Source organism: Gobius niger (assembly GCF_951799975.1).
Source record: "Gobius niger genome assembly, chromosome: 22".
Classification (NCBI taxonomy): Eukaryota; Metazoa; Chordata; class Actinopteri; order Gobiiformes; family Gobiidae; genus Gobius; species Gobius niger.
In genome coordinates this window covers 12220158-12363209 of record NC_136873.1, presented here as the reverse complement: position 1 = coordinate 12363209, position 143052 = coordinate 12220158, and the positions used below count along the sequence as shown (strand labels likewise).

At 39.2% G+C, this 143052-nt stretch overlaps 9 protein-coding genes across 10 annotated transcripts in view; 5 read left to right on the top strand and 4 right to left on the bottom strand.

Annotated features, from left to right (window-relative positions):
- Nucleotides 1-23123: 23123 nt before the first annotated feature.
- casp9 (caspase 9, apoptosis-related cysteine peptidase) lies at nucleotides 23124-33743 on the bottom strand. Its single transcript, XM_079581062.1, has 10 exons — nucleotides 33454-33743; nucleotides 32078-32285; nucleotides 31893-31976; nucleotides 31765-31823; nucleotides 29860-30036; nucleotides 28545-28634; nucleotides 27211-27358; nucleotides 24847-25038; nucleotides 23434-23543; nucleotides 23124-23263 (listed from the first exon to the last, which is right to left on the bottom strand). The coding sequence occupies exons 1-10, from the start codon at nucleotides 33583-33585 to the stop codon at nucleotides 23159-23161; spliced, it is 1305 nt and encodes a 434-aa protein (XP_079437188.1). The 5' UTR covers nucleotides 33586-33743; the 3' UTR covers nucleotides 23124-23158.
- Nucleotides 33744-35516: 1773 nt separating this feature from the next.
- Nucleotides 35517-54612, top strand: LOC306981444 (dnaJ homolog subfamily C member 16-like). Its single transcript, XM_079581057.1, has 16 exons — nucleotides 35517-35554; nucleotides 37766-37961; nucleotides 40116-40182; nucleotides 40258-40567; nucleotides 41559-41743; nucleotides 42973-43077; nucleotides 44203-44361; nucleotides 46808-46938; nucleotides 47029-47200; nucleotides 48379-48555; nucleotides 50830-50906; nucleotides 50989-51069; nucleotides 51157-51222; nucleotides 52504-52674; nucleotides 54011-54220; nucleotides 54300-54612. The coding sequence occupies exons 2-16, from the start codon at nucleotides 37777-37779 to the stop codon at nucleotides 54484-54486; spliced, it is 2283 nt and encodes a 760-aa protein (XP_079437183.1). The 5' UTR covers nucleotides 35517-35554; nucleotides 37766-37776; the 3' UTR covers nucleotides 54487-54612.
- A 5615-nt stretch (nucleotides 54613-60227) lies between these two features.
- Nucleotides 60228-69162, top strand: LOC306981221 (L-rhamnose-binding lectin CSL3-like; the record flags this gene model as incomplete). The annotated part of the gene is made up of 9 exons (XM_079580783.1): nucleotides 60228-60252; nucleotides 60324-60359; nucleotides 62339-62383; nucleotides 62451-62589; nucleotides 62837-62952; nucleotides 65627-65671; nucleotides 65744-65882; nucleotides 67047-67150; nucleotides 69131-69162. The coding sequence occupies 9 exons, from the start codon at nucleotides 60228-60230 to the stop codon at nucleotides 69160-69162; spliced, it is 681 nt and encodes a 226-aa protein (XP_079436909.1).
- A 5777-nt stretch (nucleotides 69163-74939) lies between these two features.
- On the bottom strand, nucleotides 74940-114947 carry sephs3 (selenophosphate synthetase 3). 2 transcript variants are annotated; one of them, XM_079580844.1, is made up of 8 exons: nucleotides 114586-114947; nucleotides 108899-109002; nucleotides 107492-107599; nucleotides 105835-105989; nucleotides 104267-104357; nucleotides 104095-104194; nucleotides 102970-103233; nucleotides 74940-74956 (listed from the first exon to the last, which is right to left on the bottom strand). In XM_079580844.1, exons 1-8 carry the CDS (start codon nucleotides 114836-114838, stop codon nucleotides 74952-74954), a joined length of 1080 nt encoding a protein of 359 aa, XP_079436970.1. In that variant the 5' UTR covers nucleotides 114839-114947; the 3' UTR covers nucleotides 74940-74951. The 2 variants fall into 2 exon arrangements, with proteins under 2 accessions (XP_079436970.1, XP_079436969.1); XM_079580843.1 differs by lacking the exon at nucleotides 74940-74956 and adding an exon at nucleotides 101223-101603 and having other exon boundaries at nucleotides 103021-103233.
- LOC306981504 (L-rhamnose-binding lectin SML-like) lies at nucleotides 75168-82638 on the top strand (the record flags this gene model as incomplete). Its single annotated transcript, XM_079581112.1, has 9 exons — nucleotides 75168-75196; nucleotides 75265-75297; nucleotides 75848-75904; nucleotides 76956-77091; nucleotides 78142-78248; nucleotides 78368-78412; nucleotides 79503-79635; nucleotides 80668-80774; nucleotides 82622-82638. Exons 1-9 carry the CDS (start codon nucleotides 75172-75174, stop codon nucleotides 82636-82638), a joined length of 660 nt encoding a protein of 219 aa, XP_079437238.1. The 5' UTR covers nucleotides 75168-75171.
- Nucleotides 114948-117578: 2631 nt separating the features above from the next.
- Nucleotides 117579-121374, bottom strand: las1l (LAS1 like ribosome biogenesis factor). The gene is made up of 4 exons (XM_079581044.1): nucleotides 121214-121374; nucleotides 119928-120139; nucleotides 118866-119140; nucleotides 117579-118730 (listed from the first exon to the last, which is right to left on the bottom strand). The coding sequence occupies exons 1-4, from the start codon at nucleotides 121345-121347 to the stop codon at nucleotides 117681-117683; spliced, it is 1671 nt and encodes a 556-aa protein (XP_079437170.1). The 5' UTR covers nucleotides 121348-121374; the 3' UTR covers nucleotides 117579-117680.
- Nucleotides 121375-121385: 11 nt separating this feature from the next.
- haus7 (HAUS augmin-like complex, subunit 7) lies at nucleotides 121386-130092 on the top strand. The gene is made up of 9 exons (XM_079581045.1): nucleotides 121386-121617; nucleotides 123052-123167; nucleotides 123230-123300; nucleotides 123367-123428; nucleotides 124953-125143; nucleotides 126231-126339; nucleotides 128283-128492; nucleotides 129791-129902; nucleotides 129982-130092. Exons 1-9 carry the CDS (start codon nucleotides 121561-121563, stop codon nucleotides 130041-130043), a joined length of 990 nt encoding a protein of 329 aa, XP_079437171.1. The 5' UTR covers nucleotides 121386-121560; the 3' UTR covers nucleotides 130044-130092.
- Nucleotides 130093-131477: 1385 nt separating this feature from the next.
- Nucleotides 131478-133478, bottom strand: mrpl49 (mitochondrial ribosomal protein L49; the record flags this gene model as incomplete). The annotated part of the gene is made up of 2 exons (XM_079581363.1): nucleotides 133256-133478; nucleotides 131478-131807 (listed from the first exon to the last, which is right to left on the bottom strand). The coding sequence occupies exons 1-2, from the start codon at nucleotides 133457-133459 to the stop codon at nucleotides 131478-131480; spliced, it is 534 nt and encodes a 177-aa protein (XP_079437489.1). The 5' UTR covers nucleotides 133460-133478.
- Nucleotides 133479-134559: 1081 nt separating this feature from the next.
- LOC306981733 (ninjurin-1) overlaps nucleotides 134560-143052 on the top strand; it is an 11057-nt gene continuing 2564 nt past the window's right edge. The window contains exon 1 of the mRNA XM_079581371.1: nucleotides 134560-134632. Coding sequence (XP_079437497.1) covers nucleotides 134582-134632 — 51 coding nt within the window. The 5' untranslated portion in view covers nucleotides 134560-134581. The remainder of the gene's footprint in view (nucleotides 134633-143052) is intronic.

Here is a 143052-nt window from a genome sequence, read left to right as displayed (position 1 = left end):
GTGAACAGACAACCCTCTCGCCCGGGTCAGAGGTCAGACCAGTCGAGGAGGTTCAGGTTGTGGCGGATAAAGAGTTTGGAAACGGAACAAATTCCATCAAATGTCCAAACAGAAGCACTCACCACTAGCCCCACCCTTGCAGGTATAGGAAAACTGCAGGTATTTGACGGTGTCATAACAGGGGTCTCCAAACACAGAGTTACTGGCTTTGACTGAGCAGCTGCTTTTCCCATTGCACCTTGGGGGGGACAGAGAGGACACAGGTTATAAACAGAAAAAGACACAGTTGGGCCTGCTAGAATATAACATTTAATTCCTATGCATCACACTGGGTCAGGCTGCACAGTCGTACTATCTGTCGTAGCCTTTACTGTGGAGATCAGGCACCTTCCCTCAGCCACTGAATGTTTGCTTGCGTATCAGTATGACGCTCGACAGGGTGTTTATCCCTCTTCTGTGGGAGCAGAGGCAGACTTGAATGGTAGGACCAGCACAAAGTCTCGAGTTCATGTCTCCGGGTCCCGCACCGATGGTAAAGAAGCTTCTCCTGCATAAGACATCCAGACTGCTGCCTGTTTTTCATTTATCCTCTCGGACGCCATTGTTATTTCTCTAATAGGGCCCTGTATCTCTGGATTTAAAAGAGTTCAGTAAGAAAAAACTAAGAGGGTAAACCTCAGTCCCACAAACAAAAGATGTGGGTTTCTTCACAACATCATGACATTTTCCTGGGGCCTGGTCAGTCGAGACATATGAATGTGAACATATGAATAGATCTTACATTTTTGTTGAATTTTTGTCATATTTTTGTCGATTTTTTGTCACATTTTTGTTGAATTTGTCATTTTTTTGTTGAATTTTTGTCATTTTTTTTTTATTTGTCTTTTTTTTTTTTTTAATTTGTCACCTTTTTTTTAAAATTTGTCATTTGTCATCATTCAATTCTTGTCACATTGAATTTGTCACTTTTTTTTTGAATGTCAGTTTTTTGTTGAATTTGTCACTTTTTGTTGAATTTGTGTCACATTGAATTTTTGTCACATTGAATTTTTGTCATTGTTTTGTTGAATTTTTGTCACTTTTTGACGATTTGTCATTTTTTTTTAAATTTGTCATTTTTTTGTTGAATGTCATTTTTTTTGAATTTGTCACTTTTTTTGAATTTGTCATTTTTTTGTTGAATTTGTCACTTTTTGTTGAATTTGTGTCACATTGAATTTGTGTCACATTGAATTTTTGTCACATTGAATTTTTGTCATTTTTTTGTTGAATTTTTGTCATTTTTTTGTTGAATTTTTGTCACAGTTTTGTCTCATTATTTCTATCATTTTTTTGTTACGTCTCCGTCACGTTTTTGTGGCCATTTCATTGCTTTGTTGTCATGTTTTTGTTGACTTTATCACATTTTTTTTCACATGTGGACATATGAATAGATCTTACATCGTGGCCACGCGGTTAGTGGCACCAGATGCAGCACAGTTCACATTTTGGAGAGACTTTGAAGCAAGTCCCTTAGAGCAGGTGGTGCGGTCGGATCGGCCGTAGTCTGCGCTGTCGATATGGATCACCTGACCCGAACCTGAGAGAGAGAGAGACACTGCAGTCAGGTCGAGCATCTTTGGACAATACACGGACTTTACACTTACCACACGTGAGGTCGGCAGTGGAGTACTCGCACACCGTTCTCAGCTCTGTGACAGACAAAACAATTTTCCTTTAGATCCAACATGGCAGTGCTATAAGTGAACCCGGGTCAGAGGTCAGACCAGTCGAGGAGGTTCAGGTTGTGGCGGATAAAGAGCGCGGTTTGGAAACTGAACAAATTAATTCCTTGTTTGTTTCCATCTTACACATCATTGTTATACAGTCGTGCAGTTTTAAAAGGCTACAATGTAGGTCTGTTCTGTTTATTGCAGTTCATTTGAGTTTAATTTAATCTACTCCACTCTCTTTAATCTCAAACCTATGACAAGTGTGGTATAAATTGTGATTAATGGGTCTCATTCGTGACCTGCTCTTCTGCACATAATTGCATTTAACGCCTTCTTAGGAATGTTTTTGGATTCATGTTTGCCGTTCGTATCCTCCTCTGGCTGCCTGTTAAGGATTAAACAACGAGGAGCCGTGCGTTAGACGGTTATAATGCACGACGCGGAGTCAAGAACACCACGACGCGCAGTGGAGTCATTATAAGCGTCTAATGCGGCTCCTCGTTGTTTAATCCGCTTATACCGGGGTCCCACAAACATTTACAATAAATGTTTTTTTCATTTACTAAGCATGCCAGACTACGGGACTATTTTGTGTGGGTTATTAGCCGGTCACTGAAGGCTGGTCTCAGCGCGAGTCATTCTCCGCAGCTATTACGAGGATCTCAGTCAGGCTCAACGACACAACATCAGCACAGAATCACAACACAACAGGACTAACCCGGAAACACTTTTCCCTGGAAGGAAACACCGATATGCGGCACTCGTGGGCAGGAGTTATTTACCTTTTACGCTGTTTAACCTCTTAACTCCCGCCTGAACCGAGGGGATCTTTTTCCTCACGTCAGATTTTTTTTTTATCATATTTATTTTTTTGTCATTTTGTCACATTTTTCATCAGTTTTTTTTTTAATCAATTTTTTGTCCTTTTGTCACATTTTGTCACATTTGTCATTTTTTGGTCAAATTTTTGTCAATTTCATGTGATGTTTTTGTGACATTTTTGCCACTTTTTCATGAATTTTTCGTCACTTTGTCACATTTCCATCATTGTTTTTGTCTCAGTTCTTTTTTTCCAGAAGCTTTTGGACTGAGGTAAAGCCAAACTGGAGAAAATGTGCTCGGTTCAGGTGGGAGTTAAGGGGTTAACCTGAAGCTAAAGCTAGCTCAACCAGCTCAACTGTTTATGGAAACAGCTGCGGTGGAGTCGCTCACACCTGGGCCCCCCCAACTGAAACTTTTATGTTTGACTTTACTAATCCAGACAAATATGTTTAAATGCAGGATCATTTTATGTACGCCTGAAAATGATGAATAGCCTTAACCGTTTTCAAAAGAAATGTAAAGCTCATATGTTATTAACAGTAGCTAACCTAGCTGCTCACTCTCCTCTACAAACATTTAGCAAACCTTTTGTTTTGGCCAAAAACATTGAAATTAACACAAAATCCATCTCATACGTTCCTGTCAGTCACTAATTACGCCTTTATCTGATTCAGTGATATCCCAGTGATTTAACTACCGGACTACGTGTGCAGTTATACCAAAATAATGCACCAGCCAATCAGAATCCAGTATTCACCCAGACCATGGTGTAAACACGGTTAAATGTGTCAGGCCAATAATAACAGAACAAGCCAATAAAGTAATAATAACTACATTATCAGCCGGTGGATTGTTATTTTATTGGTTCCTACAAGGCAGTCATTCTGTGTCACCGGCCCCTCCGACAATAAACAACCACTCAGGCCTCCCGTTCATCCCAAACCATCTCCCAGCCAAGTGCCCCCTCCCGGAGCTTCTGAGATCTGACAAAGCAAAGGCGATGTGTGACCCTTACCTGCCGTCACCAGAGAGGCGGCAGCCAGCCCTGAAAGATGAAAACATGTCACGACACATTGTAGAGAGTGAGGAGTAGTGTCTGTGAGTTAACTTACAGTATTAGTCTCATTGTAGGTGCAGTGTAGAGAAGTGTCTGGAGTTATACTCACACAGAGCGCAGCTGAAGAACAACATCCTGACGAGGAGCCGTCACTGATGATCAACAACAAGGACAAAGAACCTGCAGATAGAATCCAAGTGATCCAGATCCCACTGAACTGCTTTGAACAACACAACAAGTCTACGTTTAACATGACTGAGCAAATCAGGCGCTGCATGATGGATCAATAATACCGACAAAAAGCAGCACAAGCTTTAGAAAATATGAACATTTGAGCAGCGGCGGAGGTGACCGGGGCGGAGGAGGAGGCAGTGGGCGGTGATGTCGCTTCAGAGGCGGCCGAGAGCGGAGTGAGCTGAGCGAACAGGTGGAGGATGTGAGTGTCGGGGCTCCTGTAGCCGCCTCGTCACTCATGGAGCCCACGCGCCCGGGAGAGCTGGCGCTGGGAGCGTCCGGGCTCGCTCGCCGTTTCCCCAGAGCCGCGCTCTAAGGCCAATGATACTCTGGACGCGTTTTTGTAGCCGAATTGGTCTTGGAGTGCCTCTCCGCGTGCATTCGCAAGGCTCGCTTCAGTTGGCTCCCTGTTTATCAGATGAGCGCGCTCTCGTGCGCGTTCACTGCAGCCGAGGCGGCGCAGCTGAGCGCCTCAGCTGAGGCGCTCAGCCGAGCGCCTCAGCTGAGCGCCTCAGCCCGCAGCCGCTGCCGCTCCTAAACTCCAAAATGCTCCACGCGCATTTTTCTCGTCTGCGGCTCGCGGTGCGAAGCCCATTTCTGTCCGAAAATGTATAAAACACATTATTACTAAATACATAAGTGTCCTGCATTGTATGATTTATATGAGTGTACACAAGTTTAAGATTATTATGATTTATATGATTATTATTATTATTATGACTATAGTAGTAGTGTTGGGAGCTTATTTCATAAAGAGAGAGGAATATTGCCTGACATATGGCAGTATAGCTGCACCACCTTGTCATTTTTCCACATCAAGACTTTCCCTCAAGTCACTCTGCTGCTCTTTTTTTGTGGCCTCGTCACTTTTCCCAAAAGGAAAGCAGTGAAGGTGGATGACCTCAAGTTGATTGAGGCAAAGACATACGTTCAGTTTAACAAAGAAACAGGTGGAGTGAACAACGTGGCGCTTCTCAGCGCTCGCCTGCAGTTACATGTATGCGCTCTGCGTGAGAGCTCGGCCCCTCAGGGCGCTCGGCTCTGAAAGGCGCCTGCAGTGCACATGTATGCGCTCTGCACATACATGTGCACTGAGAAGCGCCACGTTGTTCACTCCACCTGTTTCTTTGTTAAACTGAACGTATGTCTTTGCCTCAATCAACTTGAGGTCATCCACCTTCACCGCTTTCCTTTTGGGAAAAGTGACGAGGCCACAAAAAAAGAGCAGCAGAGTGACTTGAGGGAAAGTCTTGATGTGGAAAAATGACAAGGTGGTGTAGCTATACTGCCATATGTCAGGCAATATTCCTCTCTTTATGAAATAAGCTCCCAATACTACTGCTATAGCCGTAATAATAATAAAAATCATAATAAAATCATAATAATCTTAAACTTGTGTACACTCATATAAAAAAAAATCATACATTGCAGGACACTTATTTATTTAGCAATAATGTGTTTTATACATTTTCGACAGAAATGGGCTTCGCACCGCGAGCCTCAGACGAGAAAAATGCGCGTGGAGGCATTTGAGTTTAGGAGCCAGGCGGCTGCGGGCTGAGGCGCTCAGCTGCGCCGCCTCGGCTGCAGTGCACACGCACGAGAGCGCGCTCATCTGATAAACAGGGAGCCAACTGAAGCGAGCCTTGCGAATGCACGCGGAGAGGCACTCCAAGACCAATTCAGCGACAAAAACGCGTGCAGTGTATCACTGGCCTGACACGTAGAGCCAATAAACCCGGTGAGCGGCAGCAGCACGTGCGGATCTCTGGGGTGTTTTTGTCCATCTGCTCAGAGGTTCTCACTCATTCATCAACATTTCCTTTACAAACGTGTGAAAGTCAGTACTTACGAGGGAAGCGTCAGGAAACTGCGTCAGATCCACGACTCCTCACACAGGTGTTCAGAGTTTGGGGAAGCGCACGTGTGATGACTAATTAGCAGAATGTCCCCGCCCACATTCACCTTAAAGAGGAGGAAATGGACAAAACACAAATCTACTCAAATCTAACGATCAACAAAACCCCCAAGAAGGAAAACAAAATAAAACATTAATGCAGCGTTTAGTGACGTCACATGTGTGAACACTTGGATGCACATCTGCTCTGCTGCTCTATGTGGTTTGTCCACACCTGGATCCGCTGCTGTCACTTCATCACTTTATGCACCTGCACATCTGTAAATACATTGCTTTTTATTTTTAATTATTTATTTTGATATTTACTTCATGCATGCCCTTATAGCCCTATAGTTTCAAAGTTTTTAGAGCTTATTTTATCTTTTTATCATATTTATTTGATAAATTCTGTGTTTTATGTTCTGTGTTACGCGATTGTACCGAGAAAAAATCCTAGTTTGTGAATCTGTTCTCAAACAAGGTCAACAAAAAGTGTTCTGATTCAAACCTCTCGTTGCCTCCAGCAGAACAAAGTGAAGGTTCTGGAGTGGCCGTCTCAGTCTCCTGCTTCGTTATGGATCAACATAATGACACAATATTCAAAATGATAAAAATCTATAAACTAGCCACACGTTGTATAGGGAAAAAAGTAGCGGCTTATAATCCAAAAATAACTATACTTAAAGGAACAGGCCACCGTTTTTACATACTGAGATATGTTCTTACCTGAGCTTTGACGAGTTCTTTAGGACCTGTCTGATCTTCAGTCACGTAAACACAGCGCAGACGGCGTTAGCATTTAGCCTCTCCCTCTCTCCTCTATAGCTCCAAAACAGGTCAAGATAGAAGCTACCAAGCTCTTCCACGTTTTCACTATTTAAATATGGTTACGTGAAGTGTTCCACTACAAAGTATAATTACACACAATTAAACAATGTGGACAAGAACCCTGCTGCACTGCCTTTCAGATCTTCAGCTCCACCCCTCACTGCTTTTGTGGGTTTCCAACTTTTTAACAGACCTCAACCGGTACTTTTTAACAGTTTTAAATCATCCACACAACTTCTGAACACTGGACTTCCACAAGGCTGTGTTTTATCGCCTGTTTTCTTTTCCCACGAGCAACTGACTAGGTGCTTCGTCCAAACTTTCAGTGACAAATATCTGGAGGGAGGGAAGTACCAACACCCCTGTTTGAGCCTCTCAGGATCGATGGCCAACTGGTGGAGCAGGTGTGTTCATTTAACCCCTTAACTTCCACCTGAACCGAGCACATTTTCTCCAGTTTGGCTTTACCCACAGTCCAAAAGCTTCTGGAAAAAAGCTGTGAAAATAGCGGCAGAACTGAGACGAAAACTTTGATGAAGATGTGACAAAAAAGTGAGAAAACTTTGATGAAAATGTGACAAAAAATGACAAAAAAGGCAAAAAATTGACAATAAATTTGACAAAAAAAGAAAAAAAATGTGACAAAAAACGACAAAAAATGACCAAAAAAATGACAAAAAATGACAAAAAAATGACAAAAAATGTGACAAAAAAAAGACAAAAAATCCGACAAAAAATGACCAAAAATGTGACAAAAAATCTGTCAAAAAACGACAAAAAAACCGACAAAAAAGAACAAAAAAATTACAAAAAAGACAAAAAATCAGACAAAAAATCAGACAAAAAATCAGACAAAAAATCAGACAAAAAATCAGACAAAAAATCAGACAAAAAATCAGACAAAAAATTACAAAAAAATTACAAAAAATGACAAAAATGTGACAAAAAATGCGACAAAGAAATGACCAAAAAATGACAAAAAATGTGGCAAAAAAGACAAAAAAACTACAAAAAATAACAAAAAAATGACAAAAAAGCTACAAAATGAGTTGAATACCCACAAAAAAGGATGGGAAAAAATCTGATGACGTGAGGAAAAAGCTCCATATAGATGAGTTTTGTAGGTCTTAGCTTTCAAATGAGGTGTTGCACTGGCCTAACAGGATTTGGGTATAGCTGAACTGGAGAAAATGCTCTCGGTTCAGGCGGGAGTTAAGAGGTTAAACATCTGGGCACAGAGATGGACACCTGCCTGACCTTTGCCCAGGACAGAGATGCCACCTGCTCAGGACGCTTAGTTTTAATGTGAACAAAGACATTTTAACAATTGTTTACAGGTCACATCCTGGTACAATTTTCTTACAGTTAAAAACAAAACAAAACTCTCAATGACTATCACTGTAAGCTGGGAAACACAGACTCACACGGGACAGAGATTTGAAAGCAGCCAGTTTATTTGAATGGAGATCCCCATATTGTTCATGTTGCAAATTACATTTAATGAACAAATACAAATGCAGCAGTTTGAAACCGATAACCACAGGATTAATGTGCTTCGTGATCAAACAAACTATCATGAGAGAGATTTCCAGGACGACGACCGAGCCACGGCTGCTTTTCAAACCGGCGCTTCTGTAAAACAAAGACAAAAGGACACATTTTACTGACGTTTTATTTCATTATTGTATTGATACTTGTCATTGTTTGACCTCTTAACCCCCACCTGAACTGAGCACATTACCCAAATCTAAAAAAATCTAAATATAGAGAAATTGTTGCAAAAAAATGGTGTAATGGGGCAAAAAAAAGTTGAAAACAAGAAAAAAATTGGGGCAAAAAATAAGAAGAAAATGTCAAAAAGAAAATTGGGAAACAATTTATAAAGATTGGTCGGAATAAACATTTATTTGAGCTGATACAACCACTTCACTTGGTTTAATTCTGTCCCTGGACCAACAGCATCAAAACTTGGATCTAAAGATATGAGATTTATTTAGATAATTTCATTTTTCCGATATGGTTTATTGGTACCCAGCCGTAATTGTGTGTATGTGTGTGTGTGTTCTTGTAATTACGACATTGTGAGGACCAGTTTGAGTTTTTAACCAACCAACAAAGTGAGGACATTTTTGGAAAACAAGGACATTTTGGGTGGTCCTTATTCGAAGGACTGTTTGAGGGTCAAGATGTTGTTTTATGGTTAGGGTTAGAATTGGGTTTAGGTTAGGATTAAGGTTAGGGGCTTAGGGTTCAGGGGTAGGGTCTGAGTAATACATTATGCCTATGAGTGCCCTCACTAAGATAGAAGTACAAGATTGTGTGTGTGAGTGTGTGTTCTTGTACTTATGACATTGTGAGGACCAGTTTGAATTTTTAACCAAGACTGAGGACATATTTGTAAAGTGAGGACATTTTGGGTGGTCCTCACTTATTTGAAGGACTGTTTGAGGGTCAAGATGTGGTTTTATGGTTAGGCATTGGGTTTAGATTAGGGTTAGGATTAAGGTTAGGGTTCAAGGTTAGGGTCTGGAGTGTCCTCACTAAGATAGAAGTACAAGATTGTGACGACGTGAAGCCCGAGTTCTGCTGCATCAGTGTAAACTTCATCGACTGAAATATTTCGTCATCATTTGAAACTAATATTTTCGCTGACTAAAGTTAGGCTAAATCGAAATCAAAAGTTGTTTATCAGCCAAAGGAACAGCTCTGTGCTTTGTTCATGTTGGAGAAGAAACACTAAGACTAAATATTACAAACGCAAAGTTGACTAAATTAATCTCAGATGCCATTTTAATCGACTAAAACTGAGAATTATTTGACTAACTCTTGACTAACTTAAATGACATTATCAAAAGACTAAAACTAAAACATGCTATGACTATGCTGCACCTGTCCTTACAAAGTCTACAGCGCACATACCAGACCAGAGACCCGTCCTCAGTGTGCATTCTTCTTGTATGTTCTAGGCCGTGTTTCTCACCCAATGCAGCTTTCATTATACCACAGTGTTGGTGCCAATGCGAGAAACATGCATGGATTAAATGAGAGGGACATTACAGCACTTATTGAGGCTGACGCAGGAGAACTTCAGCTTCAGGTACTTGTAGGTGCCTCGACAGGGGTCTCCAAACACGGAGTTAGCGGCTCGGACTGAGCACCTCTTTCTCCCGTTGCACCTGAAGGAGAAAGAACCTTATTTTACTCAGGGAAAGATATACAAGAGAGAACAGAAGTAGTAAATAAAGAACTCAAAATAATAAAACAGTGGTTTGATAGAAATAGATTAGTTAGAAAAATTACTTCCATATTTTCCAGACTATAAGCCACTCTTTTTTTCCTAGTTTGGCTGAGGGTGTGACTTATACTCAGGTGCGACTTATATATCAAACTATATTATCCCAAAAAAGATAATAGAATAAAATAGAATAGATAAAACTGTATTGTCTACCATGCACAATGATGGCAGAAATGTGCCTTTTGCTTGCTCATACATTCGAATACATTTGCCCAGCAATCCATCCATCCATCCATCCATCCATCCATCCATTTTCTTCCGCTTTATCCGGGGCCGGGTCGCGGGGGCAGCAGTCTCAGCAGAGATGCCCAAACTTCCCGATCCACACACACCTCCTCCAGCTGTTCTGGGGGGACCCCGAGGCGACACCAGGCCAGCTCGGAGACATAGTCCCACCAGCGTGTCCTGGGCCTTCCACGAGGCCTTGTCCCACTAGGACATGCCTGGGATGGCGACCAGGAGGCATCCGGAACAGATGCCCTAGCCACCTCAGCTGCTCCTTTCGACTGCCCAGCAATGTACATAATAAAATCAGTTCGTTATAGTAGTAAACAGTAGTAAACTGATTTTGTAATGAACTGATTTTATTGTGTACATTGCTGGGCAAATGTATTCGAACATATGAGCAAGCTTGATGACCACTGCCAGAGGAACGAGTTCGCAAATTTGTGCTTGACCAACGAGCTGCCGGGAGAGGCTTGTCAACGGTGCAGTTACACCTCCATGCCCAGGTGATTCTGCTCTATCAAAATTTCATCCACTGAGCGGCGCTGTGATGTAAAAATGACTCCGTTTGTTGTCTCACTTCCTGTGAGTCTTTTCTGTTCTATTGCCTTAATGGTTTGTGCAGCCCTGTGAGGAAACTCCTGTTGTGATGTTGGGCTTCACAAAACCATTGACTGATTGAGACGTCGGGGCGATTGATTTTGACTGAAAAATAACTGCTGTTTTGGGGCCACGTCCTATGGATCTTTAACTATAGCTATACCCATGGTCTACGCCAGGATCTCCCAGGTATTTAGGCTCATATCCAGCCCATACGTCCGAATAAAGGACTATTATCAGATGCAGATGGACAATGGTTATTCCAGGCTAGCCCCGTTAGCTTGCTACAATCGCCTACAGCTCATTGTTGATGAAAAGTCCGCAATGAACCACAAATGCATCAAGCTCAGCTATCCCAGGCTTCCACGCTCCGAGCCGGGCGGGGCAGTGTGAAGGCAGGAGGGGGGGCGGGGAGGTGCGCACCCCAAATGTAGGGAGTCAAAGTCTGCATCATAAAATATCAGCTACAGAATTGAATTCCTCCTTTAGAAGAAGATGAAACAAGCAAAGCGAACGGAAATGCTCCGGCAGACAGAACCGGAAGTTGCGAAGGCAAATGTTACCCATAATGCAAAGCAAAATTCAGTCGCTCCCCCGCCCATCGGATAAAATTTTGGGAGAGCAGAACGCCCGAATTGCAGAGGCTAGTGCGACTTATACACGCGTTTCCAATGACATCACGATAGTTCCGGCGGCCATTTTGAATCCCGAAGTAGCATTATGCAGGCTAAGCTAGATCATCGAAGAGGAAACAGAAACCTTTCTCTCTGATTATTACAGGTTGTCATGTCAACAAGTCTCAGTCTGAGTCAGTGTTTAAGCTGTATAAGACTTTAGCATGCTAGTGGTTAGCAACTGTCAACCATTGACAGTTTATTCAATCAACTGCCAATGGCTTCAACATGATAAACACGTGTGTGGCTCACATCTATGAGCACTGAGGAAATACTACAGTAACAGCTCTGACCTCTGACCTCTGTCACATGTTGTAGCAAAGGTTTGGAGTGTGGTTCAGGGCTTTCTCTTGGAGAGGTCGGAGCTGAACTTTTGAAACTAAACGCTAACCGGTAGCATGCTAACATCTTAAACACTGACTCACTTCACATAAATGTGCGTCTCCGGGGCCGTCAATGAGTTGTCTTTCATTTTCATACTGAGGAGAGATATTGTTACATGTGGCAGCGCTACATAATGCTACTTCGGTATTCAAAATGGCCGCCCATAACAAAGGCATGTATATAGTCCGGGAAATACGGCATACAATGACAGAAGAAAAAGTGTTGATGCATCGATAAAAATAGACGGGATGTGGTTAAAGAAACATCATTTTTAGGAGTCATTTATGAGCACCTGAAATGTAAGTCACACATGAATGATTCAAAAGGAAAAATAGCTAAATCCATTGTGATGTTACATAAAGTCAAATTTTCTCTAAATCAATCAACGCAATTACACCATATTTAACTTACACACAACCATTGGTCATTCTACAAATAAGGGTTCTGAAAACAATAGACCGATCTCACATTTTAGCCACGCGGTGAGTGGCTGTGGATGAAGCACAGTTCACGTTCTGGAGCTGCCCTGCAGGACGTCCCTTAGAGCAGGTGGTGCGGTCGCGTCGGCCGTAGTCTGCTCTGTGGACGCGGATCACCTTTCCGGAACCTGACGGAGACACAGCGTTCAAACCACACGTCTGAGGAGAATATCACAGAGTTTTAGCGTTTGGTTGGATACGTACGGCAGCTGAGGACGGCAGTGTGGCCCTCGCAGACCCCCCTATAGGCTGCAAAATATAGAACACACAGCTCAGAAAACCTCTCAATATCATCAAAATGATATCAACATATCAAAATATCAACATAAAGTGGAAGAACTTGCCGACACAGTGACACAAGAGCTTATTCACAGGGAAAAACAAGGATTCACACGTGAATTTCAGTTTTATGACATTGGGAAAGTGTTTGTTTTGAGATACACTGCAAAAAGTATTTAACTAGATCAGTATAAACATCTCAATTTGAGCATAATAATCCAAATTTAAGTTGTTTTGACTAGTTAAGAAGTTGTTGGGCGTTTGTCCGAGATTATTTCACTCGTTCTGAGATGTTTCTGACTCGTTTCGATACGTTTCGTCCTTATTTCAGGTCATTTTCTTTGCCAGTGGGGGAAGAAAATGTGACAAAAATGTGACAAAAAAAATGACAAAAAATGACCAAAAAAAATGACAAAAAATAACAAAAAATGACGAAAAGTGACAAAATGTGACAAAAAATGACAAAAATGTGACAAAAAATGACAAAAAATTGACAAAAAAAGACAAAAATTTGACAAAAAAGGACAAAAAATTGACAAAAAAAGACAAAAATGACACCAAAAAAAGGACCAAAAAATAACAAAAAATAACAAAAAATGACAAAAAATTGGATTAAAAAAATGAAAATTGTTCTTATCTCATTGGTGATTTGACTTTCTTATTTCAAGCGAGATTTACCCTAGAACTGGTCTGAAATGTCCTCAAACAAGCAAAGTAAACTTGGTCCGATCAGGAAAAGTGTCTAAATGAGTGAAAACCGCTCAAAACAAAGACTGAGTGTACTTACTGTCATATTTAAATCAACTCCCCCACATGTTGTGAAATACTGTATATCGCCAAATACTATACTGATATCATGATATTTCGCTTTTATACGGTGATATCAATGTCAGGCCCTGATTTCCCCCACGGTGCCAGAACACGGTACAGGAAAAAACCCACAAAGCCTTAGATTTAGTCACTCACCAAAAGGGCGACGCTTGCAGGAATAGGAAACCCGCAGGTATTTGTAGGTGCCATAACAGGGGTCTCCAAACACAGAGTTACTGGCTTTGACTGAGCAGCGGCTTTTCCCATTGCACCTGGGGGGGGGGGGGGGGCACAGAGAGGATACAGAGATCAAGAGCTTATAGTGGACATGTCATTCATATGGAGCTTAAAAGTAGACTTAAAAAACTAATTTTGGAGCCTCAGCTTTGATATTTACTTGTTATTCTGTAAACATAATTACGTTGCGTTACCCCCAACACTGTCGCTCAGGTGTCGATGGTTTAACCTCTTAACTCCCGCCTGAACCGAGAGCATTTTCTCCAGTTCAGCTTTACCCAAATCCTGTAGGCCAGCCTCATTTGAAAGCTAAGATCTACAAAACTAAATTGACCTTTTGCCTCACATCATCAGATCACTTTTTTTGTTGGGCAGTCACCTCATTTTTGTCAAATTTGTGTCACTTTTTCGTCAATTTTTTCGTCAAAATTTTCTCACTTTTTTGTCAAATTTTTACCCATTTCTGTCACTTTTTTGTCACTTTTTTGTCAATTTTTCTCAATTTTTTCTCAAATTTTTCTCAATGTTTTCTCAAATTTTTCCTCACTTTTTTGTCAAATTTTTATCAATTTCTGTCATTTTTTGGTACAGTTTTTGTAAATTTTTTGTCACTTTTTCGTCAATTTTTTCTCACTTTTGTCACATTTCCATCATTGTTTTCGTCTCAGTTGTGTTGCTATTTTCCCACCTTTTTTCCAGAAGCTTTTGGATTGGGGTAAAGCTGGAGAAAATGTGCTCGGTTCAGGTGGGAGTTAAGGGGTTAAGCACTGGCATCAGCTTTTGTTACCCAGAGAAAAGTCCGAATTGCTCTTACATCGCGGCCACGCGGGGAGTGGCTGTAGATGAAGCACAGTTCACGTTCCGGAGTTGCCCTGCAGGACGTCCCTTAGAGCAGGTGGTGCGGTCGCATCGGCCGTAGTCTGCTCTGTGGACGCGGATCATCTGACCCGAACCTGAGAGAGACACTGCAGTCAGGTCGAGCATCTTTGGGCAATACACTTACTTTACACTTACCGCACGTGAGGACGGCAGTGGAGTGCTCGCATACCGTGGTCAGCTCTGTGACAGACAAAACAATTCTCCTTTAGATCCAACAACATGACAGTGCTATGAGTGAACCGAAAACCCTCTCGCCCGGGTTTCAACGTTTTTGGCCAAAACAAAATGTTTGCTAAATGTTTGTAGAGGAGAGTGAGCAGCTAGGTTAGCTACTGTTAATAACATATGAGCTTTACATTTCTATTGGAAACGGTTAAGGCTATTCATCATTTTCAGACGTACATAAAATGATCCTGCATTGAAGCATGTTTGTCTGGATTAGTAAAGTCAAACATAAAAGTTTGAGTTGGGGGGGCCCAGGTGTGAGCGACTCCACCGCAGCTGTTTCCATAAACAGGTGAGCTGGTTGAGCTAGCTAGCTTTAGCTTCAGGTTAAACAGCGTAAAAGGTAAATAACTCCTGCCCACGAGTGCCGCATATCGGTGTTTCCTTCCAGGGAAAAGTGTTTCCGGGTTAGTCCTGTTGTGTTGTGATTCTGTGCTGATGTTGTGTCGTTGAGCCTGACTGAGATCCTCGTAATAGCTGCGGAGAATGACTCGCTCTGAGACCAGCCTTCAGTGACCGGCTAATAACCCACACAAAATAGTCCCGTAGTCTGGCAGATTAAAGGGGCTGGAAGCAAGTTCGCCATTTTATACTCACTACTGCCACCTCAGGCCATATGTGTAACTGCACCTTCTATATTAAGCTCGTGCATGACGGCAATTCGGGCCGAAGTGACACATTTTTGAGTGACCGTACAGGATTTGAGAGGCAGTTGTGGTGAACAGGTCTGAGCTCATTCAACACATTAGGACATGGAGGAACATGTAGGGGGAAGAAAATACTTAATTTTAACATTTTTAAACTCCTTATAGTCCCTTTAAGTGAGTTTAGTCAATGAAAAACACATGTGTTATAAATGTTACGTTTGTGGGACCCTGGTATAAGCGGATTAAACAACGAGGAGCCGCGTTAGACGTTATAATGCACGTGGTGTTCTTGACTCCGCGTCGTGCATTATAACCGTCTAACGCACGGCTCCGAGTTGTTTAATCCTTACTTAACGGGCCTCATTATTACGCACAAATGTGTTCTTAAAACCTTCTTAGCAAGGGTTTTGGATGTATTATTACATCATTGGCTGAAATGATTACATTTGTGAACAGTTTTCATCTTGTCAGGCCAATAATACAAGAACCAGCCAATATCCCAAACAGTCTCCCAGCCAAGTGCCCCCTTACCTGCAGTCACCAGAGAGGCGGCAGCCAGCCCTGAAACATGAAAACATGTTACAACGTTTGTCACATTGTAGAGAGTGAGGAGTAAGTGTAGAGAAGTGTCTGGAGTTACAGTGTTAGTCTCATTGTAGGTGCAGTATAGAGAAGTGTCTGGAGTTACAGTGTTAGTCTCATTGTAGATGCAGTGTAGAGAAGTATCTGGAGTTACAGTGTTAGTCTCATTGTAGGTGCAGTGTAGAGAAGTGTCTGGAGTTACAGTATTAGTCTCATTGTAGGTGCAGTGTAGAGAAGTATCTGGAGTCATACTCACACAAAGCGCAGCTGAAGAACAACATCCTGATGAGGAGCCGTCACTGATGATCAGCTCGTCCACACAGGCCTTTATATAGAACCAGGACCTGGAACCATCATCTCACATGACGAGGTTAAAACATGAAAATGACTTGAATGTCACTATTTAATTAAGAATTTCTGGAAAAAGGCGGGACCTGTTTACTTACGGCTCGTATTATTTTCCAGTGATGTAGAGATTAGATACAAACACACGGTTCAGGGACACAGTAAATAGATCATTCAGATGCTTTGAAAGGATCGTTTTGGAGCCTCTGCAGGTGGAGCCGTTATTCACACGGAGAGGCTCATGACGCCACAGCAAACTTCAGGTCCGGTGAAAAATAAGTTTAAAAGTGTGTTTCAGATGACCGCTTTAACCCCTTAACTCCCACTTGAACCGAGCACATTTTCTCCAATTTGGCTTTACCCCAGTCCAAAAGCTTCTGGGAAAAAGCTATGAAAAAAATGACACAATTTTGACCAAAAAAATGACAAATGTGAATAAAATTGACAAAAAAATGATGAAAAAGTGCCTAAAATGTCACAAAAATAAATAAAGAAAAATAAAGAAAAAATGACAAAAATGTGATAAAAATTTGACAAAAATTGACAAAAAAATGTCAAAAAATGACGAAAAAATGACAAAAAAAATTGTGACAAAAAATGATAAAAAATGACACAATTTTGACCAAAAAAATGACAAAAATGTGATCAAAAAATGACAAATGTGAATAAAATTGACAAAAAAATGATGAAAAAGTGCCTAAAATGTCACAAAAATAAAGAAAGAAAAATAAAGAAAAAATGACAAAAATGTGATAAAAATTTGACAAAAATTGACAAAAAAATGTCAAAAAATGACGAAAAAATGACAAAAAAAATTGTGACAAAAAATGATAAAAAATGACACAATTTTGACCAAAAAAATGACAAAAATGTGATCAAAAAATGACAAATGTGAAAAAAATTGACAAAAAAATGATGAAAAAGTGCCTAAAATGTCACAAAAATAAAGAAAGAAAAATAAAGAAAAAATGACAAAAATGTGATAAAAAATTGACAAAAATTGACAAAAAAATGACAAAAAATGACGAAAAAATGACAAAAAAAATTGTGACAAAAAATGATAAAAAATGACACAATTTTGACCAAAAAAATGACAAAAATTTGATCAAAAAAATGACAAATGTGAAAAAAATTGACCAAAAAATGATGAAAAAGTGCCTAAAATGTCACAAAAATAAATAAAGAAAAATAAAGAAAAAATGACAAAAATGTGATAAGAATTTGACAAAAAATTGACGAAAAAATAACAAAAAAATGGACAAAAAAATGACAAAAATGTGACAAAAAGTTTTAAAAAAAATGACGGCACATCAAACTTCAGGTCCGGTGAAAAATAAGTTTAAAAGTGTGTTTCATATTGGGGAAATAAAAAAATGGCGATAGCACCACCTATAAAAGTGAAAATACATTGCGCCTATGGGGGCCACGCCATTTTTTTGCCAAATGTTTGCAGCAAATCTTTATGAAGAATACATATTACTCCCATTCGCACAGTGAAACTCTGATTACATTTAGAAAAATACATTTTATTGATCTTTCATCCCCGGACAAAATGTGAAAAGGGGACATTGGGCGCTATAGCGTATGGAGTATAGTATAGATACAGACGGCATCTCTGGAATCGCCCAGGGGGAAAACAATTTTGAAAACATGGAAATGTTCTCTAATTATTCAAAAACTACTTTAACAAACACTGAATTATGAATATAGTTTCTACTAAATAAAGATACAAAGACATGGGGAGGAGCAAAGTGGTTCAACAGCCCATAAATACATGAATAACGGAGAATGCTAACTTGATGCTACATGTTAGCATCGGTCTAATGCTAACGGTTAGCTCGCGCTAGCTACAACTGCCGTTTTTTCACTTCTACAGAACAATCTGCTGTGAGAAATTATCCATATGGGCCCGATTCACACTTGACTTTATTTATGTGATAAATGAGTTCATATTCCACCAGAAAATGGCTGAAAGTTGTGTTTTTTTTAAAGATTCCATTTTCCCCCTCGGCGAAGCCACGCCCCCTTCTATGACAAGATGCCGTCTGTATCTATGGAGTATAGTATATCCACATGGGCCCGATTTACACTTGACTTTATTTGTGTGTGATAAATAAATAAATAATAATAATTTTCACCAGAAAATGGCAAAAAACAGTGGAAAATGGTGTTTCTCTAATGATTCTATTTTCCCCCTCGGCGAAGCCACGCCCCCTTCTATGACGAGATGCCGTCTGTATCTATGGAGTGAATGAATAGTGCAATGTAAAGCGTCTTTGAGAGTCCAGAAAAGCGCTATATAAAACCGATGCATTATTATTATTATTATTATTATTATTAGAGAAATGTAAAATGTACAAGCTGTGGTGTTTTTCTGTCTTTATTTCGCTGTCATTGGCCCTGGTTGGTCACATAGTTACACGAGTCTTTGAAGTAAAAGTATAGCTCTCTGACACTTTTGTTAATAACCTTATAGTCTAATTATTCCATCCTTTTTTAATCATTTGAAATATAACGAGGTGAATCTCCCACACCACGTATGTAATGGATCTGTATCATTTCATGAGCTCGACTCGCCTGAAGTAGAAAGCCAAACACGGAGGGCATAAAGTGTCCGGACCTAAACGAGGAACAAGATTTTAAGATAAGATATCCTGCTTTCTGGTGCCAACGGAGTCAACAAACTGAAAACCGAGGTATGTGTTGATTCTAAAATACTGCCGGGCAAACAAGACGACGCCAAGGCAAAAAGGTTTAATGTTTCGCAGATGTTGTGACCAAAGTCTCGGTTTTCGTGTGGAGTGCCTCAAGGTTCCGTTTTGGGTCCCGTCTTATTTTTGCTGTATTCGATCCTTTCGGAAAAGATCGTCCAAAGGTCTAGTGATGTTTCTTTCCACCGATTTGCTGATGACGTCCAGCTCCTTTAAGCCGTCAGAGACCCGGAAGCTAAAATCCTTGCTCCATTGTTTAGTGGAAATAAAACAATGGCAGCTCAATGCAGATAAAACAGAAAGACTGGTTGATGATTCAAGTCCTTTTTGTCTGTGAATAAATAAATGTTACTTACTTACTAAAGCCCTGATTTAGCTCATGCACAAAAACAATGTAAAAGCCGGGGAGTCTCATTTTCAGTCCAGGAGATGACTGCTTTAACCCCTTAACTCCCACCTGAACCGAGCACATTTTCTCCAATTTGGCTTTACCCCCCAGTCCAAAAGCTTCTGGGAAAAAGCTGTGAAAAAAAATGACACAATTTTGACCAAAAATGTGACAAAAACTGATTAAAATGACACCATTTTGACGAAAAAAAGAATGACAAATGTGAAAAAAATTGACAAAAAAAATGATGAAAAAGTGCATAAAATTTCACAAAAATAAATAAAGAAAAAATAAAGAAAAAATGACAAAAATGTGATAAAAATTTGACTAAAATGACAAAAAAATTGACAAAAAAAATTGACAAAAAAATGACAAAAATGTGACAAAAAGTTAAAAAAAAATGAAGAAAAAAAAATGACAAAAAAGTTACAAAAATGAGTTGAATACCCCCAAAAAATGATGGGGAAAAAATCTGATGACGTGAGGAAAAAGATCCATTTAGATGAGTTTTGTAGATCTTAGCTTTCAAATGAGGCGTTACACTGGCCTACAGGATTTGGGTAAAGCTGAACTGGAGAAAATGCTCTAAGTTCAGGCGGGAGTTAAGAGGTTAATCCGCATTAGATCGGCCGATAGCCGATATTGAAAAACACTGATGTATCGGCGGGCCAATATATCGCTCGCCCTCTACTCTCGATGCCTGATCTACAATCAAAGACCACAAACAAAGTATTTTAGGCATAATTTAATCAAGCTTTAGGCAAATTCAGATTTTTAAAAAGTACAAACCCCCAAAACCTCACCCAATGATTAAACATTGATGTAAAACATATACAATAATAAAGATTATCCAAAGGCTGCATGACTTTCAGAAGATTTAAACAGTCAGAAAATGTATTAAAAGAGGCCGTATTGAGCTATATTTACCACAAACCAGTCCCTGACTTTAAGAGTAAACATGGTCATTTAACCTCTTACCACCCGCCTTTTTGTCACATTTTTGTTGAATTTTTGTCACATTTTTGTTGAATTTTTGTCAAATTTTTGTTGATTTTTTGTCATTTTTTGTTGATTTTTTGTCATTTTTTGTTGAGTTTTTGTCACATTTTTGTTGAATTTTTGTCACATTTTTGTTGAATTTTTGTCACATTTTTGTTGAATTTTTGTCATTTTTTGTTGAATTTTTGTCACATTTTTGATGAACTTTTGTCATTTTTTGTTTAATTTTTGTCACGTTTTTGTTGAATTGTTGTCACATTTTTGTCGAATTTTTGTCACATTATTGTTGATTTTTTGTCAAATTTTTGTCAAATTTTTGTCACATTTTTGTCTAATTTTTGTCATTTTTTTGTCACATTTTTGTTGAATTTTTGTCACATTTTTGTTGAATTTTTGTCACATTTTTGATGATTTTTTGTCACATTTTTGTCACATTTTTGTCACATTTTTGATGAATTTTTGTCACATTTTTGTCACATTTTTGTTGATTTTTTGTCATTTTTTGTTGATTTTTTGTCATTTTTTGTTGAGTTTTTGTCACATTTTTGTTGAATTTTTGTCACATTTTTGTTGAATTTTTGTCATTTTTTGTTGAATTTTTGTCACATTTTTGATGAACTTTTGTCATTTTTTGTTTAATTTTTGTCACGTTTTTGTTGAATTGTTGTCACATTTTTGTCGAATTTTTGTCACATTATTGTTGATTTTTTGTCAAATTTTTGTCAAATTTTTGTCACATTTTTGTCTAATTTTTGTCATTTTTTTGTCACATTTTTGTTGAATTTTTGTCACATTTTTGTTGAATTTTTGTCACATTTTTGATGATTTTTTGTCACATTTTTGTCACATTTTTGTCACATTTTTGATGAATTTTTGTCACATTTTTGTCACATTTTTGTTGATTTTTTGTCATTTTTTGTTGATTTTTTGTCATTTTTTGTTGAGTTTTTGTCACATTTTTGTTGAATTTTTGTCACATTTTTGTTGAATTTTTGTCACATTTTTGTTGAATTTTTGTCATTTTTTGTTGAATTTTTGTCACATTTTTGATGAACTTTTGTCATTTTTTGTTTAATTTTTGTCACGTTTTTGTTGAATTGTTGTCACATTTTTGTCGAATTTTTGTCACATTATTGTTGATTTTTTGTCAAATTTTTGTCAAATTTTTGTCACATTTTTGTCTAATTTTTGTCATTTTTTTGTCACATTTTTGTTGAATTTTTGTCACATTTTTGTTGAATTTTTGTCACATTTTTGATGATTTTTTGTCACATTTTTGTCACATTTTTGTTGAATTTTTGTCACATTTTTGTTGAATTTTTGTCACATTTTTGTTGAATTTTTGTCACATTTTTGTTGAATTTTTGTCACATTTATGTTGAATTTTTGTCACATTTTGTTGAATTTTTGTCACATTTTTGTTGAATTTTTGTCACATTTTTGTCACATCTTTGTTGCGTTTACATCCTTGTTTTCTCTTGTTTTGTTTTCGGTGACTGTTTTGGTGCTTTTTTCCCCAAGAAGCTTTTTGATTAGGGTAAAGCCAAACTGGATCCGTTCAGGTGGGAGTTAAGAGGTTAAACTCACAAACACGCAGATATTTTCACATTTCAAACACGTTTCAAAACATTTCTGCAAATATTAACCACATTTTTAATCACAAATAGTAATAGTAATTTTGCTCCATTGGTACAAAGAATTGTTGAAATCAAAATAAGTTGGTTCTCCTCATATTTATCTGGGCGTAGCTTTAGTGTTACAGCAAACCCAATAAGGTCTGAATCTGTTGTTGTGTGGAGTCCCTCAAGGTTGCATTTTGGGTCCCGTCTTATTTTTGCTGTATTTGATCGAAATCTAAAATAACAAATGGCAATGTCTGTAGTGCCTCTGAGGACCCCCAGGGGGAACCAGTGAAATACACTGGTTTAACCCCTTAACTCCCACCGGAACCGAGCACATTTTCACCAGCTTTACCCCAATTCAAAAGCTTTTGGAAAAAAGGTGTGAAAATAGCAACAAAACTGAAACGAAAACAAGGATGAAAATGGGAAAAAAGTGAGAAAAAATGGACAAAAAAGTGACAAAAAAAGGACAAACAATTTAACCAAAAAATGACAAAAATTGACAAAAAATTGACAAAAACGTGAGAAAAATTTAGAAAAAATTGACAAAAAATGTACCAAAAAAATGAGAAAAATTGAGAAAAATTTGACAAAAAAGTGAGAAAAAATTTACGAAAAATTGAGGAAAAATTGACAAAAAAGTGACAAAAATGGACAAAAAATGGACAAAAAAGTGAGAAAAATTTGACGAAAAACTGAAAAAAAATGGACGAAAAAGTGAAAAAAATTTGCAAAAAAATGACAAAAAAAATGACAAAAAAAGGGAGAAAAATTTGACGAAAAATTGAGAAAAAATGGACAAAAAAGTGACAAGAATTTTACAAAAAATGCGAATAATTTGACGAAAATGAGATGACTGCCCAACAAAAAAAGTGATTTTAGTTTTGTAGGTCTTAGCTTTCAAATGAGGCGTTACACTGGGTTACATTTGGGTAAAGCTGAACTGGAGAAAAAGCTCTCGGTTCAGGCGGGAGTTAAGAGGTTAAGGGCCCTTGCGTGTTCAGCAGGTCTCACAAAGCTGCTAAAACCAGGCCATTTGCTTTTTTTCCCATTTTTCCCAGCGTGCCCCACTTAGTTTAGATCAATGGTTCTCAAACTGTGGTACACATAGCATTGATTTCTGCTCATTTTTGTTTATTTCACAGGGTTAAAACTAAAAAGTTGATCTCCACTGTGTCTAATACTGCACATCTTTTTAATTTAACTCACGTAAACGTTTTTCAAAGTCTAATTCTGAGCTTGAAAATAAAGCAGTTTTCGGAGGAAGTTGAAGGATCCGGGCATTTGTTTGTAAAGTCCTTTCGCTGAATTTTGGGAAACTTCGTGATTGACCTGCAGAGAAATCAGAAGTGGCAGAGATCAGAGGCGTTTGTGGACAAATAAAAATCAAACACAGATTCATTTGAGTCGAAAAGTCAGTTTAGCAGAAAATGGCTTCTTCAAAGAGCCTGAGGAAAGCGATACTTTCAAATGAGCAGCGTTTGAATGAAGTGAAACCGTACCATCATCAACATTGTGACCAGGTCGTCAGTGGCGGCGTTTTCAGACAGAACTTGGTCCAGCGTTTCCACGTACCAGGAGCCGAGCCGAGGGTCCCTCCACGAGACGTAGCCTGAAACCACATCGCTCATGTGACAAAGGTGGGGAATGAGACAGGGCCAGACCGGAACGGACTGTTCACACAAAATATACCCTCTCTACTCATAGCCATTTTTTTGTCACATTTTTTTCATTTTTTCGTCTTTTTTTTATCACATTTTTTAAATTGTTTTGTCAATTTTTTGTATTTTTTTAGTCAAATTTTGACTTTTTTTTGTCATTTTTTGTCCATTTTTTGGCAATTTTTTTGTCAATTTTTTTGTCAATTTTTTTGTCAATTTTTGTCAATTTTTTGGTCACATTTTTTTGATTTTTTTGTCTTTTTTTATCACTTTTTTGTCATTTTTTAATCACATTTTTGTAATTTTTTTGTAATTTTGTGTAAATTTTTTGTATTTTTTTTTGTCAAATTTTGTCATATTTTGTCAATTTTTTTGTCACATTTTTTTTTATTTTTTCGTCTTTTTTATCACATTTTTGTCATTTTTTTGTCATTTTTTGTCCATTTTTTGTCCATTTTTTTGTCCATTTTTTTTGTCAATTTTTTGGTCAAATTTTGTCCATTTTTTGGTCAATTTTTTTTAATTTTTTCGTCATTTTTTGTCAATTTTTTTGTCAATTTTTTGTCAATTTTTTGTCAATTTTTTTTGTCAATTTTTTGTCAAATTTTGTACATTTTTTGGTCACATTTTTTTTGATTTTTTCGTCTTTTTTATCACATTTTTGTCATTTTTTTTTGTCAAATTTTGTCCATTTTTTGGTCACATTTTGTTTGATTTTTTCGTCTTTTTTATCACATTTTTGTCATTTTTTGTCATTTTTTGGTCATTTTTTAAATCATTTTTTGTCCAATTTTTTGTCACATTTTTGTCATTTTTTGTCATATTTTGGTCAAATTTTGTCATATTTTTTCGTATATTTTTTTATCACATTTTTGTCATATTTTTGTCACTTTTTTGTCACATTTCCATCGGCTACAAAGCAGCAGACAGGTATTTGAAGCATAAATGAGCCCAATGCAGGAGAGAGTCTTGTTTTTGTGCTGTAGTATCGTATTATTAGTCAAAGTTGAATCTGTCACAGGCACAGATTTGGCATCACTTCTCTCATGTCTAGACTCAGTGAAATACTATAATACTGTCTATATTCCAGTATTGTAAATAGGAAGGAAGTAGTAGTAGTAATATTCTTCTTCTTTTTTTTTAATAAGATGTGACACAGATGAACAGATAAAACTACATCCGTCGTGTTTTGGAGTTTGCTCGGTTTGTCACACGCATGTTGGGGGAGGAGTCAGGAGTGGGCGGAGCTCGTACCCGGGAAGGTGGAGTAGGACACGAGGATGTCGCTGGGCGTGGGCAGCGTGGCGCGGGCGTCCGGCTCGTCGGACGTGCTGAGGGAGTCGCTGCTGGACGACATGGGGATGGCGTCGGTCTCGTCGTCCTCCCCGCCACACGGGGGCGCCACCTCGTCCTCCGGAGACACCTCGAAACCCATGTCCTTCTCACCTGAGCGTTTCACAGAGAAGAAAACACAGTCACACAAAAACAAACACTTTCCTGAACAGATGGTGGAATGACTTGGTTTAACCTCTTAACTCCCGCCTGAACGGATCCCATTTTCTCCAGTTTGGCTTTACCCCAATCAAAAAGCTTCTTGGGAACAAAGCACCAAAATAGCCACAAAAAATTAGAAGAAAACAAGGATGTAAACGCAACAAACGTGACACAAATTCAACAAAAAAGTGACAAAAATTCAACAAAAAAGTGACAAAAATTCAACAAAAATGTGACAAAAATTCAACAAAAAAGTGACAAAAATTCACCAAAAAAGTGACAAAAATTCAACAAAAAAGTGACAAAAATTCACCAAAAAAGTGACAAAAATTCACCAAAAAAGTGACAAAAATTCACCAAAAAGTGACAAAAATTCACCAGAAAAGTGACAAAAATTCACCAAAAATGTGACAAAAATTCAACAAAAATGTGACAAAAATTCAACAAAAATGTGACAAATATTCAACAAAAAAGTGACAAAAATTCACCAAAAAAGTGACAAAAATTCACCAAAAAAGTGACAAAAATTCACCACAAAAGTGACAAAAATTCACCAAAAAAGTGACAAAAATTCACCAAAATGTGACAAAAATTCAACAAAATGTGACAAAAATTCAACAAAAATGTGACAAAAATTCAACAAAAAAGTGACAAAAATTCACCAAAAAAGTGACAAAAATTCACCAAAAAAGTGACAAAAATTCACCAAAATGTGACAAAAATTCAACAAAATGTGACAAAAATTCACCAAAAAAGTGACAAAAATTCACCAAAAAAGTGACAAAAATTCACCAAAAAAGTGACAAAAATTCACCAAAATGTGACAAAAATTCACCAAAATGTGACAAAAATTCAACAAAAATGTGACAAAAATTCAACAAAAAAGTGACAAAAATTCACCAAAAATGTGACAAAAATTCAACAAAATGTGACAAAAATTCAACAAAAATGTGACAAAAATTCACCAAAAATGTGACAAAAATTCAACCAAAAAGTGACAAATATTCAACAAAAATGTGACAAAAATTCACCAAAATGTGACAAAAATGTGACAAAAATGTGACAAAAATGTGACAAAAATTCAACAAAAAATTGACAAAAATTTGACAAAAAAATGACAAAAATGTGACAAAAATTCAACAAAAATGTCACAAAAATTCAACAAAAATGTGACAAATATTCAACAAAAATGTCACAAAAATTCAACCACAAAATGACCAAAATTCAACAAAAAATGACAAAAATTCAACAAAAAAGTGACAAAAATTCAACAAAAAAGTGACAAAAATTCAACAAAAATGTGACAAAAATTCAACCAAAAAATGACAAAAATTCAACAAAAATGTGACAAAAATTCAACAAAAATGTGACAAAAATGTGACAAAAATGTGACAAAAATGTGACAAAAATTCAACAAAAAAGTGACAAAAATTCAACAAAAATTCAACAAAAAAGTGACAAAAATTCAACAAAAAAGTGACAAAAATTCAACAAAAATGTGACAAAAATTCAACCAAAAAATGACAAAAATTCAACAAAAATGTGACAAAAATTCAACAAAAATGTGACAAAAATGTGACAAAAATGTGACAAAAATGTGACAAAAATTCAACAAAAATGTGACAAAAACTCAACAAAAATGTGACAAAAATTCAACAAAAAGTGACAAAAATTCAACAAAAAATGACAAAAATTCAACAAAAATGTGACAAAAATTCAACAAAATGTGAAAAAATTCAACCAAAAAATGACAAAAATTCAACAAAAAATGACCAAAATTCAACAAAAAATGACAAAAATTCAACAAAAATGTGACAAAAATTCAACAAAAATGTGATAAAATTTCAACAAAAAGAAAGAAAAGAAAACATACAAAAGGTGACACAACACAGCAAACAAAGCGAGGAAAAAGATCCGTTTTGTGGGTCTCAGCTTTCAAATGAGGTGTTACACAGGCCTATATAACAGCCAAAGAGGACAGAATGCATTTGGTTCAGGCGGGTGGTAAGAGGTTAAGGATTGTTGCAGCAACACTCTGGATAACGAGGAAATGAGGCCCTATGTCAAACATCCTGAAACATCCCTTTAAGTTTCTATTTGAAGGCCAGTTTGTGCAGAGCGTACCTCCCCCGCAGGCCTGGATGAAGAAGAGTTTGGGTTTGCCCTGCAGCGAGGGGCAGTGCCGTCCGTTCAGGTAGTTGGTGATTTGTTGAACCGGGACAACCAGACCGTCCACTCCGTACACGGCTCCGGGGAAGCGATTGTGACTCACCTGAGAACACGTGAAAACAGTTAGTTAGAGGCTATTTGCTCGTGAAAGATGTTTTTTGAAACCCCTTAACTCCGGCCTGAACCGAGCACATTTTCTCCAGTTTGGCTTCACCCCAGTCCAAAAGCTGCAGGAAAAAAGCTGTGAAAATAGCGACAGAACTGAGACGAAAACAATGATGGAAATGTGACAAAAAAGTGGCAAAAAATTGACGAAAAAATTACATAAATGTGACAAAATGTGACGAAAAAATGACAAAAATATGACAAAAATGTGATAAAAATTTGACAAAAAAATTGCACAAATGTAACAAAAAATGACCAAAAAAATGACAAAAATGTGATAAAAAAGACAAAAAAATGAAACAAAATGTGACAAAAATATGACAAAATTTGACAAAAAAAATGAAAAAAAATTGACAAAAAATATTTTTTTTCTCTTTTAAATGTGATCAAAAAAAGCAGAAAAAATGACAAATATGTGACAGAAAATGACAAAAATCTGACAAAATTTGACAAAAAAAATTGACAAACAATTGACAAAAAATGACAAAAAATGACAGAAATGTGATAAAAAAAGATGAAAAAATGTGACAAAAATATGACAAAATTTAAGAAAATTACAAAAAATTGACAAAAAAAAAAAAAAATGAAAAAAATGTGATAAAAAATGTGATAAATAAAGACGAAAACATGAAAAAAATGTGATAAAAAAAAGACGAAAAAATGAAAAAAATGTGATAAAAAAAAGACAAAAAAATGAAAAAATGTGACCAAAAAAATGACAAAAAAATGACAAAATGTGACAAAAAAAAAGACAAAAAAATGACAAAATTTGACAAAATTTGACCAAAAAATTACAAAAAAAAGACAAAAAATGTGATAAAAAATGACGAAAAAATTACAAAAATGTGATAAAAAAAAGACAAAAAAATATGACAAAAAAATTGAAAAAAAAAAAAAGACAAAAAAATGAAAGAATTTGACCAAATAAATTACAAAAAATAGACAAAAAATTACAAAAAAACGACCAAAAAAATTACAAAGAATGTGATTAAAAAATGACGAAAAAATTACAAAAAAGTTACAAAACTGAGTTGAATACCCAACAAAAATATTATGGAAAAAACATCTGATGACTTCTCGGTTCAGGCGGGAGTTAAGAGGTTACTAGAAGTAAAAGTCCTCACCTCAGTCCCGTGGGAGAGAATGATGACCACGCAGCAGTCGAACGGAGAGTGGTCTTTGTTTGACAAAGCCGAGAGCTCATGTCTGATTTGCTGAAACAGAAAACAGTCACCTTAGTTTTTTTTCATCTATCTCTATATGTCTCCTCCTTCATGCTTTTCCCTTTTCCCCTCCTGTTACCACCAGATATCGATACTTTGATGACGTCATGCATATTAATGAGGCAGCAGTGCTCCACTGTTTTCACAGTCAATATAGGCCAATATTGATCAAGAATTCAGTCAGTCCAGCAGGGGGCAGCACTGCAGTTTTAAGCTTTTGAACCAAACACTGTCACACAAAAAATTACTTTTAACTTCTTACCACCCGCCTGAACCGAATGCATTCTGTCCTCTTTGGCCATTATATAGGCCTGTGTAACACCTCATTTGAAAGCTAAGACCCACAAAACTGATCTTTTTCCTCGCGTTGTTGCTGTGTTGTGTCACCTTTAGTATGTTTCTTTTTTCTTTCTTTTTTTTCCATTTTTGTCACATTTTTGTTGAGTTTTTGTCACATTTTTGTTGAATTTTTGTCACTTTTTTGTTGAGTTTTTGTCACTTTTTTGTTGAATTTTTGTCACTTTTTTGTTGAATTTTTGTCACATTTTTGTTGAATTTTTGTCACTTTTTTGTTCAATTTTTGTCACATTTTGTTGAATTTTTGTCACATTTTGGTTGAATTTTTGTCACTTTTTGTTGAATTTTTGTCACTTTTTTGTTGAATTTTTGTCACTTTTTTGTTGAATTTTTGTCACTTTTTTGTTGAATTTTTGTCACATTTTTGTTCAATTTTTGTCACATTTTTGTTGAATTTTTGTCACATTTTTGTTCAATTTTTGTCTTATTTTTGTTGAGTTTTTGTCACTTTTTGGTTGAATTTTTGTCACATTTTTGTTGAATTTTTGTCACATTTTTGTCACAATTTTGTTGCGTTTACATCCTTGTTTTCTTCTCATTTTTTGTGGCTGTTTTGGTGCTTTTTCCCCAAGAATCTTTTTGATTAGGGTAAAGCCAAACTGGAGAAAATGGGATCCGTTCAGGTGGGAGTTAAGAGGTTAATAAGAGTTTTTATATTTATAAATAAGATTAATTTGGGGTTGATTTATTCCTTTTTAAATAGGACTGTGGTTTCCTGTTATTTAAATGTAAATGAAGTCACTGACTGATCTGTAGACCCATTTTCAGTGTGTTAGTCATTTATAAAAGTGGCACAAAAATGTAAATGATAGATAAATGATGCTTAAACGGGGAAAGACGGAGCTGTTTCTTCACCCACTCGCTGTTTCAGATTCGTCTTGACTTCCACGATGAACTTCAGCTCCTTGAACCTGCGCTCCAGGCGCTCGCAGTCGACGTCGGAGCCCGAGCGGTTGTTGAGTTCGCTGCCGGGGTCAAACTCCACGTTGTTTATGATCAGGCAGTGTCCACAGGGAGCGGCGTCCATTTTGTAACTCTGTTTTACACAAGTGCAGAGACGGGAAAGACGTGAACAGTGGCTTCAGGAAGTATTTAAAACCCTCTATTTATCCCTGTGTTGTTACGTCTCGAGCTCCATATGAAGACACACAACACAAACAGAACAAAACAATGAGAGAACATCAATAACTGAATCCTATAAAGAAGGAAGAGAGACAGTTTTTTTTGGACTGTGGACTTTCGTGGAGCAGAGTCAGCGATGTCTTTAGCGAGAAACGTGCGGCTTTGGAGTTCAGCGGTGGAGAGGGAGGTGAGCGGCTTCACTCACGCCGAGTTCATAACAAGTGCACGTGTTGTTTCCCCGTCCACTCCCGTCCACTTTCAAGGGGCAATATCAGGGGTGGCTAACTCGTCAGAGACCAAGAGCCTCAAGGACCAAGAGCTTCACAGGGTCAACCTTGATCCTGTGAAGAGCCACAAAGGCACCGACCATTTGCGTGATCCCGGGGCGGTAGTTTATTGTGATTAAATAGAATGTGACTGTTATATTTAATCACAATAAACTATAACTTTATGCCTGGCCTTTTTTTTTCAATAATTGTATTAGATGTATTGGTTTTACTCCTAACCAAGATTGAAATAAATACATATTAAATAAACTGACATTTTATTCTGTTCTGACTGGGACAGAATTAGATTTTTTTTTTTTTTTTAATGCTGGGGTGTGTTTGTATGTGGGGCCCTGCCCACTGAGCCCCCTCCTCTGATTCGCCCCTGGCCTGAGCGCTCAGTGCAGCTCGGTTCTGACTGGACTGTGCAGAGAGAACGCACTCTCGGCTGCACAAAGTTCATAAACTTTAATCAGGAGCCTCTGGAGGACGTCTGAGGTTCTGTTTTAAGTTGTATTTGTTACAGTTTCTGTCATGTGCTTCATAAGAGCTCCGCTTTTTTCCATTTCCTAATTTTGATCTTTTTCTGTGAATATGAGGCCAAATTACATCAAATAAAGAGTAGCTGATCAGAAATCTGAAAAGCACAGAAGCTGATCCCAGAGCCACGATCTGCCTGCCTGTTGTTTAACCGACATCCTGCTTTGAGTGAAGCTGCTGCACGGGCTCCTTTTACGCCGCCTCGAAAACGAGGGTGATCCGGGCTCTCATTCATGTGTGTAGAGATGGAAACAGGGTCTGTAGGAGTATGGTTGGATTTTTGGTCAAGATTCTTAAAGTCTGTTTTACAGTTTATGGGAAATATGTACCACTACTCTTGTAAAGAGCAGCATTGTATTATCCAGTCATGCAAAGAGCCGCACTCTGATTGGCCAAGAGCCGCATGCGGCTCAAGAGCCGTGTGTTCGCCACCCTTGGGCTATATCATGCAAAATCGACTTTTTGGAGCTTTAAACCATCTTGTACTATTGCTATTTCCTAGCCTGGTTTTACCACACCCTCGTACTTACTTCATTTCTGGATCTTCACAATTGAGCTCCGTAATCAGGTGGGAGGAGTGAACTCCTTTGAAACCATTGGATCTGATTTTCGCCAACATTGACTCTATCATGACTCTATCATAAATCTTCCAAGGCTTCAATTTTAGTTTCTGGATATTTGGGAGCCGAGGACGGATTGAAGAGCTTCCATTACTTTTGTACTTTTTCAGAGCGGAACGGAAGTGAAGAACAAACTTCAGGATTTGTTTAATGGGGTTAAAGAAGTCCCCATCAAAGTAAACGTAAAGTGTGTTTTGTCGTGAGCAGAAGTCGTACCTGAAGGCTGTCTCGCCGAACTCTCTGTGGTCTCGGCTTTAGGAAGTCCCCGTCAGGAGCTGAACAAGGAAGTGAGATTAGTCTCTATTTTGCAAAAGTCGACGTTGTTCCAATGTGCACACACTTACATGGGGTTGGGGTGGTGGTGATGGGCTTCTGTATTGGAGTAATGGGTGTGATTATCTTCTGTTTATCCACGTCCAATGGAGACACTGCAAAAACAAGTCATTCTATCAACGCTCAGAGCTTGATAAATGTGCCAGGGCATAACGTGGGCCTGTTGTGAAGCAGGAGCTGAAAGGCGTGAACTGACCTATGGGCAGAGGCTGGACCACGGGCCGGGGCACAGGGGGGTCAGACGGCTGCAGCGGCCCCAGTGGAGCTCCCTCCTGCAGGGCTAGGACCAGAGAGAGGTGTCCCGTCTCCCGCAGAATCTCCACAAACAGAGGGAAGGCTCTGCTCCCGCGAGTCTCGATGTCCCGCACCAACTCTCGCGCCTGGTCCCGTCGTGTTCCCGCGCTCTGATGTAAACATCCAGGAAGAGAGTGAACTTTTGATGCAGAGAATATGTCAGCAGTGAAGATATTAATCATCAACGGCAACATTACTGGACTTATATGGCTGAAATCCCCGTCTACACGACCGTCAATATTCCAAAAATTCTAATATTAAGAGTTTAACGTCAGCGCAAAAGCTAATCAGCTATGTAGCAATTCGTGACCATAAAATGTTTCATTTCAATCCAAAAAGAAGGCATAATGTTGAAGAAAAGGCAAAGGTACAAGGCTGTGAAGTCATTCACTTCCTGACTATAGAAACTCCGTATCCCAAGAACCATTGCGACATCGCGCCCGCTGGTCAAGGCAACCTCACGTTATCCGATTTTTTTCCATCATTTTTTTGTTTGGTATTCAACTCATTTCAACTCAATCATTTTTTATTTTTATTTTTTTGTCAAATTTTAATCATATTTTTGTTTTGTTTTTTGTCAAATTTTTATCACATTTTTGTCACATTTGTGTATTTTTTTTGTCATATTTTTTCACATTTTTTGTAATTTTTTCGTCCATTTTTTAATCAATTTTTTGTCATATTTTGTCACATTTTTGTCATTTTTTGTCACATTTTTATTAAATTTTTGTCAAATTTTTGTCATTTTTTTGTCACATTTTTATTACATTTTTGTCACATTTGTGTATTTTTTTTGTCATATTTTTTCACATTTTTTGTAATTTTTTCGTCCATTTTTTAATCAAATTTTTGTCAATTTTTTGTCATATTTTGTCACATTTTTGTCACATTTTTTGTCACATTTTTATTACATCTTTGTCAAATTTTTGTCATTTTTTGTCACATTTTTATTACATTTTTGTCACATTTTTGTATTTTTTTTGTCACATTTTTCTCATTTTTTCATCCATTCTTTGTCAATTTCTTGTGACATTTTTGTGACATTTTTGCCACTTTTTCATCCATTTTTCGTCACTTTTTGTCAATGTTTTCTCACTTTTTTGTCACATTTCCATCATTGTTTTCGTCTCAGTTTTGTTGCTATTTTCTCACCTTTTTTCCAGAAGCTTTTGGACTGGGGTAAAGCCAAACTGGAGAAAATGTGCTCGGTTCAGGTGGGAGTTAAGGGGTTAAACTCCACAAATAAATCAAATCACAAAAATCTGTTAATCTCATTACCTTAATCTCGTCTATCATGTCATGTGTGAAGATCCTCTTCTCCAAAAGCAGGTCGTAGAGACTCGACGGGTCCAGTTCTTTGACGAGGTTCGTTCTGTTTCTTTGAAGGATCTGTTTGTGCCTTTCCTCCATTCCCCCGCTTTAAAACACCACTAAATAAAAAATACAAGACAGCGACGAGCGACTATGAACTTGGTTTATCCTTAAAACCTTTCCCAAAAAAGAAAATGATTCATTCTATGTCAGAAATGAAGACAGCTTTCTGTTTTGCTTATCGCCCCCGTGCGCGTTACGAGTCTCACTTCCGTGTTTACATCACCGCGGGCTGTGATTGGTCCGCTCAGCGCGGCGCGTTGGATTTGCTCACCCGCGCACTCCGACTGCGTTGTTTACAGCGCATTTGACACAGTTTGACACAAGTTTTAATAAAATATGGTTCACACAATTATATTTAAGATTTTGCTAAACATTGTACAACAGCTTTCTTTAGTTTCGACCATTTTTGTGATGTTTACAGTTTCACTTCCTTATTGGACACCGACAGGAAGTGATAGATAAGACTAATTTCCCATATATGGTCATATTTGAAGCAGTCAGAGGGAAAACAAAGAAGAGAGGGGGAAAAAAATATCCCATTCCTCCACCATTACTTTAACAAATGCTGAATTATTAATATGTTTTTCTACTAAACAAAGAGACAAAGACATGGAGAGGAGCAAAGTGGTTCATCAGCAAAAAAAACAGATAATGCTAATTAAGAAGCTAACATTAGCTTCATGCCACATTAGCCAATGATTGCAGTTTTCCCCTTCTGCAGAACAATTTGCTGCATCTCTGGAATCGCCCATATATGGTCATGCTTGAAAACAGTTGAGGGGGAACAATTTTGAGAAAAATCTAAACTTTCTCTAATTATTCAAAAACTACTTTAACAAATGCTGAATTATAAATACATAAAAAAAAACTGAGAATGCTAATGCCAACGCTAGCCACGTTATCCTTCTGAATAAGTCATATTTTCAAAAGCATTAAAACCTGTCATGTGCGCTTTAACCTCTTAACCCCCACCTGAACCGAGCACATTTTCTCCAGTTTGGCTTTGCCCAAATCTAAAAGCTTCATGAAAAGGCTAGCGACAAAAATGAGCCGAAAACGAGGATGAAAATGTGAAAAAAGTGATGAAAATATAACACAAAAAATACAAAAATGTGATTAAAAAAAATACAAAAATGTGATAAAAAAATACAAAAATGTGATTTAAAAAAATACAAAAATGTGATAAAAAAATTACAAAAATGTGATTAAAAAATACAAAAATGTGATTAAAAAAATGCAAAAATATGATTAAAAAAATTCAAAAATGTGATTAAAAAAATACAAAAATGTGATTTCAAAAATTAAAAAAAATGTGATAAAAAATACAAAAATGTGATTAAAAACATGCAAAAATGTGATTAAAAAAATACAAAAATGTGATTTAAAAAATGCAAAAATTTGATTAAAAAAATTACAAAATTGTGATATAAAATTACAAAAATGTGATAAAAAAAATACAAAAATTTGATTAAAAAAATACAAAAATGTGATTAAAAAAGTACAAAAATGTGATTAAAAAAATTCAAAAATGTGCTTTAAAAAATGCAAAAATGTGATCAAAAAATGCTAAAATGTGACTAAGAAATACAAAAATGTGATTAATTTTTTTTTTTAAATGTGATTGAAAAAATTACAAAAATGTGATTAAAAAAATACCTAATTGTGATATAAAATTACAAAAATGTGACAAAAAATGGACCAAAAAAATTGGACAAAAATGTGATGAAAAAGTGCTTAAAATGTGCTCGGTTCAGGCGGGGGGTAAGGGGTTAACGGTGGTCGGGTATTGCCGCACTGACGAAATGAACAAAACAAACGCCCCGCAGCCACAGCCGACGCGAAAGCCTGAAAAACGGCTTCCCCCTCGCATCACCACCGCGCCTTCCGCAGCTTCTGTCGGAGGAGCGGGAGGAAGGATGCGGTGCGGGAAAACATCTCAGCCCCTGATGATTTGACAGACCCGGGCCGAATGTGGAGCTGCCGCCGGTGACCGTGTTTCCGTGAGGTGACTGCGTTTACGGTGCTTTATTTGCGCAGTGCAAACAGCAGCAGCAGCTAGCATCCTCCGCGAGCACACTGCGTGATTCATGTAGTTACGCTGTGAAGAAGCGCGTGACATTTCCGTCAGTGCAGGAGGAATGCGCGCGCTGGTTTCCTCCATAGCGCTGGTTTTGGGTGAATATTTGGTTCCAAAACAATCAGCATGGCACACATAGCCTGCTGCTGCTGTGCCCTTGGGCAAGACACTGTATGTACTGGCATCGATGGTTGTGGGAGCTGGGTGGGAGGAGTCAGGACAGCGTGCGCTTTTTGAGTAAATCTGCCCCCACATCATTTTTTTATTTGATTTAGTTGGGTTTGGGACAAGATATTGTAGCAATATATCAATATATCAATACAGATAGGCAAACTATGCAAGTTGCGTAGGGCCCCACATCGCAGTCAAACTATGTCAGGGGTAGGCAGAATTTTTGTCATTTTTTGTTGAATTTTTGTCATTTTTTGTTGAATTTTTGTCATTTTTTGTTGAATTTTTGTCATTTTTTGTTGAATTTTTGTCATTTTTTGTTGAATTTTTGTCACATTTTTTTTTAATTTTTGTCACATTTTTGTTGAATTTTTGTCATTTTTTGTTGAATTTTTGTCACATTTTGGTTGAATTTTTGTCATTTTTGTTGAATTTTTGTCATTTTTTGTTGAATTTTTGTCACATTTTTAAAAAAAAAATTTGTCACATTTTTGTTGAATTTTTGTCACATTTTTGTTGAATTTTTGTCGTTTTTTTGTTAAATTTTTGTCACATTTTATTGAGTTTTTGTCATTTTTTGTTGAATTTTTGTCACATTTTTGTTGAATTTTTGTCACTTTTTTGTAGAATTTTTGTCATTTTTGGTTGAGTTTTTGTCACATTTTTGTTGCGTTTACATCCTTGTTTTCTTCTCATCTTTGTGGCTGTTTTGGTGCTTTTTTCCCCAAGAAGCTTTTTGATTTGGGTAAAGTCAAACTGGATGAAATGGGATCTGTTCAGGTGGGAGTTAAGAGGTTAATAATGGTGTCGTAGAATGTGGGGCAGATGTGAGTTTAAAGTCACAGTGGTCCAGGTGTCCTAGATTATCCGGGACAGCTCCAGTTTCCTGGTTTAGCCTTTTCCCTTTCGGTCCATTTGTGTAAACATGGACCAGCTTGTCCCGTAGATTATTCCAATACTATAAAACTCAGTGTCTATGTCAATCACAAAGTAAAAAAACTACTTAAAAACCCCAATGTCATGCTTTGATTTTTTTCACAAACCGTTTACTGTTCAGGTCTCTCATAGTTTCCATTTGAACATCTGGTTTCCTTAACCCCTTAACTCCCACCTGAACCGAGCACATTTTCTCCAGTTTGGCTTTACCCCAGTCCAAAAGCTTCTGGAAAAAAGGTGTGAAAATAGAGACAGAACTGAAGATGAAAACAATGATGAAGATGTGACAAAAAATGACACAAAAATGTGACAAAAAATGACAAAAAAAATATTTTAAAAAGACAAAAAATGTGACAAAACTTCGACAAAAAATGACAAAAAAATTATTAAAAAAGACAAAAAAATTGACTAAAATGTGACAAAAAATGACCAAAAAATGACAAAAAGTGACGAAAAAATGTGACAAAAAAATTATTTAAAAAAAGACAAAAAATGTGACAAAAAATTACTAAAAAACGTCAAAAAAGACAAAAAAAGACAAAAAATTCGACAAAAATGTGACAAAAAATGACCAAAAATGTATTAAAAAAGACAAAAAATTGACAAAAAAATGACCCAAAAAAATGACCCAAAAAAAATGACAAAAAAATGACAAAAAAATAGCAAAAAGTGACGGATAAATGTGACAAAAAAAATGATTTAAAAAATGACAATATATGTGAAAATATGACCCAAAAATGACAATAAAAAGACAAAAAATGTGACAAAAAATGACAAAAAATGACAAAAAAGTTACAAAATGAGTTGAATACCCCCCCCCCCCAAAAAGATGGAAAAAAATCTGATGACATGAGGAAAAAGATCCATTTAGATGAGCTTTGTAGGTCTTAGCTTTCAAATGAGGCGTTACACTGGCCTACAGGATTTGGGTAAAGCTGAACTGGAGAAAATGCGGGAGTTAAGAGGTTAAAAGAGTGGTTGAAGAACATATATGACTCCAGATTTCCTTGTATGAATGTCATTGTGTGCCAGAGGCTGCAGAGATGGCGGACTGCAGGACGTCTCTGTCCCGTGGGGCTCTCCTCCTCCTCCTCCTCCTCTTCCTCCTGATGCTGCTGGGTTCCTCTCGGTCCGGCCCGGAGATGGACCCGTACAGAGTCCTGGGGCTGAGCAGGAGCGCGAGTCCGACTGAGATCAAGAAGGTTTACAAACGCCTGGCCAAGGAGTGGTGAGAATCATGTCGAATACTTTTGTTCTTGCAACCATGGAGATGTTTTTGTGGCTGCAGGAGGTACTTATGTGAGTGGAGCTGTGAGTCTCCTCCTCCCAGAGCAAACAGGTCTGAGGTGGCGGGTCAGACAGAGAGCGGGTCAGAAGCTCCTTATGAGAGACCAACAGGCCCGGTCAGAACCGTGAGGCCGTCCTTCTGTGGACCCACCACCTGCAGGGGGCGCGAAAAGGGGCGGGTGCAATGTGACGACCCGGCAACGGACAAGTGGGAGAAAATGGATGGATGGATAAAAATGGTGGCCTATTTCGTTAACCTCTTAACTCCCGCCTGAACCGAGAGGATCTTTTTCCTCACTTAAATCAGATTTTTTTCCCATCATTTTTTTGTTGGGTATTCCACTCATTTTTGTAACTTTTTTGTCATTTTTTGTGACTTTTTTTGTCATTTTTTCATACATTTTTCATCACATTTTTGTCACATTTTTGTCAATTTTTTTTGTCAAATTTTGGTCATTTTTTGGTCAAATTTTTATCACATTTTTGTCATTTTTTGTCACATTTTTGTCATTTTTTGTCACATTTTTGTCACTTTTTTGCCATTTTTTTGTCAAATTTTTATCACATTTTTTGTCAATTTTTTATCCATTTTTTATCGTTTTTTTGTCGTCTTTTTGTCATTTTTTCGTCATTTTTTTGTCACATTTTTGTCATTTTTTGTAATTTTTTTTTCAATATCTTGTGACATTTTTGTGACATTTTTGCCACTTTTTCATCAATTTTTCATCACTTTTTATCAATGTTTTCTCCCTTTTTTGTCACATTTCCATCATTGTTTTCGTCTCAGTTTTGTTGCTATTTTCTCACCTTTTTTCCAGAAGCTTTTGGACTGGGGTAAAGCCAAACTGGAGAAAATGTGCTCGGTTCAGGCGGGAGTTAAGGGGTTAAATTATGTATTTCTTATAGAAAGTTACTGCAATTCCACATGTTTTGGTGTAAGTGTTTATTTCCGTTGTGTGTATTGGACAAAGAAGTTGAGAAAAATAGAAAAATTTGCCAAAACGTATCTATGAAAAAGTGGCAAAAATTTCATAAGAAATTGACAAAAAATTGTCAAAATGTGACAACAAAATTACAAAAATGTGATTAAAAAATGACTAAAAAATGACAAAAAAATGACAAAAAAGTTACAAAAATGAGTTGAATACCCAACAAAAAAATTATGGAAAAAAAATCTGATGACGTGAGGAAAAAGATCCTCTCTGTTCAGGCGGGAGTTAAGAGGTTAAACACACCCACCGGCCTCGTTTACATGTTTTTAGTGGTAGGGGAATCCTACTCAGACTCGGGGAGAACATGCAAACACGGAAAGGCCTCGTCCCTGTGGGAATCGAACCCAGGACCTTCAAATGCCCTGAGGAAGACCATCTCTAGGTCGAAACGCGTCGACATGTCCATTCAATAAAGGCCTTTAAAGGGAGGGTATTATGCAAAATGGACTTTTTCAAGCTTTCCATCATGTTATTCTGTCACTCCCTCATTAAAAACATGCCTGAAGTGTTGCCTTGGCACATTCACGTATTTGTGAGTAATCTGTAAAAACTCTGATGGCGGCCATTTTAGGGATAGGTTTGCCTGAGTCCTCCTAGGAACGCCCCCACCTCCTGGAGACGCCTCCGAGCTTTCGTCACCAGCCGAGTAACCAACCACTGCTCCTCAGCAGAACCCCCTCCCCACTGATGCCACAGACAGCGTGTGGAGGGGGCGTGTCTAAAGGCTCAGAGGTTCTTAAAGAGACAGAGGCCTATTTCAAGACATTCACTACAGCCATTTTGAGAGAGACATTTTATACAAGGCAGTTATTCTAATTTACTGCATTTACAGCAGAAGGTTTGTCATCATTGTAGTGTGATATAGACTGGTGCTATGGGACTGAATAAAGCATAATACCCCCTCTTTAAAGGAAACATCTCAGGGATGCCAACACTTCTGTTCATGTTTGCAAACAAGCTTTTGCTTTCAAAATTCAATGTTTTTTCTGTTAAATTCATAGATTCAGAGGCAGACGGACTGTAGGTGCGGAATCACCTTCATATCACCACAAATATGTGACTGAGGCGTGAAATGAATAACTAAAACAACGCTTTCTTCACAGGCACCCAGACAAAAACAAGAATCCCGGCGCCGAAGACATGTTCATCAAGATCACCAAGTCATATGAGGTGAGTCGCTTTCGAACGTTTCAGTCAATTCTTATCAGCTTTAGTGTAACTTTAAAAATCACTGTTGCTTTATAGATTCTATCCAACGAGGACAAGCGCGCCAACTACGACCGCTACGGGCAGCTGGACGACACGCAGCCGTACGGGCCGCGCCGCGACAACTTCTACTTCGACGAGGCTTTCTTCAACTTCCCGTTCGACGCCCGGAGCCAGCGGGAGTTCAGCGAGGGCCGCCACGCGCTGCGCTTCGGCCAGTACCTGAAGGAGGTGGTGCCCGACAGCTACCGGCGGCCGTACCTCATCAAGGTCACGTCCGACTGGTGCTTCAGCTGCATCCACATCGAGCCCGTGTGGAAGGACGTGGCGCAGGAGATGGAGGCGCTGGGTCGGTGGAACCTTCATTTTGATCTTTTTTTTTAAATTTAAAGACAGTTTTTGGTCGGTTAGTTCCACCTCTTCGTCCTCTCACTCGCCTGGGTCCGAGTTTACAGCGAGCACCTCTGTGTGGTGCTTTCGCTCCCTGTCCGAGTTTTGTTTCTCTGCTACTGCATCGTTTTGGCAAATAGGCTTTATCTGTTTCAGGAGAGTCTCTGTCATTTTTTGTCACATTTTTGTTATTTTTTTGTCAATTTTTTTTCTAATTTTTATCAACATTGACAAAAAAGTGACGAAAAAAAGAACGAAAAAGGACAAAAAAGTGACAAAAAAATGACAAAAAATGACAAAAAAATGACAAAAAATGACAAAAAAGTGACGAAAAAATGACATAAAAATGACAAAATGTTTCAAAAAAAAGAACAAAAAATGACAAAAAAGGACAAAAAAGTGACAAAAAAATGACAAAAAAATGACAAAAAAACGATAAAAAATGACAAAAAAATGTAAAAAAAAAAAAAAAAAAAAAAATGACCAAAAAATGACCAAAAAATGACAAAAAATGACAAAAAAATGACAAAAAATGACAAAAAAGTGACGAAAAAATGACATAAAAATGACAAAAAAATGTTTAAAAAAAAAGAACAAAAAATGACAAAAAAGGACAAAAAAGTGACAAAAAAAATTACAAAAAAATGACAAAAAAAATGATAAAAAATGACAAAAAATGTAAAAAAAAAAAAGAACAAAAAATGACAAAAAAGTGACAAAAAAATGACAAAAAATGACAAAAAATGACAAAAAAAAGACAAAAAAATGACAAAAAAAGACAAAAATTGACAAGAAAAGAACAAAAATGTGACAAAAATGACAAAAAAATGACATTTTTTATTTAAAGAGAGTTTCTGGTCGGTTAGTTCCACCTCTTCGTCCTCTCACTCGCCTGGGTCCGAGTTTACAGCGAGCACCTCTGTTTCAGGAGTGTTTCTTCTCTGTTTCAGGAGTGGGGGTGGGCGTGGTGGACGTGGGCTACGAGCGGCGTCTGGCCAATCACCTGGGCGCTCACCGCACGCCCTCCATCCTGGGCCTGGTCAGCGGCCGCGTGTCCTTCTTCCACTACGCCGTGGCCAAGGAGCACCTGCTGCAGTTCGTGGAGGACCTGCTCCCTCAGCGCCTCGTGGAGCGGGTAATATTTTTCGGACAGATTCAGTTATTAGCAGTGTTGGGGTATTAGTGTCGGCTGGACCTGGACAGAGTTTTGGAAAGAAATGTCCAGATGTTTTCCCTGGCTCATCATTCAGAATATTGTCTCCTTTTCTTGAAGCCTTCATGAGAAAGTCATGTGACCTGAACCTAGTCTGTGCTGAGAGAGCGTGGATCGGTCCAGCCATTAAGCCATTAACATTATTACCGTAAGAATTCTTGGCTGCACAAACTCCATTTTAACCCTTTAACTCCCACCAGAACCGAGCACATTTTCTCCAGTTTGGCTTTGCCCCAATCCAAAAAGCTTCTGGGAAAAAGCAACAAAACAGAGACGAAAACAATGATGGAAATGTGACAAAACAGTGAGAAAACATTGACATTGAAAAAGTGGCAAAAATGTCACCAAAATGTCACAAGAAATTGACAAAAATTGACGAAAAAATGAAAAAAAAAATGAAAAAAATGTGATAAAAAATGGACAAAAAAATGACAAAAAATGACAAAAATGTGACAAAAAATGACAAAATAAATGACAAAAAAATGACAAAAAATTGACAAAAAATGGACAAAATTTGACATAAATTTGATAAAAATGTGATAAAAAAAATGACAAAAAATTTGATAAAAATGTGATACAAAAAATGACAAAAAAATGACAAAAAAATGACAAAAAATTGACAAAATTTGACAAAAATGTGATAAAAATGTGATAAAAATGTGATAAAAAAAATTACCAAAAAATGACCAAAAATTGATCAAAAATGTGACAAAAAATGACAAAAAAATGACAAAAAAATGACAAAAATGTGATAAAAAATGGACCAAAAAATTGACAAAAAAATGACAAAAAATGACAAAAATGTGATGAAAAATTGACAAAAAATGGACAAAAAAATGACAAAAAATGACAAAAATGTGATGAAAAATTGACAAAAAATTGACAAAATGTGACAAAAAATGGACAAAAATGTGATAAAAAATTACAAAAAAATTACAAAAAAGTTACAAAAATGAGTTGAATGCCCAACAAAAAAATGATGGAAAAAATCTGATGACGTGATGAAAAAGATCCTCTCGGTTCAGGCGGGAGTTAAGAGGTTAAATCTCAGGCTGCTGACTCAAGTCCTTCTAAAACCGAGCTCTACATAAAACATAAACACGGCTGATAAATGTGGTAAAAGGCTCTTGTTTCTCGTCTTCTGTTTTCAGGTGAATGACAGGAACCAAGCCCAGTTTTTGAGCAGTTGGCACGAGCTCAACAAACCCCACGTGCTGCTGTTCGACCAGGTGCCCACAGTGCCCCTGCTGTTCAGGGTGAGTCAGTGTTTTACAGTCTTAACCCCTTAACTCTCACCTGTTTGGCTTTACCCCAGTCCAAAAGCTTCTGGAAAAAAGCTGTGAAAATAGCGACAGAACTGAGACGAAAACAATGATGGAAATGTGTCAAAAAAGGGAGAAAACATTGATAAAAAGTGACGACAAATTGATGAAACAGTGGCAAAAATGTCACAAGAAATTGACAAGAAATTGACAAAAAATTGACGAAACAATGACAAAAATGTGACAAAAAATTGACAAAAAAATAACAAAAATTTTACAAAAAATGACAAATAAATGACAAAAAAACCCCAAAAATGACAAAAAATTTACAAAAAAAATAACAAAAATGTGATAAAAAATGGACGAAAAAATGACAAAAAAACGAAAAAAATGACAAAAAATAAATAAATATTTTTTTTTACATTTAAAAAGACAAAAAAAATGACCAAAATGTGATAAAAATGTGACAAAAAAATAACAAACATTTGACATAAAATGACAAAAAAAAATGACAAAAAAGTTACAAAAATGAGTTGAACACCCAACAAAAAAATTATGGAAAAAAATCTGATGACGTGAGGGAAAAGATCCTCTCGGTTCAGGCGGGAGTTAAAGGGGGGGGGTATTATGCAAAATCGACTTTTTCAAGCTTTACATCATGTTATTAAGTCATTCCCTCATCAAAAACATGGCTGAAGTGTTGCCTGGGCACATTCACACGTATTTTCGGTTCCAGGAGGGGACAATAACCCAGCTTTAATTACTTTACATTCAGCCATATTTACCTCACGTTTCAGTTCATTAGACACAGATTCATTTTTGGGCGTCTCTTTTGTTCAGAACGTATCGGTTTAGTCTTGTGCCCTGTGATAACACACCTGCCCCGGGCCTGAAACAGTTCGAGGCCTCCCCCTTTGTGTTGTATTGTCGGTCAAACACAAAGAAGTCTGACTTACACTGATACAAAGGAACTAAATTGAACCAGGAAACTGATCAAGTTCAAGTCTCAGACACTGGATATTTACACCACGAGGAGCTCATACAATACCTGAGCTGGGCTTGAACTTTCTCTTATTTCGTTTGTATGAGCGTTAACTTTGGTCCTGTGTCCGTCCGCAGCTGACGGCGTTCGCCTACAAAGACTTCCTGCAGTTCGGCTACGTGGACCAGGGCCTGGCAGAGACGTCGCACCTGCAGAAGAAGTTCAACATCAACACGTACGCTCCGACCATGCTGGTGTTCAAGGAGAGCGCGGACAAGCCAGCCGACATCATACAGGTGCAGGACACTAAAGCCCGGGGACACACCGGAGGGTTCGAGAAGGCGAGGTCCTTGAAAGCACTTCAATGACCTCGCTTTTCTGGAGCCCTAAGCAAAGGTCCACGAAGGAGCCCTACAGTGTGTGCATCCCAAGGCTAATCGATAAAGAGAAACCCATTTACGGTCGATAGCAGTTACACGTAATGACCTCACTTCGGGTTCTGAGTGGGATTAAGCTATACTTTACTAAACCTTGTAAGGAAATTTGACCCACCGTAATTGGGGCGACCTGTGGGAGCAGTGAGCAGCCAGCGTAGGCCAGATGTGGAACCAGGCTGATGGTAACACCGCCTGTGAGAAGCAGAGGTACTCAGTTACAGTTACTCAAGTACATGTACTGAAGTAACCTTTTAAAGTCATTGTACTTTGCAAGAAGAATTCAAATTTTTGATATTTTTTTTGATATTTTGGCTGCTCGACCCACCTCTGTTGAGAACCACTAACCTTCTGCCACGGTCAGACTGGTGTTTGGACGACACTATTTTCCGCACTGTGGGCGATTCTAAATTTACATAAAATCTGACTCCATGAGATAATTTAAACACATTTAAACAGTTAAGTTTAAAATATTAAAGTATTTCGCCAGCGTATTCGTTGATCCCAAAGTCTGAGGAGAAACCGCCAGAATTCAGTAGCTTTAGTCAATGAGATTTTTATAACAATTACAATTTCTAAACACAGATTTATCTGAATGCTAAAGTCCCTATACCAGGGGTCACCACACCCAGGGGCCCTTTGGGGCGTGTCCAGTAGCCCTTGGGACTTTTTCTAAAGTGTAAAACACTTCATTTTCTTGAATCTAATTCTTAAAATTACAGTTATTTTGGTTCTTGTGACTCAGTATGAGTTTAAAATAAATTTATTTAAATATAATATGGGGTCAATATCCTTTAAGTGAACAGTGTACGTTTAAGTCTTTAGGATTTGTTTTTAAGCCCTCGAACAACTTAATGCTCTTAAAGGGACTATAAGGAGTTTAAAAATGTTAAAATTAAGTATTTTCCTCCCCCTACATGTTCCAGCCATGTCCTAATGTGTAGAATGAGCTCAGACCTGTTCACCACAACTGCCTCTAAAATCCTGTACGGTCACTCAGAAATGTATCACTTCGGCCCGAATTGCCGTCATGCACGAGCTTAATATAGAAGGTGCAGTTACACATATGGCCTGAGGTGGCAGTAGTGAGTATAAAATGGCGAACTTGCTTCCAGCCCCTTTAAAGTAGCCCTCAGCTGAAATAAGGTTGGTGACCCCTGCCCTATACTATACTAACCATATACACTCGGTGCTCGAACGGGGCCGTCCTGGGACAACAGCAGCGTCTAACAAAATATACAAATATATAACATAAAAAATCTGATGTTCACGAGGAGATAAGTGGAGCTCGGGCCGAGGTCAGCTGGTCCTTCCTGTTGCCATATATGGAGTTATTTTTCACAGCTCCGGTGAGGGCGCCGGACGTCTCCACAGGTTTGAGCAAAAGAATGTGCGATGAAACATGTGACCTCAGACCTGAACCATGTGACCCTCAGACCATGAACCATGTGACCTCAGACCTGAACCATGTGACCTTAGACCTGAACCACGTGACCCCAGACCTGAACCATGTGACCTCAGACCTGAACCATGTGACCTCAGACCTAAACCATGTGACCTCAGACCTGAACCATGTGACCCCAGACCTGAACCATGTGACCTCAGACCTGAACCATGTGACCTCAGACCTGAACCATGTGACCTCAGACCTGAAGCACCAAAATAGCCACAAAAAACTGACGAAAAATTGATAAAAAAGTGGCAAAAATGTCACAAAAATTAAAAGAAATTGACAAAAATTGGACAAAAAATTGACAAAAAATGACAAAAATGTGATTAAAAAAATGGATGAAAAAATGACAAAAATGTGACAAAAAAATGACAAAATTTGGACAAAAAATTGGACAAAAAATGATTTAAAAAATGACCAAAAAAAGACAAAAAATGACAAAATGTGACAAAAATGACAAACATTTGATAAAAATTTGACCAAAAAAATGACAAAAGAAGACAAAAAATGTGACAAAATGCTACAAAAAAATGACCAAAATTGGACAAAAAATGATTAAAAAAATGACAAAAAAATGACAAAAATTTGATAAATATTGGACAAAAAAATTACAAAAATTTGACCCACAAAAATTTGACCCACCCAGTTCACCCAGAGGTGAACCATGTGACCTCAGACCATGAACCATGTGACCTCAGACCTGAACCATGTGACCTCAGACCTGAACCATGTGACCTCAGACCTGAACCATGTGACCTCAGACCTGAACCATGTGACCTCAGACCTGAACCATGTGACCGATGAACAGAGATAGAAGATGTTCCATGTTCTTCCTAACAGCGCTGTTTGTCTCTTCAGGCCAAGGACCTGAAAAGACCCATCGTGGACGAGTTCATTTCCAACAACAAGTTCCTGAGCGCCCCTCGCCTCGTGCACCAGAAGCTGTTTGACGAACTGTGTCCCGTCAAACAGTTCCACCGACGCAGAAAGTACGTGTTTCCGCTTTTGTTTCCGCTTTTGTGCTTTGACATCAGTTTAATCCATGGACTCCAGTGACCGTGTGAGCGTTCCCCGTCCAGGTTCTGCGTTCTGCTGATCACAGACGAGGAGGACGCGGACGGACGCCAGGCCTTTCTGACCTTCGCCTCTGAAAACACGAAGGAGGTGGTGAGGTTCGCCTACGTTTACCAGCGACTGCAGCAGCCGCTCTGTGACGTCCTGATGCACAACAGCGCCCTCTCTCTGCCGCAGGTGAGACTCGAGAACACGGTCAGCGTTAACACGGCCAAAATAAATTAAAATAAAAAATGGACTGGAGCACTGGACTAATGTGGTCGTATTTCCTGGTTCTTGTCAGGACTCGAGCCGTAGAGCATTAACCTCTTACCAGCCGCCTGAACCAAATGCATTTATGTCCTCATGGCCATTATATAGGTCTGTGTAACAGCTCATTTGAAAGAAGACCCACAAAAGTGATCTTTGTGTTGTGTCACCTTTTTTATGTTTTATTTTTTTTATTTTTGTTGAGTTTTTGTCACATTTTTGTTGAGTTTTTGTCTTTTTTTATGATTTTTTTTTCTTTTCACATTTTTGTTGAATTTTTGTCATTTTTTCTGCTGGATTTTTGTCATTTTTTCTGCTGGATTTTTGTCACTTTTTTGTTGAATTTAATTTTTGTCACATTTTTGTTGAATTTTTGTCATTTTTTTGTAGAATTTTTGTCACATTTTTGTTGAGTTTTTGTCATTTTTTGTTCATTTTTTGTCACATTTTTGTTCATTTTTGTCACATTTTTTGTCACATTTTTATTGAATTTTTGTCACATTTTTGTAAAGTTTTTGTCACATTTTTATTGAATTTTTGTCACATTTTTGTAAAGTTTTTGTCATTTTTTGTTCAATTTTTGTCACATTTTTGTTGAATTTTTGTCACATTTTTGTTGAATTTTTGTCATTTTTTTGTTGAATTTTTGTCATTTTTTAATGAGTTTTTGTCACATTTTTGTTGATTTTTTGTCACATTTTTGTTGAATTTTTGTCAATTTTTTGTTGAATTTTTGGTCAATTTTTTGTTGATTTTTTGTCACATTTTTGTTGATTTTTTGTCACATTTTTGTTGAGTTTTTGTCACATTTTTGTTGATTTTTTGTCATTTTTTGTTGATTTTTTGTCATTTTTTGTTGAATTTTTGTCACATTTTTGTTGAGTTTTTGTCACTTTTTTGTTGCGTTTACATCCTTGTTTTCTTCTCATTTTTTGTGGCTGTGTTGGTGCTTCTTTTCTCAAGCAGCTTTTTGATTAGGATCAGGTTCAGGTGGGGGTTAAGAGGTTAAAGCTGGAGGTTCAGGTGGGGGTTAAGAGGTTAAAGTGGGAAGTTCCTGGGCTGAGGTTTGACCAGACCTCCACAGGCTGATGGACTTGTTTTGGCAGGTGCTGATCTTGGAGCGGCGCAGTGCGGGGAAGGTCCTGTTCAAAGCCGTGTCTTCGTGGAACGGCAGCGAAGAGGACAAACTGCAGCTGAGGGAGGAGCTGGACACGCTGCTGCGGGACCCCTCCATCCTCACCCACGAGTCCACACTTCCGGAGCTCAACAACGAGTTCGCCTCGGTGGGTTCGAGCCACGACTGTCAGTATTTAATGATATTCTCAGCTTTATGGACAAAGCACAGGCCTGTTCCTTTGGCAGTGAATTTAAATAATATGAGGCTCTTTCGAATGTGTCACTGCGATAGAGAAAAAGCGCCCCCTACAGGTAGAAATAAAATATAAAAGCCATTCAGGGTTTCGTTCATTAACCTCTTAACTCCCACCTGAACATGTTTTCTCCAAATTCTCCAAATCTAAAAGGTTCTTCAAAACAGAGGCAAAAAAAAGAAGAGAAGAAAATGAGGATGTAAATGCAACAAAAAAAGCTAAAAGTGACTAAAAGAAGCGACAAAAATGACAAAAACTCAACAAAAAAGTGACAAAAATCCAGCAAAAAAGTGACAATAATCCAGCAGAAAAAAGAACAAAAATCCAGCCAAAAAATGATAAAAATCCAGCAAATAAATGACAAAAATCCAGCAAAAAAAAAAAAAAATCCAGCAGAAAAATGATAAAAATCCAGCAGAAAAAAGACAAAAATCCAGCAAAAAAAGACAAAAATCCAGCAGAAAAAAGACAAAAATCCAGCAAAAAAAGATAAAAATTCAGCAAAAAAATACAAAAAAAACAGTAAAAAAAAAGACAAAAATCCAGCAAAAAAGGACAAAAATCCAGCAGAAAAAGTGACAAAAATCCAGCAGAAAAAGTGTCAAAAAATCCAGCAGGAAAAGTGACACAAATCCAGCAAAAAAAGACAAAAATCCAGCAAAAAAAAGACAAAAATCCAGCAGAAAAAGTGACAAAAATCCAGCAAAAAAAAGACAAAAATCCAGCAAAAAAAAGACAAAAATCCAGCAAAAAAAAAGACAGAAATCCAGCAGAAAAAGTGACAAAAATCCAGCAAAAAAAAGACAAAAATCCAGCAAAAAAAAGACAAAAATCCAGCAAAAAAAAGACAAAAATCCAGCAGAAAAAGTGACAAAAATCCAGCAAAAAAAAGACAAAAATCCAGCAAAAAAAAGACAAAAATCCAGCAAAAAAAGACAAAAATCCAGCAGAAAAAGTGACAAAAATCCAGCAAAAAAAAAAAAAAATCCAGCAGAAAAATGATAAAAATCCAGCAGAAAAAAGACAAAAATCCAGCAAAAAAAGACAAAAATCCAGCAGAAAAAAGACAAAAATCCAGCAAAAAAAGATAAAAATTCAGCAAAAAAATACAAAAAAAACAGTAAAAAAAAAGACAAAAATCCAGCAAAAAAGGACAAAAATCCAGCAGAAAAAGTGACAAAAATCCAGCAGAAAAAGTGTCAAAAAATCCAGCAGGAAAAGTGACACAAATCCAGCAAAAAAAGACAAAAATCCAGCAAAAAAAAAGACAAAAATCCAGCAGAAAAAGTGACAAAAATCCAGCAAAAAAAGGACAAAAATCCAGCAAAAAAAAGACAAAAATCCAGCAGAAAAAGTGACAAAAATCCAGCAAAAAAAAGACAAAAATCCAGCAAAAAAAAGACAAAAATCCAGCAAAAAAAGTGACAAAAATCCAGCAGAAAAAGTGACAAAAAATCCAGCAAAAAAAGTGACAAAAATCCAGCAAAAAAAGACAAAAATCCAGCAAAAAAAGACAAAAATCCTGCAGAAAAAGTGACAAAAATCCAGCAGAAAAAGTGACAAAAAATCCAGTAAAAAAATGACAAAAATCCAGCAAAAAAAAGACAAAAATCCAGCAGAAAAAGTGACAAAAATCCAGCAAAAAAAGACAAAAATCCAGCCAAAAAAGACAAAAATCCAGCAAAAAAAAGACAAAAATCCAGCAGAAAAAGTGACAAAAATCCAGCTAAAAAAGGACAAAAATCCAGCAGAAAAAGTGACAAAAATCCAGCAAAAAAAGACAAAAATCCATTAAAAAAGTGACAAAAATCCAGCAGAAAAAGTGACAAAAATCCAGCAAAAAAAGTGACAAAAATCCAGCAAAAAAAGACAAAAATCCAGCAAAAAAAAGACAAAAATCCAGCAAAAAAGTGACAGAAGTAATAAAAAAGTGACAAAAACACATAAGGGAAATAGAAAGTGACGACAATAGCATAGAGGAGAGAATGGATTTGGATTTGGCGGGTGGTAAGAGGTTCAAGCAGACCTGGGCAAAATACAGCCTGAGGGCCCGATTCAGTCAGGCCCACCACTTGAAGGGCATTAATTCCTAAATATGTCCAAAAAAAGTAAGTCTCGAGCCCATTCCTGTGCGGAGTCATGATTTTTTTCTCTGCTCTAACTAATGCTCTTGCGTCTGTCCTTCAGGTGTTTGTGATTCGCTGGATCTACGCCTCGTACGATTACCTCTCTGAAGTCATGGAGGACATTCTGCACAACAACTGGCGAGTAAATCATCCTTTTCTCTCTAACGCATGAACAAAAACATCTAAAAACCTGTTTGATTTGCCGACGCGGCGGTTCCAGGCGGGAGATGATGCCTCTTCTGTCGCTGATCTTCTCCGCTCTCTTCATCTTGTTCGGGACTGTGGTCGTCCAGGCCTTTAGGTGCGAAAACACAAAGGTTTATCCACAGAAATGTCTCCGTATTAGAGCAGGAATAGTTTTTAATGGTTTCTTGTTTTGTTCCTATAGTGACTCGAGTGAAGACAAGCAGATGAAGCCAAAGCCGAAGGAGACGACAGCGAGCGTCACCTCGAGGTAAGAAACACCGCCCTCTAGGGAGCAGCGGGGGAAAAGCACAGCTCAGCTCAGTTTAGCTTTTGTGGTCGTTTAACGCCTTAACTCCCACCTGAACCGAGCACATTTTCTCCAGTTTGGCTTTACCCCAGTCCAAAAGCTTCTGGGAAAAAGCTGTGAAAATAGCAACAAAACTGGAACAATGATGGAAATGTGACAAAAAAGTGAGAAAACATTGACAAAAAAAAGTGACGAAAAATTGATGGAAAAGTGGCAAAAATGTGACAAGAAATTGACAAAAAAATGACGAAAAAATGACACAAATATGACAAAAATGCTGCAAAATGTGACAAAGAAATGACAAAAATTGATTCAAAATTGACGAAAAAATGACATAAATGTGATAAAAAATTGACAAAAAAATGACAAAATGTGATAAAGATTTGACAAAATTTGACAAAAATGTGATAAAGATTTGACAAAAAAAATGTCAAAAATGTGACAAAAAATGACAAAAAAATTGAGAAAAATGTGACAAAAATGTGATAAAAATGTGAAAAAAAATGTGACAAAAAATGTGACAAAAAATGACAAAAATTTGATAAAAAAATGGACGAAAAAATGACAAAAATATGACCAAAAAATGACAAAAAAATGACAAAAATTTACGTAAATGTGATAAAAAATTGACAAAAAAATGACAAAATGTGATAAAGATTTGACCAAAAAAAATGCCAAAAATGTGACAAAAAATTGACAAAATTTGACAAAAATGTGATAAAAAATGTGACAAAAATGACAAAAATTTGGTGAAAAAATGACAAAAAATATGACAAAAAATTGACAAAAAAATGTCAAAAATGTGATAAAAAATTGACAAAAAATTGACAAAAATGTGATAAAAAATTGACAAAAAAATGACAATAAATGACAAAAAAATGATAAAAAATGGACGAAAAAATGACAAAAATATGACCAAAAAATGACAATAATGTGATAAAAATGTGACAAAAAAATGACAAAAATGTGACCAAAAAAAGTTACAAAAATGTGACCAAAAAAGTACAAAAAATTACCAAAATATGACAAACATGTGATAAAAAATTGACCAAAATGTGACAAAAAATGACAAAAAAGTTACAAAAATGAGTTGAATGCCCAACAAAAAAATGATGTAAAAAAAATCTGATGACGTGAAGAAAAAGATCCTCTCGGTTCAGGCGGGAGTTCAGAGGTTCACTTGTGACTTTCCGAATCCCCTGCTCTCCTTCACTGACGGCGCTGTCTTTCCTCTTTGTTTAGCCGCGCCCCTAAGAAGAACTTCGTGGAGGTGACGGAGCTGACGGACATCACGTACATGAGTAACCTGGTGAGGCTGCGGCCGGGGCATCTCAACATCGTGCTGGTGCTTTCGGACGCGTCCAAGAACCTTCTGCTCAGCAAGTTCGCCAAAGAGGTCTATTCCTTCACCGGGTACGTGCAGCAGAGCCAAAACCATTCACCATTCATCGTTTTAGTTATTTATATTGTGTAGTATTGGTGTTTTTTCTGTCAGTGTATTAGCTGCTTGTCGGCTAATGTTACACCCGCCCCCTCATGGCGATGCTGCCACGTGATTGGCCCAAACCACTGCTGGTTCATATTCAAACAGATCAGTCAGAGGTGTTCAAGATTGATTCTTTAGCTGAAAGGTTTATTTATTTATGTTTTATTTGGTGCTGTGCTAATATTAACCTCTTAACTCCCGCCTGAACCGAGAGCATTTTCTCCAGTTCAGCTTTACCCAAATCCTGTAGGCCAGTGTAACACCTCATTTGAAAGTCTACAAAACTCATCTAAATGGATCTTTTTCCTCACGTCATCAGATTTTTTTCCATCTTTTTTGGGGGGGGGGGTTTCAACTCATTTTGTAACTTTTTGTCACATTTTTTGTCATTTTTTTGTCATTTTTTTGTCATTTTTTGTATTTTTTTTGTTATTTTTTGTCATTTTTTTCGTCACATTATCTGTCATTTGTTTGTTTGTTTTTTGTCATTTTTTGTAATTTTTTTGTCACATTTTTATCAAATTTTGTGTAATTTTTTGGTCATTTTTTTTGTATTTATTTTTTTTTTTCATTTTTTGTCATTTTTTGTCACATTTTTGTCATTTTTTGTCATTTTTTTCGTCACATTTTCTGTCATTTTTTTGTTTGTTTTTTGTCATTTTTTGTTTGTTTTTTGTCATTTTTTTGTCACATTTTTGTTATTTTTTTGGTCATTTTTTGTCATTTTATTGTTTGTTTTTTTGTCATTTTTTTGTCATTTTTTTGTCATTTTTTTGTCATTTTTTTGTCATTTTTCTGTCATTTTTTTGTCATTTTTTGTCATTTTTTTGTCATTTTTTTGTCATTTTTTTTGTCATTTTTTTGTCATTTTTTTTGTCATTTTTTTGTCATTTTTTTTGTCATTTTTTTGTCATTTTTTGGTCACATTTTTGTCAATGTTTTCTCACTTTTTTGTCATTTTTTTTGTCATTTTTTTGTCATTTTTTCGTCACATTTTTGTCAAAGTTTTCTCACTTTTTTGCCACATCATCCTTGTTTTCGTCTCAGTTCTGTCTCTATTTTCACACCTTTTTCCCAGAAGCTTTTGGACTGGGGGTAAAGCCAAACAGTAGAAAATGTGCTCGGTTCAGGTGGGAGTTTCGGGGTTAACGAACATGAGACCCACGCATGTAAACACGCCACCCCGCACTGTAGCCATGCCACGTATATACCACAAGAACACATGCTCCAGGTCTTGTCTTCACATATGTGTTGGTCCCACAGGAGTGAGACGCTGCACTTCTCCTTCCTGAACGTGGACAAACACCTGGAGTGGATTTGCTCGCTGCTGGACCAGGCCCCGGACGCGGCGCCCGCAGACGAGGACGACGAGCCGGATCGGAAAGCCGACTACAGCGGCTTCGTCCTGGCTCTGAACGGGCACAAGAAGTACCTCTGTCTGTTCAGGCCCGTCTACACCGGAGACGAGCACCGGTTTGTGGGAACGACTCAGTGCCTGATCTCTCCGAAGTCCGGTCTGGAAAGTCTCACCGTTTGTTTTCGCTCTCCTCAGGTCCTCGGACGACGAGGGGAGGAACAGGAGTCGGGACGAGCACAGGAGGTCGAGCCGCTGCCGGTCTCTGCAGCCGCACCACAAGCTGGACCGACTGGGGCTGTGGATGGAGCGTCTGCTGGAGGGATCTCTGCCGCGGTACTACCTCTCCGCCTGGCCCGGGCTGAACAGGATCACCCCCAAATAGAGCCTCTCCTCTAGGCCTGGAATGAACAGAATCATCCCCAAATAGAGCCTCTCCTCTGGGCCCGGGCTGGACAGAATCACCCCCAAATAGAGCCACTCCGCCTGGCCCGGGCTGGACAGAATCACCCCCAAATAGAGCCTCTCCTCTGGGCCCGGGCTGGACAAAATCACCCCCAAATAGAGCCTCTCCTCCTGGCCCGGACTGGAGAGAATCGCCCCCAAATAGAGCATCTCCTCTGGGCCCGGGCTGGACAGAATCACCCCCAAATAGAGCCTCTCCTCCTGGGCCCAGACTGGACAGAATCACCCCCAAATAGAGCCTCTCCTCTGGGCCTGGGCTGGACGGAATCATCCCCAAATAGAGCCTCTCCTCCTGGGCCCAGACTGGACAGAATCACCCCCAAATAGAGCCGCTCCTCTAGGCCCGAGCTGGACAGAATCACCTCCAAATAGAGCCTCTCCTCCTGGGCCCGGGCTAGACAGAATCACCCCCAAATAGAGCCGCTCCTCCTGGGTCCAGACTGGACAGAATCACCCCCAAATAGAGCGTCTCCTCCTGTGCCCAGACTGGACAGAATCACCCCCAAATAGAGCCTCTCCTCCTGGGCCCGGGCTAGACAGAATCACCCCCAAATAGAGCCGCTCCTCTAGGCCTGGAATGAACAGAATCACCCCCAAATAGAGCCTCTCCTCTGGGCCCAGGCTGGACTGAATCACCCCCAAATAGAGCCGCTCCTCTAGGCCCAGACTGGACAGAATCACCCCCAAATAGAGCCTCTCCTCCTGGGCCCAGACTGGACAGAATCACCCCCAAATAGAACCTCTCCTCCTGGCCCGGACTGGAGAGAATCGCCCCCAAATAGAGCCTCTCCTCTAGGCCCAGGCTGGACAGAATCACCCCCAAATAGAGCCTCTCCTCCTGGGCCCGGGATGAACAGAATCACCCCCAAATAGAGTCTCTCCTCCTGGGTCCAGACTGGACAGAATCACCCCCAAATAGAGCGTCTCCTCTGGGCCCAGACTGGACAGAATCACCCCCAAATAGAGCCTCTCCTCCTGGGCCCGGGCTAGACAGAATCACCCCCAAATAGAGCCGCTCCTCTAGGCCTGGAATGAACAGAATCACCCCCAAATAGAGCCTCTCCTCTGGGCCCTTGCTGGACAGAATCACCCCCAAATAGAGCCTCTCCTCTGGGCCCTTGCTGGACTGAATCACCCCCAAATAGAGCCTCTCCTCTGGGCCCAGACTGGACAGAATCACCCCCAAATAGAGCCTCTCCTCCTGGGCCCTTGCTGGACTGAATCGCCCCCAAATAGAGCCTCTCCTCCTGGGCCCGGGCTGGACTGAATCGCCCCCAAATAGAGCCTCTCCTCTTGGGCCTGGACTGGAGAGAATCACCCCCAAATAGAGCCTCTCCTCTGGGCCCGGGCTGAACAGAATCACCCATAAATAGACGACGAGACAAATTCATGGCGAAGTTTGCACCAAATCTCTCTCGTTTCCTCAATGAAATGGTCTGTACAAACTGAAGTGCGGTCCCTCTCCAGCGTCACCACAGAGCACAACGTCGGGTCAAGCTCTCAGTCGTCCATCATGAACTACAGAGTACGGACGACGGCTCAAGAACCTTTGTTTACAACCGAGCACAAGAGTAAAGAGTAAAATAATTACTTTTTTTAATATTAACCGCTTAACTCCCGCCTGAACCGAGAGGATTTTTTTCCTCACGTCATCAGATTTTTTTTCCATCGTTTTTTTGTTTGTATTCAACTCATTTTTGGAACTTTGTTGTCATTTTATGTCACATTTTTTTCATTTTTTCGTCAATTTTACATCACATTTTTGTCACATTTGTCATTTTTTTGTCAATTTTTTGTTATTTTTTGTCCACTTTTTATCACATTTTTGTCATTTTTTTGTCCCATATCGTCCCATTTTTGTCATTTTTTCATCCATGTTTTGTAAATTTTGTAAATTTTTTGTTAATTTTTTGTTAATTTTTTGTTAATTTTTTGTTAATTTTTTGTTAATTTTTTGTTAATTTTCATCACATTTCTGTCATTTTTTCTTCCATTTTTTTGTCATTTTTTGACAATTTTTTGTTATTTTTTGTTATTTTTTGTCAAATTTTCATCACATTTTTCTGGTTTTTTTGTCACATTTTTTGTCAAATTTCTGTCACATTTTTGTAAATTTTTTGTCAAATTTTTATCACATTTCTGTCACTTTTTCTTCAATTTTTTATCACATTTTTGTCATTTTTTTGTCATTTTTTTGACAATTTTTTTTCATTTTTTGTCAAATTTTCATCACATTTTTCGTTTGTTTTTTTTCATTTTTTGTCACATTTCTGTCGTTTTTTCGTCCATTTTTATCAATTTTTGTTTTCATTTTTTTGTCACATTTTTTCTTTTCTTTTTTTCTTTTTTTGTCACATTTTTTTCATTTTTTCGTCAATTTCTTGTGACATTTTTGTGACATTTTTGCCACTTTTTCATCAATTTTTTGTCACTTTTTCATCAATTTTTCCTCACTTTTTTGTCACATTTCCATCATTGTTTCCATCTCAGTTCTGTCGCTATTTCCACACTTTTCCCCAGAAGCTTTTGGATTGGGGTAAAGCCAAACTGGAGAAAACGTGCTCGGTTCAGGTGGGAGTTAAGGGTTTAAGTGGAATTGGATTCGCTTCATCAAATTCCTCCCTTGACCAGAGAAAATCTCGTCATCGTTTTTCCCTGTACAGTGAAACATGCTTTTAATATATTTGAACACAGTATCTTAGACCTTCTGGAAGACGCATGATGTTACTGTTGAGTTTGTTGCATCTTGGGCCTCGTCTCTCGCTGCTGATTTTACTGCTGTTCCCTTTAAACCTCACGTTTGTGACGGTTTCTCCTGAGTTGTGTATAAGCTATAACAAACAGTAGCAAACAGTGCAATATAGCCCAGTCCAGTTCCATTAGTCAAACATGTTATTTAATGTGAATAATGTACAGGATGTTTGTAAGTATAACATGTAAATAAATGGGTTGTGTCATTTTTTTTTGTGATGAGTAAAACCCTTTATGAGATTTTAGATGTTTGAATAATTCACATTGTTTTAAATATAGCCTCTCCTCTGGGCCCAGACTGGACAGAATCACCCCCAAATAGAGCCTCTCCTCCTGGGCCGGGACTGGACAGAATCACCCCCAAATAGAGCCTCTCCTCTGGGCCCAGACTGGACAGAATCACCCCCAAATAGAGCCTCTCCTCCTGGGCCCAGACTGGACATAATCACCCCCAAATAGAGCCTCTCCTCTAGGATAGGGCCGGACAAAATCACCCCCAAATAGAACCTCTCCTCCTGGGCCCAGACTGGACAGAATCACCCCCAAATAGAGCCTCTCCTCCTGGGCCCAGACTGGACAGAATCCCCCCCAAATAGAGCGTCTCCTCTGGGCCCAGACTGGACAGAATCACCCCCAAATAGAGCGTCTCCTCTGGGCCGGGGCTGGACAAAATCACCCCCAAATAGAGCCTCTCCTCCTGGGCCCAGACTGGACAGAATCACCCCCAAATAGAGCCTCTCCTCTGGGCCCAGACTGGACAGAATCACCCCCAAATAGAGCCTCTCCTCTAGGCCCGGACTGGACAGAATCACCCCCAAATAGAGCCTCTCCTCTAGGCCAGGGCTGGACAAAATCACCCCCAAATAGAGCCTCTCCTCCTGGGCCGGGGCTGGACAGAATCACCCCCAAATAGAGCCTCTCCTCTAGGCCAGGGCTGGACAACATCACCCCCAAATAGAGCGTCTCCTCTGGGCCCAGACTGGACAGAATCACCCCCAAATAGAGCCTCTCCTCCTGGGCCCAGACTGGACAGAATCACCCCCAAATAGAGCCTCTCCTCCTGGGCCCAGACTGAACAGAATCACCCCCAAATAGAGCCTCTCCTCCTGGGCCCAGACTGAACAGAATCACCCCCAAATCCGGCCCTCCAGCACAGAACCTCTGGCCCTCAAGATGATTTTGAGAAACATTATTACACAAATCAGAATGGGAGAAAAATAAATGGGAGAAATACCGTCAATGCACCCAATTATGTCATACTATGCACAACTCCAGCATTTGTAGAAAGTGCACTGGAAAAATAGTAATAATTTTAAGGAAGTAGTGACAGACCCACTTGAATTAAGAGATTCAATCTAAAGTTTGAGTAGATTTGGTCTGGTCTTAGATCAGATAAAACATCTTATCGCCAATGGAACAAGTCATTATTCTCGTATCATTTCAAGTGAAAAACAAAAAAAAAAGTTCATTTGTCTGATTTCAAAGCGGGTTTTTTTGCTTGTTCCAGTAGCATTTGTATCTTAGATTAGTCCAAACAGACTCGAATTCAACAAAGAACCTTTATTCAAGCAATTTTAAATCATTTATCTCATTTAAGGGGAGACACTACAGGCAAAACAAAAAAATTTCAGTTTTCAGGTTTTGGGCCAAATTGGTCTCTGAACATACAAGCTTTCACCCGGAAACAGAAAATATGCCTAATCTTCACAATAACATGTTTAAATATTGCGCTGATTCAATGTTCCCCCATAGACTTATATGGGAGAAAACAATTTCAAGGGCCTTTTTCTCAAAACACATTTTTCTGTCATTGTGGCGACACTTTGTCCACGTCAGTCGGACCTAAAGACTTCACATTTTCCAGCCTTGGACTGAACAATATTTGGAAGATTTTTTCAGAGGGATTTTATATTATTTAATCCCTTAAGCCCCATTTATTGAGTTTTGAATGTCAAAAAATAAGGCGAAAATTACATTTTCCCACATTTTTCCACTAAAAAACAGCTTATTTTAAAACTAAACAAGAAATCCAAAATCCCCTCTGAGAAAGTCTTGGCAACTCATTCATCAATAAAATGAAACCATAAATTTGAATGTGGCTCTATCCATTATTCAGATTTCGTTGCCGAAAAGATGGGAAATTTGGGGCATTTTTAGGCATGAAACACCTTGTTCTTATATGAAAAGATAAAATGACAGAAAACTTGCAATGTATTTTTTTCTCACATTTATGCCAGTGATCGACAGCAACAGTTTCAAATTGATATCTGTAAATATACATTTTTTCCCTATTCACCTGCAGTGTCTTGCCTTAAGATGGCCATTTTTCCAATGTGGTGCTTTACTTTGGCCTAAAACTGGCGGCTTCAGCCCTCGGTCTTTTAAAATGACAAAAATTGGCCCTCCGCTAAGAAAACTTGCCTACCCCTGCCCTATATACTGTTAACACTTTGCTGATTTTAAGTGGAAGAGGATAAAAAATTACCACCACTGCCAAGGGTTGTTCCCTTGGCAGTGAAATGAAGCAATATGAGGCTCTTTCCATTTGTTTTTAGTCCCTATTTTAACTTTTTACTTTGTTTTTGTGAGTCGACAAAATATATTTGGAGATTTCAGTCACAGCTTTAGTTTAAAATCAGTCACACAAACGTTACTTTGACTAAAATTATGACGGAATATTGTAATCCACATAATGGGGCCGTGGATTGAACCGTCCACGATCTGCTGTTGACTGTTCATGACGTCATTGCATTTGTTTAATCCCATTAGTCCAAGTCCAGAGGTGAAGGATCTGTACACAGTGTCAGGACATTTTCCGTAAACCGTCTGAATGTGTTCCAGGTTGGTTTCATAAGGTTTTTTGGGGGGATAAATAGATGAGTGTGAGAGTGGGTCTGCATCAGCCTCATCATGCAGCGCTTCAGCCTCTCCGTCTGTGAGTAACTCTGTCATAACTCTGTCCTGGTTTAAACGCTGTCCACTGACCCGTCTCTCCCCTGTTTCCAGTCCTGGCCACAGCCTGTCTGTTGTTCCTCCGTGCAGGTAAGAAATCTCACATTTAAAGACACAAAGCGGAACATTCAGGGGTCATGTCGAGAGAAACTAAACCGCTGCAGAAATGCGATACATGTACATATCTGAGAGCCAAACGACACCGGCAATCAGTCCCTCCAGGATCTCACGGGCATTTTTTGTGATTGTTGCGATTTTAGTTTAAACCGATCTATTTTTACATCAAAATAAAACTTTTCTTTGCATTTTACAGCAGCTTTAACCTGTTAAGGACCACCTATTTTGATGTACTCTCGCCTGGCTAAATTAAACAGTCACCTCTCCATATTAAAATTACTGTTAAAACAACATACTTTGTCCAAATTGCTCATGTGAACCATCATAGGAATCAGGACAATAAGTAGCTTCTTTGTACATTGTGACAAAAAAATGTAAAACGGTTCTTTAGTTATAAAATTAATAAAAATATAGCTTTTTTAATATATCGAAAATCACACATAAACTGAAATATCTTTCCTGAAAATATACTTCATAGCACACACTCAAAATTTAGTACAGGTGTAGCCTTACTCGTGCTCAGCATGTGTGCAAAATTTCAGAAGTCTCGGTCCAAGTATGTTGGATTTGTAAATGTTTCAATTTTTTGGTGCTATATCTCATTAGCATTGTGCACAGTTAGCAAGTGCCAAATGTTATAAAAGCAAAAATATTTTCACAAATGTGTCAAACAAAGTGCAGCAGCAACAACAAACCTCCCAGAAATGGACTAAATCAAAGCAAAATGAAGTGGGGGATTTCTTTTCCATATTTATCTCAGTGCACAAAGGTGCGTCAGTCACAGCTTCCCCCAAAACAAAATGGCCGCCTTGTTTACTCAGAAAAGAGCTTTTACACGTCTTCATTCACTGTGGATCTGGACTATGGACGTCTACACAGATGTACCACTGTCACCTGGGAAATCAACAAGGTTGTGCCTATATGCTAATGTGGCTAACATGTGGCTAACATGTAGCTAACATGTGGCTAACATGTGGCTAACATGTGCTTCTGGCCTGCACTGAGCACTGCCAGCACAAATATCAGTGGATTTCTTTGGGAAATGGCTCATTTTGAAGAGAATAGTCATTAGGATTAACGGAACAGAACTAGAATTGCCAAAAGGTTTGTTTACAAGAAGATTTTCTCATTTGTGGAGTATTCTTAGATAATTTCTGACCGTGAAAATTGAAAATAATGAGCCAAATTTTCCAAAAATTGTATTTTGTTGAAATTTTAGTTGAATTATATTTTACTTGACTATTTTGGACCAAAAAAATCCAGTCAACCTATGATTGGACCATAAATAATTTAATATGGCGCAGCGGTTAGCGCTCAAGCCTCACAGCTAGAAGGTCCCGGGTTCAATTCCCACCTGGATGGGGCCTTTCTGTGTGGAGTTTGCATGTTCTCCCCGTGTCTGCGTAGGTTTCCTCCGGGTGCTCCGGTTTCCCCTACCACTAAAAAACATGTACAATAGATTCCCCTCTGGGGCCAGGACTCCCCTGAAAAAGAGATTCTTAATCTCAGTGGGACTATCCTGGTTAAACAAAGGTCAATAAATTTGGATAAGAAATGCTTCATTTTAATGCTCGATTTTCATGTTTTTATTTTTTTATTTTTCTGTCCTTAATTAATGCTTTGATTTATGTGATGGTGCTCCATGACTGGAATAGATGTTTTGGGGAGAATTGCCTGTTTAAAAATCTGTGCCACATGTCTGTATTGGTCGAAATATAATTTGCCTAAATACTGTATGCAAGTAAATGGAACTGGAGTCAGTCTCTAATCAGGGACGGCCGTCCTGAACAGTTTAACCAAAGAGACTGTGGGAAATAATAAAAGACTAAAAACTGGAGTTGTTTTAAAGAGGTAAAGCATCATCTGCGCTCAAAGCCCTCCACCACACTAAGGTGGCGGTTCCAGGAGGGTTCCATGCTAGATCTAAAGGAGAATTGTTTTGTCTGTCACAGAGCTGACAACGGTATGCGAGCACTCCACTGCCGACCTCACGTGTGGTAAGTGTAAAGTCAGTGTATTGTCCAAAGGTGTTCGACCTGACTGCAGTGTCTCTCTTTCTCTCAGGTTCGGGTCAGGTGATCCATATCGACAGCGCACACTACGGCCGATCCGACCGCACCACCTGCTCTGAAGGACGACCTTCACAGCAACTCCAAAATGTGAACTGTGCTACATCTGGTGCCACGAGCCGCGTGGCCACGATGTAAGATCTATTCATATGTCCACATATGTCTCGACTGATCCGGCCCCAGGAAAATGTCATGATGTTGTGAAGAAACCCACATCTTTTGTTTGTGGGACTAAGGTTTACCCTCTGCTTAGGTTTTTATTACTGAACTTTTAAATCCAGAGATACAGGCATGATATGATACATAGGAATTAAATGTTATATTCTAACAGGCCCAACTGTGTCTTTTTCTGTTTATAACCTGTGTCCTCTCTGTGTCCAGGTGCAATGGGAAAAGCAGCTGCTCAGTCGGTGCCAGTAACTCTGTGTTTGGAGACCCCTGTTATGGCACCTTCAAATACCTGCAGGTTTCCTATACCTGCAAGTGTGAGGCTATTGGTGAGTGCTTCTGTTTGGACATTTGAAAGGCTTGCAATCAGACGTCTTTGTATGTGTTCACCTCTGTGCGATTCTGTCGGGAAAAAAACAGTTGCCGCTAAGCATTAAAGGGATATTTCAGGATTTTTGACATAGGGCCTAATTTCCTAGTTATCCAGAGTGTTGTTGATTTCTGTATATATATATATATATATATATATATATATATATATATATATATATATGTTCAGGTTAGTGTGTCGGGTTCTGCAGTCTCGAGCGACTGTTCTTTCTACCAGGAGCTGGTGTTTGGCACCTCTGGTATCTTTACCGATTCCCTTCTGAGCTGTGCTCATGTATTGATCCATGTGCTTACTTATCTTAGCCGCTATGGTGCCGGACATGAGAGAGGCAGGTTATTGGGCGATAGTTGGATGGGACTGTACCCTTTGAGGAATCCTTCAGGATCAGGATTGTGCGCCCTTCGGTTAACCATTAGGGTGATTCCCATCCCTCAGCAGCTGGTTCATTTGCGCTGCCAAGCGCTCATGGAGAGCCGTGAGCTTCTTAAGCCAGTAGGCGTGTATCATGTCAGGGCCTGGTGCTGTCCAATTTTTCATACCTGAGGCTCTTTCTTGGACGTCTGCCACTGTGATGGCAACTGGATTCTGTTCAGGGAGGTTGCTGTGGTCCTCTCTGTGGTCCTCTCTGTGGTCCTCTCTGTGGTCCTCTCTCAGAGCCTCTCTCAGAGCCACCAGCCACTGTGCATCACTGTTGTGTGCTGCCTCCTTCTCCCATATGCCTTTCCAGTACTGTTCAGTTTCCAGCCTTGGTGGGTCTGCTCTGTTATTGTTACCCTGCCACTGAGCGGACACTTTCGCTGGTTGAGTTGCGAACAGACGATTTACTCGTCTGGCTTCGTTGTCTCTCGTGTACCTCTTTAGGCGGCTGGACAAGGCTTGGAGCCTTTGTTTGGCAGTTTCCAGTGCTTCAGGTATGGGCATCTGGCTGTACCTTTTGGGTACTTGCTTTTTCATTGCACCTTTCAAGGCCTCTGTCAATTGACTCACTTCCCTCCGTGCTGCCTTAATGTTTTCCTCCAGCCTTCTTTTCCATGGTGGGTATTTCATCTCATGGTTGCTCTTACGATAGCCAAGAGTCTCTAGGATCACTGCTGCTGTGGAGTATATCAGCTCAGGTTCTGTGTAGTATGAAGCAGCGCTTCGGCCCGGGTGGAGTGAGTGAGGAGAGGTCAGTGTCCGGGTGGAGTGAGTGAGGAGAGGTCAGTGTCCGGGTGGAGTGAGTGAGGAGAGGTCAGTGTCCGGGGGGAGTGAGTGAGGAGAGGTCAGTGTCCGGGTGGAGTGAGTGAGGAGAGGTCAGTGTCCTGGTGGAGTGAGTGAGGAGAGGTCAGTGTCCGGGTGGAGTGAGTGAGGAGAGGTCAGTGTCCGGGTGGAGTGAGTGAGGAGAGGTCAGTGTCCGGGTGGTGTGAGTGAGGAGAGGTCAGTGTCCGGGGGGAGTGAGTGAGGAGAGGTCAGTGTCCGGGTGGTGTGAGTGAGGAGAGGTCAGTGTCCGGGGGGAGTGAGTGAGGAGAGGTCAGTGTCTTGTGGAGTGAGTGAGGAGAGGTCATTGATATCACGGGGTAACCTCGAAAAACCATTGTCCACCTGCACAGATAATGTCCGTCTTTTGAATCGTATGGGCTCCTGCAGATCCTGGTGTCGTCCATGGGGGTATAGTTAGAGATCCATAGGGCATGGCAGTTACAAAGAGAGAGCCTCCAAACAGCAGTTATTTTTCAGACAAGAGCCCCTTCCAAGCGTCCGGTGTGGGAGGTTCGTCTCCAAATCATATCCTGTGTGGCCATTGTTCACAAAGTGATAAACAGTAGCTCCTTTCCAACAATAAAAATTAAAATGCACCGATCGTAGTTTCAATACTGTGGAGAAAACGAGCGGAGTGTTGTGATGGTTCATTACAAGCAGCACAATTGAAAACAAAAGCAAAATTGCCGAAATAGGTTACGCATGGGCTTACTTTGATAGATTATCGCTCACACCCCTAACACCAAAGCAGTTTTCCATAAATAAACCACACATGCCTTCAAGTGCCACAACACCAGGTCTGATCTGTGTTTTAAGGAGACATTTCCATCATGTGTCAGTGTTTACCTCCTGATGATGCTCCTTGTGTGGCCACAGCTCAGTCCAAAAGAAAGAAGCACATTTTACAGGGCGCATTTTCCAGCCTTGGACTGAACAATATTTGGAAGATTTTTTCAGAGGGTTTTTATTATTATTTAATCCCTAAGCCCCATTTATTGAGTTTTGAATGTCAAAAAATAAAGCAAATTACATTTTTACAATTTTTTTCCACTAAAAAACTGCTTATTTTAAAACTAAACAAGATATCCCAAATATCCTCTGAAAAAGTCATGGTAGCTGGTAGCTAAATGAAACCATACATTTGAATGTAGCTCTATCCATTATTCAGATTTCGTCGCCGAAAAGATGGGAAATTGGGGGCATTTTTAGGCATAAACACCTTGTTCTTATATGAAAAGATAAAATGACAGAAAACTTGCCATGTATTTTTTTTTCTCACACCGCCAGTGATCAGTCGTCTGCTCTACAGCCTGCGCCATGAACCACAAGGTCTGGCCCAAAAGGTTTTCTGAGCTGTGTGTTCTGTGTTGCAGCCCGCGTGGTGTCCTGTGAGGATCACACTGTGGACCTCAGCTGCCGTACGTATCCAACCAAACGCGAAAACGCTGTGATATTAAAGAAGTGTGGTTTAAACGCTGTGTCTCTGTCAGATTCTGGAAAGGTGATCTGCATCAACAGAGCAGACTACGGCCGACACGACAACACCACCTGCTCTCATGGACGTCCTTCAAAGCAACTCCACAATGTGAACTGTTCTTCATCCACGGCCAGTGACAAAGTGGCTCAAATGTACGTTTTTGTCACATTTTTGTTGAGTTTTTGTCACTTTTATTATAAATTTTTGGTCACTGGTTGGTTGACTTTTTGTCACATTTTTTCAAATTTTTGTCACATTTTTTTCAAATTTTTGTCACATTTTTGTTGAGTTTTTGTCACTTTTTGTTGAGTTTTTTATATATTTTTTGGTTGAGTTTTTCTCACTTTTTGTTTTTTAAATTTTGTCACATTTTTGTTTTTGTCATTTTTTTTTCACATTTTTGTCACATTTTTGTTGAGTTTTTGTCACTTTTTGTTGAGTTTTTGTGACATTTTTTTTTTTAATTTTTGTCACATTTTTGTTGAGTTTTTGTCTTTTTTTTGTTGAGTTTTTGTGACATTTTTTTTTTAAATTTTTGTCACATTTTTGTTGAGTTTTTGTCACTTTTATCATAAATTTTTGGTCACTGGTTGGTTGATTTTTTGTCACATTTTGTTGAATTTTTGTCACATTTTTGTCACATTTCTTTCACATTTTTGTCACAATATTGTTGAGTTTTTGTCACTTTTATTATACATTTTTGGTCACTGGTTGGTTGACTTTTTGTCACATTTTTGTTGAGCTTTTGTCATTTTTTGTTGAGTTTTTTTCATTTTTTTTTGTTGAGTTTTTGTCACATTTTTATTTTTATTTTTGGTCACTTTCTTTTTTTAAATTTTGTCACATTTTTGTTGAATTTTTGTCAAATATTTGTTCAGTTTTTGTCATTTTCTTGTTGCGTTTACATCCTTGTTTTCTTCTAATTTTTTGTGGCTGTTTTGGTGCTCTTTTCCCCAAGAAGCTTTGTGATTAGGGTAGCGCCAAACTGGAGAAAATGGGATCCGTTCAGGCGGGAGTTAAGAGGTTAAGCTCGTGCATGACGACACTGAGCAAAAAATGTGATGAAAGAGTAACAAAGAAGTCTTGAAAAAGTGAAGTGACAAAAATGTGACAAAGGCAACAAAAAAGTGACAATAAAAGCGATGCAAAAGTGACGATAACATGGCTGCAACGCAAGGAAATGGATCTGTTGCATTCAGTTTTGCAGGCCTTAGCTTTCAAATGAGGTGTGATTCTGGCCTATAGGCTGCAAGCTTCAGTCGAGAAGCTCCTGTATATCTTTCCCTGAGTAATATAATGTTCTTTTTCTCCTTCAGGTGCAATGGGAGAGACAGGTGCACAATCCAAGCCGCTAATTCCGTGTTTGAAGACCCCTGTCAAGGCACCTACAAGTACCTGCAGCTGGACTTCTCCTGTGCTGGTAAGAGTCATTTAAAGCAGCACTAAGTAACTCTTCCCCCTAGAGGCCATAAGCGCAACTGCAGGTGTCGTAGCAAGTTAAGATTTTTTAACTTATTAATTGTCTTGGAGAGTAAATACTACGCCGACAGGAAAGGGTTACTGTGCATCCAATTATACAATGGAAATATTTTTTTTCACTCAAACTCGGCTTTAGCTTGGCCCGTTAGCCTGTTAGCTTCTTCTTCGTGATTCCATTAGGGTTAGTGCTAGATCGTCTGCTCCGGAGGGACGGTCTGCTGTGAAAACGTGAGATATCATGACACAAATGAAGGTTAGGGCCAGGGAAATGGTTTAACTCTTAACTCCCGCCTGAACCGAGAGGATCTTTTTCCTCACGTTATCACTTTTATTTTTGTTGGGTGTTCAACTCATTTTTGTAAATTTTTTGTCATTTTTAATCACATTTTTGTCATTTTTTCGTCACTTTTTTCGTCCATTTTTAATCAATTTTTTGTCACATTTTTGTCACTTTTTTGTCACTTTTTTGTATTTTTATGTCATTTTTATCACATTTTTGTCACTTTTTTTGTCACTTTTTTGTCACTTTTTTGTCACTTTTTTGTATTTTTATGTCATTTTTATCACATTTTTGTCACTTTTTTCGTCAATTTTTTGTCCCTTTTTTTGTCACATTTTTTGTCACATTTGTGTCATTTTTTTGTCACTTTTTTCGTCCATTTTTTATCAATTTTTTGTATTTTTTTCGTCAATTTTTCGTCAATGTTTTGTCACATTTTTTGTCACATTTGTGTCCTTTTTTTGTCAATTTCTTGTGACATTTTTGTGACATTTTTGCCACTTTTTCATAAATTTTTCGTCACTTTTTTTGTCAATGTTTTCGTCACTTTTTTGTCACATTTCCATCATTGTTTTGTTGCTATTTTCACACCTTTTTTCCAGAAGCTTTTGGACTGGGGTAAAGCCAAACTGGAGAAAATGTGCTCGGTTCAGGTGGGAGTTAAGGGGTTAACCTTAAGGATTAGGATTATTTGTATTTTTAGACAAACTCACAGCAGACCGTCCCTCCGGAGCAGACGATCTAGCACTAACCTTCCATTAGTGTGTATTGGTGGCTCCGGTCCGGTGGCAGTCAAGTTGCAAACATGGTTTCCTGGCCAGAGACGAAAAAATTACAAAAATGTGACAAAATGTGACAAAAAATTGACAAAAAATTGACGAAAAAATGAGAAAAATGTAACAAAAAATGACACAAATTTGATAAAAAATTGACGAAAAAATGACAACAAAAATGAGAAAAATGTGATGAAAATTTGACAAGAAAATTACAAAAAATTGACAAAATGTGACAAAAATGTGACAAAAAAAATTCAAAAAATTGACAAAAAATTGACCCAAAAAGTGACGAAAAATTGATGAAAAAGTGGAAAAAATGTCACAAGAAATTGACAAAAAATTGACGAAAAATTGACGAAAAAATGACAAAAATGTAACAAAAAATGACGCAAATTGAGAAGAAAACAAGGATTTAAACGCAACAAAATTTTGACAATAAATCAACAAAAATGTGACAAAAATTCAACACAAATGTGACAAAAAATTTAAAAAAAAATGTGACAAAAATTCAACAAAAAGTGACAAAAATTCAACAAAAAATGACAAAAATTCAACAAAAAAGTGACAAAAATGTGACAAAAATTCAACAAAAAAATGACAAAAATTCAACAAAAATGTGACAAAAATTCAACAAAATGTGACAAAAATTCAACAAAAAGTGACAAAAATTCAACAAAAAGTCACCAAAACTAATGACGAAACAACATAACTGGAGAAAATGTGCTCCGAAGGCAGGGCAAAAAAACCTCTAAGATTACAATCACACAAAGTCAACCACAGCCACCGACTCAAACAGAGACAAGTATCAACACAATAATGAAATAAAACGTCAGTAAAACGTGTCCCTTTTGTCTTTGTTTTACAGAAACGTGGGAAACGACGCGAGAGCAGACGTAATCCTGAAAATCTCCTTCGTGAAATTCCGTTTGATTACAAATTCTATTAATCCTGTGGTTATCGCTTTCAAACTGCTGCATTTGTATTTGTTCAGTAAGTGTGATTCACTACATGATAATATGGGGATCTCCATTCATTCAAATAAACTGGCTGCATTCAAATCTCTGTCCAGAGCGAGTCTGTGTTTCAGTCATTGATAAAGTAACGTTTATTTGAAGCATTTGCAGGTTTTTTCCACGTTATTTTGTATAGAGGTTATTGCACATGAATTAAATATGGACTTTAAATCATTTTTTTTGGGCTCCGGACACCAACCATGAGTCACTCCACGCGGACGCCCGTAACGAAGTCCTCAGAAGCCGAGTGTTGTGTCATTACCCACCTGAACCGAGCACATTTTCTCCAGTGTGGCTTTACCCCAGGCCACAAAAAGGTGGAAAAAAGGTGTGACGAAAAAATGACAAAAATGTGACAAAAATGTGATAAAAATTTGACAAAAATGTGATAAAAATTTGACAAGAAAATGACGAAAAAATGACGAAAAAATGACAAAATGTGACAAAAATGTGACAAAAATGTGATAAAAATTTGACAAAAATGTGATAAAAATGTGACAAGAAAATTACAAAAAATTGACAAAAAATTGACAAAATGTGACAAAAATGTGACAAAAATGTGATAAAAATTTGATATAAATTTGACAAGAAAATGACAAAAATTTGACAAAAAAATGACAAAAAATTGACAAAATGTGACAAAAAAAAGTAAAAAAAAAGACAAATGTGGTAAAAAAAAATACAAAAAATGGACAAAAATGTGACAAAAAATTGACCAAAAAAGTGACGAAAAATTGATGAAAAAGTGGAAAAAATGTCACCAAAATGTCACAAGAAATTGACAAAAAACTGACGAAAAAATGCCAAAAATGTGATAAAAAATGACACAAATTTGATAAAAAATTGACGAAAAAATGAAAAAAAATTGGTAAAAATTTGACAAAAAAATGACAAAAAATTGACGAAAAAATGACAAAAATTTGATAAATAATTGACGAAAAAATGAAAAAAATGTGACAAAAAAATTGACAAAAAAGTTACAAAAATGAGTTGAATACCCAACAAAAAAATGATGGAAAAAAAGTCGACGTGAGGAAAAAGATCCTCTCGGTTCAGGCGGGAGGATTCTGTGTTTTAGTGTCGAGCGGTGGTTCTTAACCTGGGTCAGTCTCAGGGGTTCGGCGGAGGTCAAGACAATCACCCGACTCGTACGATTCGTGATGACACGCCCCGCTTGAAGGGTTCGGTGAAAGCGCAGATGAAACGGGTGGGGTTCAGTGCCTCCAACAAGGTGAAGAACCACTGGTGTAGAGGTTCATAATAGGTGTGTTTAAGGTGAAGTGCGCCTCGCCTCCATTCCAGGCGCTGGTGGCCGAGGGGCCCCGAGAACAGGACGAGCCTCAGATAATGCTGCAGCTCGCGTCTGTTAGAAAGAGTTTGTGGATTCAACGATTTAAAAAGTTTATTAAAGGGATATTTCAGGATTTTTGACATAGGGCCTCATTTCCTAGTTTTCCAGAGTGTTGCTGATTTCTGGAGATATTTTTTTTTGTAATTCATGCAGTTCTTATGTTTGAAGAGTTTCGTGGCGTTAGGCTAGTGCAAGGCTAGTGCATGTCTATGGTATCAGCTAGCCTGCATTAAAAACAGTGTGACCCGCTCCACAGAGCACCTGAGGCAAATCACTGATAACACCAGACTAACCATATAAATGTCTGTGTCCGTAGAGTCATGTTTGGAATATAACTGACCTGCATCACATGAACGATCGCATTTTGAGGGACTATTTTCTAGCAGATCACTCCGCCGCTGCGTAGCTTATACAACCACGAAGCTGATGCTGCTCAAATACAAGGTATTTTAAATGCAAACTGGTTAAAATGGCGGTTTGGTCACATTTGAGAACAACCCACTGTGAGTCTCTGTGATCTGATTGGCTTCAGAGCTACAGGTCAGACACCGTGAGTCACAATAACATGACACTAAAGAGTGAGCTCTTTATTTTCTGCCAAAAAGCTGAGGCCTCATTGCTCTTCAGTCACAGACTGAGAAGTGAAGAAGGAGGTCATGGAGATTCTGCTGGATGTAACAATAAAAGATAGAAATTCAAGTATTCATAATATGTGTGAAAAATACTTTCTATAACTAATATACTGATAATTATTAATGACTCTCATAAAACAAAAACAAACCCTTTTCATTTGTCATGAGTCATGTTTGTCCCAGTTCCTCTGAGTCGTGGTGCAGCAGGACTGATGTGGACAGATGTTACAGAAGAAGCTCATGAGGTTAATTTCTTCAACAGTTTCTTTAGTAACTATTTTCTCCAAAGTAAAAGTAGATCTACCACAGTCCTGTCCACATCTGTCATGGTCCACCATGACCCACCGTGACTCAGAGGAACTGGAAAAAACATGACTCTACATCAGATAATACATATGGATTTTGTTTTAACCTTTAAAAGCATCAATTGTGTGATAAAAAAAAACCCTGAAAGAAATAATAAGAGCTTAACTAGAATTCTCATCTCATTCTTAATTTATTTACTGCATTCTTTAGTTTTGCAGTTCTCAGCAGAAGCCTGAAGTTCTGTCTAAAGCAGAAGCTCCATGACTTCCTTCTTCACTTCTCAAGATTCAACACAAATGTGACAAAAATTCAACACAAATGTGACAAAAATTCAACAAAAATGTGACCAAAAAAAAAAAAAAAACATACAAAAGGTGACACAACACAGCAACAACGCTAGGAAAAAGATCAGTTTTGTGGGTCTTAGCTGTTAAATAGGGGAAAACGTGGAAGAGCTTGGTAGATTGTATCTAGTATCTAGTTTGGAGCCATAGAGGAGGAGAGGCTAAATGCTAACGCCGTCTGTGCTGTGTTTACGTGACTGAGGACACGCGTGAAGACCAGACAGGTACACATGAACTCGTCTAAGCTCAGGTAAGAACATATCTCAGTGTGTAAAAACGGTGGCCTGTTCCTTTAAGGCAGGGGTTAAGAGGTTAAGTTTAGTTATATAAGATTGTCATTTTTTTGCAGCTGAGTTACCAGCATCGAGGATCAGAAACGCCGCACACAGCGCCCCCTAGTGTGGCTGCAGAAAGCAACGTAACGAACCAGCCCCGGTCTCCCGACAAAAGGAGAATATGATTTGAAATATTTAAAGATATTTGGGAGCGCGGCATGACGGGAGGAACAGCCCAGTGCTCGTCATGGATTAAAGTCTTGAACTCTTTGACACGACTCTCCCCATGATCCAGGGTACAGTATGTTGAGCAAACCTGACCCGTGATCAACATGTTTGCTCAGAGTTCACGGAGGGACAAACATGTATCTGTATTCACGTTATTATAGTCACAATAACAACATCTGAAGTTTGATATACACATCAAATATTGTGATAAATCTTATTGAAGACCTTTGAATGCCACAGAAACTCACTAAAGCATGAAAATTACAGCAAAGGTTTGTTTGAAATGGGCTTGTCTTACAGTATTCCACAATAATCCTGAAGTACAATATACTTTGGGTTCAAAAAATAAGAATAATTGGAAAAAATGCACAATAGTTTTCACAGCTCTTGGATAAATGGATAAATGACTTTTATCCAGGTCATTATCCTGGATAAAACCTGCTCCAGACGGTTGACCTTCCACCTGGACAATGACCCGAAGCAGCCGAGATAACGAAGGGGTGGCTTCAGGACACGTCTGGGATGTCCCTGAGTGGAAACAAAAGGCAGATCTGCACAGGCTGTTTATGCTCACTCTTTAATTACACTGCGTTCCAAATTATTATGCAAATGACATTTTTCTAAGATTTTCTAAATTGTCAACTCAAATGAGAGTCAGCATAATTTTCAAGTCTTTAGCTGGTAGAGGATCAATTAAATGTGGTGGAAAAAATTTCCTAGTGATAACGGTATTTTTTTCAAAAATAAATATAGTAAAAACCTCAAAATCCACTGTTCCAAGTTATTATGCAACTCATCGTTTCAATACATTTTAAAGCTTGTAATTAACTGAAAATGGTCATTTGTTGTATTTGTAGCATTAGGAGGTCATATTTACTGATATCAAAAGCTATTTCAATCAAAAAAATATTAACAGGTCAAGTTATATTTTAACATAGGAGCCCTTGTCTGATAGCAGCTTCAAAAGTCTTAAATCCATTAAAATTGCAAGTTTTTGGACAGTTTCTGCTTGGATTTCTTTGCAGGATGTTAGAATAACCTCCCAGAGCTGCTGTTTGGATGAAAACGGCCTCCCACCCTCATAGACGTTTTTTTTTTGAGGCTCCAAAGGTTCTCAATGGGGTTGAGGTCAGGGGAGGAGGGGGTCCACATCATGGGTTTCTCTCCTTTTATGCCCATAGCAGCCAGTGATGCAGAGGTTTTCTTTGCAGTATGACATGGTGCGTTGTCATAATGAAGATGATCTTGTTCGGGAAAACACAGCTCTTCTTTTTGTAGCATAGAAGACAGTGGTCAGTCAGAAACTCCACATATTTTTCAAAGTTCATTTTCACACCTTCAGGGATCCTAAAAGGGCCTAATGGGGCCGACCAGCTCTCTCACCATGACTCTGGCCCAAAACATGACTCCACCACCTCTTTACTGACGTCACAGCCTTGTTGGGACATTGTGGCCATTCACCAACCATTCACTACTCCATTGATCTGACCATCCAGGGTTACACGACACTCATCAGTGAACAAGACTGTTTGAAAATGAGTCTCATGTATTTCTGAGCCCGTTGCAGCCATTTCTGTTCTTCAGCTTCAATTAACAGTTTAGGGGAGGCCGGAGAGAAGGTTTATGCACAACTGCAGCCTCTGGAGGGTCCTACACCTTGATGTTCGGGAGACTCCAGAGGCACCAGCAGCTTCAAATACCTGTATGCTGCTTTGTAGCATCTGTTCTCTTAATCTAATGTGTTTGTCTGGCAGAAACCGTCCATATTGTGCCTTTATCGGCACAAACCGGAGTGTGTCTGAATCATCCACAAATCTCTCATCAGTTCGATGATTAAGCTTAATCTTTCATGAAATATCGAAGGTTTTCATACCTAGACCAAGGCATTCAACTATTTCAAGCTTTTCATCAGCAGACAGACCCTTTTTCTTTCCCATATTGCTTGAAAATGATGATCTGCTTAATAAAGTGGAACACCCTTTTTCAGTAGTTTTTCCCTTAACTGGGCTTAACCTGAAAACTAATCATCCCAGGTCTCTGAGATTAATGTCAGTGATTCATAGAGCCCCGAGACACGATACCATCCATGAGTTTCATTATTATTTTTATTTTTTTTACCTTTTTGACACAAAAATACAATTTGCATAATAATTTGGAACGCAGTGTAGCATTAGATCGTCAGTGGTCACATGACATAATATTTATATGTATAAGAGATGATCACATGACAGTTCATGTTGCTCACAGGAGATGTGTGAACTGGCTCGACTGAATGCAGCTGCCTGGGGCCCCGAAGCCAGCAGGGGCCCCCAGAGGGCCAGCAGGTTGACAGAAACAACCAAGAGAATACAGTCACTGCAGCAGCAGTGACAAGGTGCAACGACGACTGGCAGTCGGGTATGTGACGGTTCAAACATATTTAGTGATATTCTGTTTCTCCCACATGGGCTTTTCCTTTGGCAGTGAATTTAAACAATATGAGGCTCATATGTTTTTAGTGCCTACTTTAACTTTTTATTTCTCCTGTGAAATGTAGTTTAATCTCATTTTAGTCACTGAGGGATTCTGACCACATATAGTGGTCATAGTCTGCTATTATGCACATTGTCAATAACAAAAAGTCCAAGTCCAGAGGTACAGGATCTGTACACAGTGTGATGAAACTGTCCATAGTTCTCTGACTCTGTTCCAAGTTTGTTTCATAAGGTTTGGGGGATAAATAGATGAGTGTGAGAGTGGGTCTGCATCAGCCTCATCATGCAGCGCTTCAGCCTCTCCGTCTGTGAGTAACTCTGTCATAACGTCCTGGTTTAAACGCTGTCCACTGACCCGTCTCTCTCCTGTTTCCAGTCCTGGCCACAGCCTGTCTGTTCCTCCGTGCAGGTAAGAACTCTCACATTTAAAGACACAATGCGGAACATTCAGGGGCCATGTCACAAGAGAAACTAAACCGCGGCGATTTTTGTTTAAACACCATCAGTTGCCATAGGCGACAGTAAATAGGCACGTTTTCAGCCTGTTTTTTGCAGCGTGAAACTGAAACGTAGCCTCACTGTGTTTAGTGGTAGCTCTAGGAGACCCCTCCCAGAGGATCTCAGGGCCCGAGATGGTTCGGGAGCACGTAGAAATTGAAAAAGGGGGGCCCCAGAATCGACCCCTGGGGAACCCCACAGGTCAGTGCCATTTGGTCTGAGACACAGTTTCCCACGGCGAAGAAAATGGATTTGTTTTCTACATTTTGTTTTTAGCCATAATGTTTGTGGATGGACAAAGTTTCCCTGTGTCAGAAGTAGCGTTAAACGTCATTAGCCTGCTGTGTTTTTGATTGAGGGACAGACACGAGAGACATGAACTACACTAAAGAACTCTGACCCTGGACCTTCTCTATGTGAGGAGAGTGAGCGTCTGACCTTCTCGTCATCTTCTGTTGCAGGAGCAGACACTGAAACCATGGTCACCTGTGGAGCCCACGTGCACCGCCTGGAGTGTGGTAAGAGCCAAAGGTTCAGAGAAGATCTGTGAAACAACAGGAGTCGACACCACTGAGCCCCCAGCTCTCAGAACCACAGCCTTTTTCACATCCGGCTGAACGAACAATTAAATGGATCAACCCCTTAACTCCCACCTGAACCGAGCACATTTTCTCCAGTTTGGCTTTACCCCAGTCCAAAAGCTTCTGGGAAAAAGGTGTGAAAAAACAACAAAACTGAGACGAAAACAGTGATGGAAATGTGACAAAAAAGTGATGAAAAATTGATGAAAAAATGACAAAAATGTGACAAAAAAATGACACAAATTTGATTAAAAAATTGACGAAAAAAATGAAAAAAAATTGATAAAAAATGACAAAAAATGACCAAAAAAATTATACAAATTTGACAAATTTTTTTTACAAACATTTCATCTTTTTGTCACATTTTTGTCATTTTTTTTTGTAATTTTTGGACACATTTTTGTCATTTTATCGTCAATTTTTTATTAAATTTTTGTGATTTTTTTTGTCCCATTTTGTCATTTTTTGACAAATTTTTATCACATTTTTGTCACATTTCTATAATTTTTTTGTCACATTTTTGTCACATTTTTGCCACTTTTTCATCCATTTTTCGTCACTTTTTTGTCAATGTTTTCTCACTTTTTTCTCACATTTCCATCATTGTTTTCGTCTCAGTTCTGTCGCTATTTTCCCACCTTTTTTCCAGAAGCTTTTAAACTGGGGTAAAGCCAAACTGGAGAAAATGTGCTCGGTTCAGGTGGGAGTTAAGGGGTTAATATTAATGTTCATATTTCATTAATTATCTCTGTCTATTTTTACACCAATTAGTAAAAACTCTGAGCAAATGTTTTCAAATATAATGGTGTTTTATTGGGGACACATATTTAAAGGTCAAAGAGATGAGACGAACGGACCATCACAAAATGGCCGTCAGAGCAGGACATTAGTGCCGATGGGTTACCACGGCAACGCGGCATCTCGAGTTTTATTGTCAGGGGCCGCCATCTTAGAGACTCAAACCCGTGACCTCTGGTGTCGTCGTCAGAGAGCGGCGTGATCGCGGTGGACGCGGCGCTCTACGGCCGGGCGGACAGCACGACCTGCGCCGACGGCAAAGCCCCAGCAGAGGTCGCCAACACGGCCTGCGCCCACAGCGACGCCCTGAGCACGCTGAGGAAGAGGTGAGAGTCTCCTGCATGTGTGCCGCCACCTGACCCCTGGGCCACGACACTACCTTATTTTTCACCCTTTTTTCTAATAAATACAGACGGCAGCTTTGAATATGGCGGATTTGTGATGCCCCCGATCAGAGGACTAGGGTTAGGATAAGGGTTAGGGTTAGGGGTTAGGGGTTAGGGGTTAGGGGTTAGGGGTTAGGGTTAGGATAAGGGTTAGGCTAGGGTTAGGATTAGGGTTAGGATAAGGGTTAGGATTAGGGTTAGGATAAGGGTTAGGCTAGGGTTAGGATTAGGGTTAGGATAAGGGTTAGGCTAGGGTTAGGATTAGGGTTAGGATAAGGGTTAGGGTTAGGATAAGGGTTAGGATTGGGGTTAGGATAAGGGTTAGGATTAGGGTTAGGATAAGGGTTAGGATAAGGGTTAGGCTAGGGTTAGGATTAGGGTTAGGATAAGGGTTAGGCTAGGGTTAGGATAAGGGTTAGGCTAGGGTTAGGATTAGGGTTAGGATAAGGGTTAGGCTAGGGTTAGGATTAGGGTTAGGATAAGGGTTAGGGTTAGGATAAGGGTTAGGCTAGGGTTAGGATTAGGGTTAGGATAAGGGTTAGGATAAGGGTTAGGGTTAGGATAAGGGTTAGGCTAGGGTTAGGATTAGGGTTAGGATAAGGGTTAGGGTTAGGATAAGGGTTAGGCTAGGGTTAGGATTAGGGTTAGGATAAGGGTTAGGGTTAGGATAAGGGTTAGGATTGGGGTTAGGATAAGGGTTAGGATTAGGGTTAGGATAAGGGTTAGGGCTAGAGTTAGGATTGGGGTTAGGATTAGGATTAGGAACGTGATGTAAATTGTGTTTCACTCACACAACTCTCACAACTTTTTAGTAACTAGAGGGTCTTGGCTTTCAAATGGCTTGGATATAAACACTGTAATTGCTAACCCTAACCCGAAGGTGGCAGGCAACAGGCTTAATATTCCTTTGCGTTTTCATTCACTGCCAAAGGAACATTCTACTACACTGTTAGGAATACTTTACTCATGTCAAATACACGTTGTGTTCAGGTGCAACGGGAAACAGTGGTGCGAGATGAACGGCAACGTGTTCACGGAGGATCCCTGCAGCGACACCTTCAAGTACATGAAGACGTCCTACTCCTGTGTCCCGGCCAGTGAGTAAACGCTGAAGTACTGCAGTATCACATGAAGTACTGCAGTATCATATGAAGTACTGCAGTATCATATGAAGTACTGCAATGTGCGGGACTAACGCTTTTCCGTCTGTTCTCAGTTCATCGTGTGGTGTGTGAGCACTCCTTCGCCAACCTTCACTGCAGTAAGACAATACACAACAACTACACGTGGAATTTTGTATGCAGGCTACTAGTTACCATAGACTTGCACTAGCATAGCACTAGCCTAGCACCGCTAAACTCTTCAAATATAAGGACTGCATGAATGAAAGTTAAAAAAAATATCTACAGAAATCAACACTCTGGATAACGAGGAAATGAGGCCCTGTGTCGAAAATCCTGAAATATCCCTTTAATCCTTCTGAATATAAGAATTATTTCCCCGTTTAAAAAAAAAAGAAATCAGTTGTGTGTTAGAGCTTTAGCCTCTTAACTCCCGCCGGAACCGAGAGCATTTTCTCCAGTTTGGCTTTACCCCAATCCAAAAGCTTCTGGAAAAAAGCTGTGAAAATAGCAACAAAACTGAGACGAAAACAATGATGGAAATGTGACGAAAAAGTGAGAAAACATTGACAAAAAAGTGATGAAAAAATGACAAAAATTTAACAAAAAATGACAGAAATGTGATGAAAATTTGATTAAAAAATTGACGAAACAATTGACGAAAAAATTGACGAAAAAATGACAAAAATTTAACAAAAAATGACAAAAATTTAACAAAAAATGACAAAAATGTGACAAAAAATGACAAAAAAATGATAAAAAATGGACGAAAAAATGACAAAAAAGGACAAAAAATGGATGAAAATAGGACAAAAAATGACAAAAATTTGATAAAAAATTGATGAAAAAATGACACAAATAAAAAAAAATGACAAAAATGTGATGAAAATTTGACAAAAAATGACAAAAAATTAACAAAAAATTACAAAAATGTGATGAAAATTTGACAAAAAAATGACAAAAAAATGACAAAAAATTACAAAAAATGGACGAAAATTTGACCCCAAAAAATTACCAAATTTTGCCAAAAAAAAAAAAAAAGATAAAAATGTGACAAAAAAAGACAAAAAAAATGACAAAAATGAGTTGAACACCCAACAAAAAAATGATGGGAAAAAAAATCTGATGACGTGAGGAAAAAGATCCTCTCGGTTCAGGCGGGAGTTAAGAGGTTAAACTATGTTGCCAGACGAGCGACTGATTCCGTTGTAAATACTTTTTCTTTTCCAGGCGACGGGAAGGTGATCCACGTCCTGGGCGCGGACTTCGGGCGCAGAGACCACACGACCTGCGCCTTCAGACGAGACGCCGCCCTGCTCGCCAAGATCGACTGCACAAACCCCATCGACGCCCTGGCCGAGAAGTAACGCCGCTTTATCTCCGTCTGCAGCCGACGGGCCTTAAAAACATCGAATTTTACAGATTTAACTCATTGTTGTAACTTTTTGGTCATTTTTTGGTCATTTTTTTTCATTTATTGTCACATTTTTGTCATTTTTTCTTCAATTTTTTCTTCAATTTTTTCTTCAATTTTTTCTTCAATTTTTGTCATTTTTTTGGTCAATTTTTCGTCCATTTTTTCTCGCTTTTGTCACATTTCCATCATTGTTTTCGTCTCAGTTTTGTTGCTATTTTCACAACTTTTTTCCAGAAGCTTTTGGACGAAAACAATGATGGAAATGTGACAAAAAAGTGAGAAAACATTGACAAAAAAGTGATGAAAAAGTGTCAAAAATGTCACAAAAATGATAAAAATGTGACAAAAAATGACAAAAAAATTGAGATAAAATGGACGAAAATATGACAAAAATGTGACCAAAAAAATTATAAAAATTGACCAAAAAAAATGACAAAAATGGGACAAAAAAATGACAAAAGTGGACAAAAAATTGATAAAAAATGGACGAAAAAATGACAAAAATGTGACAAAAAAATAACAAAAAAATTGACAAAAAAGTGACAAAATTTGACAAAAAAAGGACAAAAAAAGGACAAAAATGTGACAAAAATGTGACAAAAATGTGACAAAAATGTGATGAAAAAAATTGACCAAAAAACGACTAAAAGTTACAAAAATGAGTTGAATGCCCCACAAAAAAATTATGGGAAAAAATCTGATGACGTGAGGAAAAAGTTCCTCTCGGTTCAGGCGGGAGTTAAGACCATTATTTAGATTTCGCCGCTGAAAATATTGCCACTTTTGACGTGTAATACATTTTTCTCTCATATTTATGTCAGCAATCTACAGCAAAAGTTTCAAAATGATCTCCCCTTTCACTGTGTTCCTCTCCACCTTCAGTGTCTCGCCTTCCAGTCCATAATATTAGCACTGAGGTGTCCAGAGGAATGTTTTTGAGCCTTTGTTTCTTCCTCACGGTGGCTGTTGCCTCTGCAGGTGCGACGGGAAGAGCAGCTGTGAGATGAGGGCGTCGGAGATGGTGGTGGATCAGTCCTGCGTGGACACGTCTCTGTACCTGGAGTTCTCCTACGCCTGCAACGACGGTAAATCATACGTACATCAAATTAGCATTCAATGTTGCACGGTGTGGCTATGCTAGTTCCTCTGACCTGAAGTTGTGAGCGCCAGTACTTCAATGTCAGCTCTCAGCCATGAGTACAGGGGAAAGCTGCAGTCAGAGCCGTGGGAAGATATTTTAGTTAGAGGGACAAAATTTACCCCCAAAATACTTTTTCTGTGCATAAATCCTATTTATTAACCTCTTAACACCCGCCTGAACCGAGAGCATTTTCTCCAGTTCAGCTTTACACAAATCCTGTAGGCCAGTGTAACGCCTCATTTGAAAGACCTACAAAACTAAATTGATCGTTTTCCTCACATCAGATTTTTTTCATCACTTTTTCTGTTGGGCAGTCGTCTCATTTTTGTCAAATTTTCGTGACTTTTTTGTCACTTTTTTGTCAAATTATTCGCATTTTTTTGTCAAATTCTAATCACTTTTTCGTCCATTTTTTCTCAATTTTTTGTAAAATTATTTCTCACTTTTTTGTACATTTTTTGTCATTTTTTCATCAACTTTTTCTCAATTTTCGGTCCAATTTTTCGCACTTTTTTGTCAATTTTTTGTCATTTTTTGTCACTTTTTCGTCAAATTATTCACTTTTTTTGTCAAATTCTTATCACTTTTTCGTCCTTTTTTTCCTCCATTTTTTGTCATTTTTTCGTAAATTTTTTGTATTTTTTAATTGTCAAATTTTTATCACATTTTTGTCATTTTTTGTATATTTTTTGTCACTTTTTTGTCAATGTTTTCTCACTTTTTTTTCACATTTTCATCCTTGTTTTCGTCTCAGTTTTGTTGCTATTTTCACACCTTTTTTCCAGAAGCTTTTGGACTGGGGTAAAGCTGGAGAAAACATGCTCGGTTCAGGTGGGAGTTAAGGGGTCAATATTGCCTGCAGTTCACAAACTATCCACCAGGGGCTGCTGCAGCGCCCTCAGCACCCTGGGTTCCCACGGCCTTGGCTGCAGTTCCACCGTGAAGCGAATCCACTGTGATAGTGCGCCCTGATGACCCTAGCATTAAATACCGTCGTGGATCAGCTCCTACCTCAATGTATTTTTCCTATAGCCGTTAGCATTGGCACATTTAGGTCAAAGTGAGAAATTATTAATGAACGCACAGGCCTTTAGATACAAAAGCAAAATGTATCCAAAGTAGAACTGCTAAATGCTAACTCATATCCAGCTACGTTTCTGTTTCAATTGATCTTCACCTCATAAGAAACCACAGAAATGATGTAAATGCCATGAAACGCAGATAACAAACCTCGCCATAGTTCAGTATTTGCTCTGGCTTCACTGTTCATTACTACGGGGATGGAACACTCAATATAAACGGGATCGAATTGGACACATTTGTAAGAACAGGCTCAGATACTGTAGCTAAAGGCATTTCTATGATTTCTATGGTAAGAAGGAAATATAAAGCAAATCTAGCCATGTTCACTGAATGGTTTCCAGCCCTGATGAATAATAAGTAAATGTATATTACGATGTGTGTTGATAAAATGTCTCATCTTCTTCACAGCACCGCAGTAAAACCACCTGAAGCGGAAATAAAGCCTTTTGAAACTGATCAAACCTTTGGAGAGTCGTCATTTCTTTACAAACACAAACATGTGGCGCTTTATTTGTCTATGTCAATACAAAGTCAATTCTTTTAACCACAAAAACAGTCGCTTAACAAATACAACACAGTGCAATTTCTATTTAGTTCATTCTTTCATTTACCACAACAGAAAGTTTTGTGAAGAAACTTTGAGCTGGAGGAAGAAAGAGGAGAGAAAGCACTTAAGTCTTATGCACTTCATCTTGTCTCGTCTTCCAGGTCGAGTGGAGACCTGAGGTTCTGTTTGTGCTTTTCTGTTTCTGTTCAAAAGCAGGACCGTCTCAAAAAGGTTTACCGTAAATGCTCTAATATCGGCCCGGGCCTTTATTTACTCAAGGGCATCAGGACCAGGCCTTTATTGGAACCAGGCCACAATTAGAGACAGGCCTTTATTTCTATTTGAGCAAAACGGACGACCAGGAAAACGAAGAAAAATGAGATTTGTGTCCATTTGCACCTAAAATATTAGGTTCATTTATTAATGAACATTTCAAACCCTCTCCCAGCGGCTGGAACATTGACGCCTTTTATTTTGTCGGGACAACAGGAAGTGTTTCGTTGCCGTTAGCGGAGCTTTGACATCAGTGTCACTGCAGGTTTCTGTTTCGTTTTTACCTTGGACCGGATTATTTGTTGTTATCTTGTGTAAAAGGCGAGTTTAGACGGAGCGTTTGTGTTTGTGATCGATCATGAGACTGACCCGAGAGAAGACGAGACGCTCGCGCTGATGGGAGGAGTTATTTTGAGGCGTGGGACTGACCTGCACACGGAGCAGCTGGACGTGCTTTGAAGACACAATATGGTCACAGGAGGTTTGAAAAGTGTCTAAATCTGTGTCAAAGTTACACTCGGATCAGCTCCTCCGCAGCGTCCCCCTCGGCCCGAGTTCAGTTTGTTACTTCCTGCACGTGAGTTTCTATTTACACCAGTATGAGACAAATTCCTAACATGGGGAATATTTCTACCGCTATAGTTTCCAATAATAGCCCCGGCCTGTTTTAGAGACCGGCTTTAATTTGCCTCGTTGCTCCAATCCCAGACCACAATGTCACAACAGGAACCGAATTAATGGAACAAATTCTTAATGTTGGATCATTTTTTTAACAAATGCAACTTTACATTTCATCCACTGAGCGGCGCTGTGATAAAAAATGACACTGTTTCTTGCCTAGCGCACTTCCTGTTGCTATTATACTGCATTCAGAGTGAAATATTAGAGAAACAAAATGGAGTCAAAAGTGACCCCAGGTGACCACGAGTGTAGCTCTGCATTATGGGGCACAAAGGGTTAAACTCTTCTTCTCGTCTCGAGTGGAGAATCAGGAGTTTGGGGAATAGACACGGGTCTCATGAGCACAGTTACTTACAGTAACTCTGGTTCTCTGAATGTGCACAGGGCGACTCACAGGCTCATTCTCAGTGGTCGGACAGAAATAACCGTCAGGCGCAGGTTTCAGTTAGTTTTAGATCAGCGGTTCCCAAACTGTGGGCCAGGGACCAGCGGGGAGAGGACGGGACCATTTGCCATTTACCATTTTAAAAAGTTGTGGAAATAGACTCGTAGAACTAAAGCCCAGTCTGACAGTGGCTTAGTGGTTAGTGGTTCTCACATGGAGGTGCGGCGCCTGAATGGAGGTCATCATGTTCCCCTTCTGCACGACTGCACATTGGTTCTGCTGTGGCGACGTCCTGATCAGAGGTTGGATCATCTTGTGGTTGTGGAGCTGCAGACGCCTCTCGCCATCGCTGCTGAGGTGGGACGCACGGACACATCTGGAACTTCCTTCTTGTTCCATAATCCTCAGGGTCTTTAAAGACGTTAAAATACTGTGTTTCTGCGTCAAACCCACTTCTCCAAAACAGAAGCAGCTCCATTAAACTCACATTATACATTTAACATGAATCAAACTTAAGAATCTTCTGAATGTGAGAAAAACAGCAGAGAAACATGTTCCGGTTAATGTTCGATTTGATCAATTCTGAAAACTTTCCATCAGATTAGACTCGAGTGTCGCACAGGAAGTAACAGCTGATAAGACTCAACACGACACAACACGACACGACACGACAGAGCCAGTTCAGACCTGGCTTAGACCTGGCTTAGTCCTGGTTCAGACCTGGTTCAGACCTGGTTCAGACCTGGTTCAGTCGGGCCTCGTCGTGGACATGGATCCTCCAGTTCTGCTGTTGCTCCTTCTCTTCTGTTCAGGTAAAACTCTGTTTCTATTTCATCCAAATGTCGTTAAATGATGAGGTTTTTGTGCAACTTTTAAAACGGAATAAAACTGAAGTCGAACAATCTCAAAGTAACAAAAAAAGCTGTAATTTATGTGGAAGGAATTCAGAATTTCACGAGAATCAAGTTTAATTTTCATCCAAAACCTTAGTTTTATGAGGATAAAGTTGAAGAAAATCATTTCCAAAATGTGCTTTGATCAGAGGAAAAACACATTTTTAATTGAAAAAAGTGGGTTATTTTATGACCAATTTATCTTTTTTTTTTATCTTAGTCAAGTTCAACCTCTTAGCCCCCACCTGAACCGAGCACATTTTCTCCAGTTTGGCTTTACTCAAATCTAAAAGCTTCTTCAGAATAAGCGCCAAAATAGAGATGAAAATGAGACGTAAACAAGGATGAAAAAGAAACCAAACAGTTACAAAAATGCCATAGAGCACTTACAGAAAGGCAGAAAAAAATGGTTATAGAAGAAACAAGGTAAAAAAAAAAAAGCAGGAAAAAGTGGTTAAAAAAGCAGATAAAAATGGTTAATAAAAAGGAAAAAAATGGTTAAAAAAGGTGGAAAAAAAGGTCCAAAAAGCAGAAAAAATGTTTTAAAAAAAGCAGAAAAAATTGTCATAAAAGCAGAAAAAAATTGTCAAAAAAGCAGAAAAAAATGTTTAAAAAAGCAGAAAAAATGGTCAAAAAAGCAGAAAAAATTGTTTAAAAAAAGCAGAAAAAATGGTCTAAAAAGCAGAAAAAATTGCAGAAAAAAGCAGAAAAAATTGTTTAAAAAAAGCAGAAAAAATTGTCAAAAAAGCAGAAAGAATTGTTCAAAAAAAGCAGAAAAAATTGTTCAAAAAAAGCAGAAAAAATTGTCATAAAAGCAGAAAAAAATTGTCAAAAAAGCAGAAAAAAATGTTTAAAAAAGCAGAAAAAATGGTCAAAAAAGCAGAAAAAATTGTTTTAAAAAAGCAGAAAAAATGGTCTAAAAAGCAGAAAAAATTGCAGAAAAAAGCAGAAAAAATTGTTTAAAAAAAGCAGAAAAAATTGTCAAAAAAGCAGAAAGAATTGTTCAAAAAAAGCAGAAAAAATTGTTCAAAAAAAGCAGAAAAAATGGTCAAAAAAGCAGAAAAAATTGTTTAAAAAAAGCAGAAAAAATTGTCAAAAAAGCAGAAAAAATTGCAGAAAAAAGCAGAAACAATTGTTTAAAAAAAAGCAGAAACAATTGTCAAAAAAGCAGAAAAAATTGTTCAAAAAAAGCAGAAAAAATGGTTCAAAAAAAAGCAGAAAAAATGGTCAAAAAAGCAGAAAATTTTTTTCAAAAAAAGCAGAAAAAATGGTCAAAAAAGCAGAAAAAATTGTCATAAAAGCAGAAAAAATGCTCTAAAAAGCTACTCAAACCCAACAAAAAAGCTGTAAAAATGCAACAAAAATGTGACATAAATGCAGCAAAAAAAGTGACACCATGACAACGACGTAGTCTAGTTTACAGATGAGGCATAGAGGCCTAATAGACACTCTCCACTCTCCAGTCTAGAAGCTTTCAGATTTGGGGGAAGCTGAAAATGGAGAAAATGTGCTCGATTATGACGGGAGTTAAGAGGTTAAATGACGTAACACAATCAACCAAATAAAAATGTCAAATTTCCCAAAATGCAAAGTGGTTCAGTTAACCCCACTCTCCAGAATGAATGAGAATGGTTTTATTTGGTAAACAGGAAGTGTCTTATTGTGAAGGAGCTTTAACAGGAACTGAACATCTTAAGTGTTAACAAGGCAAACCTGTTCTTCATTTGTACATAGTAGCTCACATGCAACAGTGATTACACAAATAACTGTGAAATTACTCACATTTTGAAACCCATTACACTTACATTAGGCCCATATATGTGTCCTATCTCACATTTGTTTTCGTGGGCACATCACACGCTGAGACTCTTAAATAAAGCTGTGTTTGTGTTTTTCAGGGACCTGGGCTCAGAACAGCGGCGCTCACACAGGTAAACCCACACACCTAATACTATATGGACTTCCCGTTCCTCATCTGAAAGCTCAGAACCTCTACAATTCAGTCCCTGAGCTTTAACTGATGGAGGGATTTCCATGTTGTGAGTCTTTGTCGATTTTAACTTTAGGTCTTCATCAGGGCAGACAGTGTAAAGACTAATTAATAGCCACGTGAGAAGTTATGTGTTGCCTGAGATGAAATAGATTAAAAAGACTAAAAAGCAAAGCTAGTCTGGAGATACATTACTAGCTTGTGATGAATGCATTGGATACACTGCAAAAAGCGCCCTCCTAAAAACAAGGGAAAAAAATCTTAAAACAAGACATTTTGTTTTGTTTTAAGGAAAAAATTCTGCCAACGGGGTCGGCATTTTTTTCTTGCTAAGAATTCTTATTTCTAGAATATTTTTCTTCATAAAACAAGAAAGAAGCACTAAATTTAAGCAAATAAACAGCTAGAATTAAGCAAAATGTCCTCAGAAAATGGAATAATAAGGAAAACATTCGTATTTAGTAAAGAATTGTGGGTGTTTTACTTAAATGTTGCTTGATTTAAGTAAAATGTTCTAAATTACACACATTTTTGAGCAAAATGTTCTTAATAAATACTAATATTTAAGGAAAATATTGCCTGCTCCGGGGACCCATGTCCATGATGTGGAGCCAGGCTGATGGTCAGAATCACCTGGCTGAAGGATTCACCTATTGTACATGTTTTTAGTGGTAGGGGACACTCCACACAGAAAGGCCCCGTCCTGGTGGGAATCGAACCCAGGACCTTCGAGCTGTGAAGCACAGGCTCTAACCGCTGTGCCACCGAGCCGCCCACTTTATTCTCTGTGAGAATCAATTCTTAAAGGAATAGGCCACCGTTTTTACATACTGAGATATGCTCTTACCTCACTTTAGCCGAGTTAATATATCCCCGTCTTTAGGAGTTACTGCGCGGACGTTTTGCTCCTCGTATCATTACGCCTCACAATATAGTCCCCCTTTTTATCTGCTTATAAAATCGACACGTTACATTTGTGTGTAAATATACTTCGCATGAAAACACTTCACGTAACTTTATTTAAATAGGGAACACGTGGAAGAGCTTGGTAGCTTCTATCGTGAGCTTTTTTGGAGCTATATGACATGTGGGAGAGGCTGCGTATGTGTGAGCGCACGGACAAAGACCAGACGGGGATATATTAACTCGACTATGGTTAGGTAAGAGCATGTCTCAGTATGTAAAAACGGTGGCCTATTCCTTTAAAGCTGAAGAAGAGTCAAAAAGTTTTTCTTTCTTGTTACAAGAAAAATGAGCATGTTTTTTAGCAAATATATCTGAACAAGAAATGGCTAGATTTTCTTTCCTAAAATAAGATTTTTTTTCTCAAGAAAACTTTGCTCGGCAAAACATTATTACTTTTTAGGGAAAAAATAATAACTTATTTCTTAAAGTAAGACATTTTTTACTTGCTTAGAATCCACTTTTTGCAGTGTACATCTATGGAGAAAACGCCACCTATTGAACACTGCAAAAAGTAATTAACGAGATCAGTATAAACATCTCAATTTGAGCACAATAATCCACATTTTAGTTGTTTTGACTGGTTAAGAAGTTGTTGTGCATTTGTCCGAGATTATTTCACTTGTTCTGAGATGTTTCTGACTCGTTTTGATACATTTCGTCCTCATTTCAGGTCATTTTCTTTGCCAATGGGGAAAGAAAATTGGTCTTATCTCATTGGCAATTTTACTTTCTTATTTCAAGCGAGATTTACCCTAGAACTGGTCTGAAATGTCCTCAAACAAGCAAAGCAAACTTGGTCCGATCAGGAAAAGTGTCTAAATGAGTGAAAACCGCTCAAAACAAGAAACATTTCCTCAATTCAAGTCATTTAAGACAATGCTTGATATTCACTTTTTGTAGTGAATACATGAGTTTACATTGCATAGACACATCCAACTACTACCAGAGAGCTCAAAAACAAAGGAGGCCAAGACAAACATGGAGCATCTAAAGTTGGTGATGGTGCTAATACCAAACATATCCTTAATGTACACACTTTTATATTGAAGCACGTCTCACAGGTACTATTTCGCAACATGTTGAAGCAAGTATCAGGTATTATTTTGCACCAAACCTTACATAAAACAAGGTATACAAAAAATAAAACCAAATCAAAAGATCCCCAAAGGTTGAATCGCTTATTTGCTACAGAAAGACCGAGAAGTCCATGTCCTCATTGAGTGTTTATCCAGAAGGTTTCCCTTTGGACTAGTCTTTTGATACGGTCTCCTCCCCTGGTGTTGTTAGGGATGACTTCCAGTACCACAACTATAATAATATTTTAGTTTGGCTTAAGGAAGAATGCAAGGCAGCACGACGTAAAGGAGGAAATGAATGTCATCAGTGCAGTCACCGACTCTTGTGACGCCCCCGGAGGCGAACAGCGCATATACACTGCCTTCCAAAAAAAATGTTTAATGAAACTCATGGATGGTTTTGTGTCTCAGGCTCTTTTGAATCACTGACATTAATCTCAGACGCCTCGGATGATTAGTTTTCAGCTTCAGTTAAGCCCAGTTAAGGGAAAAACTACTGAAAAAGGATGTTCCACTTTATTAAGCCGACCATTTTCAAGATATAGGAAAGAAAAAGGATCTCTCTGCTGATGAAAAGCGTGAAATAGTTGAATGCCTTGGTCTTGGTTTGAAAACCGTCGATATTTCTTGAAAGATTAAGCGTAATCATCGTACTGATAAGAGATTTGTGGATGATTCAGACACACTCGGGTTTGTGCAGATAAAGGCACAATGAGGACGGTTTCTGCCAGACAAACACATCAGATTAAGAGAACAGCTGCTACAATAACAGGTATTTGAAGCTGGTGGTGCCTCTGGAGTCTCCGGTGTAGGACCCTCCAGAGGCTGCAGTTGTGCAAAAACCTTCTCTCCGGCCTCCCTTAAACTGTTCATTGAAGCTGAAGCAGAAACGGCTGCAGTGGCTCAGAAATACATGAAGACTCATTTTTAAACAGTCTTGTTCACTGATGAGGCCGTGTGACCCTGGATGGTCAGATGGATGGAGTAGTGAATGGTTGGTGAACGGCCACAATGTCCCAACAAGGCTGTGACGTCAGTAAGGAGGGGGCGGAGTCATGGGGAGAGAGCTGGTCGGCCCCTTTAGGATCCCTGAAGGTGTGAAAATGACCTCTTTCTGGCTGACCACTGTCTTCTATGCTACAAAAAGAAGAGCCGTGTTTTCCCGAACAAGATCATCTTCATGCAGGACAACGCACCATGTCCTGCTGTAAAGAAAACCTCTGCATCACTGGCTGCTGTGGGCAGAAAAGGAGAGAAACTCATGATGTGGACCCCCTCCTCCCCTGACCTCAGCCTTATTGAGAACCTTTGGAGCCTCAAGCAAAACTTCTATGAGGGTGGGAGGCAGTTTTCATCCAAACGGCAGCTCTGGGAGGCTATTCTAGAAAGAAATCCAAGCAGAAACTCCCCAAAAACTCACAAGTTTAATGGATTTCAGAATTTTGAAGCTGCTCAAAGAAGGTCCTATGGTAAAAATATAACTTGACCTGTTAAGATTTTTGATTGAAATATCTTTTGATTTCAGTAAATATGACCTCCTAATGCTACAAACTCAACAAATGACCATCTTCAGTTAATTACAAGCTTTAAAATGTATTGAAACGATGATCCTCGACCAGTGAAAGACTTGAACATGATGCTGACTCTCATTTGAATTGACAGTTTAGAAGTTTAGTTTAGTTTTAAATTGAAATAACAGAAAGGATATAAAACATAAATGAAATGTCCTTGTGTGAATCGATGCATGAAACAACTCCAAACCTGAAAAGCTTTTGTTTCTGTATCGACTGTGAAAAGTTTCCCTTCGTTGACAGATGTGGACTGTGAAGTGATTCATCTGAAACATGTGGAATGTTTGTGGAAAAGTCCTGATGTCAATTACACCTTTTACAGCAAGTAAGGAACATCATGACCATTTCAACAACATGTGTGAAAAATTCATACACCAGTGACATAACATTCATATTCCTGTAATCATTGGTATTTTCTGTGTATTTTGTCTTAGATTTCACGGCAGTTCATTTCGTGAATGTGACACTTACATAGTTAAGGAAAACCACAACGTTGGATGCAGACAACCTGAAGATGATCTAAAGAGCAGAAGATTCAACACATTTGAGACCAAACTTGAGTGGGGAGAAGAAGATCGTATCCAAGAACATAAGCTCAAGAACAGAGGTCTGTGATGCAAACACTGCCTTTCTAATCAGTCACAAATGATCTGCTTATTAAAGGCATTAATGACCTGCTTATCAAAAGTGTTAAAGCAGCACTAAGTAACGTGTTTACCTTAATAAATCCTTTCCGTCGTCCCTGTGGGGGTGATACAAGTGTTTATGGGATGATTGGAGGGTCTTTCATCTCCCCCTGGTGTCTCTGGACAGAAAACCATGTTTGCAACTTGACTGTCACCGGGTCGGAGTCACCAATACACACTATTTTTGTCATTTTTTTGTCAATTTTTTGTCATTTTTTTGTCACATTTTTGTCATTTTTTTGTCAATTTTTTGTCACATTTTTGTCACATTTTTGTCATTTTTCCGTCATTTTTAATCAAATTTTAGTCGTTTTTTTTATCACATTTTAGTCATTTTTTTGGTCATTTTTTTGTCATTTTTTTGTCACATTTTTATCACATTTTTGTAATTTTTTCGTCATTTTTAATCACATTTTTGTCGTTTTTGTCACATTTTTGTCATTTGTCACATTTTTGTCATTTTTTGTCACATTTTTGTCATTTTTTCGTCACATTTTTGTCATTTTTTGTCACATTTTGTCTTTTTTTTTTTTACATTTTTTTGTCATTTCTTTGTCAATTTCTTGTAACATTTTTGCCACTTTTTCAGCAATTTTTTGTCAATTTTTTGTCAATGTTTTCTCACTTTTTTGTCAATGTGTTCTCACTTTTTCCAGTAAAACTGTTTCCGCCCTGGAACCTCGCGGTGCAGTATAGATCTGACACAAACTTGTGGCTCCACTGGCAACAGATCTTTCCACAGTGTGTGGAGAGCGAGGTCCGCTACAGAGTCAACGAGAACAACTGGGAGGTAGGACAGAAACACAAGCTCCTCTTAATGGTGCAGGGTCACATTTATATAGTACTTTTCTACCCACATGAGGCGCTTTACATCAAGGGACCACTCACCAATTCACACACTGGAGGCAAGGTGGGTGACGGTGTCTTGCCCATGGACACAACGACACCTGCGAGATTCGGTCACATGACGACCCGCTCTGTGGCTCATCAATGCGTCACCTGACCATTAATGAACACATGCAGACGAAAGCAAGTAATGACGGGGACTGAAATTACAATTTGAAAAAACGTTCATGAAGGACAATTAAGTGGGAAATGTATTTTTAAACTGTTTTGGGTCTTTTCACTAGAACCAAGGGCCTGTGGTAGTTCATGAACTCCTCAAACTAAGCTTTACCTTTGATTTACATAATGAAGGACATTCTCTTTACAGCCTGGAAAGAAATATATATAGAGCTATTTTAATCCCTTAACTCCCACCTGAACCGAGCACATTTTCTCCAGTTTGGCTTTACCCCAGTCCAAAAGCTTCTGGAAAAAAGGTGTGAAAATAGCAACAAAACTGAGACAAAAACAATGATGGAAATGTGACAAAAAAGTGAGAAAACATTGACAAAAAATTGACAAAAAATTGACAAAAAAGTGACAAAAAAGTGACAAAAAATTGACAAAAATGTGACAAAAAAATGACAAAAATGTCACAAGAAATTGACAAGAAATTGAGAAAAAATTGACAAAAAAATGACAAAAAATGTGACAATAAATTGACAAAAAAATGACAAAAATGCAATTAAAAATGTGGCAAAAAATTAAAAAAAAGTGACAAAAATGTGATACAAATTTCACAAAAAAATGGCAAAAATGTGACAATAAATTGACAAAAATGTGAAAAAATGTGACAAAAAATTGACAAAAAATTGACAAAAAATTGACAAAAAATGAAAAAAAAATTGACAAAAAATGACAAAAATTTGATTAAAAATGTGACAAAAAAATGACAAAAATGTGACAAAAATGTGTCAAAAAAATGACAAAAATGTGACAAAAAATTGACCAAAAATTGACACAAATGTGACAAAAAATGACCAAAAAAAAAAAAGACCAAACAGTTACAAAAATGAGTCTAATACCCAACAAAAAAATCAGGCGGGAGTTAAGAGGTCAAGTCTTTATCTTTTAGATCCGAGGTTTGAATTCTTACTGTAAGTCCATTCCATACTGTTATCTGACATGGACTGTTCAAATATTCTCCATTGTTGTGTTTGATTGGCAGGTGTCCAATGCGTCGATTGGTCAGGACTTCATGATTGACCCGCCGTCGAGCCCATACTTTTACCAGCTTCAGGTGCGGAGCCGTGTGAGCTCTTACTGTGCTCAGTCTGAGGAGTGGAGCGACTGGAGCCGACCAGTCATGTGGGGAAACCGCAACATCACAGGTAACATCCTGATGCATCATTATGGCCCGACTGGAGTTTGCAATGACCTCACTGTTTGTTGATCGGTCATCATGGTCTTTTTGTCCATCTGTGTAACTGTTGCACCTCTCAAATCTTCAAGGCCGGGGGAACCCAGGGTGCTGAGGGCGCTGCAGCACCCCCTGGTGGATAGTTTGTGGACTGCAGGCAATATTAACCCCTTAACTCCCACCTGAACCGAGCACATTTTCTCCAGCTTTACCCCCATCCAAAAGCTTCTGGAAAGAAGGTGTGAAAATAGCAACAAAACTGAGACGAAAACAAGGATGAAAATGTGAAAAAAGTGAGAAAAAATTGACAAAAAAGTGAGAAAAAATTGACAAAAAAGTGAGAAAAAATTGACAAAAAAGTGAGAAAAAAGTGAGAAAAATTTGACAAAAAAGTGAGAAAAATTTGACAAAAAAGTGACAAAAAAGTGACAAAAAATTGACAAAAAATTGACAAAAAATGACAAAAATTGACAAAAAAGTGAGAAAAAGTAAACGAAAAAATTAGAAAAAATGGACGAAAAAGTGATAAGAATTTGACAAAAAAGTGACAAAAAAGTGACAAAAAATGACAAAAATTGACAAAAATTGACAAAAAAATGACAAAAAAATTAGAAAAATTTAACGAAAAATTGACAAAAAAGTGAGAAAAATTTGACAAAAATTTACAAAAAAAATAGAAAAATTTAACAAAAAATGGAGAAAAAATGGACGAAAAAGTGATAAGAATTTGACAAAAAAAAATGCTAATAATTTGATGAAAAAGTGACAAAAAAGTCACGAAAATTTGACAAAAATTAGATGACTGCCCAACGAAAAAAGTGATGAAAAAAAATCTGATGTGAGGAAAAAGATCCATTTAGTTTTGTAGGTCTTTCAAATGAGGTGTTACACTGGCCTACAGGATTTGGGTAAAGCTGAACTGGACAAAATGCTCTCGGTTCAGGCGGGAGTTAAGAGGTTAATAAATAGGATTTATGCACAGAAAAAGTATTTTGGGGGTAAATTTTGTCCCTCAGCGCCCCCTAACTAAAACATCTTCCCACGGCTCTGCAAATCTTTGTATATACAGTACGGAAGAACACTTTGTTCTCAGCGATAAAGTGAACCATGCAGTCTACTTACTTCAGCTGTTGATTCTGCTGAAAACGGCGCTGTTTCTCTGACCTTTGTGGGATTTTTAGACATAATGTATTTTCATTTTATATAGAGAATTAACGGAAAAAGATTATGCAGATTAACATTAGACCTTTCATCGTCCTCTGTCTCCTTTACACCACAGGAGGACGTGACCCCTGTTCTCTCTCTCCACAGAGATGTTTCCTGTTGTCCGAGTGTCCGTCTTCTCCGAGGGGACGTCCGTCTCCTCTGAGGGGGCGTCCCGGGTGCAGAGGGTCCTCCTGATGTTGTGGACAAACTTCAGTGTCTCCTGCTCTTTAGACAAACCCTTTGTACCTGGACAGTTCCACCTTCTGTCTCCAACTGGAAACTACACCCTTCCATCTGTCAATCACTCCGCCCACTTCCTGATCCAGGAGTTCAGCCCCGCCCACATCGGGGACCACACCTGTGTTTTCTGTGGCACTGACTTCATTAAGAGATGCTTTCAGAGCAAAACTCTTCACGTCACTCCTGGAGGTAAGTTTTATCATTACTTTTGTTATGGAGCAGTTTGTTACTAACATTACACACATTACATTTCAATTGGAAAAAAATTCACTGATAAAGAAGATACACATAAAATTTCTCTCTTCTGAAATACGAGCTCGGTCAATGCTGAGGGAGAAACAGTGACCTCTGCAGAACAAACGTGTCGCCTTTAGAGCAGAGTCTGAACTCTGGGAGAATCAGTCCAAACCGGTCACTCCAGGTTCGAGCTGCACCTTTACTTTACACGGAAACTTCTAATACTGACCCCAACCTGAACCACAGTTTCTCCCGTTAAGACGTTAAACATCATTTATTCCATTTCAGCTTCAGCAGCAACAAGATACAAATCTGCGACAGGCGTTGGATGGAGTTTAGCTTCGAGATGCTAACGCCACATTTAAATGTCGACTCTGTTAAAGGTTCTGTTTGAAAATCCCTCATGTCTGACATGAAAAGCACATGACACAAACCGACCAATGACGTCTCAGGAAAAGCACAGCCCACGTGAACGCAGCAGAATGTTTGATTTGATGTGATTATATCTTAGGAGCGTCGACCCTGACCCTGGTCCTCATCTCCATCTGTGTGGTCGTCATCATCATCATCATCGTCTCAGCGACCGTCCTCACGATCTACTGCAGGAGACGTAAAGGTCAGTGTCCAACGTCCTCATGTCCAGACACGTGTGAAGAGGCTGATGAAGGTTTTGTGTCACAGCTCGGGCGACAGGAGGAGGACGAGGAGGAGGAGGAGAGGGAGGTCCAAACACTGAGGCAAGTGGACTTTTATTTTATGGCGGGGTATTATGCAAAATCGACTTTTTCAGGCTTTCCATCATGTTATTATGTCATTCCGTCACTAAAAACATGCCTGAAGTGTTGCCTTGGCACATTCACGTATTTTCGAGTAATCTGTAAAAACTCTGATGGCGGCCATTTTAGGGATAGGTTTGCCTGAGTCCTCCTCGGAACGCCTCCACCTCCTGGAGACGCCTCCGAGCTTTCGTCACCAGCCGAGTAACCAACCACTGCTCCTCAGCAGAGCCCCCTCCCCGCAGTGTCTAGCCCTAAGATGTAAACAGAGTCATCATGGAGGATTAGCTTCATGTGTTGTGAACCGGAGCCACAGCAGACTTTACAAAGACACACATCAGTGTTTCTGTTACCGAAACACCCAGGATTCAAACCGGTGACAAGAACACTTATTTCAGTGTCTGGTTCTGCGCTGGGCCTTGATGATGCACAGAGCCTCCGGAGAAAGCTAATGCTAAGCTAAACCTCGAGTCATCACGTGAAAACGAGAAATATGCACAAATAAAGTCAATAAAACCACCACACACATAAAGAACCGTTTAACAATGATCACACACGGAGCCAGGCTTGTTGATTTGGAAGTTTATTGCTCACATTTCATCTACAATGGGTCATAGCCGAGTGGTTTTCTCCCGGAGCTAACAAGCTAGCCACGACAAGCTAACGGGAAAATTCACTGAATACAAGCAGCATATTATGCATTGAAAACGTCACTAAACAGGCAACTGCTTGAAGCAGCCTTTATGATGACCACACACGGAGCCTGGCTTGTTGATTTCGTAGTTTATTGCTCACATTTCATCTACAGTGAGTCGTAGCCGAGTGGTTTCTCCCGGAGCTAAGGCACTATTAGCCGCGACAAGCTAACAACCTTCACCTTCACAACATTCATTGAAAACAGGCAGCATATTATGCACAAATAACGTCAATAAAGCAGGAACTACTCGAAGCAGCCTTTACGATGATCACACAATGAGCCTGGCTTTACACATTTGTGGTTTATTGCAGACTTTTCATCAACAATGAGCTGTAGTCGATTATAACAAGCTAACGGGTAACCTCGAAAAACCATTGTCCACCTGCACAGATAATGTCCGTCTTTTGAATCGTATGGGCTCCTGCAGATCCTGGTGTCGTCCATGGGGGTATAGTTAGAGATCCATAGGGCAGATGCAAAGAGAGAGCCTCCAAACAGCAGTTATTTTTCAGGCAAGAGCCTCTTCCAAGCGTCCGGTGTGGAAGGTTCGTCTCCAAATCATATCCTGTGTGGCCATTGTTCACAAAGTGATAAACAGTAGCTCCTTTCCAACAATAAGAATGAAAATGCACCGATCGTAGTTTCAATACTGTGGAGAAAACGAGCGTAGTGTTGTGATGCCACAGACAGCGTGTGGAGGGGGCGTGTCTGAAAGGCTCAGAGGTTCTTAAAGAGACAGGGGCCTATTTCAAGACGTTCAGGGCAGCCATTTTGAAAGAGCAATTTTATACAAGGCAGTTTTTCTAATTTACTGCATTTACATTTCGTCATCATTGTAGTGTGATATAGACTGGTGCTATGTGACTGAAAAAAGCAGAATACCTCCTCTTTAAGGCCAGACCAGAGCTCCTGTAATGCCCCGCACTTACAGGAGAGGAACCAGCCCACCTGGAACTCCAAGCTGCTGTTCCAGACACACTGAAGTCAAGACCACAATTTTACAATAAATCTATGAGAAACATTAAATCAGTGAATAATTAAAACATGTTATTAAAACTAAACACTTGAATGTGATTTTCCTCAGAGAGAATACGAGAACATCCGCCCGGAGTCTGAAAGGATTTACCAAGACCTGCGTCTGGAGGAAATGGATCCGATCTACAGCGACCTGCACCGGCGCTGAACAGACTCCGCCCCCACGGGACGTTTGTGACGAGTCCTGGGGCCTCATTTATCAAAATGTGCGTAAGAAAGTAACGCAAAATTGTATATACTGTATATATTTTTTTATTAAAGAAATATTCTCAAGTATAAATACTGTTACTTCAAAATAGTAGCTTTGATTAAATTACTGTTAGAATAAAACTGTGTTCCCAAAGTGACTTGAGTAAATGTACTTGAGTAGTTTCCGTCTCCCTCTGAATGTAGTCGGTCGGTGACGCTCGGTGGGATTTATAAAGATTCTTTTTCCTTTTGTGCCAGTATTATCTTAAAGTGAACGTCTCCTGCAGACGGGGCTTAAAAACAGTGAAAACATTCTTTTGGAAACTGAAGTTTGATCGTTTTAAATCCTGTCTCTGTAAGAATGAAATAGTCAGAATGAAACACAGGAGAAAGAGCTGGAGCTCCTCCTGCTGGCAGCTGTAGGAATAACTTCAGTTTTGATCGACGGCCTGGTTTACAGCTTCAGCTCGGCCTGAGAAACTCACTCTGAACTCACGTCATGTTGGATTATGGAATTATAAAATGACAATAACACGATTATAATCAGGAAGTGCAGAACGAAGCGCTGACGCTGTAGAAGAAGAAACAGCCACATTGAACAGCTTTGTCCCAGGATGAACTCAAAACAAAGTGAATGTAGTGAAATACTGAGGTAAAGCTCAGAACAGTGGGTTTTGCAGGATACGTTCACTTTAAAGCTTTGTGAATGTTTCCGTTTGCTTTGTGTGATGAAGAATCAATAAAAGTGTGAAACTACATCACGTCCTGGAGTTGTTTATGTCGTCACCAGAGGGGGCAGCACTGAGACACTTTTACAGCACATGATAAAGACAGATTTTCCTCATCATAAAGTGCTTTGATTTGATATATTCAGCCGCTGCAGGTTCATAATGAGGACTTTTGTCACTGTTATTTAACCTCTTAACTTCCGCCTGAACCGAGAGGATCTTTTTCCTCACGTCATCAGATTTTTTTTAAATCATTTTTTTGTTTGGTATTCAACTCATTTTTGTTACTTTTTTGTCATTTTTTATCACATTTGTCAATTTTTTTTGTCAATTTTTTTTGTCAATTTTTTGTCAAATTTCTGTTATTTTTTTGTCCATTTTTATGTCATTTTTTTGGGTCAATTTTTTTTTTTTTTTTCCTAACTACTTCCTAACTGACAGACCAATTCGGAAGCTTCTTATCATGCACATATAGTAATGCACATTACTATTACTAAAGATAATGCTGACTGGCATTTTGTAGGGAACAAAATCCAACCCATTTCATTGTGGTGGTAGCATTAGTTCGTGGTGGCAGAGCTTGGATTTTTGTTTGTTGGTCCAGAATGGAGATTTGACCTCACTATTATTACATGGCATTTGTTCCAAAATTGCTGCTTTTGCCGCTTGTTGCTTTAAATGAACAGGCCACCGTTTTTCCATACTGAGATATGTTCTTACCTGAGCTTTGACGAGTTCTTTAGGACCTGTCTGGTCTTCAGTCACGTAAACACAGCGCAGACGGCGTTAGCATTTAGCCTCTCCCTCTCTCCTCTATAGCTCCAAAACAGGTCAAGATAGAAGCTACCAAGCTCTTCCACGTTTTCCCTGTTTAAATATGGTTACGTGAAGTGTTCCACTACAAAGTAGAATTACACACAATTAAACAATGTGGATTTTCTAAGCGGATAAAAGGGGGAACTATATTGTAAGGTGTAATAATACCGGGAGTAGTTTGGCATCCGCACAGTAAAGTGAAGATTACTGCGCGGATTTCGACGAAGAGGCAACCAGGAGGCGACCAGGAGGCTCCGAAACAGCCGCCCGAGCCACCTCAGCAGGAGCAGCGACTCTACCCCTCCACTAAAACACTCACCCCATCTCAAAAGGAACAATAAAAATAGAATTTGACTGAAGCGAAAACAAGCACAAATACATTTCGGTTCAAATTTGACAACTTTATTGATTGTAAAAAGCAGGAAGGCGAGAAAAACAGCCCGAGACCTTTGAAGACGACAGAGTCCGAGTCCCGTCCCGCAGCAGTGGATCCGCTGTAGCGCCTCCCGCAGGCTGGGGGTTCAGAGCACAGCTTCATAAACCGGGACAGGGGGCCGGACTCTGCGCCGACAGGTCCGAACGGGCCGAGACGTTTCGGCATCCGAGCGACGCGGCCGCAGAGCGAGCTGCTCAGGCCTCGCTCTGAGCCGCGGCGCCAGACGCCGTTCAACAAACAATCATCATTCACCGTTTAAGAAACTCTCCTCAGGTTTAGAGCCAATGGACATAAAAATTAACTTAATTAACACAATACGAAGGAGACTTTAGTTTGACTGAACACGCAGGTTTAAAGGATAATATAACCCAGTTTATTAGCTCTAGAGTTCTGCATCACTTGTGTAAAAGTAATGGTACCTGTAGGTGTTGGAAAATGTGACAAAGCACCAAGAGAAAAGCCTTTCATTTCCATCATCAACTGCGCTTTGTGAAACAGCCTAAAGATCGAAACTTTGATACAAATATGGAACCCTTTTCAATATTTATATTTGAGCTTCTCTCTCCATATGTTTTATATTATGTTTGCTGGACATTTGCTTTTCAAACCAGGCTAACGGAAACCCTGGCATTATGAGTACCAAAGGGGGGTGGGGGCCCCTGGTGGGCTTCAGAGGCACTGCAGGCGGACCTCTATGTAAATGTGTTACTTTAACCGAGCACATTTTCTTCAGTTCGGCTTTACCCCAATCCAAAAGCTTCTAGAAAAAAGGTGGGAAAATAGCGACAGAACTGAGACGAAAACAATGATGAAGATGTGAGAAAAAAGTGAGAAAACGTTGACAAAAAAGCGACGAAAAAATGACAAAAATGTGACAAAAAAAATGACAAAAAATGTGGCAAAAATGTGACAAAAAAAGACAAAAAAAATGACAAAAAATTTGGCAAAAATTTGACAAAAAAAGACCAAAAAAACGACTAAAAAAGAAAAAAAATGTGACAAAAAATGACAAAAAAAAAAAGACAAAAAAGCTACAAAATGAGTTGAAACTCCCCCCCCAAAAAAGATGGAAAAAAATCTGATGACGTGAGGAAAAAGATCCATTTAGATGAGTTTTATAGATCTTAGCTTTCAAATGAGGCGTTACACTGGCCTACGGGATTTGGGTGGAGCTGAACTGGAGAAAATGCTCTCACTTTAACCACTTTAACCGAGCACATTTTCTTCGGTTCGGCTTTACCCAAATCTAAAAGCCTCTTGACCGGAGCCGACGACCTGACGGCCAGTGTGACGCCTCATTTGGAAGACTGTCCCTTGTTGTCGTCACTTTTTTGTCATGTTTTTTTTTCTATGTTTCTGGTTGTGCTTTCATCCTCGCTTCCGTCTTTGTTCTTGACATTTTTTTCCGAAGAGCTTTTAGATTCGAGCAACGCCCAATTGGAGAAAATCAGCGAAAGGCGGGGTTTACCTTTTTTTTTAACATGTAATTTTATCCCTAAAACAAAGACCAATGACTTTGAATGGAGTAAATCATTATCATTGTGGGATTGTTGCTTTGAGAAAGGCCATAATGCATTACGTGATTGGCCTTTCATTGCGTTATTACATTAAAAATCGGCCTAGATTATCAACGTCATCAATTCCTGCAAGTGTTTTGTGCTCCGTCTGTTTTTATCCCAGAAGATGGCGCCGTTTCTCCGTCCTCTGAGTGATTCCCATTCATTTCCTGTACTCCCGCGAGCCGCCATGTTTGTTTGGGGCTCCTCCCGCGCAGGCCGGAGGTCCCGCGGGGCTCTTTAGGGCAGGTTGGGGCTGGGCGCGGGGCTGTTTTCTTGGCTGGCGGCCTGGCTCCCCCGCGGCGGCACTTCGATGATGCGCGGCTTGTCGATGATGCGCGCGTGGCGGTCGCCCTTCTCCACGATGCCGATGATCCAGGCGCCGCCGCCCGAGCGCTGGCTCTTCATCTCCGAGCAGAACTTGGCGGCCTGCTCCCTCGGCAGACACATCAGCAGACCCCCTGGAGGCGACGGGGCAAAGGAGGGGGGGGGTTAGAGGCAGGGAGAGGGGAGAGGAGAGGGCGGCGAGGGCCAGTTTCCTCCACAGATGCAAATATCACTGGACTTTTCTTCACTAAATATCCCGAAATGACACGAGCTAAAGCTAAAGCTACATCAGTATAAATAACACACATGAAAAGATCTTTATTACTTGTGCTTTACAAATATATCGGTTATTCTTTCTTATATTTATTTCATAAACTACAATAAAACGGCCAACTTTAGATTGTTTTAGTTGGGGTCAATAATTTTTATTTTTGCGATTACGATTTTAACCTCTTAACTCCCGCCTGAACCGCGATGATCTTTTTCCTCACGTCATCAGATTTTTTTTCCCATTTTTTTGTTGAGTCTTCAATTTTTATCACATTTTTTTTCATTTTTTTTTTTCATTTTTTTTTTTCTTTTCATTTTTTCGTCAATTTTTTATCAAATTTTTGTCGGTTTTTTTGCTACATTTTGGTCATTTTTTAGTCATATTTTTGTAATTTTCGTGTAATTTTATGTAATTTTTTTCATTTAAAAAAAAAAAAGAATCATTTTTTGTCACATTTTTTTTTCATTCTTTGGTCAATTTTTTATCAAATTTTTGTCTTTTTTTTGTGCTACATTTTGGTCATTTTTTTGTCATATTTCTGAATTTTTTTGTCACATTTCTGAATTTTTTTGTCACATTTGTCAAATTTTTTGTCATTTTTTGTAAATTTTTTATCCAATTTTTGACTTTTAGTCACATTTTTGTCATTTTTGTGTCATTTTTTGTCTTTTTTCATTTTTGTCATTTAAAAAAAACAAACATTTTTTGTCACATTTTTTTTCATTCTTTGGTCAATTTTTTATACAATTTTGGTCATTTTTTTTGCTACATTTTGGTCATTTTTTAGTCATGTTTTTGATTTTTTTTTGTCACATTTGTCACATTTTTGTCATTTTTTGTCATTTTTGTCGTTTTTTTGTCGTTTTTTTTGTCAATTTCTTGTGACATTTTGGGGACATTTTTGCCACTTTTTCATACATTTTTCGTCACTTTTTTGTCAATGTTTTCTCACATTTCCATCATTGTTTTCGTCTCAGTTTTGTCGCTATTTTCACACCTTTTTTCCAGAAGCTTTTGGACTGGGGTAAAGCCAAACTGGAGAAAATGTGCTCGGTTCAGGTGGGAGTTAAGGGGTTAATCAATTTTATTTGCTCATTAATAATTCACAATGTAGTTACAATCAGGCCCATTAAAGACACTATACTGAGTTTAAAAATGTTAAAATTCTGTATTTTCCTCCCCCTACATGTTCCAGCCATGTGTAGAATGAGCTCAAAATGTCCCTGAACTGTTTGTAAGCCGTGTCTGAAGCGTGAGTGAATCATCCGTGCGGCTCTTACCGGAGGTTTCCGCGGACGTGCCCTGGATCAGGTTGAACAGGTTCCCGCACGCCTTGCTGACGGCGGCCATCTTGGCGATGATGGGCAGGTTGTGGATGACGAAGGAGACGTCGCTCTTCTGCTGAGCCGCCAGGTTGTTGGCGTGTCCCAAAAGGCCGAAGCCCGTCACGTCTGTGGCGGCGTGGGCCTGGTACTTGTGCATGAGCCCCGCCGCTAAAACAGGGACGAGACACAGACGTTTCAGTCCAAGTTTTTGGCACCACAATGACAATCTTTCGGCCTCCAAGCGCAGCCGACGATGGAGTTTTGTAGATTTTCTCCACGGTTCATTCAGCAGCTGATCCACTGCTGTTGCAAAAACACAAGACTTCACTGCTCACTTCCTGCTCTTTGCAGTGTTTTTGTCTTGAAGCTAACGGCTAACACCAAACAAAAATGAGCTGCTAAAAAAAATTGTTGGCCTGTCTTTAAGGAACAGGCCACCGTTTTTACACACTGAGATATGTTCTTACCTTAGCTTTGACGAGTTCTTTAGAACCTGTCTGATCTTCCCCCGTGCCTTCAGTCACGTAAACACAGCACAGACGGCGTTAGCATTTAGCCTCTCCCTCTCTCCTCTATAGCTCCAAAACAGGTCAAGATAGAAGCTACCAAGCTCTTCCACGTTTTCCCTATTTAAATATGGTTAGACATCCCCTATGGAAATATTTCTACCAGAAACTCACTGGTCTAAGCTAATCTTAATGGAAATGAATAAGAACAGGAAGTACTAGCGCCCACAGCTTCAGCTCAGAGGAACTAGCATAGCCACATTGTGCAACAAGCCGAATCACCGACAATCTGTGCGCGTTTGGCCCGCCCCTTCAAACTGCTCCAATTGCTCCGTGACCAGACTCATTCCCTGCGTGGCATGGACAGGGAAGAGCATGGCAGAGCCAGGCAACAAAGTCACAAAGGGCTGAAACACGGCCACCAGGGGGAGCTGTTCCCCAGTAATGAGCCTTGACAGAGAAGCTCCTGATCGTGACCATTACCAGTGAAATGATCTGTTCGAGTAAAAGCTGAAGACCTCACCTGTGCGATTCAGCGTGGCCATCGAGAACATGGCCTCCTGATACGCCTCCTTCACCTCGTCTTTGGAGATGACCAGCTTGATCTTGTTCCATCGTTCGGGCTGAAAAGAGAGAGAGACGTTCAGCAGAAGGTCGTTTTGTGTTGTGCAGTCGTTCCGGGGCACAGTCTGTACCTGCTCTAACCACTGGTGAGCGTTGACGGCCACCTGCGTCCCGAGAGGTTTGGTGAGGACCAGGACGTCCCCGGGAACAGCTCCGTCAGGCCTGAAGCAAAGACCACAACTCAGTGTTAAAAATACACAAACATCTCCTGCTTTATCTTGGCCTGGAACATCTTCTCAATGAGGTGCCAAGGCAAATACTAGAGGAAAGAAGCAGCTAAAGCACAAACTATGAAGCAACAGGTTAATGTTACACCAGCTAAAACTAAAACTAAAACTAAACCAAAGGTACATTTTGACAGACTAACTATAAAAAGTGAAACATGAACTTAAGAGCTTGAGGTCTGTGCTCTGAGAGAAGAAACATGACTCCAGTGTGGTCACATGGGTCACATGGGAGGAAAACTCTATGGAGCCAGACTTTTGAGCTGTTCTTGATTCTAATGGGACGTTTGAAGTTCCATTAGAATCAACGCTCCCAAGTGTCTCTTGGAGTCGCCCCTGGCCACAAGGGGGCGGTATTACAGCAATGCCAGCTCCATGAGGACCATACATCCATGAGGTGCTCATTGGTTCAACCTCTTAACTCCCGCCTGAACCGAGAGGAGCTTTTTCCTCACGTCAGATTTATTTTCCATCATTTTTTTGTTGGGTATTCAACTCATTTTTGTAACTTTTTTGTAAATTTTAATCACATTTTTGTCATTTTTTCGTCCATTTTTTGTCATTTTTTTGTCAATGTTTTCTCACTTTTTTGTTGTTTTTATGTCAATTTTTCATCAATTTTTCATAATTTTTTTGCTACATTTTGGTCATTTATTTGACAAATTTTTGTAACATTTTAGTCATTTTTTTTGGTCATTTTTTGTCAATTTCTTGTGACATTTTTGCCTCTTTTTCATCAATTTTTCGTCACTTTTTTGTCAAATTTTTATCACATTTTTGTCGTTTTTTTTCACATTTTTGCAATTGTTTTGACACATTTTTATCACATTTTTGTAACATTTTTGTCATTTTTTTGGTAATTTTTCATCAATTTTTCATCATTTATTTTGCTATATTTTGGTCATTTATTTGACACATTTTTTTGGTCATTTTTTGTCAATTTCTTGTGACATTTTTGCCTCTTTTTCATCAATTTTTCGTCACTTTTTTGTCAAATTTTTATCAAATTTTTGTCATTTTTTCGTCAATTTTTCATAAATTTTTTGACATCTTTTTGCTACATTTTGGTCATTTATTTGACACATTTTTGTCACATTTGTGTCATTTTTTTTGTCAATTTCTTGTGACATTTTTGTGACATTTTTGCCTCTTTTTCATCAATTTTTCGTCACTTTGTTTTCTCACTTTTTTGTCACATTTCCATCATTGTTTTCGTCTCAGTTTTGTTGCTTTTTCACACCTTTTTTCCAGAAGCGTTTGGATTGGGGTAAAGCCAAACTGGAGAAAACGTGCTCGGCTCAGGTGGGAGTTAAGGGGTTAAACACATTTGACTACATTTACAGTCCACTAAAAAGAATCGTTTGACTCTATCTGGATTACACTGAACTATAACACCTTTAACGATCATCACTCACATGATGAACTCGTTGGGCTGACACACGACTGAAGCCACGCCTCCGACGATGATCCAGGGGTTGACCACGGTCTGTCCGCCGGTCACTGAAGTCCCGCCCTCCTCCGCCGCGTCACGGAAACCCTCGATCATCAGCGGCATCACGCGCTCGCGGTCCTGACAAAAGGCACAACACCTTCAGAGAGACCGATCAAAAACGGATCCAGAGAAGATTTTCAACTGACTTTAAGCCTGTGAAGCTGAACAATACAGTGATTTTGGAGAGTTTGAATGTTTGCATTAGGGATGCACCGATACCAATTCTGTCTAAAACCGATACGAGTACTATGATTTAAGTGCATGCCGATACGAGTACAAGGCATTTTCTTCAACATACTGACTTTTTCACAGCAGATTGGTTTGTAAATTAGTTAATTTACTCATTTACATTTCCTTAAAGGAAAAAGTCCATTATGCAAAATGGACTTTTTCAAGCTTTCCATCATGTTATTCTGTCACTCCCTCATTAAAAACATGGCTGAAGTGTTGCCTTGGCACATTCACGTATTTCTGAGTAATCTGTAAAAACTCTGATGGCGGCCATTTTAGGGATAGGTTTGCCTGAGTCCTCCTAGGAACGCCCCCACCTCCTGGAGACGCCTCCGAGCTTTCGTCACCAGCCGAGTAACCAACCACTGCTCCTCAGCAGAACCCCCTCCCCACTGATGCCACAGACAGCGTGTGGAGGGGGCGTGTCTAAAGGCTCAGAGGTTCTTAAAGAGACAGAGGCCTATTTCAAGACATTCACTACAGCCATTTTGAGAGAGACATTTTATACAAGGCAGTTATTCTAATTTACTGCATTTACAGACCAACAGAAGGTTTGCTCATCATTGTAGTGTGATACAGACGGTGCTATGGGACTGAAAAAAGCAGAATACCCCCTCTTTAAACCAGGGGTGCCCAAACTTTTTGTCTCCGAGGGCCAAAATGAAAAAGTGCCTGTGAGTCGCGGGCCAAATACGGCGATGTCAAGCGTGAAACACATATAACTGCATATAATAATAGTTACTTTATTTTATTTTTCGATAGCCTATACATTTGCATTTGATTCTATCTATGTAAATAACGTGCTATATTAAAACAAATGTTAACTGAGGCAAAAGCCTAGTTTTAGTAGAACTAAATCAGCAATTGTTGCAATATAGTGCAAAATGTAAAAAAAAAAAAAAAAAACACCTGTATCTACAGCACAAAGCAACTTTACCTCATTCATTCGTTCACTCAAAGAAAATGCCACATTAGATCATTTTGAAAGTGTCAGTTCAGCATAAATTCTTTTATAAGTCATTTTTTAACATGTACCTTTGTTAATGTCAACAACCTTTGCAATAAAAGTCGGAAAACTGTGAAAGTTGATGCTACAACGCTCTGTGATAAACACCAAGACACCACAACAGTGTTTCCTTAACTTTTGCAAAAGGAGTGAAACAGCGCCCCCAATTTGACGCGGGTGGCCAAAAAGTGTACTGCATCCAAATTTACCTTTGAGGATGAATGGAAGAGAGCTACTATTAACCACACGTGGCGCTAAAGTAGGTCACTCTCTGGCGGCCAACGGAATTGTTTCTGCGGGTCAAATTTGGCCCGCGGCTCCGTGAGGATGGCGTCTCACTGACCTTCTCGTTCATCTTCTGACTGACGCTCAGCAGCATCAGCATGTTGTCGCACTCCGTGATGCCCATGGCGTACAGGTCACTGAGGACGTTGGCACAGGCGATCCTCCCCTGGACACGGAAACCACAGAGACGAGGTCAGAAAACACAAAAACTGGACATTTTTACTCTCACTTTGATACTGTGCCCCAATAAAGACCAGAGTTCAGCACTTTGAGCGGATGTTTTTAAATGTGTTATACAAATAAAGTTGACATTGACATGAAAACATATTTGGATTACAGGGTGTTGTCGGGGGGATTCCGTGCGTCACGTGGATACCAAACATGTCGGTATTTGTGAATGAAAAAGCGCGAGGAACACGGCGGAGCGCGGCAATGCAGCAGGGATTTCAGACGCCATAAAATAAGGGGAGAGTTTAGTCCAGGGGGGGTCGGGGCTTGGGTCGAGGGCCGAAATTCAGCCCCCCCCCGGCGGGTCGCGGGCCGCATATATTGTAAAGGACTGTGGCACTCATTGCACTTCATGAGCCTGTGTCACATATTCCTGAAAGTGCTACATAAAGTCATTATTCATTCACTTCCCACTTGATGAAGTTACAATTGTAGCCACAGCCGCCCTAGGGCAGACTCACCATATCCAGATCTCTTATTATGTCAGTTCCCTCTGCTGGACATGTGTGGAATTCTTTCCTTTTTTTAATTTAAGCTGCCCCCTAGTGGCTGGAGTGAGCAAACTGGTTATTTCGTTAAAAATCCATAACACAGGAAAGGGCTAGAGACTTTTTTTTTTTTTTTTTGACATGCTCCTCAAAGGGCCACATTAAATTATCTCGGGTTAACCTCTTACCACCCGCCTAAACCAAGTGCATGCTGTCCTCCTTGGCCATTATATAGGCCTCATTTGAAAGCTAAGACCCACAAAACAGATCTTTTCCGCGTTGTTGCTGTGTTGTCTCACCTTTTTGAATTTTTGTCATTTTTTGTTGAAATTTTGTTGAATTTTTGTCACATTTTTGTTGAATTTTTGTTGAATTTTTGTCATTTTTTGTTGAAATTTTGTTGAATTTTTGTCACATTTTTTGTTGAAATTTTGTTGAATTTTTGTCATTTTTTTGTCACATTTTTGTCACATCTTTGTTGCGTTTACCTCCTTGTTTTCTCTTGTTTTGTTTTCTGTTTTGGTGCTTTTTTTCCCCAAGAAGCTTTTTGATTAGGGTAATTAGGGTATCAGTTCTTCCTGTAGCCTCAGGAAGCAAAGGTCTGGGCAGTAATGATACAAAAGTTGTTTAGTTTGATTTTCTTGTAGTAAATAGTAAGTAATGTTTATTTATACAACACCTTTCACATACAAAGGTCACAAAGTGCTTCACAGAGTTACAGCTTTTGTCGGGGGGGGGCAGCGGCTCACCATCATGTACGGATCCTCCACTAACGGGTAGAAGAAGTCTGTGGTCTGGACGAGCGAGAGTCCTCCGTGTCTCAGAGGGATCACGCAGCAGTCCATCCCGACGCCTGAGCAGAAGAGAAGCATGATCAGAACCACCACAGGAGTTGGGCTGCTCGATTATTGAAAAAATAATAATCACGATTATTTTTGTCATAATTGAAATCACGATTATTCAAACGATTATTTGTTGCCTTTAAAAAAAAAGTCTATCTTTATTCTATTTATTTATTAATCAAAACACTGATGATATTTTATGTTTTCTGAAGTCATAAAAGTACAAATGATTTCAAGTTTGCCTCGATTAAAGAGAGGTCCCTGTTTCACACCTGCCCCCTGCTGGCCAGCCCTCACACCTGCGCAAGTAAACTGAGCGGCGCGGCCTGATGACATCATCACACAGCGCCGTTTGTTTTTATGTCAGACAAAAGCATGAGCCGTGGCACGGGAAAAGCGAAGGGAAAATAATCCCAGCGGCCTGAAATAACGCAAGTCTGCTTTGCAAAAAAAAAAAAATTGTAAAAAAAAAATATATATATATACATAAATATATATATAATCGATTTTTTTGCGATTATGCTAACTTTGTAATCGTTTACTGTTGTAATCGAAATCGTAATCAAATTTCGATTAATTGCACAGCCCTACACAGGAGTCAGCACTTTACAGACCGGACACTTTCAAACAGTCAGTACCAGAAACCCCAGTCACAAGTACCAGAAACCCCAGTCACAAGTACCAGAAACCCCAGTCATAAGTACCAGAAACCCCAGTCACAAGTACCAGAAACCCCAGTCACAAGTACCAGAAACCCCAGTCACAAGTACCAGAAACCCCAATCACAAGTACCAGAAACCCCAATCACAAGTACCAGAAACCCCAGTCACAAGTACCAGAAACCCCAATCACAAGAACCAGAAACCCCAATCACAAGAACCAGAAACCCCAATCACAAGAACCAGAAACCCCAGTCACAAGTACCAGAAACCCCAGTCACAAGTACCAGAAACCCCAATCACAAGAACCAGAAACCCCAATCACAAGTACCAGAAACCCCAGTCACAAGTACCAGAAACCCCAATCACAAGAACCAGAAACCCCAATCACAAGAACCAGAAACCCCAGTCACAAGTACCAGAAACCCCAGTCACAAGTACCAGAAACCCCAATCACAAGTACCAGAAACCCCAGTCACAAGTACCAGAAACCCCAATCACAAGAACCAGAAACCCCAATCACAAGAACCAGAAACCCCAGTCACAAGAACCAGAAACCCCAATCACAAGTACCAGAAACCCCAGTCACAAGTACCAGAAACCCCAGTCACAAGTACCAGAAACCCCAATCACAAGAACCAGAAACCCCAGTCACAAGAACCAGAAACCCCAATCACAAGTACCAGAAAACCCCAATCACAAGAACCAGAAACCCCAATCACAAGAACCAGAAACCCCAATCACAAGTACCAGAAAACCCCAATCACAAGTACCAGAAACCCCAATCACAAGTACCAGAAAACCCCAATCACAAGTACCAGAAACCCCAATCATAAGTACCAGAAACCCCAATCACAAGAACCAGAAACCCCAATCACAAGTACCAGAAAACCCCAATCACAAGAACCAGAAACCCCAATCACAAGAACCAGAAACCCCAATCACAAGTACCAGAAAACCCCAATCACAAGAACCAGAAACCCCAATCACAAGAACCAGAATCCCCAATCACAAGAACCAGAAACCCCAATCACAAGAACCAGAAACCCCAATCACAAGTACCAGAAACCCATATCACAAGTACCAGAAACCCCAATCACAAGAACCAGAAACCCCAATCACAAGAACCAGAAACCCCAATCACAAGTACCAGAAACCCCAATCACAAGTACCAGAAAACCCCAATCACAAGTACCAGAAACCCCAATCACAAGTACCAGAAACCCCAATCACAAGTACCAGAAACCCCAATCACAAGAACCAGAAACCCCAATCACAAGTACCAGAAACCCCAATCACAAGTACCAGAAACCCCAATCACAAGAACCAGAAACCCCAATCACAAGTACCAGAAACCCCAATCACAAGTACCAGAAACCCCAATCACAAGAACCAGAAACCCCAATCACAAGTACCAGAAACCCCAATCACAAGTACCAGAAACCCCAATCACAAGAACCAGAAACCCCAATCACAAGAACCAGAATCCCCAATCACAAGAACCAGAAACCCCAATCACAAGAACCAGAAACCCCAATCACAAGAACCAGAAACCCCAATCACAAGTACCAGAAACCCCAATCACAAGTACCAGAAACCCCAATCACAAGAACCAGAAACCCCAATCACAAGTACCAGAAACCCCAATCACAAGTACCAGAAACCCCAATCACAAGAACCAGAAACCCCAATCACAAGAACCAGAATCCCCAATCACAAGAACCAGAAACCCCAATCACAAGAACCAGAAACCCCAATCACAAGAACCAGAATCCCCAATCACAAGAACCAGAAACCCCAATCACAAGAACCAGAAACCCCAATCACAAGAACCAGAAACCCCAATCATAAGTACCAGAATCTGAGTCACGGGCTGCATGTTCTAAAGCAGTGTTTCCCAACCTCTATTGTCTTGTGAACCCCTTGGGCCTTTCAGTGGTCGTCCTTGTACCCCCTACCTCAGGGGTGTTGCAGTTTATTTAGAAAGTAGTTACTGAACCCCTTAACTCCCACCTGAACCGAGCACATTTTCTCCAGTTTGGCTTTACCCCAATCCGAAAGCTTCTGGAAAAAAATGTGACAAAAACTCAACCAAAAAGTGATAAAAATTCAACAAAAATGTGAAAAAATTAAACAAAAAAGTGACAAAAAATAAACAAAAATGTGACAAAAAATGACAAAAATTCAACAAAAATGTGAAAAAAACTTAACCAAAAAGTGACAAAAATGTGACAAAAATGTTCACAAAAATTCAACAAAAATGTGACAAAAATTCAACAAAAAATGACAAAAATTCAACAAAAACTCAACCAAAAAATGACAAAAATGTGACAAAAAATCAACAAAAATGACAAAAATTGAACAAAAATGTGACAAAAACTCAACCAAAAAGTGACAAAAATTCAACCAAAAAGTGATAAAAATTCAACAAAAATGTGACAAAAATTCAACAAAAATTCAACAAAAATGTGACAAAAACTCAACCAAAAAAATTACAAAAATGTGACAAAAAAGTGACAAAAACTCAACCAAAAAATTACAAAAATGTGAAAAAAAAGTGACAAAAACTCAACAAAAAAATTACAAAAATGTGACAAAAACTCAACCAAAAAGTGACAAAAATTCAACAAAAAAGTGACAAAAATGTGACAAAAATTCAACAAAAATTAAACAAAAATGTGACAAAAACTCAACCAAAAAGTGACAAAAATTCAACCAAAAAGTGACAAAAATTCAACAAAAATGTGACAAAAAATCAACAAAAATTAAACAAAAATTAAACAAAAATGTGACAAAAATTCAAAACAAAAAAATAAGAAAAATGAGAAAAAAATAAAACCTAACCAAAAGTTACACAACACAGCAAAAATGCGAGGACAAATATCAGTTTTGTGGGTCTTAGCTTTCAAATGAGGTGCTACACAGACCTATATAACGGCCAAAGAGGACAGAATGCATTTGGTTCAGGCGGGGGGTAAGAGGTTAAAGGAGGAAATGAGGCCCTGTGTCAAAAATCAACCGGCCAAGGCGACGTCTGGGAGTAAAAGAGTTACTGCAAAACACAAATCATTCACTGCCCCGGTTTTGGCTCACGTTAATGTCAAATCCCAGTGGAAAAATGGCAGATCTAAAACTCCTAACAAGATACAAATGCCTGGTTTTGAACGGTTTTAAAGGCCGAGGTCAAAGGGCGTTTGCTGTGAAAGATAAGAGCCGTAACCGTCAGTGTGGAGCCGATATTTGTGTGTGTGAACTTGGTCCCTGCAGGGAAAAAAAAAGCCAAGTCACGCTTTGTCAGGCAAAACATCGATCCTGCGCTTCCTCACTCTGCCAACAGAACAGACAATCCTCTTTTGTGCAGGAGCAAACAGGCAGAACCACAGCGCCTGAGTCAGCGAATCGAGTCGAAACATCTGTACATTTCAGTCCCATTAACCTCTTAACCCCCGCCTTAACCGAGCACATCTTCTCCAGTTTGGCTTTACCCCAGTCCAAAAGCTTCTGGAAAAAAATGTGACAAAAACTCAACCAAAAATTCAATAAAAATGTGACAAAAATGTGACAAAAATTCAACAAAAATGTGACATAAATTAAACAAAAAATGATAAAAATTCAACAAAAATGTGACATAAATTAAACAAAAAATGATAAAAATTCAACAAAAATGTGACAAAAATTCAACAAAAATGTGACAAAAATTCAACAAAAATGTGACAAAAACTCAACCAAAAAATGACAAAAATTCAACAAAAATGTGACAAAAATTCAACCAAAAAATGACAAAAATGTGACAAAAACACACTAAAATAGTTGTCAACTATTTCAGTAATCGATTAATCATTTTCTAGTGAATACAGACTAACTTAGAGCAAAAATGACATGACAACTACCGTAAATGCTCTAATATCGGCCGGGGCCTTTATTTACTCAAGGGCATCTGGGACCAGGCCTTTATTGGAACCAGGCCACAATTAGAGACAGGCCTTTATTTCTATTTGAGCAAAACGGACGACCAGGAAAACTCAGAAAGACGAGATTTGTGTCCATTTGCACCTAAAATATTAGGTTCATTTGTTAATTAACATTTCAAACCCTCTCCCAGCGGCTGGAACATTGACGCCTTTTATTGTGTCGGGACAACAGGAAGTGTTTCGTTGCTGTTAGCGGAGCTTTGACGTCAGTGTCACTGCAGGTTTCTGTTTAGTTTTTACCGGACCGGATTATTTGTTGTTATCTCGTGTAAAAGGCGAGTTTAGACGGAGCGTTTGTGTTTGTGATCGATCATGAGACTGACCCGAGAGAAGACGAGACGCTCGCGCTGATGGGAGGAGTTATTTTGAGGCGTGGGACTGACCTGCACACGGAGCAGCTGGACGTGCTTTGAAGACGCGATGGAGACTTTGTTGCCCTGTTTCCAAATATGGTCACAGGAAGTTTGAAAAGTGGCTAAATCTGTGTCAAAGTTACGCTCGGATCAGCTCCTCCGCAGCGTCCCCAGAGACCCGGGTTCAGTTTGTTACTTCCTGCACGTGAGTTTTCATTTACACCAGTATGAGACAAATTCCTAACATGGGGAGGAATGATTATTTATTATTACTTTGAAAACTTACAGACTATCACTTTAAGTTGAATAGGTAAACCCTTCCATTTTAGACCCGTGGACTCCTCGTTTGCTCTGGCTCTGGTCCTGGTGGTACTTAATGGGTCATATATTTGATTATTATTGATGTAACATTGTTATAGCTCTGAGGTCTTAAGTCTTAAGTCTTAAGTCTTAAGTCTGAAGTCTCTGGTCTCAGGTCTGAGGTCTGAGGTCTGAAGTCTCTGGTCTCAGGTGAGCAGGTGCAGAGCTACTTCCGCTAACAGCCCGGACGCAGCAGCACGTCAGACCTTTTCCCCCCGCACAATCATCCGTCTCATCTCTCTCATTCTTACCCAGCCTGGGCCCGGGCGCCTCCAGCTCCGTGTCCCCGGGGCCCCCCTCTCCATCGGCGGGCCCCTGGTGCTGCAGTCCCGACAGGAGCCTGAGCAGAGCCTCCTGCGGGACCTTGCAGCCTCATCCCTTCAGCTCGGAGAAGGCAGTGAGACGGAAGCCGCGCTCCAGGCCGTGCTCCTCGGGCTGGAAGGGCTTGTATCCCCGGAACAGGCCGTCCTCTCCCGGGCCTGGCGGGGAGGTGGACGCGGACATGTCTGCGGGGCTGCGGGGCTGTGGTTCTGGGTCTGGGTCGGTGTGCGCTCTCACGGTGCGCTCTGGATGGATGAATGGGTCTCTGTCAAAGCGCTTCCTGGTTATTTTCCTGTGGCCGCTGCGAAGGTCCGCGCTGCCCCCTGCTGGATGGGAGTGGCAGTGTTTTGGTTTTAGCGGCCAAACAGGGTTGCCAGATGTATGATTTTTTTTTTAGTTTATTTCGAACAATTTAACCCCTTAACTCCCACCTGAACCGAGCACGTTTTCTCCAGTTTGGCTTTACCCCAATCCAAAAGCTGCTGGGAAAAAAGGTGTGAAAATAGCGACAAAACTGAGACGAAAACAATGATGGAAATGGGACAAAAAAGTGACGAAAAATTTATGAAAAATGTGACCAAAAAATAACAAAAATGTGACAAAAAAATGACAAAATGTAACAAAAAAATGACCAAAATTTGATAAAAAATGGACAAAAAAATGACAATAAATGTGACAAAAAAATAACAAAAATGTGACAAAAAAATAACAAAAATGTGACAAAAAAATAACAAAAATGTGACAAAAAAATAACAAAAATGTGACAAAAAAATGACCAAAATTTGATAAAAAATTGACAAAAAAATGACAAAAATGTGACAAAAAAATAACAAAAATGTGACAAAAAATGACCAAAATTTTAAAAAAAATTGACAAAAAAATGACAAAAATGTGACAAAAAAATAACAAAAATTTGATAAAAAATTGACAAAAAAAATGACAAAATGTGACAAAAAAATGACAAAAATGTAATAAAAAGTGACAAAAAATTACAAAAAATGTGACAAAAAATGACAAAAAAGTTTCAAAAATGAGTTGAATACCCAACAAAAAAATGATGGAAAAAAAATCTGATGACGTGAGGTCTATGGAGTCGTGAAATCTGTGTATTGTGGATTATTACAACTTGTCTTCTTCATAATTTCCTCACTATTTGCGCCCCGAGTTTTCCTGAGACGTGAATCAGTGCCCTCTGCTGGACGTGTGGAATTATTTCCTTTTAAAAGAAAAAGTAAGCTGCCCCCTAGTGGCTGGAGTGAGCAACAGGTTATTTCTTCAAAAATCCATAACTCCGCACAGGAACGGGCAAGAGACTCAAAGAGCCACATTAACTCATCTCAGGCCTTGACCTTGACACACGTGCTTTAAAAGGACAAATCTGTGTTAAAATGTGGATTCAATGCAGAGCCGTGGGAAGAATATTTAGTTAGGGGGCGCTGAGGGACATTTAACCCCAAAATACTTTTTCTGTGCATGAATCCTATTTATTAACCTCTTAACTCCCGCCTGAACCGAGAGCATTTTCTCCAGTTCAGCTTTACCCAAATCCCATAGGCCAGTGTAACGCCTCATTTGAAAGACCTACAAAACTAAATTGATCTTTTTACTCATATCAGATTTTTTTTCATCACTTTTTTTTGTTGGGCAGTCGACTCATTTTTGTCAAATTTTCGTCACTTTTTAGTCAAATTATTCGATTTTTTTTTGTCAAATTCTTATCACTTTTTCGTCCATTTTTTCTAAGTTTTTCGTCAATTTTTTCTCACTTTTTTGTCAATTTTTTTTCTATTTTTGTCATTTTTTTGTACATTTTTTGTCACTTTTTCGTCCATTTTTCCTCAATTTTTCGTCAATTTTTTTTCACTTTTTTGTCAATTTTTTGTCCATTTTTGTCATTTTTTTAGTAAATTTTTTTTCACTTTTTCGTCAATTTTTTCTCACTTTTTTCACATTTCCATCATTGTTTTCGTCTCAGTTTTGTTGCTATTTTCACACCTTTTTTCCAGAAGCTTTTGGACTGGGGTAAAGCCAAACTGGAGAAAATGTGCTCGGTTCAGGTGGGAGTTGAGGGGTTGATATTGCCTGCAGTTCACAAACTATCCACCAGGGGGTGCTGCAGCGCCCTCAGCGTTGATTGAGCTTGATTCAATGTCATTTTCTGCCTGTCTTTGTCTTGATGCAAAAGCTTATGTTTAGTTTATTTGAGCAGCTCGCCATCGCTTTGGAACCAAAAAGTGAACGATCCAAACAAAAAGTCCCCTGCAAAACAGACTATTTCAATGTCGTTTTCAATGAAAGCTTTAATTTTACCATTTCTTCTTCCTCTATTAAGTTCTATTTGGAACCTGGTTGAGATCGAACCATGCAAAATGTTTTTTTTTTCCATAATTTTTCCAACTTATAATCAGAACTGTGTGTCCTTTCACTTACACTTTGTTTCTTTCCACGACAGCAGCTGCTTTATTGCAATATTACCGTTAAACTGGGGGCCGGTTCATCCCCATTTATGACCAGGGCCGGGGATAAACTACATCTGACGAGCAGTGATTCCCAAAGTGAGGGTCGGCAGCTTCTGAGCCGACAGTCCCACGATGATTTCAACATATACTTCATTGAAAACAGCAGAGATTTCAGGTGAACATAGTAAATACATGCTACTAATCCAGATTCTCTTGCTTAAAATTATCCATATAACAAATACGGTTTTACATTGGGAATCCAGGATGGTTTGCGTGGAAACTTTGGAAGAAAAAGTTTGGGAAACCCTGAGAAAGATCTGAACAAAATGCAAAAGTGCTTGTTTTTAATGTGTCTAAGTGTTTATGACTCAGTTTCAGCGTGACACAAACGACAAACAGTAGCTTAACCAAAGACATGATTACGGTTGTTTACAGAGAACAGAGTTTCTCTCACAGATGGAGCAGGTAAACGACCAGAAGGAAAGTCCACACATGTTGCCATTATCTCATTGTTTTGAACTTATTTCATATTAACAATAAGAAGTTATCAGGAATACAAGAGTGTTTCAGAAAAGTTTCATTCCAGATTTGATTCTGCTGATGTCGCTGGGGCTCCAGAGCAGGCCCTCAGACTTGGCTGGCGCCGCGGCTCTGGGCGGGTGGAGGTTGGGCGCCTCCATGTCCACCGGCTGGTCTGGAAACGCCATGAGGGTAAAGTTCTCCAGCATGAGACAGTCCGGGTCGTCTGACTGTCCGGGCACTTTCCCCAGCGGGTAGTTCTTCCACAGGGTGTTGTCTGTGCACAGCTGCCACGCGGAACCTCTGAGCAGCCGCACTTTCTCCGCGTCGGTGTCGGACATTTCGCGCTGAGAGCCGCTCCCCTGCAGCTCTCGGCTCCGCCTTTGCCTGGACCGCTGGAGCTTCTCGTGCAAGCTCTCCAGCGTGTAGACGGGCTGGTCTCTGCGCGGCGAAGGCGAGGACGGGGGAAGTTCGTTCTGGGTGTAAATGGAGGAAAGCTTCAGTAGGTTCTCCTGCGTCTCGAGCGGTAACGGGTGCTCCATGTCGGCCAGGATGAGCTTGAGCAGGTGCGGGGTGCTGACGCAGGGAGAGTCCATGCACGCGGCGAGGAGCTGCTGCCACCTCAGCGGGACGCGGTTCACGAAAATACGATCTTTCAGACGCGCCTTCCGCTGCCCCTTGGTCTCGAAGTGGTAGTCGGACGGTTTGCCGTTGCACAGAATGATTTCGGAAATCCAAGCGCAGATGAAGAACGCTCGGTGGTCGTTTGGGTCGCCGCAAAGGTGCTTCAGCTCCGTGAAAAGCTTCTCCAGGAACAGGTGTATGAAGGCGAGGGAGTTGAGTGTTCTGAGGAGGGGGAGCCAAAAGCGCAGGAAGGGTTGGGGAATCTGAGGGTTTGCGTCGGCCGCATCGAAAGCGCCGCAGCCCAGCGTGTGGAGCTGCTCCGACGTGGGCATGAGGAACCCATCCTCCAGCAAAACATCTACGAGGAGATCACACGACTCCAGGGCCAGCTGCTTTATCTCAGCCAGAATCCAGCTCATTTCTGCGAAAGGCGCGGGCCACTTCTCTTTGCCCGCGGAGTCGCCCTCAAAGACCTGGCAAAGGGAAGGCAGGTTTATTTAAAGGGCACATTTCACACTAAACAGTAACTCAGAGTTCATACGACAAAACAGTAATAAAGGATTAATAACAAGACAGAAGAGACAGACGGACGCAGATTCTGAACGGACCTGGTACTGTTCGCTTTCGTAGGATATCAACAGCTCGCGGACTTTCTTGTAGGCCTCCATCTCCTTCTGCCGCGTGACCTCGTCTTTGCCGTCGTCCTCGTCCTCCTCGTCAGACTGCGGGCCCCAGTCGCCCCCCAGCTGCCGGGACCAGTAGTGCTGCTGCAGCCAGTCCAGGGCCGCCACGCAGCCTTTACGGCACCAGTTTAGACTCGGCATCGTCCCGTGGGTGAAGCCGTGCCTCAAGTACACGATCCACACGGGGATTTTCAGTTTACCTTAAGAGAGAGAGAGGCGTCATGTCAGAGTGTGACACCGAATTTCAAATGACAGTATTACAGTATTAGGGCAAATTGTATATGTAAATGAGAGAAAGGTGCATGCGTTAAAGTGCACAAATGACTGTGGTACTGATCCCCTTCGGCTCAGGCGAGGCTTCTCCTTTTGCACAACAGCAAACGCTTAGTGAATGATCCCCAAGGTCTGATTTTTGCGAGGGAACAATAAAATAGCGCGGTTAAAAGCTCAAAAGCCAACTTCGAGTGAACTGGACAAAAAGTGGATCTAGACTGTGGTGAACTTAACTTTGTTTTTCCTTTAATGAAACAAAGAGCTTGGCAACATAGCGGGAAAAAAAAGGTTTATGGAGGCAGCAGCATCAGGGCCTGTGGGTTTATAAAATCTGGGACTTAACGGAAATGTCATGTTGTGCTTTTGACCATACATTATGGAGCTTTTTATGCAAAAAACACTTGATATTTGAGTGTAAATTACCTTCATGTGACCCAGGGCTGTATGAGTGATTAGCATGGCACATTTACTTCCCATCAGTGGCATCATTCAGCAGTGAAAACCGACCTGAAACTCTACAAACAGTTTATCCTGGAGCTTCATAGAGTCCACTGTGCTGGAAAGTCGAGGCGTCATGATAATCACTCATACAGCTGCAGGGCCAGTAAAGGTAAAACACCCACTGATAAATTAAAAATAAAAATCACATAAAAAGTTTGATAATGCACCTTTAAATTGTGACATAATCTTTGCTACATGGCCCCCTGGACTCACCAGCGAGTTGGTGGAGCGGCCGAGCCATGCGGCCCTGCTGCTTCTCCGTGATGAGGTTCACGAACCGCGTCAGGGCCGTCCCGTACATCAGCTGCAGGGCGAGGCCGTCCAGCTGGGCGCACCGGTCCGGCACCTGGCACCGGACCAGGTCTGCTGTGCAGTCCACGGCCACCGGCAGGTTCCGCCCACAGCGGCTTCTCCACGCGGAGATCCTGAGGAGGAGGTCGGGGATTCAATGATGGCGAGACTAAAACATGACAAACAAGCAATGAAGAAAGCAAAAACGTGGCAACAATGCAACTATCAGTTTGTTGGTCTGAGCTTTCAAATGAGGCGTTACTCTGGTCTACAGGCTGTAACCTTTTAGATTTGGGTAAACCCGAACTGGCTCCTGACCAGGAGCTTGGTTCGCATTGCCGGCAGTAAGTCAGACCTGTTCCCGGTGCGTGTTGGTCTCCTCAGGGCTGCTCTTTGTCACCGGTTCTGTTCATTACCTTTATGGACAGAATTTCTCGGCGCAGCCAGGGGCCGGAGGGTGTCCGGTTTGGGAGCCTCAGAGTCTCATCTCTGCTGTTTGCGGATGATGTTGTTCTGTTGGACCTTCAGCTGCTCTGGGGCGGTTTGCAGCCGAGTGTGTAGCGGCCGGGATGAGGATCAGCACCTCCAAATCCGAGGCCATGGTTCTCCACCGGAAAAAGGTGCTTCCCCTCTACAGGTCGGTGGGGAGTCCTTACCTCAAGTGGAGGAGTTCAAGTATCTCGGGGTCTTGTTCACGAGTGAGGGACGGATGGAGCGTGAGATGGACAGACGGATCGGGGGGCAAAGCTCTCGATTTACCGATCGATCTACGTTCCCGCCCTCACCTATGGTCATGAGATTTGGGTCATGACCGAAAGGACGAGATCACGGATACAAGCGGCCGAAATGAGCTTCCTTCGCAGGGTGGCTGGGCACACCCTCCGAGATCGGGTGAGGAGCTCAGAGTAGAGTCACTGCTCCTTCACGTCAAAAGGAGCCATCCATCCAAGAAAATGGATGGATGGATGGACGAACGAATGAACTGGTGAAAATGTGACCAGTTAAGGTGGGGGTTAAGAGGTTTCATAGATATCTTTATAGGTTTCTGCCAACTAGAAGTCCAGGGGTCTGTTATTCCCCAGAATGGCGCAGACTGTCCTGCGTTACCATGGAGATCCCCTTCACTGTGTCACATTTAGCTAATAAACCGATGCATCACTTAAAAGATGAACAAGATGGCGGTGTTTCTTTTAGCTCCTCTTTCTCACCTGCCGAGAGCGCGTTTCTGCAGGGCCGCGTCGCTGGAGTAAAGGTTCTCCCGCACTTGGTCCCACTCCGCCTTGTTCGTCCACGCCACCATCACATGGCGCTTCTTCTCCTCCGCGCTCCGCTTTCTCTTCATTCCTAAAAACCCAAAAACAAACACGTAAGACACAAACCCGCGACTGAAAAGACAGAAACACATCAAAACCCGCAGCTACCGGAGGCAAAGGTCCAGGAAAAACTCAATTTCGGGGGATAATTTCACGTTGCCTGATGTTAGCGACTAGCTTACACCGTAACCAGGAAATGACGTCAATACAGCGCGACCGTTGTTTTGGTTTTGGTGGTGGAAATGGCGGGGGCTTCGAAAGAAAAACAACTCGCACGTCAGATTTACAGCTTATTACAGGTAAACTGAAGCCTTTTATCCACATTGAGGGGAGTTTTATTCACGTTTTTGCTGTTGTGGAAATGTCGCGTGTAAAAGTCAGCGGATGTAGCGGCTGTTTTGGTTAGAAAAGACAGAATAATCGCAGTCTGTGCACGTACTGGTTGTTTTACGTTTTGTTTAATAATAGCCTTTATTAAGCTCTTAACCCCTGCCTTAGCCAAGTGCATTTTCTCCAGTTTGGCTTTATCCAAATCTAAAAGCTTCAACAAAAAATAGCATCGAAATAGCAACGAAAACTCGACAATAAAGTGACCGAAAAAAACAAGCAATGAAATGGGAACAAAAACTGACAAAACGTAACAAAAAAGTGACGAAAACACGACAATAAAAGCAACAAAAACGTGGTTACGACGTGACATAAAAAGTTATGACCACTTTTGTAGGTCTTTCAAATGAGACTCTACACCAGACCTGGGCAAAATACGGTCCGCGGGCCACATCCAGCCCGCGAGATGACTCAGTCCGGCCTTTACCCTGATGTCAAAAAAAAGAAGTAATAATGTAATGTAATAATTCTATACAATTCTAACCGAACAACTAACATTTTATTGTGACACAGAGCTGGCATCAGGGGCGGACTGGCCACATGTCCATTCTGGAAGAGCACAGAAGGGCCACTGGCTCTAGGGCCACCGGCCTGGCCTCTCACTTTACCTCACGCCTATCCTGGCGTAACCGAGCTTTACCCAAATCTAGAAGCTTAAAAGCATCCAAAAACAAAATGTGACGAAAACGTGACGACAAAGCGATGAAAAAAACAACAAAAACAAGACAAAAAACCCTGAAAAACAAGAGATGAAAACACACCAAAAAGCAACAAAAACAAACAACAACAAACAAAAATGCAGCGACAACGTGACAAAAAGTTACCATCACTTTTCTAGATTTTCGCTTTCAAATGAGGCGTTACAGTGTTGCTCTCCAGTCAAGAAGCCTTTGGATTTGGGTAAAGCCGAACTGGAGAAAATGCTCTCAGTTAAAGGGACTATAAGGAGTTTAAATGTTAAAACTAAGTGTTTTCCTCCCCCTACATGTTCCAACAATGTCCTAATGTGTAGAATGAGCCCAGACCTGCTCACCACAACTGCCTCTAAAATCCTGTTACACATAAGACCTGAGGTGACCATTTTCAGTTATTTACGAGCTTTAAAATGTATTGAAACGATGAGTTGCATAATAATTTGGAACAGTGGATTTTGAGGTTTTTACTATATTTATTTTTGAAAAAAATACTGTTATCACTAGGACGTTTTTTCCACCACATTTAAATGATCCTCTACCAGGTAAAGACTTAAACATGATGCTGTCTCTCATTTGAGTTGACAATTTAGAAAATGTCATTTGCATAATAATTTGGAACGCAGTGTATGTTTCTTCTGAATGTGCCCGTAGGCTGCGTCCTGCCCCCTGGTGGAGGGTCTTTTCCTGCAGGAGGAGGACAGTATGCTGCAGCTGCTGTGCTCCCCCTCCCAACACCGCACCGACATCCTGGCCTGGATCTGCAGCAGGTGACTTAAAACAACCAACACACACAAAACAACACGCCGTAAACATCTGCTTGTAATTTCAGCATCAACCCGAACTTCTTGAATTGTAAAGCACTGGCAGCAAGAACCAAAGACCCCGATCTTCTGACGAAAGGTATCACTCGCACCCTCACAAGAGCGACGCAGCATCAGTTAATCATTTATGTTTTTATCTTCACAGAGATGGCTTCGTTTGGACAAGAGCTGCTGCTGTGCAAAGCTACAGACGTGGATCTTATCCGGGTAAGACTCTGTGACTAGGCAAGTTTATTTTAGACAGAGACACAGTTCATACACAAGGTCCAAAGGTTCAAAGTGCTTCATAGTTACATAAAATGACAAGAAACAGGGTATCCTTAAAAAGTCTAAAATTCAAGAATCCTTGATTGAGCTTGATTGACAGGCTCTGGAGTCAGTCAATGTACTGAAAATGCTTCCAAATTTTGGGCTGATAAACAAAAAACAGTTAAAAGTGTTTCACCTCCCCCAGCGTGGTCACATGGGTCATAGCGATTTTTAGAAACAGACAAACTCTTTAACCTCTTAACTCCCGCCTGAACCGAGAGGATCTTTTTCCTCACGTCATCAGATTTTTTTTCCCACCATTTTTTTGTTGGGTATTTAACTCATTTTTGTAACTTTTTTGTCACTTTTGTCACTTTTTATTTTTTTTTGTCATTTTTTGGTCCATTTTTTAATCAAATTTTTGTCATTTTTTGTCACATTTTTGTCACGTTTTTGTAATTTTTTTGTCACATTTTTGTATTTTTTTTTGTAATTTTTTTGTCACATTTTTGTATTTTTTTTGTATTTTTTGTGTCAAATTTTTATCACATTTTTGTATTTTTTTGTAATTTTTTTGTCACATTTTTTGTATTTTTTTGTCACATGTTTATCACATTTTTGTATTTTTTTGTAATTTTTTTGTCACATTTTTGTATTTTTTTTGTCACATTTTTATCACATTTTTGTCACATTTTTGTCACGTTTTTGTAATTTTTTTGTCACATTTTTGTATTTTTTGTGTTAAATTTTTTATCACATTTTTGTCACATTTTTGTATTTTTTTTGTATTTTTTGTGTCAAATTTTTTGTGTCAAATTTTTATCACATTTTTGTCACATTTTTGTATTTTTTTTTCACATTTTGTCATTTTTTCGTCTTTTTTCTTTTTCATTTTTTTGTCACATTTTTTGTCATTTTTGTCACATTTTTGTCATTTTTTCGTCAATTTTTTTTTATCACATTTTTGTATTTTTTTGGCATATTTTGTGACATTTTTGCCACTTTTTCCTCAATTTTTTGTCACTTTTTTGTCACATTTCCATCATTGTTTTCGTCTCAGTTTTGTCACTATTTTCACACCTTTTTTCCAGAATCTCTTGAACTGGGGTAAAGCCAAACTGGAGAAAACGTGCTCGGTTCAGGTGGGAGTTAAGGGGTTAAAGTCCCCTTTAGAATCAATTTGTCTCTTGGAGTCGCCCTTGGCCACCAGGGGGAGGTATTACAGCAATGTCAGCAGCGTTCTGGATATACTGCAGCTCTGACAGTCTTACAGTTTATATACCTCTGATCTTAGATGATAAAAAGCTGCTGATACATTAACCTCTTAACCCCCACCTGAACCACTTTTACTGTAACCACCACACATACACACAAATATGTAATACAGCCGAAGAAGGCCATGTCACATCCATTTAGTTTGGTCGATACACATGTCTTTCAGCAGCCATAACCCTGAGGTAAAGTGTGTGTGTTTTTCTGCAGGGAGCCCAGAGCCCCCTCAGGCAGCTGCAGTTCATGAAGCAGCTCCTGAGTCTCGTTCCCGATTCCGGAAAGTCGAGTGAAAACCACACGGACGTGGAGCTCCTCCTGAACGAGCTTTACTCCCCCGAGAGCCTGCCCCAGCTCCGCCTGATGCTCACGCCTGAGCTGGACCCGTGGCCGGCTCACATCAGGTAGGAACTGAACCAAACTGTCCAGCCTTTTGTAACACGTTCATCCAGAGCAATAAGTAATAAGACAGGATATTTCACCTTAACCTCTTAACTCCCGCCTGAACCGAGAGCATTTTCTCCAGTTCAGCTTTACCCAAATCCTGTAGGCCAGTGTAACGCCTCATTTGAAAGCTAAGATCTACAAAACTCATCTAAACGGATCTTTTTCCTCCCGTCATCAGATTTTTTTTTCATCATTTTTTGGGGGGGGGGGTTTCAACTCATACTCATGTAGTTTTTTTGTCAAATAGTAAATTTTTTGTCACTTTTTGTCAAATGTTCATTTTTTCTTCATTTTTGGTCATCTTTTTGGTCATTTTTTGTAAATTGTTTTGTCCTTTTTTGTCAATTTTTTGTGACATTTTTGCCACTTTTCCATCATTTTTTCGTCATTTTTTTGTATATTTTTTGTCATTTTTTTTGTACATTTTTTGGTCACATTTTTGTCATATTTTTGCCGCTTTTCCATCATTTTTTCGTCATTTTTTTTGTCAATTTTTCATCATATTTTGTCACTTTCTGTCATTTTTTGGTCCTTTTTTGGTACATTTTTGCCACTTTTTCATCATTTTTTCATCATTTTTTTGTCCTTTTTTTGTCCTTTTTTTGTCACATTTTTTTCATTTTCTCGTCAATTTTTTAATCAAATTTTTGTCTTTTTTTTGCTACATTTTTGTCATTTTTCCGTCAATTTTTTGTCATTTTTCCGTCAATTTTTTGTCATTTTTTCCTTCAATTTTTTGTCAATTTTCTTGTAACATATTTGTAACATTTTTGCCACTTTTTCATACATTTTTCGTCACTTTTTTGTCACATTTCCATCATTGTTTTCGTCTCAGTTTTGTTGCTATTTCCTCACCTTTTTTCCAGAAGCTTTTGAACTGGGGTAAAGCCAAACTGGAGAAAATGTGCTCGGTTCAGGTGGGAGTTAAGGGGTTAATGGAGTCGCTTCAGATTTACTCGGTTGTGATTAATTGCGCAGCTTTAGTATTTATGTGTTCGTTGTAATATTGTAACTTTAATCTGCCCTTTGTTTTCTGTCGGTCAGAGCTTTGTACAAAGGAACAAAAGCCGCTCAGAAGACGCCGAGAGAAGAGTCCGAGGTCACTGCTCTGCTGCTTTCAACACAGTCCACTCTGGATCAGCTCCACGCAGAGGTTTGTTTTTACATGTATCCACTAAAAACATGTACAATAGGTCGGGATGACTGAGAGTGTGAGTGCGAGTGTGGGACAACGGATGCAAATCAGCTCCGATAATACGACGAGAATACGACGAGAATGGGGACACAAAAAAAGCATGAAACAATAAAAAGTGAATGAAAAGTGAAAAAAAAAAAAAGTTTTTACATTTGGGTAAAGCCGAACATCACCCAAATCCTGTAGGCCAGTGTAACGCCTCATTTGAAAGCTAAGATCTACAAAACTCATCTAAAGGGATCTTTTTCCTCACGTCATCACATTTTTTTTCCATCATTTTTTTTTGGTATTCAAGTCATTTTTGTAACTTTTTTGTAATTTTTTTTCTTAATTTTTTTTTTTAACTTTTTGTCATATATTAATCATTTTTTTCTTAATTTTTTCTTACTTTTTTTGTCATTTTTTGTCAAATTTCTGTCAATTTGTTGTAAATTTTTTGTGTGTCATTTTTTCATACATTTTGTGTCATTTTTTGTCACATTTTTGTCCTTTTTTCGTCATTTTTTTGTCATTTTTTCATCAAATTTTTGTCATTTTTTGTCACATTTTTGTAATTTTTTGTCACATTTTTGTCCTTTTTTTGTATTTTTTTGTGTCATTTTTTTTGTCATTTTTTCATCAAATTTTTGTCCTTTTTTTGTATTTTTTTGTGTCATTTTTTTTGTCATTTTTTCATCAAATTTTTGTCATCTTTTGTCAAAGTTTTCTCACTTTTTTGTCACATTTCCATCATTGTTTTCGTCTCAGTTTTGTTGCTATTTTCTCACCTTTTTTCCAGAAGCTTTTGGACTGGGGTAAAGCCAAACTGGAGAAAATGTGCTTGGTTCAGGTGGGAGTTAAGGGGTTAAAGTGGGGGTTAAGAAGTCATTTCTTCAAGGTTGTAGCAGCCAGGGTTTGCCCTGTGCAAAGCTCCGCTCTGGCTTCAGTGATGAGGCGGAATACTGTGTTCCAAAGGTTTATCTGGCTTACCTCACAGCCATCGACAAATACACAGGTTTTCAGGGCTCCATAGACACGGTCAAGGGATGTTTACCTAAACACTAGCACCCGAGTGCCCCCTCTCCCCCTTATATAGGGCGGGTAATTGCATAAGCACACACAGACGCGGAAACAATTACAAATACAAACACATTACTTTAAATCCATTCATTCTCAATGGTAAATATGGATGCAGTACACTTTTTGACCACCAGCGGCAAATTGGGGGCGCTGTTTCACTCCTTTCGCAAAGTTAAGGAAACACTGTTGTGGTGTCTTGGTATTTATCAATCACAGAGCGTTGTAGCATCAACTTTCACAGTTTTTCAATTTTTTTTGCAAAGGTTGTTAAAAAAAGTGACTTATAAAATAATTGATGCTGAGCTGACACTTTCAAAATAATCTAATGTGGCATTTTCTTTGAGTGAACGAATGAGGTAAAGTTACTGTAGGTGCTGCAGATACAGGTGTTTTTTTTGTTTTGCTACAATGGTTGATTTGGACTAAAATTAGGCTTTTGCCATAGTTACCATTTGTTTTAATATAGGTAGAAACAAATGCAAATGTATCGACAACATTAAAAGTAAATAAAATAAAGTAGCTTTATAATTTGCAGTTATATGTGTTTTTCGTGCTTGACATCGCCGTGTTTGGCCCGCGACTCACAGGCACTTTTTCATTTTGGCCTCGGAGACAAAAAGTTTGGGCCCCCCTGCCATAGGCTATTCCAAAAAACATGTCAGTACTCAATTTAATAATGAGCATAGTTAACATGCTTTAGTTTAGTTTAGTAAGTTAATTTCCATCTTTCTTCTGAAGGCTTTGTGTTGCTTAAGTTGGAACAGCGTTGGCTTTCACAGTGCCTCCTCGTCCCGTTCCTAAAGGTCCATATTGCTCCTCTTTCTCTGTTCTTATTCCTGCAGTGTGACTTCCTGAAGGACCCGCAGTCCGGGGCCGGCTTCTCCCCCAGCGCCCTGCGAGTGGCGGCGGGCGACCTCCACCAGATGATGGCGGCGTTTAGCCACGTCTACGACACCGACCTGAAAGCCTACTGCAACAGAGCGCCCCCTGGCTTCAGCCCCGAGACCGACGTGTTCAGGAGAGTGCACGGGCTGCTGTCGGCGCTCAACGCGGTAAGAAGAGGCCGGAATACAGTCAAAGTCCGATTTTTGTGATTAATTAGACTAAAAGTTACTTCAAAGTAGATCATGAGACTTAAACTCTATTAATAAAAACTAAATACACATAAAAGAAGAGACTAAAAGCATCATAACTTCCAGAGACAGTTGTAAAGAGCCTCATATTTAAACTCAAAGGAACAGGTTTGTGTTTTGTCCTTTGAGTGTTATTTCAGTTTGTCCACAGGAGGTCAGTGTTCAAACAGGATGAAATCACTAAACACGGACTTTAGTTTCATTAAAGTTTTTGTGAAATAGTCACAAACAAACGTCATGAAGCTTTGAGGTCATAAACTCCATGACAGTTATTTAACCTCTTGCCACCCGACAAAACCAAATGCATTCTCTCCTCTTTGCCATTGTCATCACTTTTTATTTCCCTTATGTGTTTTTGTCACTTTTTAATTATATTTTTTGCTGTTCTTTTGTCACTTTTTTTGCTGGATTTTTTTGTCTTTTTTTTATACTGGATTTTTGTCTTTATTTTATGGATTTTTGTCACTTTTTTGCTGGATTTTTTTGTCTTTTTTTTATGGATTTTTGTCACTTTTTTGCTGGATTTTTGTCACTTTTTTGCTGGATTTTTGTCTTTTTTTAATGGATTTTTGTCTTTTTTTTATGGATTTTTGTCACTTTTTTGCTGGATTTTTGTCACTTTTTTGCTGGATTTTTGTCTTTTTTTAATGGATTTTTGTCTTTTTTTGCTGGATTTTTGTCACTTTTTTGCTGGATTTTTGCTATTTTTTTTTATGGATTTTTGTCTTTTTTCTGCTGGATTTTTGCTATTTTTTTATGGATTATTGTCACTTTTCTGCTGGATTTTTGTCCTTTTTTTGCTGGATTTTTGTCACTTTTTTGCAGGATTTTTGCTATTTTTTGTATGGATTTTTGCTATTTTTTTATGGATTTTTGCTATTTTTTTAATGGATTTTTGCTATTTTTTTATGGATTATTGTCACTTTTCTGCTGGATTTTTGTCATTTTTTTTATGGATTTTTGTCATTTTTTCTGCTGGATTTTTGTCATTTTTTTAATGGATTTTTGTCTTTTTTTTGCTGCTCTTTTGTCACATTTTTGTTGAGTTTTTGTAATTTTTTTAAATTCGCTTTTTTTGGTCACTGTAGCGCTTTTTTTTATTGTGTTTATCTCCTCATTTTCTTTATCACTGTTTTGAAGAAGCTTTTAGATTTGGAGAACAGGAGAAAACATGTTCAGGTGGGAGTTAAGAGGTAAATTTTTGTCTTCTCTCGCAGGAGCTGGAGACGTTGGACGAACTGTCAGAGGCGTCTGGGGCGCTGACTGCAGAAGTGCGCCACCTGCAGACCGAGCCGCGGTACTGGAGCCGAGGAGCGAAGCACCCGCTGCGTGAGTGAAACCGGACGTTTGGAATAAACTCTGAATCATCCACAATGTCAGTGCCTTTATTTGTTTTGTTTTTTTACAGCCGACCAGTTGGAGGCGCTGTCGAGGCGCTACAGGGACTTCCTCTCGCTGCCTCGTTCTTAGCAAACGACCTGGAGACTTTAACAATAATCCTTTTTAAACTTCGTACAAACCTTTACTAACGAGTGGCTCAGTTCTCCGAGTATTGGGGGAAATATAACCGTTTATGTTTGTCTAATGTATTAAATATAATAAAGCTCATTGACTGAATCACACGCATTTCAGAACATGTTTGTAAAAGTGGACTGTGACCCCCCATGACAAGAAGCTTCCGAATTGGGCTGTCAGTTAGGAAGGAGTTAGGGGGAGGAGCCTCAATGCCACTTTAGCATAGGGACCTCTGGTGCTAACAAACCTGTGATTAGACAATTTGTGCTTTTGTTTTCATTTAGTAGAAACTTAACCTCTTAACTCCCGCCTGAACCGAGAGCATTTTCTCCAGTTCAGCTTTACCCAAATCCTGTAGGCCAGTGTAACGCCTCATTTGAAAGCTAAGATCTACAAAACTCATCTAAATGGATCTTTTTCCTCACGTCATCAGATTTTTTTTCCATCATTTTTTGGGGGGGTTTTCAGCAAATTTGTGTAACTTTTTTGTAATTTTTTTGGTCAATTTTTTGTGACATTTTGCCACTTTTTCATCATTTTTTTCGTAAATTCATTTTGTGTCATTTTTTTGTCCATTTTTTGTCACTTTTTTTTGTAATTTTTCGTCAATTTTCGCCACTTTTCCATCATTTTTTGGGGGGATTTTCAACGAATTTTTGTCATTTTTTTGTCTTTTTTTTGGTCCATTTTTTGTGACATTTTTGCCACTTTTTCATCATTTTTTTGTCCATTTTTTGTCACATTTTTGTCATTTTTTTTGTCATTTTTCGTCAATTTTCGCCACTTTTTCTTCATTTTTCGGTCCATTTTTTGTCAAAGTTTTCTCACTTTTTTGTTACATTTCCATCATTGTTTCCCTCTCAGTTCTGTCGCCATTTTCTCACCTTTTTCCCAGAAGCTTTTGGATTGGGGTAAAGCCAAACTAGAGAAAATATGCTCGGTCCAGGTGGGAGTTAAGGGGTTAAGCCACATGGATCATTTGCTGCTGTAGCTTTAAGAAACAGCTGTTGAGATAAAATAACACTAAAGAGAAATGTTTGGCTCATTTGGATTTTGTTTTCTCCTTAAATGTCTTTGTTTGGACACTATGTTGTTGGACACTAGGGGGCGACATGCGCTTTTGTTTGGCCTGCGCTCCACCAATAACTTTAAAGAAGAAGAAAAACAGCTGTAGGTGATGTCACTTCTCCCTCCCCTGGGTAAGAGACTGTCCGTTCTGTGATTTAAAAACAAACCCAGAGGCTTCGCTTAAACAAAACTATTTATTTAAATGTTCAAACTCAACACTTAACAGATAAACATGAATGTTCAGTCTCACAGGACGGTCCAGGGCGGGTCCAGGACAGTCCAGAGCAGGTCCAGGATGGTCCAGGGCAGTCTCTTCTTCTCCTAAAAGCCCTTCTTGAGCAGCCACTCCTTCAGCTCCTGGTCGTAGTGACCTTTGACCTTGAGCGTCCCGGTGACCTCGTTGACCTGCGTGGGCAGCTCTTTCCCGGTGACCTCCCTCAGGTGCTGCCGGACCTCGCGCTCCAGGGCCCAGATGTCGCCCTCCACCTTGCGGACGACGGTGAGGAGCCGGTTCCCGTGCGTGGTGTCCCTGTACACCGGGACGTTGTGCATGCGGGAGCGGCGGATCATGTAGGGCAGGGCCGGGGGCGAGGCGGGCGGGGGGCGCCAGCCGCTCGGGGTCGGCCCGGCGTGAGGAGGAGGGGTGGGCACCTGAGGAAGAGGGGGAGAGGAGTCAAGGCTGTGAGAACGGGAGGTCAATACAGATGACATCTTTAGGAGCTTCAGGAGCTCAACCCAGGCTGGCTTTACCCAAATCTAAAAGGTTCTTCAACAAAGCGTCGAAATAGCTACAAAAACAAGGATGAAAACCCGACAGAAACCCGACTAAAAAGTGATGTAAAAGTCACAAGACAGCAACAAAAAAGCAACAAAACCTTCCGGATAAACAACAACACAATAAAAAAAAAGAGCTTCAACATGTGACAACAAAGGGACTCGGGTTGGAAAAAAATATATTTGATTTAAAAAGTTGGTCAAATCGATTCATATTTTCAAAAAGATGTAAGATTTATTTTTTCAACTAAGAGTCATCTCAGGATTTTTTTTATTTTTTTAGTTAGTTTATGTTGATGCACTTTAACCATAAATATATTTACGGTTCGCAGTTACTTTTGTTTTAACCTCTTACCTCCCGCCTGAACATGTTTTCTCCTGTTCTCCAAGTTCTCCGAATCTAAAAGCTTCTTCAAAACAGCGATAAAAAAGAAAATGAGGATGTAAACACAACAAAAAAGCGCTAAAAAGTGACCAAAAGAAGCGACAAAAATGACAAAAACTCAACAAAAAAATGACAAAAATCCAACAAAAAAATGACAAAAACCCAGCAAAAAAATGACAAAAATCCAGCAAAAAAATGACAAAAATCCAGCAAAAAAATGACAAAAATCCAGCAAAAAAATCCAGCAAAAAAATGACAAAAATCCAACAAAAAATGACAAAAATCTAACAAAAAAATGACAAAAATCCAACAAAAAAATGACAAAAATCCAGCAAAAAAAATGACAAAAATCCAGCAAAAAAATGACAAAAATCCAACAAAAAATGACAAAAATCCAACAAAAAAAAGACAAAAATCCAGCAAAAAAAATGACAAAAATCCCCCCCAAAAAAAGACAAAAATCCAGCAAAAAATGACACAAATCCAACAAAAAAATGACAAAAATCCAGAAAAAAAATGACAAAAATCTAGAATCCTTCCCTTGGCATATATGTTCAATATAATGTAAATATTAACCTCTTAACCAAGAGTATTTTCTCCAGTTTGGCTTTACCCAAATCTAAAAGCTTCTTGACTGGAGCGCACAGCCTTTAGGTTTCTCCACCTCTGCTTTTTAAATCGCAGTGTGAATAATGTGTTTCAAATAAAATATATGATTATTATTGTAACGCCTCATTTGAAAGCTAAGGCCTGAAAAACTCACCCGAAAACCTCTTTTTTTCCCCCCATAACTTTTTAAAACAAAAGACACGCGAGAAAATAAAAATTAATTCCATAATCTACAATAAATCCTGAAAATAAGCTCGGATAAACATAAGGATTGAGTCTGACCGATGTTAATAAATAACAAACATGTTTTTAAGATGACTTTGTCCCGCACCTGTGTCGGGGGGATGAGCCGCTCCACAAACTCGTACTCCGCCGTGGACTCCTCGATCTGCGGCCGTGTCTCCGCTCCAGCCGCGGCCGAGAGGAGCCTGGTCCCCGGCGCCGCGGACGGGCCTCCGGGGGCCCGCAGGGAGAGCCTGAGAACGGCCGCGACAGCCCCGCGGAGCCCGGAGGAGAGCAGACAGGAGGCCGCCATGTTGGATCTGAGCTGAGCGTCACCCGGAAACAGACGAGGTTTGGGAAAAAGCGCTACGTCGCCCCCTGTTGGCGCATTTATGTACTGCAGCTCGCGCTTCCAATGACAGACCCGGAGACAAAACTACCGTGAAAAGCGAATCCACCGTGACAGTGCGCCCTCTGCTGGTAAAGACGGATATACGACGATATTTAGCACATGTTTTACAGTTGTATTGTTGGGATTATTTTGTGTAATTTAGTGTTTTTTATTACTTTTTTGCTGCTCCTCTGTCACTTTTTCTGCTGTATTTTTGTCACTTTTTTGCTGGATTTTTGTCACTTTTTTTCCTGGATTATTGTCACTTTTTTTCCTGGATTATTGTCATTTTTCTGATGGATTTTTGTCATTTTTTGCTGGATTTTTGTCATTTTTTGCTGGATTTTTGTCTTTTTTTTGTGGATTTTTGTCTTTATTTTTGCTGGACTTTTGTAATTTTTTCTGCTGGATTTTTGTCACTTTTTTGCTGGATTTTTGTAATTTTTTCTGATGGATTTTTGTCACTTTTTTTGCTGGATTTTTGTCATTTTTCTGCTGGATTTTTGTCATTTTTTTGCTGGATTTTTGTCACTTTTTTGCTGTTTTTTTTTTTCACTTTTTTGCTGGATTTTTGTCATTTTTTGGTGGATTTTTGTCTTTTTTTGCTGGATTTTTGTCACTTTTTTGTTAAGTTTTTGTCATATTTGTCGCTTTTTTTGTCACTTTTTAGCTTTTTTTGTTACGTTTACATCCTCATTTTCTTCTCGTTTTCTGCCTCTGTTTTGAAGAAGCTTTTAGATTTGGAGAATTTGGGAAAAACATGTTCAGGTGGGAGTTAAGAGGTTAAAGTCCACCTTAACCTATGGCCTTACACTCTCCTCATCTTCATCTAACTTCCTATAGCACTGTGTTCCTTTGCAGGCAGTGGCTTTAAAGCTCGTTCTCATTGTTGCAGAGAAAAGCAGCTGCTCCTCTGGGCCTTTTGGGAGGAGGGCAGTGTGGGAGTGTCCTGGAGGAAACCGGAGCGGCTCGTCCTGTTTGAGCTCTTGTTCTGAACGTGTGAAGTTCTTCAGCACAGAGCTCAGTCAGAGCCGGAGGAGCAGCATGAACGGGGGGGAGCACGTCGTTCTCAACAAGCTGGACACGGACGTGGAGGTGAGGGACTCTCCCACACAGATGTTCAACCTTTTATCGTGATCCCGGTTCAGTCCCGGTTTAGTTTTGTGTTTTAGTCTTGGTCTCCAGCTGCTGAGGACACATGTTTTGGTCGGGCTCCGGACAGATGTTTACTATCACAGCAGGAAACACGCCGTAAAACCTTTTCCTTTTCCCCTCCGTGCCCGTGTGTGTGTCGGGTCTGAGGAGGGTGTGTACATGTACAGGTTTCTGGAGTAAATGTACTTCTTAGGTAGTTCTTAGGTTTGTCACACTACTTTTTTACTTTTACTGACATTGTTTGGAAGTAAATCAACAAAAACAACGTGTTTTGTGTTGGCAAAACCCCTTAACTCCCACCTGAACCGAGCACATTTTCTCCAGTTTGGCTTTAACCTCAATCCAAAAGCTTCTGGAAAAAAGCTGTGAAAATAGCAACAAAACTGAGACAAAACAATGATGGAAATGTGACAAAAAAGTGAGAAAACATTGACAAAAAAGTGACGAAAAATGTATGAAAAAGGGGCAAAAATGTCACAAGAAATTGACAAAAAAAAAAAAAGACAAAAAAATGACAAAAAATTGATAAAAAATGGACAGAAATATGATAAAAAAATAGACAAAAAAAATACAAACATGTGATAAAAATGTGACAAAAAATGACAAAAATGTGACAAAAAAGTTTTAAAAAAAAAATGAGTTGAATACCCAACAAAAAAATGATGGTAAAAAAAATCTGATGACTTGAGGAAAAAGATCCTCTCGGTTCAGGCGGGAGTTAAGAGGTTAAAAAGTTGTTTGTACGGTCTTTCGGAGCGTCTCGTCAGGTGCTGCCTCTGTTCTTCACTTCTGTGATCCTCAGTGTACTGCAGTAGTTCTGTAGTACAGTGTACAGCTGTCTCTCTGTCGCTGCCAAATCTGGACTGAGACACTAGATCAAAATCTGCTCAAAGATTGTAGAACAGCCCCTGAATGGACAGTACGAGGCCGCCTACCACAACAACACATTGCGGCTGGCTAAGAACATGACCTCTGACCCCAGCCATGTTCTGAACCCTGAATATGTGCTGTTGCCGTCAGGGCGGCGGTTCTGTGTGCCACACTTTAAAGCAGCACTAAGTAACTCTTGCCCCTAGAGGCCATAAGCGCAAAAGCAGGTGTCGTAGAAAGTTACGATTTCACTCTTTTTCAACAAATACTGTTTAAAGTGACGTTAGCCCGCAGTTAGCTTTGCCCGTTAGCATGTTAGCTTCTTCTTCGTGATTCCATTAGTGTGTATTGGTGGCTCCGGTCCGGTGGCAGTCAAGTTGCAATTGTGGTTTTCTGGCCAGAGACACCAGGGGGAGATGAAAGACCCTCCAATCATCCCATAAACACTTCCCCCACAGTCCATCCTGAAACTAAATGAGGAGCTTAAGTCATCTATCTATCTATCTATCTATCTATCTATCTATCTATCTATCTATCTATCTATCTATCTATCTATCTATCTATCTATCTATCTATCTATCTATCTATCTATCTATCATCTATCTCTATCTATCTATCTATCTATCTATCTATCTATCTATCTATCTATCTATCTATCTATCTATCATCTATCTATCTATCTATCTATCTATCTATCTATCATCTATCTATCTATCTATCTATCTATCTATCTATCTATCTATCTATCTATCTATCTATCTATCATCTATCTATCTATCTATCTATCTATCTATCTATCATCTATCTATCTATCTATCTATCTATCTATCTATCTATCTATCTATCTATCTATCTATCTATCTATCTATCTATCTATCTATCTATCTATCTATCTATCTATCATCTATCTATCTATCATCTATCTATCTATCTACTTTAAAAACAACAAAAAACAAATGAAAATAGTAAGAATGCCACAGAGCAAACGTGCAGTCAAACATTTCTCCCGTGTTTTGTTTTGTTATACACACGCCCAACTGCAGATCTTATTCACCAGTGTCCAGCTTTATTTGGAGCTGCATTTTGTTTGGGCGGAGTTTGGAATTTTTTTCTTCCGTGCATCAAAACAAACCATTTTAAAGGCACTTGAAACATGTTTGGTTAGTCTGAAGAACCTGAACCGAGAGTCGAACCCGAGACCTTGAGGAAAGAGCGCCAGCCCCCTCAGTCAGTGTCACTCAGGCGCCAAGTCTCCACAGAAAACCACACTGTTTGTTTTAGTGGGTTTGTGTCAAATATCTGGCAAACAGGTCTCTCTTTCAGTCCTCAAACTGCCTTCACGTTTAGGCCTCTGTGGGGAGTTAGTGTTGTTTGATCAAAGACTTCATGTCATAGTGAGAAGATCAAGACTTTTACATAGTTCTGAGTTTTGTTTCAACATAAAAGTGCATTTCCTTCCAGTTGTGCCTCACTGTGTAACGCCTCATTTGAAAGCTAAGTCCTACCAAACTAATCAAACAAATCCTGTGTTTTGGTCACAGTTACATTAGACTAAAGAAGAAACTAAATGTGGCCATAACGCTACAAAAAAAGCAATGAAAACGTGACAAAAAAAATGAAGTTCTTTTTTAACCTCTTAACTCCCGCCTGAACCGAGAGCATTTTCTCCAGGTCAGCTTTACCCAAATCCTGTAGGCCAGTGTAACGCCTCATTTGAAAGCTAAGACCTACAAAACTCATCTAAATTGATCTTTTTCCTCACGTCATCGGATTTTTTTATTTTGTCATTTTTCCCCCCATTTTTTGTCTTTTTTTGTCAATGTTTTTTTTTACATTTTTTGTCATTTTTTTGTCAATTTTTTTTTACATTTTTTGTCATTTTTTGTCATTTTTTTTTACATTTGTTGTCATTTTTTGGCACTTTTTTGTCAAAGTTTTCTCACATCTTCATCATTGTTTTCGTCTCAGTTCGGTCACTATTTTCTTTTCCAGAAGCTTTTGGATTGGAGTAAAGCCAAACTGGACTGAACTCGTTTTATATTACATTTTCATTGGTAAAATGTGAGATATTGTTTTTTATATAGCATTTATCTGTACTGTACTGTACTGTACTGTACTGTACTGTACTGTACTGTACTGTACTGTACTGTACTGTACTGTACTGGATCCAGGACAGATGCAGAAATCATGCATTTTTTTTTATAGTTTCCAATAACATGTAGACTAGTGGTTTCTTATTAACCATAATCCAATGCTATAAACACATGTTATATTCATCATACATTTCGTATTTCGTTTTTGGCTAAAGACTTAGAGAAACATAAACTTACTTGAGATGTTTGTTATTTCGCGTTTATCCTTGTTTTTAGTCCAGTTCATTTGTTTTGCTCAGACTTCAGCCGCTAAATCACACGAGGGAGAATCTGCTCGTTCATGAGTCACGCTCGCGCACGTCTGCGGCCCGGGTGACGTCACGTCAAACTTTTAAAAATGTATTTTTGATGCTTTACAATTTTTTTTTTTAAGAAAAAAAGTTCATGTCCTAAAAATAGTAATTTTAAAGAAATATATTTGCCTCAAACTCCAGATGCCTGTGGACCATTTTACAGGCTGCTCCTTTTACATGAGTGTCTATGACAAAAAGGGCTTTTTGGGCTGCTGGCTGCAATACCACGGCCTGCCACTAGCACGTACTGGAGACATTCGCTACAGCCATTTTGAGAGAGACATTTTATTCAAGGCAGTTATTCTAATTTACTGCATTTACAGACCAACAGAAGGTTTGTCATCATTGTAGTGTGATATAGACTGGTGCTATGGGACTGAAAAAAGCAGAATACACCCTCTTTAAGCCGGAGAAACACATTCAGACACATGTAGACTCCACACAGGAAGCCCACACGGTCTGGAACCTGGGACTTTCTTGCTGTGAGGCAAGAGCGTAGCTGCACTCGTATCTTAGAAGCACCGTGTGTGGAGTGAAGGAGGAACAAATCCCCTCATGGCCGACTGGTGACATGTGCTCTAGGGCCACCGGTCCCGCCTCAACCGAGCTTTACCCAAATCTAAAAGCTCAAAAGAAAAAGCATCAAAATAGCGACAAAAAAAGAGGATGAAAACAAAGCAAAAATGTGCCGGAAAAGCATCAAAAATGTGACAAAAAATGTGATGAAAAGTCAACAAAAACACGACAACAAAGCAACAAAAAGGCCACAAAAACGTGACAGAACCGTAACAAAAAAATGATAGAAATAATGAGACAAAACTGTGACAAGAATTCAAGAAAAAGAGACAAAAATTCAACAAAAAAATGACAAAAAATCAAAAAAATGTGACAAAAATTCAACAAAAAAATGACAAAAAAATTAAAAAAAATGTGACAAAAATTGAACAAAATTATGACAAAAAAATCAACAAAAAGTAACAAAAAAGTGACAAAAATTTAACAAAAAAGTGACAAAAATTTAACAAATATGTGACAAAAATTTAGCAAAAATTCCACAAAAAATCAGCAAAAAAGTGACAAAAATTCAACAAAATTATGACAAAAAAATCTACAAAAAATGACAAAAAATCAACAAAAAGTAACAAAAAAATGACAAAAATTTAACAAAAAAGTGACAAAAATTTAACAAAAATGTGACAAAAATTCAACAAAATTATGACAAAAAAATCAACAAAAAAATGACAAAAAATCAACAACAAAATGACAAAAACTCAACAAAAAAATGACAAAAACTCAACAAAAAGGCAGAAAAAGTACTGAAGAAACAACAAAACTATGACAAAAAATGCGGCAACTTGACAAAAAGTTGCAATCACTTTGTAGGTCTCAGCTTTCAAATGAGGCGTTACACAGTTGCTCTCCAGCCGAGGAGCTTTTAGATTTGGGTAAAGCCGAAACTGGAGAAAATGCGCTCCTTTAAGGCCCATTTACATTAATTTGGTCCAGGCTGGTCAGAGTCCGGGGCTGTTTTTCAGTCCCAGTCCCGCCCCTGTCCCCAGGTGTTACTTCAGTCTGTCCCAGGTCTCCGCTGCCGTCAGGAACATCCGGGATCTTTGTTTTCACTTTGTCGACTCTTTGCTGAGGATCACGTCCCGAAGGTTTCGACGAGAGCGACATCATCAGCACATTCCTGAACTTATTTATTTCTGTTCCTCCTAACGACGCCTCAGGGCTTTAAAAAGTATTCACTTCACCTGTAGAAACCTGTTTGTCCATCCTGAGGACACGGAGCTTCAGACGTTGTCACGGCGATGGTTTTCACGTCTCTTTGTGCTCACGAGGCGTCGGAGTCGTGCTCACACTCGCACACGAGGCGCGGCCGTTACAGGAGGCTCAGGGAGTGGCAGAACCACAGCCTGGTCCATAGTTATACAGAGCCTCTCGTAAGTATTCATACACCTTGAGCTTTTGCACATTTTGTCATGTTTACAACCCTAAACATGAAGATTTTATTTTGATTTTTTTACTGAACGTTCACACACAAGTAACAGACAACTGTGAAGTGAAAGCGAAATGATACATGATTCTGTTATTTTTCAAAAAATAGAAAAGTGAAAAGTGGGACTTGCATAAGTATTCATACAGCATGAATGAATACTTTGTGGAACCCCCTTTTACTGCAATAACAGCAGCAAGTCTTTTGGGTCTGACTCTACAAGGTTTGCACATGTAGAGACTGACATTTTAGCCCATTCCTCTTTACAAAAACAACTCCAGCTCTGTCACATTAGAAGGAGAGCGTTTGTGAACAGCAGTTTTCAGATTATTCCACAGATTTTCAGTAGGATTTCGGTCAGGACTTTGACTGGGCCATTCTAACACATTAATATGTTTGTTTTTAAACCATTCCATTGTAGATTTAGCTTTGTGTTTAGGGTCATTGTCCTGCTGAAGGTGAATCTCCGCCCCAGCCTCAGTTCTCTTGCTGACTCCAGCAGGTTTTCCTCCAAGATTTCTCTGTATTTGGCTCCATCCATCTTCCCAACTATTCTTACAATCTCTCCAGTCCCCGCTGAGGAAAAGCAGCCCCACAGCATGATGCTCCCCCCCGTATATTTGACACTGGGGATGGTGCACTCAGGACCATGAGCAGTGTTAGGTTTGCTCCATAACGTTTGTCTCATCTGACCAAAGCTCCTTCTTCCACATGGAGCTGTGTCCTCCATATGACTTCTAGCAAACTTCAAACAGGATTTCTTATGGCCTCCTTTCAATAATGGCTTTCTTCTTCCACTCGTCCATGAAGGCCAGATTTATGTAGATACGACATAGTTGTCCCATGTACAGATTCCCCCAGCTCAGCGGCAGGACTTCACAGCTCCTCCAGAGTTATCTTGGTGCTCCTTGACCTTCATGATGTTGTTTAGTGACCAACACACTCCGACCACAGCTCTGAGGGCCTGAAAGAAGAGCTGAAATTATACTGAGAGTAGATTACACACAGGTGCCTCTATTTAACCGTTAGGGTGAGGTGTGAACATTCTGGAGTCATGAGGAATGTTCTAAAGGCAATTTAAGGCGAGACACTGCAGGTGAACAGGGAAAAAATGTATATTTACAGATATCAATTTGAAACTTTTGCCGTAGATCACTGACATAAATGTAAGAAAAAAATACATTGCAAGTTTTCTGTCATTTTATCTTTTCATAGAAGAACAAGGTGTTTTATGCCTAAAAATGCCCCAAATTTCACATCTTTTCGGCGACGAAATCTGAGTAATGGATAGAGCTACCATTCAAATTTATGGTTTTATTTTATTAATAAATGAATTACCAAGACTTTCTCAGAGGGGATTTTGGATTTCTTGCTTAGTTTTAAAATAAGCTGTTTTTTAGTGGAAAATTTTGTAAAAATTTAATTTTCGCCTTATTTTTTGACATTCAAAACTCAGTAAATGGGGCTTAAGGGATTAAATAATAAAAAATCCTTCTGAAAAAATCTTCCAAATATTGTTCAGTCCAAGGTTGGAAAATTTGATGTCTTTAGGTCCGACTGACGTGGACAAAGTGTCGCCACAATGACAGAAAAATGTGTTTTGAGAAAAAGGCCCTTGAAATTGCATTCTCCCATATAAGTCTATGGGGGAACATTGAATCAGCGCAATATTTAAACATGTTATTGTGAAGATTAGGCATATTTTTGGTTTTCGGGTGAAAGCTTATATGTTCAGAGACCAATTTGGTCCAAAACCTGAAAACTGAAAAAATTGAGTTTTGCCTGAAGTGTCTACCCTTAATGCACTCAGAAAATGCTGTATGATACTTATGCACGCCCCACTTTTCACTTTTCTATTTTTTGAAAAATAACAGAATCATGTATCATTTTGCTTTCACTTCACAGTTGTCGGTTACTTGTGTGTGAACGTTCAGTAAAAAAATCCAAATAAAATCTTTATGTTTAGGGCTGTAAACATGACAATGTGCAAAAGTTCAAGGTGTATGAATACTCACGAGAGGCTCTGTAAGATAGAACACGCTGCGGTGATACAAATATCGTGACAAATGGTCTGGATTGTTGCACTCTGAGCCCCGCCTTAACCAAGCGCACTTTCTCCAGTTCGGCTTTACCCAGATCTAAAAGCTTCTTGAAAAAATAGGGTCAAAACAGCGATAAAAATGATGATTCCTCGCTCCTCCGCAGGCGTCGGCGGGCAGGAGGCGGCGCCCGATGAACGCCCCGTTTTTGTCTTTTTTCTTCTGGATTTTTGTCACTTTTTGCTGTTTTTTTGGTCATTTTTTTGCTGGATTTTTGTATTTTTTCGTCTGGATTTTTATCATTTTTTTTGCTGTCTATTTGTCTTTTTTCTTCTGGATTTTTGTCACTGTTTGCTCTTTTTTTGGTCACTTTTTTGCTGGATTTTTGTCTTTTTTCTTCCGGATTATTGTCATTTTTCTTCTGGATTTTTATCATTTTTTTTGTCACTTTTTTGCTGGATTATTGTAATTTTTCGCTGGTTTTTCGTCTTTTTTTGCTAGATTTTTTGTCATTCTTTTGTTGCTTTTTTTGGTCACCTTTTAGCGCTTTTTTGTTGCGTTTACATCCTCATTTTCTTTTTTATCGCTGTTTTGAAGAAGCTTTTTTATTTGGAGAACTTGGTGAACAGGAGAAAACATGTTCAGGTGGGAGTTAAGAGGTCAGGATTTTTGGGACCGATTTTGATCGTGTTATTTTGGCCAGTGCGGGTTAAAGCACCAAAAAACGAGAAGAAAATGAGGATGTAAATTGACAAAAATGACAGAAATCCAGCAAAAAAAGTGACAAAAATCCAGCAAAAAAGTGACAAAAATCCAGAAAAAAAGTGACAAAAATTCAGCAAAAAAGCGACAAAAATCCAGCAAAAAAAGACAAAAATCCAGCAAAAAAGTGACAAAAATCCAGCAAAAAAGTGCCAAAAATCCAGCAAAAAAGTGACAAAAATCCAGCAAAAAAGTGACAAAAATCCAGCAAAAAAGTGACAAAAATCCAGCAAAAAAGTGACAAAAA

Bases quoted from the DNA above. Each gene is read 5' to 3' on its own strand.
- casp9 (XM_079581062.1), bottom strand. From the start codon at position 33,585: ATGGAGGAAAGGCACAAACAGATCCTTCAAAGAAACAGAACGAACCTC. The intron at 28,635-29,859 runs GTGGGTGAAGAA...TTTCTGTTTCAG, and splicing joins AGACGAATCTGAAACAGCGA to CAAATCAGACATGAGCTCTC. The intron at 23,544-24,846 runs GTACGAGCTCCG...ATGTGGTTTCAG, and splicing joins GTCCTACTCCACCTTCCCGG to GCTACGTCTCGTGGAGGGAC.
- LOC306981444 (XM_079581057.1), top strand. From the start codon at position 37,777: ATGGCGGACTGCAGGACGTCTCTGTCCCGTGGGGCTCTCCTCCTCCTC. The intron at 40,568-41,558 runs GTCGGTGGAACC...TCTCTGTTTCAG, and splicing joins GCAGGAGATGGAGGCGCTGG to GAGTGGGGGTGGGCGTGGTG. The intron at 50,907-50,988 runs GCGAGTAAATCA...CGGCGGTTCCAG, and splicing joins GACATTCTGCACAACAACTG to GCGGGAGATGATGCCTCTTC.
- las1l (XM_079581044.1), bottom strand. From the start codon at position 121,347: ATGAAGAGAAAGCGGAGCGCGGAGGAGAAGAAGCGCCATGTGATGGTG. The intron at 119,141-119,927 runs GTGAGTCCAGGG...CTCTCTCTTAAG, and splicing joins GCCGCTCCACCAACTCGCTG to GTAAACTGAAAATCCCCGTG. The intron at 118,731-118,865 runs GTCCGTTCAGAA...TCCCTTTGCCAG, and splicing joins ACGAAAGCGAACAGTACCAG to GTCTTTGAGGGCGACTCCGC.
- haus7 (XM_079581045.1), top strand. From the start codon at position 121,561: ATGGCGGGGGCTTCGAAAGAAAAACAACTCGCACGTCAGATTTACAGC. The intron at 123,429-124,952 runs GTAAGACTCTGT...GTTTTTCTGCAG, and splicing joins CAGACGTGGATCTTATCCGG to GGAGCCCAGAGCCCCCTCAG. The intron at 129,903-129,981 runs GTGAGTGAAACC...GTTTTTTTACAG, and splicing joins AGGAGCGAAGCACCCGCTGC to CCGACCAGTTGGAGGCGCTG.